The sequence below is a fragment of the Lathyrus oleraceus genome, chromosome 4, assembly GCF_024323335.1.
Source record: "Lathyrus oleraceus cultivar Zhongwan6 chromosome 4, CAAS_Psat_ZW6_1.0, whole genome shotgun sequence".
NCBI lineage: Eukaryota > Viridiplantae > Streptophyta > Magnoliopsida > Fabales > Fabaceae > Lathyrus > Lathyrus oleraceus.
The window spans coordinates 299,219,045-299,363,223 of record NC_066582.1 but is presented as its reverse complement, the minus strand read 5'-3'; the positions used below and the strand labels follow the sequence as shown (position 1 = coordinate 299,363,223).

Sequence of the window (144,179 nt, the reverse complement as noted above, 5' to 3'; positions counted from 1 at the left end):
TAATAAATAAATTAAAATTTATAATTTATATGAGAATGTATGCTAATGAATGAATGCAAATGTGAAATGAATGCCATGCATGAATCAATTTATCATAAAAATTAACAAGCAAATTTTGGGGTATGACAGCTGCCCCTGTTCAATATTCTTAAACCGAGAGAATTAGAATGGTATGTACGCCATTCGTGATCTGGAGGTGGAAGATTATTGAACACTTAGAATGCCCCAAAAATTTGCACTTGTTAATTAAAAGATAGTCTTGATGGAGATGGGCTTAAAGATACCATCCAGAAAGTTTGATGATGAGAGCTTCAGAGTGCGTCGTACATTAGACCATATCTGAAGACATGGGTGTCACACTGGATTGTACGCTAGACCGTATAATGAGTCATCCATTAGGTGATATTAGGGTGAGCTGAACCTGATGAGGTAAGGATCAGAATGGGTCATACGCTAGACCGTATCTGAGTAGCAGAGTGAGCCGTCTGTTAGGCTGTATCTGGAGAAATAAAGATCAGAATGGATCGTACGCTAGATCGTATCTGAGTAGTAGAATGAGCCGTCCGTTAGGCTGTATCTGGCGATAAAAAGTAGTCGTTCGCTAGACTACATTTTAGAATGTACCGTATGCTAGGTAGTATCTGATGAGAAGAGCCAGACTGGGTCGTACACTAGACCATATCTGAGTTGCAGAATGAGCCGTCCATTAGGCTGTATCTGAGGATAAAAGATCAGAATGGATCATACGCTAGATCATATCTGAGTAGCAGAATGAGCCGTCCATTAGGCTGTATCTGCTGATAAAAGGGGTAGCCATACGCTAGACTACATTTCAGAATGTACCGTACGCTAGGTAGTATCTGAGGGGATGAATATCCAAATGGGTCGTACGCTAGACCGTATTGGAACAGTTGAAGGAACCATACGTTAGGCTGAATCAGAATGAGCCGTACGTTAGGCTATATCTAATAATATTTGTATATGTTGTATTTGCAATAAATGTCTGGGATGGGCTTAAAGATGCCATCATTAGGAGGATATTAAAATGCTTGTCAGAATGAATATTCATATGGATTATATCTGAAAGATGTATCTGAATCTCGAATGTAATCGATAAAGATATCCGTCTGAATGAATCTTTATTTTGACTGTATCAGGAGGATAATTAACCTGGAAAAAAAGAGTTAGCCTCATGCCATGTCATGATGCTTGAGATATTTTATGCTCTTGAAAATAAATGCGAACATTGCATGCATGTATATGCTGTGAAATGATGCATGAATGAATTATGCGTCTGAAATTTTTTGCCATGGGAAAATAAATCCCGATATTCTGGTTGGAGATATTTGTATTGATGACCCTTTCTTAGCTGGGGATATTTGATTTCTGTCTGATGGTAGAAATATTCAACAGAACTTGACTGGGGATAAAAGAGATGACCAGTCTGTCTAGTAGTGCCAATTTCTTCTGGGAATAACTGGTTTTGCTGGGGAATAGGATTTGCAACCGGATTTTTTAGAACGCATGGTTAAACCTTATCCTTGATCCTAAAGTCTTTTAGTAATTGCTATTTCTATTTTATGCATGTATTTTCGGTAAACATCAATCATATTCAAGTGCATATATTAATTCGAATTAAATCAATGGACGTCTATGCAAACAAAACGGAGAAAGTAAAACAAAAGTCTCTTTTTGGAAATAAAATTGTATTGATTTTGAAAGAGGGCCTATAAACAAGCAATTTTAATACAAGGAGACATAAATCCTAGTAAGAGGAAATTGTCAAGAAAGCAAAGAAAAAACAACTATGAAAAAAAAAGTCATATTGATTTTAATTCTACTACTGCTATTATGTCTTCAAGCATCTCATCTCTTGCTGTCGGATAGAAGTGATTGGCTTGTTCAGTCTCTTTGATTTTGGTGAAGCTGACCGAGAACGGGACATAGTCATACGCTTTAATCCCTAATTTTTGCCTGAACCGCCTTTTCAGGTTTTCAGTCCACCAGGATACCCTTTTTTGCCCAAGCCGCCTTTTCAGGTTTTCGACTTGCCGGGTGTACATTTTTATATGTTTATCCCTAATTTTTGCCCGAACCCTTTTGGTTCGCCGGGATGCCCTTACTTTTGCCTAGATATGTCGACCTAGCGGGTCTCTTTTATGCGTAGTATTTTTTAACTATGTCCGCGTTCACGGGATGCGGGAAATCTTCGCCATCCATTGTAGCAAGCATCATGGCTCCACCAGAGAATACCTTCTTAATTACAAATGTCCCTTCGTATGTGGGAGTCCATTTGCCTCTAGGATCACCTTGTGGTAGAATGATACGCTTTATCACCAAGTCGCCAATTTGATACACCTGTCTCTTGACTTTTTTATTAAATGCCTGGGTCATGCGCTTCTGATATATCTGTCCATGACAAACAGCCGCAAGTCTCTTTTCATCAATCAAATTTATCTGATCGAGTCGAGTCTAAATCCATTCATCTTCATCTAAGCCTGCTGATCGCGACTTTATGAGTCGAATTTGGGGTACAAACTGCAAGTGCACAGTTCTATCGCGTAGTTTTAAAAGATATCGATCCCACAGGGACTTATGAATCGATATACCGTTATCTAAGGTTACTTCGTAAAGCTAAGGCAGGTAATACTTTGATTGTTTGGGGGAAAAGCTAAAACTAAACTAAAAATCTAGATTAAATATCAACTAAACGGATATCGGTATGTAGTTCGTCGTAATTAGGGAATCAATTCTTCGTTGGTTTCTTGGTTTTAAAATAAATCTTTTCAGTTGACACTATTGATTAAAAGTCTTATCTCAAACTCTCGCTCTGTTGAATAAACTATGATTTTATATTAACGTAGCTGTCACTTATTAGTTAAGTCAAAAACCACTTTTTGAAAACAATAGTATCCGTAGAAACTCTTTTTAAGAAAACACTAATCGTTTAAACACCCTTATCTCAAACTCTCGCTCTGTTGACTTAGGTTATATAATTAAATTCAAATGCTTAACTCTCATCCTCACATTCAATCTTTAAAAATACTTTTTGAAAAAGGTTAGAATTTAATTAACTCTAAAAATTGCTCTCGCCCTGATCTAGAATTAATGTCCAATTTACACTGTCCAGTCAAAAACTCAAACTCTCGTTCTATTGCTTTTAACTTCTTTATGTCTTTTACTTTCGTACAAAAACCTTGTTATTAAACCTGTAAATTGAGACCGTAAAAAGAGTGATTTTAATTTTAAACTTAATTAAACCAATTTGGTTTTGATTCCTTCATTCCGCTTACTTTACATACCGATACCTAAATAAATTAGCCAGACATGCTAAACAGATCTAAATAATTATCATGCATAAACAAATTCATCTCAGGCAAATAATATAAATCAACAATAAAGCAGGGCATATATAAATTCAAACAATAATTAAAGAACCTGAGAAATTAAATAGCAGTCTTGAACACTCCACCACAGGCCGGTTGGATTTGTTCTTGAATTCTTCAATCAAACAGAAAAATAAAAGCGAAGGAATAAAAAAAACTAGATTCTAACGTAAGGTTAGATCCGGTGAAAGGTACACAATAATTTCCGGTGTAGAAACTATTGTGCGAAAAAGAATTAACTAAGTGCTGAAAAAGAAAATAGAAATTGCAAAGGAAACAATATAAAAATCGTAAAAGTAATGCTGTAAAAATGTGCTTGTACTGCTGGAAGAGAAAAAATGAGAAAAAGAGAAAACGGCGAAGAAGCGTGGAACGTCGGAAACCCTGCAGTGTTTGCAAAGCTGATATTTATACTGGTCACTTTCTGTAACGGTTTCCAAAAGTATTCCGCGTCAAAGGTCTTCACGTAGCAAATGGTCAGGCGTGCAAATAGGCCTCAACGTCTCTGAAGCCAAAAATATAGGAGAATGGTGTGACGTCCGTCACACCATGTGTGACGCTCGTCACACAAGTGTGTAAAGCGTGACGCTCGTCACAGCCTTTGTGACGCTCGTCACAGGCACAACGCCTGTGCTTTTTGGGCTGGGCTTTGGCTTTTGATATTTGCTTCTTTTCATTCCTTTTTGCACCTCCTTTTCTTCCTTTTTTACTTGTGCTTCAAATAAACCACCTGAGATAAATAGAAAGGAAATACCGCGTAATATCTAATAAAATGAAATAAATTGAAGTAAATAATAATATAATTTAATTAAATTGAGTCCTAGAATGTGATACTATTTCATGTTATCACCTGCATCTTTCATAATTCTTAGAGAGGGAATCTGAACTTCCACTGGTAAAACGGCTTCCATTCCGTAGACTAAAGAGAAAGGAGTTGCCCCTGTCGAAATGCGTACTGAAGTGCGATAACCATGAAGAGAAAATGGTAACATCTCATGCCAGTATTTGTATGTTACTGTCATCTTTTGTATAATCTTCTTAATATTCTTATTAGCAGCTTCTACGGCGCCATTCATCTTTGGCCGGTACAGAGAAGAGTTATGGTGTTTTATTTTGAACTGCGTGCAGAGTTCAGTAATCATCTTGTTGTTCAAAGTAGTACCATTATCAGTGATAACTCTTTCAGGGATGCCATACCGACAAATAAGACTATTCTTGATGGACCGTGCCACCACATTCTTGGTGACAGAAGCAAATGAGGCTGCCTCTACCCAATTCGTAAAGTAATCAATAGCAACAAGAATGAAACGATGTCCATTAGAAGCAGTAGGTTTAATCTCTCCAATCATATCAATGCCCCACATTGCAAAGGGCCAAGGGGCTGTCAACACGTTCAATGGAGCAGGAGGTACATGTACTTTGTCCGCATAGATCTGGCACTTGTGACAAGTTCTGGAGTGATGGTGGCAATCAGCTTCCATGGTAGACCAATAATACCCTGATCTCAGAATCTTCTTGGCCATCGTATGTCCACTAGAATGAGTCCCAAAAATACCGTCATGCATGTCTTCCATAATCTTTTCTGCTTCCTTTTTATCCAAACAGCGAAGCAAAGTCGAATCATGATTACGTTTGTATAATACTCCATTACTCAAAAAGAATTTAGCGGAGAACTTCCTCAGAAATTTTCTATCATTGATGGATGCCCCTTCAGGGTATTCCTGAGTTTCTAAATATCTTTTTACTTCGTGGAACCAAGGTTTCTCTTCTACTTCATCAACATTAAGTTCATAACAATATGCTGGTTCATCTCATCATTCAATGGTGATCATGGGAGCTTCATTGTCCCATCTAACTCTGAACATAGATGACATGGTAGCCAATGCGTCTGCCAACTGATTCTCTTCTCGTGGAATATGTTCGAATGTAATCTCTTCAAAGTATGGGATTAATGTCAACACCCGCTCTCGATAAGGGATGAGATTCAGATGTTTAGTGTCCCATTCTCCTTTGATCTGACTGATTACTAAGGCTGAGTCTCCGTACACACTCAAAAACTTGATTCTCAGGTCTATAGCAGCTCTGAGTCCCAAAATACATGCTTCATACTCAACCATATTATTGGTACAATCAAAACATAGTCTAGCAGTGAAAGGCGTATGGCAACCCTTGGGAGAAATAATTACAACACCAACACCATTGCCCAATGCATTAGAAGATCCATCAAAAACCATAGTCCATCGGGATCCCAGTTCGGGTCCTTCATCCGGTCCAGGTTCTTCATAATCAGTAACAAGCATAACATCCTCATCAGGGAACTCAAAATTCATAGATTGGTAATCATCAACTGCTTGATGAGCCAAATGATCAGCTAACACGCTTCCTTTGATTGCTTTCTGGGTAGTATACTGGATATCATACTCTGTTAAAATCATCTGCCATCTTGCTATTCTTCCGGAGAGTGCAGGTTTCTCAAATATATATTTGATAGGATCCATCTTAGAAATCAATAAAGTGGTATGATTCAACATATATTGTCTTAGTCGGAGAGCAGCCCAAGCCAAAACACAACAAGTTTTCTCAAGCAGTGAGTATCTTGTTTCACAGTCGGTAAACTTTTTGCTAAGGTAGTATATTGCATGCTCTTTTCGACCAGACTCGTCATGTTGCCCCAGCACACACCCCATTGAATTTTCTAACACGGCCAAATACATGATTAGAGGCCTTCCTTCAACTGGTGGCATCAAAATTGGAGGTTCTTGGAGATACTTCTTGATTTTGTCAAAAGCTTCTTGACATTCATCATTCCATATTATCTCTTGATTTTTCCTCAGTAATTTGAAGATGGGTTTGCAAGTAGCAGTCAAATGGGAGATAAATCGGGCAATGTAATTCAAGCGTCCCAAGAAACCTCTGACTTCTTTATCTGTACGGGGAACTGGAATTTCTTGAATAGCTCTCACCTTAGCCGGGTCAACCTCAATTCCTTTACCACTGACAATAAAGCCCAAGAGTTTACCGGATCTTACTCCAAAGGTGAATTTGTTCGGTTTCAATCTCAACTTGTATTTCTTCAACCTCTCAAATAGTTTGTATAAATGATTGAGATGTTCTTCTTCAGTATGGGATCTGGCTATCATGTCATCCACATATACCACTATTTCATGATGGATCATATCATGGAACAAAACCACCATAGCACGCTGGTATGTTGCCCATGCATTCTTTAAACCAAATGGCATTACTTTGTAACAGAAAGTGCCCCATTGCGTCACAAACGTAGTTTTCTCCATGTCTTCAGGTGCCATCTTAATCTGGTTATAACCTGAGAATCCATCCATGAATGAGAATACCTTGTGTTGAGCGGTGTTATCTACCAGAACATCAATGTGCGAAAGTGGAAAGTCATCTTTGGGACTTGCTTTATTCAAATCTCTGTAATCTACACACATTCGCACCTTACCATCCTTCTTTGGCACTGGTACCACATTGGCAACCCATTGAGGATAAGAAGTAACAGCTAGAAAACCTGCATTAAATTGTTTCATAACCTCGGCTTTGATTTTATCAGACATTTCAGGACGCATGCGACGAACCTTTTGCTTAACAGGATGACAATCTTCCTTCATCGGCAAACGATGTACTACTATATCAGTATCCAGTCCTGGCATGTCTTCATAAGACCAAGCAAAAATCTCTACATAGTCATGTAACATCTGAATCAATCTTTCTTTGACACTGTTTTCCAAGCCTGCTCCTATTTTGACTTCTTTCTTGTCTACTTCAGTACCCAGATTTACAATTTTAATTGATTCCTCATGCGGCTGTATAGTCTTTTCTTCTTGTAGTAACAGTCTGGCAAGCTCTCCAGGCACTTCGCAATCTTCCTCACTTCCATCCTCGGCTTGGTAGATCGGATTTTTAAAGCCATAATTAACAGTAGCAGAATTATTATCAACAGGATCCAGAGTGGATATGGATATGCAATTTGTTACGTGAGTGTGTGTAAGAAAACATAACTTATTTGAAAGATGGCAGGAAAGATAAAGAGCGCAATATTTGAATGCAAAAAGTCCATTGAGTTATTGAATGTGAATATGCTTATGAAAATGACAAAACCCTTAACAAATTAGCTATTGTGCCCCGGGCATAGACATAATGCTTTAAGAAGTTCAATTGTTCATAATAAAAATTACAAAATTTGAAACACTAAAATAAGCAATAACAATTACTCCTGACTAAAGGAAATCGGGATAGTGTCTTCAGCCTTCCAATTATTGAGTCCGTCACCAATTGTTGGGAAAATCCAGCTATCCAAGTCGCAATCGCTATCAGCATCTTCTACAACATTAATCTGATCTTTGACTATCTTTTCAGAGCTAAACCCCAGGCCAAATTTATCAGACTTGTACGGTACATCGATCAGTTGAACCCAGCCAGTACGACCACCATCTTCAACCACGACTTGAGCATCTTTTAGAGAAATCATAGCAGGAGGAGCACGAATAACCTTGGGCACACGGGAAGTTGGCTTAAGGACATGATTGGTCGGAGGAACTACTTCAAATGACTGAGAAGGAGTCTCAAAGAATTCACCATCCATCTCGACGTATCTGAAGGTATGCACACTACTGACAATATACTCTTCTTCTCCACACATAGTGACAATCTTGCCCTATATTAGATACCTCAGCTTTTGATGGAGAGACGAAGCTACATCAATTGCCCCATGGATCCAAGGGCGTCCCAGCAAGCAGGAATAGGCAGGACGAATGTTCACTACGTAACAGGTAGTGTTGAAGACTTGAGGTCCTATCTTGATAGGGAGAACCACTTCACCATGGATAACACTCTTCGCACCATCGTAATCACGCACCACAACGTCACTAGGTTTCAGTTCAATGCTTTTACAATCAAGCTTATCGAGCACAGCTTTCGGTAGCACATTCAAAGAAGAGCCATTGTCGATAAACACACGAGACAAGGTGATCCCCTTACACTCAATGGAGATATGCAGAGCTTTATTGTGATTCTTTCCTGCTGGTGTCAGGTCAGCATCAGAAAAGCCTATGCCATTATCAACAACCAAGTTAGCAACATAATTTTCTAACTTATCGACATATGTCTCCTGAGGTACATGAGCGGTCTTCAAGAATTTTATCAACGCATTGGCATGAGATTCAGAAGATAACAACAAGGATAACATCGAAATTTTAGACGGAGTATGCCCCAGCTGTTCTACCACATCAAAATCACTCTTACGGATGGTTTTCAGCATTTCTTCCATTTCCTGCTTGGCAAGATCTTCAGTAGTAACTTCGACTGGTGTCTTTGACTGAGCAGGATTGATTACTGGTCCCTTTCCTTGAGTTTCAGGGACGGGAGGTTAGATTTCTGGAGAGAAGATCCTTCCACTTTGAGTAATTTTACTAGTCCCAACAATGTCAACATCATTAGGATTAGCAGAATTATCATCTTGCTTTATGCCGTGGATGTAAACATCACCTCCATAATTCCACGGAATGGCTTTGCTTGAGGAATACGGTACTGGGCCAGGTGCAGTAATAATTAGGGGAGCTACCTTGGGCTCAGCAGTAATCTTCACAGGCACTCTAGTAGCGGCAATCTTCACTGGAACTTTGGACCTAGCAATCATAGATATTTCTTCAATAGGGTTTTCCATCTTAGGAATCTTTTCAAAGAGAATTGTACGATCATCCATCAGCTGTTGAATACCATTCCTCAACTTCAAGCAATCATTGGGTCGGAGTATACAGAGATCGCAATTTTCAGCACAACCTGGAAATAAACCAGCTTGCAATAAATTCTTCTTGATGATCAGGAGAGGAGATGCTAAGTCAGCTACATTAGTAACGTGAGAATTGTCATCCACATCATTAACAGTCTTGTCATGATTAGGCATAGGAGCAGTGATGACATTAGGAGTCTCCGGAGGATCAAATTCAATTTCTCCAGCGTCGATCATATCCTGAATCTTATTCTTCAACAACCAACAATCGTTTGTATCATGCCCGGGGCTATCAGAGTGATATGCACACCTGGCATTGGGATTATAACGAGGAGAAGTAGTTTTGGGATTTGCAGGAGGATCTCTGAGGGTAATTAAATTTGCTTTTAGCATACCCTGCAGTGCTTGTGCTAAAGTCATATTGATCTTGGTAAACTGCCTTCTTGGCCTGTCTTGTATGTGTTGGAAGTTTTGAGATGGCGGTGCTGCAATCGTAAATGCTCCAACAGTATGGTCACGATTTTTCTTGTTATGACCCCTTTGACCGTACACAACATTTGATTCATTCTTCCCCTGATAGGACTTTTTGGTGCTTGCAGAGGTAGCCGTCTGTATCTTTCCACTTCGAATGCCGCTTTCAACATGTTCACCCGTCAATATAAGTTCAGTGAAACCCGATGAGGAACTTCCCAATAAATGGCTGTAGAATGGGCCAGTCAGTGTACCCATGAACATGTCCACTAATTCTCGATCAGTCATAGGGGGTTTGACTCTGCCAGCCAAGTCTCTCCATTTTTGAGCATATTCTTTGAAGCTTTCTTTAGAGCCCATAGTCATATTCTGCAGCTGTAGCCGAGTAGGCGCTAATTCAGAATTATACTGGTAGTGCTTGTAGAAAGCTGTCGCTAAATCGGTCCAGGTGCGGATGTTAGAGCTCTCGAACTGATAATACCACTCTAACTGTGTGCCAGACAGACTCTCTTGGAAGAAATGGATCCATAGCTTCCTATCAGTGGTATACGGCTGGATCTTTCTCACATAAGCTCTCAGATGTATCTGAGGACAAGACGCACCATCATACTTAGTGAAAGCGAGGACCTTGAATTTGCGAGGAATGACCACATCAGAGACCAGACCTAAGCTTTCGAAATCCAGACCGGGCGCCTTCTGACCCTCCATAGCTAGCATACGTTCTTCCAGCAACTTATACTTATCATCTTTCGGAGAGTACTGTTCATTTTCATAATTTTCATAGTCGTCCTCAGGGTTGAAGGGATCAGCATTCTCATCTTCCAAATCATTTTCTGTCTCATCTTCTTTATCCTTCAGAATTCCAATCTTGACTCCTGGAGCCTGTCCTTTAAGCCTTCTTCCCGAGTTAATGTAGCTCACAGATTTCTTGTCTTTCTTCTTCTCGAGCAATAGAGTCTTCAGTTCCTCCTGCCCCTTGGATAAGTTCAAGATCATCTCCTGGAATTGAGCATTCTGAGCCTGGAGATCCTTGACAGTTTGTTCGAGGGCCATTTTTCTGTTTGAGAGGAAGACCGTGAGAACATTGATCCTTTAGAGTACCTGTTATGCAATGTTATGTTATGCTATGCAATGTATGAAATGTTTTCAAGGACTTTTGGAATTTAACTTTGCGTAAACCACCAAAAAGGGGAACTTTTATTAATAATTTCTTTAATCAATGTTCATTACAAGAAAAAATGAAAGCTCAAGTCTCCCAGGGACGACTTCTTTTTGGGCGGAGATATGCATTGAGACTTCGTTCCTCATTAAGCTGGCTGGTGAGCTCTAATACTTTCTTCCTTTCAGCACAGAACTGAGCTTCAAAAGTATCCCTTTCCTCTCTCAACTGGATCTAAGATTTCTTCAATTCTTCAACATTGGTAGGCATATCTGAATAAGGAATGATCTGAGGGGTACCTCCTTCAACTTTTGGTTCAACAATCAGAGGTCCGATTGCAAGATATGGCATGCTAAGCTCACGAGCTTTGGCGCGTACCCATCTGAGATAAGGTTCCATAGGAATAGAGTTTTTCTGTCCTAAAGTACTTCTTTTCACCATGCCCCAAGCTCGTACAAACCTTTGACGGAGACCTTGAGAATCATTGTCATAGTCAAACACAGTGCCTTGGATAATTATTTCATGTGGACCATCTCTTCGAGCATAACCAAACTGACGTAGGGCTAAAGCAGGATTATAAGTAATACCTCCTCTTATCCCCAGGAGTGGTAAGTTAGAGAATTCTCCACAACGGTCAATGATGATAACATTTTCTTTAGGTTGGGGACACCAATGGATGTCTGAATGGGAGAGTGACATTATCCTTTGAGACCATTTCAAATTTTGCTCATTCTTCAAGACTGATTGAGGAAGGTGCAAAATAAACCACCTAGATAATAAAGGTACACAGCACATGAGAGTCCCTTGCCTTTTCATAGTACGAGTGTGAAGGGAATGCAAAATGTCTCCAAGCAAGGTGAGCACAGGGTTATGAGTGAGAAATATCTTAACAACATTCATGTCTATGAATTGATCCGGATTAAGAAATAGCACCAAACCATAGATTAGTAATGCTAGAACATCTTCGAAAGCGTGGACACTCATAGCTTTTAGGAATTCTCGGGCCTTATTTATCAGAAATTTGGCAAGTAAACCCTTAACTTCACTTCTTGTTACCCAATTAGTTTCAATGTCGGACTTTGTCATGTGTAAAGCCGCGACAACCTCTTCAGACCTCAGAATTTTTTCTAAACCACTGAAAGGTATTTGATCAAGGAAAGGTATTCAAGATTGGTCTAGCTTGCTGAAGTTGTATGGATGGACACATGTTGGGCGCGATGCTCCAACATGTTGGTACGACATTTGGGCCGTGTGCAACAGGCGCCAAATTGCTACATTTTAACAGAATCTTTTGAGAAGATTCAATTATGTTTTATTGCTATTGGTTTAGCAATATGATTATATGATTTGTTGGACAACTGTGAAGATCAAATCAGATTTAAAAAAGTATTAAATTTGAATTTGTAACAAACTAAATCATATATTTTTGTTGGAGATATTCAAGGAGCAAATAAAATATCCAACACATTATGCAAAGATTCTGGACGAAAATAACTACAAATCCACAAAGAAAAAACCCAAATTTATTTTTCTATATAAGGAGCTCAAACCTCCATTGGAAAGAAAGCATTCACATTTAATATTTTAGAGTGATAGGGTTTTCAAGAGTCCTTGTTATTTTTATGTATACCTCTATGTTTCAGTAACTCAACATAAAAGGTTTATGTATTTGGGTTGTAAATTCAACATTGTTATGTACACTTCCATGTTTCAGTAACTTGACATAAAAGGTATGTCTAGTAGAGTTGTAATATTCAACATTCTTTCATCTTCTTAAGATTCAAGTTAATAACTAGGATTTAGTGATTATTTGCCTTTGTCTTGGGTTGTGTGACAGAGAAGAAAGTGAGTAGGTTCTCATGTTTAGGGGGAGACTCTAAATAGAAAGTCACCGGGTAGTCTTAGGAAGAGGAGTTGAACAAAATATGGTTTTTTGTTGCTTATAAGACTAATTGTAACAAATTACTAAAAAGTGATTTTCCTTTCTTGGGTTATGGAATCAACCCGCCAAACGTAGGTGTAGTTTCACCGAACCTGGTAAACAATTGATTGTGTTCTTTATTGCTTTTATACTCCATCATCTAGTACTTGTTATTGTAGTGGTTCTGATGTATCTTGTTAAACTAGTTGTCAAAGCATAGCGTTAGACATCACTCCCCTAAGGAATATAATTCCAATTGGTACCAGAGTAGGTACCCTAGCTTATTGGGTGAGCTCCAGGGAAGATAAATTCTGCTCAAATGGAGACAATTAAAGATGGAGGATCAGTCAATAAACCACCTATTTTGGTTGGACCCAATTATGATTATTGGAAGGATATGATGATGGTCTTTCTGAAATCCATGGGAAATAAAACATGGAAATTCATGGTTAAAGGTTGGAAACATCTTATGATCACTTCTCAAGATGGTTCAACAAGCGTGAAACATGAAGCTGATTGGTCCAAAGCTGAAGATGATGAAGCTCTTGATAATGATAAAGCCTTGAATGCTATATTCAATGGCGTTGACAAGAGTATGTCTAGACTAATAAACACTCATACTGAAGCAAAATAAGAATGAGAGATTCTCAAGTCTACTCATGAAGGCACATCTAGAGTTTGTATGTCAAGACTGTAGCTACTTACCATAAAGTTTGAAAATCTCAGGATGAATGAAGACGAGTCTATCCATGAGTTTCACATCATATTATGTGATATTTCCCACATTTCCTTTGTCTTAGGATAAAAGATGTTTGAAGAAAAGATTGTCAGGAAAATTCTTAGATAATTGCCTAAGAGGTTGGATATGAAGGTGGCTGCTATTGAAGAAGCTCAGGATTTGAGCAACATCAAGGTTAATGAACTCATTGGTTTCTTACAAACCTTTGAGATATCTATCAATGAAAGGGATGAAAGAAGAACAAATGTATAACCTTTGTCTCCAACACTCAGGAAGAAGGAGATCAAGATGATAAAGAAGAGAGCATGTCAAATGCTATAGCCTTAGTTGGAAGAAAGTTCAAAAAAGATTTACAAAATATGAACAGAAGGTGGGGGGAAAATGTCCTAGACAAAGTGTCATACATCACCCACATTGACAATCTTAAATACTACAAAGGCATAAAAGCACAATTGTGATACGGTGAACTGACTTTGTGTTTTTGCTTTGAAAAGCAATGTTGCGGATATCAAGAGTCACCACCGACTTTTCTTTTATCCAATAAGGAAAGGCGGAAAAGAACAGGAAGGACCTTGATTAGATTTTGAGTTCGGGAGGTACATTATACAAAGGGAAGGTGTTAGCACCCTTTGTATCCATGGTTATCCATGGGCTCTTAATTGCTTAACTCACTTATGTTTTCCTTGTTTGAGAAAGTGTTTGAGAAATGTGGTGTGTTTAGAAAATATTTTGAAAGGAGAGTTTAACTTTGTAATGATTCTTGTACGAATGTATACAAAGTGTTTATCTCGTTTGATTTTGAAAGATGTTTAGAAAAATATAACTCGGCGATGATTCTGGTGCGAATGTATACCAAGTGGTGTTTTTCTAAAAGATGTTTTAAAAAGTGTGAGGTGTGAAAAGTATTTTAAGCTGTGAGTAAGCATTTCAGAGTTATACCTAACCAATGTCTTTATAAGTATTTCCTATCCTTAGGAGGGTAAAACTGTCCTTACTATTGAGAAGTAAGTAGTCTTATCCTTTGGATGTAAAGGGACATCGTGGGGTCGTCGATTGGCCATTGAAGGCAACATTTGTAAGGATACCTTAGCATTCGAAGGGACGATCATCATTTAATCGTAGGCTACAACGAAGGGTCATCGAGGGACAAAGTCATATATTCGAAGGCAACGTTCGAGGGACAAGGTCATATATTCGAAGGCAACGTTCGAGGGACTATGATTTATCTTGTAGGGACATTGACCTTTTAATCGAAGGGACTATGACTTATCTGTTTAGGGATGATGATGATTTAATCGAAAGGGTCTTTGCTAAGGGTATCCCCACATTCGCGGGACATGACCGTAATATCGTAAGGCAACAAAGAGAGGGTTACCCTAGAGGTGCAAGTGTGGAAATGATTGGATTCAGATATATTATCTTGAATTAATTTATCTAAGTTCGATTATTTATCTTTCCATGCAATCATATTAGCATACATCTAGACAGTTATATTCACAGTATGGAAAAATTAAAGTGCGAAAAATAAGACTACGCTATTACATGGCTTCGGGATGGGGGTACATAATTTAAAAGGGGATATAAAATATCTAAATCTTAATTAACGAGTACAAAATTAAAAGGGCATACAAATAATAAAACCTAATTAAACTAAAAAGAAAGAAATAAAAAAAATCCTAATTAAGAATGAATTAAGAATATTTTTAGTCTATAATAATAGAAACTTTTTTTTATGAATTTATGGAAAAACTTAGACTAAATTGATAGAAATTTTAAAAGAAAAGAGGAAAAAAAATATAATTAGATTTTTATTAATCAAAATAGCCCATTTTAATTAATTAAGTGATATATGAAAAGCTAAAAAATAGGTCCTGGGGGCTCAAACCCAGGACCTCTACGTTGCAGTGAGGGGGGAGTTACCAACGAGCCATGTGTTAAGAGTCCCACATCGGACAATATATGGCCTGAACATATGTTTATAAGTGGGGGCAGTCCTCACTCTACCAACCGGTTTTGTAGGGTTGAGTTAGGCCCAAACCACACATTCTTAACATGGTATCGGAGCCTCGTTTAAGATCCGGTGGGCCACCTACTATGGTTCCGCTATCGGGCCACCCACCATTTATTTCCATGCTCCACATGTCCAGTCCTGGGCGTGAGGGTGTGTGTTAAGAGTCCCACATCGGACAATATATGGCCTGAACATGTGTTTATAAGTGGGGGCAGTCCTCACTCTACCAACCGGTTTTGTAGGGTTGAGTTAGGCCCAAACCACACATTCTTAACACCATGTTGGTCCATTCATTATTTATTCGCCTTCATTAAAATATATATTAATTCTACATGGATTTTTCCATTTTGACACAACACCACCATGCATGTTACAACTTTCTCTCTTACGACAAGCTACTTTATTTTTTCTCATGCTGTTTCTTTCATATGAATACGATAAACCTGTAACTTCATCTTATATCAAACCACACACATAAAATAAGATCATATATAATCATCATGCAATAATAAAAATATCCATGCACAAATCAAGAAGCTTATATTATTTTACTCATGTATTAGTTCTCTTTAGTTGCAAGTGATAATGATAAAACAAACCTTACACATACATGTTAAAGACAACCAAGGATTTATATTATCACCATTATATCATCATCATTATTATGTAATAACAGCATGTGAAATAAACATAATCATGCTAGAAACAACACTCATATAATAATAATTAAATGACAGATATAATTCTTTAATCATGCAAACAGAATTTCTCCAACATGCTATGACATATCAAGAACAGATGCATACTTGAATAAAGCAATATCAACATCCACCAAACCATGAATACATCATCTCAATATATATATTAAACCAATATTATTCATGCATGAATTAAGGAGTATTGCAAGGTAATCATGCTGGATGCAAATTCCATAATGAACACTTACTGGGGATTTGATTCTTCTAGCTTGCTCACTGCATGTGCGTTGTTCTTATTCAGGCTATGAGTGCTTTATGGTTGCTTCTCTTTTCCCTGCCCGTGAATCTTCTTGCTTCTGCCTTGCCTTGTGTATCTTCTTCTCCTGTATCTCCTCCTTTTTTTCGTCTCCTCCCTCTCGCTGCAGCCATATGAAGTATTTATAATGATGTGGATTAGGGTTTAACCTTGCTAAATATTTGGATCCCTTCCTATACTTTAGGGTTTAACCTTGCTAAATATTTGGACCCTTTCCTATACTTTAGGAGAGTTAGGGTTTAACCTTTCTAAATATTTGGATCCTTTCCTATACTTTAGGAGAGTTAGGGTTTAACCTTGCTAAATATTTATTAAATACAAATATTATTATAAATAATGAATAATTTAAATAAAAATTAATTTAAATTTTAGTTACATAATTGAATTAAAATTTAAACCTATTTCTATTTTTACTTTCAGCATTTAAAAAAAAAATCAAAATTTTTCTTACTTATATCAACCAAAATTATTTTATAATTTATGGGCTTAAAAAATGTTACTCTTATAAATAAATTTTATTAAGTAAAACGTGAATTACTAAATAAATACTATTTATAAATAATGAATAAATGGAACATGAGTCACTAAATAAAAAAAATAGTTATTATAATTTAATGAGCTTTAACAAATAAAATTAATTTAAAATTTTAATTATACAATTCAAATTCAAATCTATTTTTATTTATCATTAAATTAAAACTATTTTATTTATGTATATATAAAATTTATTTATATCATACAGATAACCAAAATTATTATTATTTTTTATATCTGTATCACATAATAAATAAATTAAAATTTATAATTTATATGAGAATGTATGCTAATGAATGAATGCAAATGTGAAATGAATGCCATGCATGAATCAATTTATCATAAAAATTAACAGGCAAATTTTTGGGTATGACAACAATGTTATGAATGTGACAGGTTTGGTCATCTAAAAACTGAATGTCCCATTTTTCTAAAAAATGAAAAAAATGGTTTGTCAATCATCTGGTCTGAATCTGATGGTGAAGAAGAAATAGATAATAAAGTAATGTCTTTAACTGGAAAGTATGACTCTTGTAGTGAGTCTAGTGTTGAAGAAATTTCAGAAGAAGAAGTTACTGAAACTTATAGATAACTGCTCACTGAATGGAAGGAATCATGCTTGAGAGAAGATAAAATGAAGAAGACCATAAGTAATCTACTTTTGGAAAAAGAGAACCAAAGTTCAAACATTTCAGACCTGAAAGAAGAAAACACATGGTTAAAATCCTAATTAAACAATATGACAAATCTATTCGTATGATGAACAATGGGCCTAACATGTTAGATGAAATATTGAAAGTTGGGAAAATGTCCAAAAATATGAAGGGAATAGGGTTTGGACCCAGGTCCATGAGCAAGAAGGATAAGACTTAGCCTAAGAAGTTTGTTCCTTATAAGAACAAAAATGAGTTCCAGATGTTGGACCACATGGCCTAGCAACTTGCAAATTATGTGTATTTCTATAAAGGGAAGAACATGAACTCTAACAGAAGATGTCATCATTGTGGAAGATATGAGCACATAAGACTTTATTGCTTTATATTATATGGTTATCCTCAATCCTACAGACAACCAAGACCCAAAAGGAAGGGCAAGAAAACTCACGCTAAGAAAGTGTGGAAATCCAAGGAAACTGTCAAATGTCTCTTAGCTCAGGTTCCTCTTAGAGTTGCTTCTAAAAAGGATTGGTATTTTGATAGTGGATGTTCACATCATATGATTGGTGAAAGGAGCAATGTTTATGAGTTAAATCCCTATTCTAATAGTTATGTCACATTTGGTGATGAAACTAGAGGAAGAATCAAGGGGATATGCAAGCTGGTGAGTGTAGATTTACCATGTCTTTATGGTGTGTTGTTAGTAAAAGGATTACTTGATAACTTGATCAATATAAGTCAATTATGTGATTAAGGTATGAATGTTAGCTACAACAAGTCATAATGTATTATCTCTAGAAAATATCAAGTTGTGTTAATGAAGGGTTTAAGATCCAAAGACAATTGTTATATGTGGATTTCTTAGCCCTCATCCAAGGTTAAGAGCATGAAAGGAGATCGTATCTAAAATGGTGTCAAGGGGTTTCCAAAACTCAAGATTGAAGAAGGTAAACTTCATGACGCATGTCAAGATGAGAAGCAAACCAAGATGTCAGTCAAGATGGTCCAACATCTTACTCATACTTCTGATTTACGACATATGGACTTCATAAGACTCAAGCAAAAAGTTGTAATTTAAGGGAAGGATGATGGTCAGGCTGGAGGTCCTCCCAACATTGAACAACAAGTAGTGGTTCAAAAGAAAGAATTGAAGAAGAATATTATTTATGTATTTCCTTCTCATATGTATGGAGTTTTGTTTAACAAAAAACATGTTTATGTGTTTGGTAAAACTGGAATTGGTGTTACTCTTAATATATTGAAGTCCAGTCACAAGCTATCTGACAAGAAATTTGTTCCATATATTGTTCTTCGCAACCTTCCACATGATGATGAGACTAATCTAGTTATTGAAGGAATTGTGATGATAAATCATTATCTCATTCACATGTTTGTTAGTGAAGAATCCCAGGAACCTAATATGAGAAATCAAGATATTGATAAAAACGTGTCGAACTTCTTGTCTGACATGTTGACATAGTTTCAAAAGCTTAAGGAGAATGATGATCATATCCATGAATATGTTGAGGTTGGTTATGCTAAGGGTGATGGTGGTGGTGTTAATACCCATGATCATGTGGAAACATTGTGTGAAGATATGATAAGTGAGGATGAAAGCTTACATGTAGTTTGTGCTATATATCGCAAGGTGTATGAACTATTTACCAAGGGCACACAACCTATAGATGATATGACTCCTGATAAGGATGAATTTTTTGATCTCAGTCATCTTGTTATGGAGAAAGTTATTACTGTCTTGCCAAGAAACACTTTGCTACCTGCTAAAGAAGATATGAGCGTTTGTGATGCTGGTACATTTGGAACCATCAGTTTGAGACCTAGACTGTCATATATCATGAAGCCCAAACCTATTCATATGGATGAACAAAGTACCTTCATCAATAGGAAATTGAATGTGTAAGTTGAATACTTTCCTTTTGTCAACATGTTGAAGAATATCGTGACCAAGTTTCGTGACAAGGCTACTCATGAAAAGGATCATAAAGGGAATGCCAACGTTGATGATGCTGTCAATGATTGTGCCATTTCTATCCATACGAACAAGGAAGTTCATGATTTGTATGAACCAGTAAAGGAAGGTGTTACTAAGTGAAAGTATTTAGTCTCTGAAAGGATGCTTCCAAAAGAGGCTTTGACATTTGAAGAGGATGCTTAGCTGCTAGAGGAAGTCATTGTGAAAGACAATGAGAATTATGAGAGAGCTCTTATGTGTATTGAGGAATTACCAAACAAAATAATGGAACATGTTGTTCATCAATTGCAGTACGACTTGGAGTTGAGCATGGTAGAAGATGTAAGTTTCCTTCCTGATTTTGAAGTGAAGAACTATGTATGTGGTTCTCAAGGTACTTATAATGATAGAAGTTGCACTCAACAGTTGTGTAATAACCAAATGATTAATGATATCATCAAAACGGGTAAGGAAGATGCCAACCAGGATGTACTAGACAACATGTGTGACATATTGATGATCGAGTTACAAACTCATAGGAAGTATGAACGAGTTTCCCTTGCTAAGACTGAAGTGAATATAAAGCTTGTTCAAATGAGGGATTATGGGACAAATGCTGAAGCAAAAATCCAAAATAGTGTGTCCACCTTAAGAAGAAAGGTTATAAAAAAGATACTTCATGTGGATATCTCCTATACTCACATGGATAATGTGTATTCCCATTATAAAACAAATGTTCAAAAATGCGAGTGTGTTCTTCAAAGATGGTCTGCCACTGAAAGATAGTTGGGAGAAGAAGCTCTTGATTGCAAAGGAGTCATGAAAGTTGATGAGCTAATGAAGAATATTACTGATGATGGTCCTATCTATGATAAACTGGTCAAGGAGCTGAGGAAAGTGTTTGGTAGAGAAAAGTTTGTGAAATTTTGATCATCATCTTTCAATTGATTGGGAAGAATCAAGGTTCCCTCTATTGATAAAATTATAAGAAAGGGAACTATGGAAGAAGGATAATCTGCAAATAAGGCTACATAAGATTTTTGTTGCACTGATGTATAATGGGCTTATGGAGCTTCATAATTATGATCAATTATCGAAGACATTGTTGGATCTTGTAGGAGATTGAGGTTAAGGATGATGGTATTCCTCATGGGTAGCTACCAGTGTCTTTTGGCTCTAATATACTATTTTGCGCTGCTCTGGGTTGGATGATATTCTGATCTCTGAAGATAGTTGTTCTTTCCATTCCTTTGCCAAATTATGGCAGAAGGGGGGAGTAGTAATGATATTGCTAAGGTAACAAGTTGTTTTTTTGGTACTGACCTTCTGGTAAGTGCTAATGTTGTGCTCTATGCTAGAGCGTCGGGAAGGACCTCTGGTCCTGGTCCTTGTATCTGTGAAAATAGATCTATCCGTGTTAGTAGTAACTGTTTGTGTGTGTATGATTAAGTATGTGAATGATTTCATAATTATATATGTTAGTTAGTAGGATTGTGTGCTACTAACTACGTGATACTAAATTTATGAATGACTAAGTCTGTGAATGATTGTATGATTGCATGATTTTTTGTTGAGTTTGGAGCAACTAAATGGATTATATGTAAGTATCTGAACGTTGATGCTTCTCACTTCTGTTGCGGCCGATGCTTAACTATGCTACATAAAAGTTTCTGCTGCTTAAATGCTCTAAAGATCCAGTACATCTACTGGCTGTCACTTTTTCTCATGAGCCTAAAGTTATTTTGATATATAATATGCTCAAACCTACATTAGAAAGCAAGAATTCACATTGAATATTTTAGAGTGATATGATTTTCAAGAGCCCTTGTTATTTTTATGTACACCTCTATGTTTCAGTAACTTGACATATAAGATTTTTCTAATTGAGTTGTAAATTCAACATTGTTATGTACATCTATATGTTTCAGTAACTTGACACAAAAGGTTTCTCTAGTTGAGTTGTAATATTCAACATTCTTTCATATTGTTAATATTGAAGTTGATCACTCGGGTTTAGTGATTGTCTTCCCCTGTCACAGGTTATGTGACAAAGAAGAAAGTGAGTAGGTTCTCATGTTTAGGGGGATGATCTAAATAGAAAGTCATCGGGTAGTGTTAGGAAGAGGCACCTATAGAAAATAAATTTTGTTTTGAAGCTCTTGACAAGTGGTTGAAGGATATTATGAGTGATGACGATGTTGAATGTCAACAAATATTTGGAGGAAAAATGTCATTTTTGGTGGAGATTTCAGACAAGTTTTACCATTTGTACCAAAAGATACTAGGTCTGATATTATGCATTCAACAATAAATGCCTCATACATTTGAGATCATTGTAAAGTTCTTAATCTAACCAAAAATACGCGGTTGCAAAGTGGTTCTAATTTAGGCAATTCATAAGAAATTTGACATTTCTCAGATTAAATTTTACAAGTTGGCAATGGACAAGTCTCATAATCCAATGATGAATATGCTGAAATTGATATTCTTGAAGAGTTACTAATTAGAGAATTTATGGACCCAATTGAAGCAATTGTTACAAATACCTATCCAAATTTACTTCAAAATTACACAGATCCAAATTTTCTTCAATGAAGAGCTATTCTAGCATCAACTATTGAAATAGTTGATGACATTAATGACTTCATAACTAATATTCTTCGAGGTATATTTTAATTTTTGTTACTATAATTTATTCATTGATATACATATTTTTGGCATACAAAGTCTACTTGGATGTAAAATAAATAAATAAAATATATATATATATATATATATATATATTACTGATGTGTACATACTCTTTTTTTTACAAGTACCTATTATTAACAAGTACATGTTTTTTTATGAAGGTGAGTCTAAAAAATATTTGAGTAGTGATTTCATTGATAAATCAAAAGTTAATGACAATTGTGCTTCCAAGCATTTGACACCAGAATTCTTGAGTTGTCTGAAAATTTCTGATTTGCCTAACTAATCATTGAAATTGAAAATTAACACAATCATCATGTTGATAAGAAATTTGGATCAATCTGAAGGCCTTTGTAATGGTACAAGGTTGACGGTTACTATATTAGCCAATCATGTCATCGAAGCAAATATAATTTCAGGTACAAATATTGGAAATACTATTTACATCCCGAGAATGCCTTTGTCTCCTTCTCAATCTCCATGAACATTTAACTTATGAGAAGATAATTTTCAATTATAGTGTCATTTGTTATGACAATCAACAAATCTTAAGGTCAATCATTAGACTATGTTGGATTATATTTGCTGAAGAATGTTTTCAGTCACAGAAAATTTTATGTCGCCATTTCAAGAGTTAAAAGAAAAGTTGGATTGAAAATCTTAATACATAACAAAGACAATAACTCCTTAACTCAAACAATAAATATTGTCTTCAAAGAGATTTTCCAAGATATCATCTAGGTGCAACTTTACTTTTCCATTTTAACTACTTCGTATTCCAATCACATTATATTTTATTACTATGAATACTAAAATCTCCATCTCTATATTTATCTTTCACCCACAACAATTATTGACTCAACCATATCTATTTGTTCATGTTAATATAACTCTAACATTTCTCTACTTGTCCATTCATTTATCATCTTTTTAGGTTATGACATCTCTACAATTTCTTCAAACAAGTGTCCATGAACCATTTGAATCTACAAAGTTATTATAACTTAGTTTTTAATTTCTCTTTGTTGGACTTCCTGTGATTATATTATTCATAATCGTTGTACTTTTATGAAGTTGAATATATCCACTCATATGAAGTGAGATTGTGGCCATTTTGTTGATGACATTTATATTTTATTAAGTATACTTTGGTAATGATACAAATAATGTTTAGGTTGATTTTGGTTATGCATCTCAATACTTTTATTGTTTGTTTTCTTACTAACATTTTTATTGAAAAAAAATCCGAAGGCAACGTTCGAGGGACTATGATTTATCTGTTTAGGGATGATGATGATTTAATCGAAAGGGTCTTTGCTAAGGGTATCCCCATATTCTCGGGACATGACCGTAATATCGTAAGGCAACAAAGAGAGGGTTACCCTAGAGGTGCAAGTGTGGAAATGATTGGATTCGGATATATTATCTTGAATTAATTTATCTAAGTTCGATTATTTATCTTTCCATGCAATCATATTAGCATACATCTAGAAAGTTATATTCACAGTATGGAAAAATTAAAGTGCGAAAAATAAGACTACGCTATTACATGACTTCGGGATGGGGGTACATAATTTAAAAGGGGATATAAAATATCTAAATCTTAATTAACGAGTACAAAATTAAAAGGGCATACAAAATAATAAAACCTAATTATACTAAAAAGAAAGAAATAAAAAAAATTCCTAATTAAATCTATTACATAGAAAGTTCATGACAAATGAAATAAATAAACTAAATTTAAGAATGAATTAAGAATATTTTTAGTCTATAATAATAGAAACTTTTTTTTATGAATTTATGGAAAAACTTAGACTAAATTGATAGAAATTTTAAAAGAAAAGAGGAAAAAAAATATAATTAGATTTTTAATATTCAAAATAGCCCATTTTAATTAATTAAGTGATATATGAAAATTTAATTAATAAACTAGATTAAATTATATCCTAGTTTAAATAACTAATATAATATATTAATTAGAAAATTAATTAATGAGTTTTATTTTAATAATATAAAAATAGTGGTGAATTAATTATAGTGGAAAGGGAGTAAACACAGTGGAGAGGGAGCCCCCAAGACCTCTACGTTGCAGTGAGGGGGGAGCTACCAACGAGCCATGTTGGTCCATTCGTTATTTATTCGCCTTCATTAAAATATATATTAATTCTACATGGATTTTTCCATTTTGACACAACACCACCATGCATGTTACAGTTTTCTCTCTTACGGCAAGCTACTTTATTTTTCTCCAACATGCTATGACATATCAAGAACAGATGCATACTTGAATAAAGCAATATCAACATCCACCAAACCATGAATACATCATCTCAATATATATATTAAACCAATATTATTCATGCATGAATTAAGGAGTATTGCAAGGTAATCATGCTGGATGCAAATTCCATAATGAACACTTACTGGGGGATTTGATTCTTCTAGCTTGCTCACTGTATGTGTGTTGTTCTTATTCAGGCTATGAGTGCTTTATGGTTGCTTCTCTTTTCCCTGCCCGTGAATCTTCTTGCTTCTGCCTTGCCTTGTGTATCTTCTTCTCCTGTATTTCCTCCTTTTTTTTGTCTCCTCCCTCTCGCTGCAGCCATATGAAGTATTTATAATGGTGTGGATTAGGGTTTAACCTTGCTAAATATTTGGATCCCTTCCTATACTTTAGGGTTTAACCTTGCTAAATATTTGGATCCCTTCCTATACTTTAGGAGAGTTAGGGTTTAACCTTGCTAAATATTTGGATCCCTTCCTATGCTTTAGGAGAGTTAGGGTTTAACCTTGCTAAATATTTATTAAATACAAATATTATTATAAATAATGAATAAATTTAAATAAAAATTAATTTAAATTTTAGTTACATAATTGAATTAAAATTTAAACCTATTTCAATTTTTACTTTCATCATTTAAAAAAAAATCAAAATTATTCTTACTTATATCAACCAAAATTATTTTATAATTTATGGGCTTAAAAAAATGTTACTCTTATAAATAAATTTTATTAAGTAAAACGTGAATTACTAAATAAATACTATTTATAAATAATGAATAAATGGAACATGAGTCACTAAATATAAAAAATAGTTATTATAACTTAATTTGCTTTAACAATTAAATTAATTTAAAATTTTAATTATACAATTAAAATTCAAATCTATTTTTATTTATCATTAAATTAAAACTATTTTATTTATGTATATATAAAATTTATTTATATCATACAGATAACCAAAATTATTATTATTTTTTATATCTGTACCACATAATAAATAAATTAAAATTTATAATTTATATGAGAATGTATGCTAATGAATGAATGCAAATGTGAAATGAATGCCATGCATGAATCAATTTATCATAAAAATTAACAAGCAAATTTTGGGGTATGACAGCTGCCCCTGTTCAATATTCTTAAACCGAGAGAATTAGAATGGTATGTACGCCATTCGTGATCTGGAGGTGGAAGATTATTGAACACTTAGAATGCCCCAAAAATTTGCACTTGTTAATTAAAAGATAGTCTTGATGGAGATGGGCTTAAAGATACCATCCAGAAAGTTTGATGATGAGAGCTTCAGAGTGCGTCGTACATTAGACCATATCTGAAGACATGGGTGTCACACTGGATCGTACGCTAGACCGTATAATGAGTCATCCATTAGGTGATATTAGGGTGAGCTGAACCTGATGAGATAAGGATCAGAATGGGTCATACGCTAGATCGTATCTGAGTAGTAGAATGAGCCGTCCGTTAGGCTGTATCTGGCGATAAAAAGTAGTCGTTCGCTAGACTACATTTTAGAATGTACCGTATGCTAGGTAGTATCTGATGAGAAGAGCCAGACTGAGTCGTACACTAGACTGTATCTGAGTTGCAGAATGAGCCGTCCATTAGGCTGTATCTGAGGATAAAAGATCAGAATGGATCATACGCTAGATCATATCTGAGTAGCAGAATGAGCCGTCCATTAGGATGTATCTGCTGATAAAAGGGGTAGCCATACGCTAGACTACATTTCAGAATGTACCGTACGCTAGGTAGTATCTGAGGGGATGAATATCCAAATGGGTCGTACGCTAGACCGTATTGGAACAGTTGAAGGAACCATATGTTAGGCTGAATCAGAATGAGCCGTACGTTAGGCTATATCTAATAATATTTGTATATGTTGTATTTGCAATAAATGTCTGGGATGGGCTTAAAGATGCCATCATTAGGAGGATATCAAAATGCTTGTCAGAATGAATATTCATATGGATTATATCTGAAAGATGTATTTGAATCTCGAATGTAATCGATAAAGATATCCGTCTGAATGAATCTTTATTTTGACTGTATCAGGAGGATAATTAACCTGGAAAAAAAGAGTTAGCCTCATGCCATGTCATGATGCATGAGATATTTTATGCTCTTGAAAATAAATGCGAACATTGCATGCATGTATATGCTGTGAAATGATGCATGAATGAATTATGCGTCTGAAATTTTTTGCCATGGGAAAATAAATCCCGATATTCTGGTTGGAGATATTTGTATTGATGACCCTTTCTTAGCTGGGGATATTTGATTTCTGTCTGATGGTAGAAATATTCAACAGAACTTGACTGGGGATAAAAGAGATGACCAGTCTGTCTAGTAGTGCCAATTTCTTCTGGGAATAACTGGTTTTGCTGGGGAATAGGATTTGCAACCGGATTTTTTAGAACGCATGGTTAAACCTTATCCTTGATCCTAAAGTCTTTTAGTAATTGCTATTTCTATTTTATGCATGTATTTTCGGTAAACATCAATCATATTCAAGTGCATATATTAATTCGAATTAAATCAATGGACGTCTATGCAAACAAAACGGAGAAAGTAAAACAAAAGTATCTTTTTGGAAATAAAATTGTATTGATTTTGAAAGAGGGCCTATAAACAAGCAATTTTAATACAAGGAGACATAAATCATAGTAAGAGGAAATTGTCAAGAAAGCAAAGAAAAAACAGCTATGAAAAAAAAAGTCATATTGATTTTAATTCTACTACTGCGATTATGTCTTCAAGCATCTCATCTCTTGCTGTCGGATAGAAGTGATTGGCTTGTTCAGTCTCTTTGATTTTGGTGAAGCTGACCGAGAACGGGACATAGTCATACGCTTTAATCCCTAATTTTTGCCTGAACCGCCTTTTCAGGTTTTCAGTCCACCAGGATACCCTTTTTTGCCCAAGCCGCCTTTTCAGGTTTTCGACTTGCCGGGTGTACATTTTTATATGTTTATCCCTAATTTTTGCCCGAACCCTTTTGGTTCGCCGGGATGCCCTTACTTTTTCCTAGATATGTCGACCTAGCGGGTCTCTTTTATGCGTAGTATTTTTTAACTATGTCCGCGTTCACGGGATGCGGGAAATCTTCGCCATCCATTGTAGCAAGCATCATGGCTCCACCAGAGAATACCTTCTTAACTACAAATGTCCCTTCGTATGTGGGAGTCCATTTGCCTCTAGGATCACCTTGTGGTAGAATGATACGCTTTATCACCAAGTCGCCAATTTGATACACCTATTTCTTGACTTTTTTATTAAATGCCTGGGTCATGCGCTTCTGATATATCTGTCCATGACAAACAGCCGCAAGTCTCTTTTCATCAATCAAATTTATCTGATCGAGTCGAGTCTGAATCCATTCATCTTCATCTAAGCCTGCTGATCGCGACTTTATGAGTCGAATTTGGGGTACAAACTGCAAGTGCACAGTTCTATCGCGTAGTTTTAAAAGATATCGATCCCACAGGGACTTATGAATCGATATACCGTTATCTAAGGTTACTTCGTAAAGCTAAGGCAGGTAATACTTTGATTGTTTGGGGGAAAAGCTAAAACTAAACTAAAAATCTAGATTAAATATCAACTAAACGGATATCGGTATGTAGTTCGTCGTAATTAGGGAATCAATTCTTCGTTGGTTTCTTGGTTTTAAAATAAATCTTTTCAGTTGACACTATTGATTAAAAGTCTTATCTCAAACTCTCGCTCTGTTGAATAAACTATGATTTTATATTAACGTAGCTGTCACTTATTAGTTAAGTCAAAAACCACTTTTTGAAAACAATAGTATCCGTAGAAACTCTTTTTAAGAAAACACTAATAGTTTAAACACCCTTATCTCAAACTCTCGCTCTGTTGACTTAGGTTATATAATTAAATTCAAATGCTTAACTCTCGTCCTCACATTCAATCTTTAAAAATACTTTTTGAAAAAGGTTAGAATTTAATTAACTCTAAAAATTGCTCTCGCCCTGATCTAGAATTAATGTCCAATTTACACTGTCCAGTCAAAAACTCAAACTCTCGTTCTATTGCTTTTAACTTCTTTATGTCTTTTACTTTCGTACAAAAACCTTGTTATTAAACCTGTAAATTGAGACCGTAAAAAGAGTGATTTTAATTTTAAACTTAATTAAACCAATTTGGTTTTGATTCCTTCATTCCGCTTACTTTACGTACCGATACCTAAATAAATTAGCCAGACATGCTAAACAGATCTAAATAATTATCATGCATAAACAAATTCATCTCAGGCAAATAATATAAATCAACAATAAAGCAGGGCATATATAAATTCAAACAATAATTAAAGAACCTGAGAAAGTAAATAGCAGTCTTGAACACTCCACCACAGGCCGGTTGGATTTGTTCTTGAATTCTTCAATCAAACAGAAAAATAAAAGCGAAGGAATAAAAAAAACTAGATTCTAACGTAAGGTTAGATCCGGTGAAAGGTACACAATAGTTTCCGGTGTAGAAACTATTGTGCGAAAAAGAATTAACTAAGTGCTGAAAAAGAAAATAGAAATTGCAAAGGAAACAATATAAAAATCGTAAAAGTAATGCTGTAAAAATGTGCTTGTACTGCTGGAAGAGAAAAAATGCGAAAAAGAGAAAACGGCGAAGAAGCGTGGAACGTCGGAAACCCTGCAGGGTTTGCAAAGCTGATATTTATACTGGTCACTTTCTGTAACGGTTTCCAAAAGTATTCCGCGTCAAAGGTCTTCACGTAGCAAATGGTCATGTGTGCAAATAGGCCTCAACGTCTCTGAAGCCAAAAATATAGGAGAATGGTGTGACGTCCGTCACACCATGTGTGACGCTCGTCACACAAGTGTGTAAAGCGTGACGCTCGTCACAGCCTTTGTGACGCTCGTCACAGGCACAACGGCTGTGCTTTTTGGGCTGGGCTTTGGCGTTTGATATTTGCTTCTTTTCATTCCTTTTTGCACCTCCTTTTCTTCCTTTTTTACTTGTGCTTCAAATAAACCACCTGAGATAAATAGAAAGGAAATACCGCGTAATATCTAATAAAATGAAATAAATTGAAGTAAATAATAATATAATTTAATTAAATTGAGTCCTAGAATGTGATACTATTTCATGTTATCAAACTCCCCCATACTTAGATCTTTGCTTGTCCTCAAGCAAAATACAGTATAGAACTTGTTTTAAAATTTTTAGCCAGATGAAATTTCAAAACACACATCAATTCGTACTAGGTTGCATGTAAACCTTGTTTAGAGGTAACTTGAGTTTAATCTCGACATTAACAACCACCGTCACAATCTCAGATAACCCCACCTTATGCAAACCAGTTCGAGTAATGCCATTATAGCTATCCTAGTTCCTTTACTCTTATTTCACCCGTTTTCATTCTAGCGAAATCACATTAAGCCCTTTATATTTTCGCGCACATAGTGGAGTAACCGGTTAGTGATTCTGATCCCCTTTTTGCTAGAAGTTCTGGTACATAAGTCGGATAACTTCGTTATTTAGTCCATTGCAAATTGCGGGGGATCGGACCGTAGTCCGCCCTACCAAGTTCAGCGCCAGATACCTGCTGAACCAACTCACAATGGATCTTTCATATTATGCTTTTGTATGATCTGCAACCTTTAGATTAAATGATCTGGTAAGGATCACCTAACTTAATTAGTGCATTTCCTGATATATATATTTATTTATGTTACTTTGGGAATCATTCACTTATATTCATCGGCCCTCCACGTAGTTTGCTATTAAGATGGTGCTGACTTCTTGTATAAACTACTCGGGGTTACTATAAAACTAAAAGTTCAAGGGATTGGTATAATAGGTACTTATCCTGATCTAACATGTTGAGGTTCTTAGAGCGTTGTTATGGTAATAATTTTTTGTCTTGATTTCACTCAAGTTTTATAAAATAAGCGACCTTTATACTTATTGGGTGTGTTAAGTTTTTGTTATGGCTCATGAAAATTTTGAGGGAATAGATAATAGAAAGTTTTCACACTTGGGACTTAACTTAAAATAAATCTATATTATAAGAAATATTATTTTATTATTATTATTATTATTTTTTTTTTATAAGGGAAATAACAATGAAAAGAAAGATACATACTTGAAAAAGAAAAAGGAGGATAGAAAGAACACGGTTTTCCCCCCATACTTGAATGAAACATTGTCCCCAATGTTTTAAGGAAAAGAAATGAATTACAAAAAGAAAGGAAAAGGAAACTAAAGTTAAGGCTGCCTGCCGCCTCTTGTTCTTGGACCTGGTGATCGTTGATGTACTTCTAAGTTGTCAAACCTGCTAAACAACTCAGTGAACCGCTGATCGGTTATGGCATTCCTCTCTTCTTGTTGTTGTTGCATTTGGCGCATCATTTGCATCATTTCGAGATTCTGTGCTTGCATACCATCAATAGCATCCATGATGTCGTCGTTGGTTGCAGGCCTTCTTCGTCGACGACGTCGTGAGGATGGGCCAACTGCATTATCGGAAGGGTTGAGCGGGACTGATTGTTGTGCAGGAGCGTTATCACCTTGCTCCATTTCTTCGAACTCGTCGGTAGACGGGTTTGTATGTGAAGGCTCGGTAGCTTCGGGAGCATTCAGATCATAGAGGTGGCGGTTGGGATTGGTGACATCGGTTAGGGCAATGTTGGGTAGAACGACGCTTGGGACTGCCTGGTTATTCACCATAAGGTAATATCCTCCGCCTATCCTGTTCTTGATTAGGCGGCTGGACCGACAGTAGGTTATATCCATAAATAGGGGAGGTAAAGATTCTAAAGTTTGGAGTCGGTCCCCTAGGTTTAAGCCAAGTGCTATGGTGGTGATTAATCCACCAATTACAAAAGGTTGACGGCCTCTAGCACATAAGGTGCGGATATGATGAAATAGGAAGGAGGCGGCGTTTACCTTAGCATTCGGTTCGAAGACGCATTCGAGGAAGAATAGTTCCTTTGCGTTGACCTTGCTGTTGTTCGGTCTTCCAAAAACTGTGTTTTGTAGGATGCGGATAAAGTACCGGATAGTTGGGTTATGTATATGGGAAACAAGGAGCTCTTCCCAGTTGTTGGCATCTACACCGGATATTTTCCTAAAGAGGTCGAAAGCGGCAACTGTGTTCCAGTTTAGGTTGGGAGGGATTCTGGGGTAGACTTGACCTTCTATGAGGAATTGTAGCATGGTGCTCAATTGGTTTTGGGATAGGGAGTACTCAGTGTTGAACATACGAAAGGTTGCGGTACCGGTTAAGAATTCGTCTTCACCGGTGGGAGTGTTGTACGCATATGAACTTAAGAATTCTAAGGTTAGGGAGGGGTAGGTAGGTTGATTATGCGTGCATAGGAAGGTTAGATCGGCAAGGCGGAGCATCCACTCGATACCTTGAAGTAGTCCTAATTGTTGTAAACAAGTTGAATCAGGATACCTGGTAGAGGTGACACCTCGTTGTTGGAAACGCTCGAACTGCTCCCTTTGATAATTATCATCTTCAGATCGGAAGATGATATTTCCGAAATTTTATGTTCCCGCCATACTGATGAATGAGTTGGAAGAAGTAATTAGGAAAGAAAAGAAAATATATTTGATTGTATAGAATAGTTGTGATGTAGGAAGAAAGGTATGATGGGTATTTATAGGAAAAAAATTGAAGTTGGAAAGGGAGTGGTTGAAAAGTAAATAAATGTGGGTAAATGTGAATAAATGGGGAAGGTAAAAAGGTGAAGAGGTGTAACGGTCGTCTCCAACAGCTTTGTAACGTTCACCTAGTCAGAAGGGTGTTACGCTCGTTACAGGGGCATGACGAGCGTCACAAGCACTTGGCGTGACGTCCGTGACAGATTGTGTGACGCTCGTCACACAGTCATATTGGCAAGGTTTCTGCTTGCGTTCTTCATAATGATTTTGGTAATTTATTTTTATTATTTATTTTGTTTTGCTTCAGATTATTTTATTTTGCTATTTAAATTTCCCTGCATGCTATTCTACTTTGTATAATAGTGCATAAATATATTATATTTTTAATAATTTATGTAGGCAGCAACAGTAGAGAGCATTTTTGATAGATATTGCATAATTCATAATAAAATAGGATAAATCAATAGCTTCATAAAATAATCATAATGTAACATTGGAAAAAAAAACAAAAATGCGAAAGAGAAACAAATACGAACATAATTTGAAATAACATTAAATAATAAAACTAACTAAAACTAAATAACTAAGAAAAACGACTTCTATCCATCTGCATGATCTCTGGCCGGAGGGACAAAGGAGTTAACACGATATAGCAACTCGTGAAACTGATTTGTCATACTGTTCATGTATCCTAGAAATTTGTGTCTCATGTTAGCGAACTCTTCTCTGAGGGCGTCTTGTTCTGACATTAAAGCTTCAATGGCGGTGTTGTAATCAGTTCCGGGCATATGATGTCTAAAGTCGGGTATTGCCGATTCTTCGGTCTGAACAGGTTGAGGAGGAGGATCAATATCATAATAACCAGATGGTGTCTAAGGGTCTGATTCAGCATAAGGAATCTGGTCATCACAAATTTCATAGTCCTGGATGGATTCAGTGGATCTAGCAGGAGAGGGGGTTTCGTTCAGATTGTAGAGCCAGTTATTGCGGTTATGAACACTAGTCATAGGATCGGGCATGGTGAATAGGCAAAGAACTTGGTTATTAATTATAAGCTCAAACTCTTCAGATCCTAGGTTTGCTATAAACATAGTGTTGAAGAGGAAGGGTATACTCATAATAGTAATGCCACAAAAAGGGCTTAAGTCAAGCATAGGCTGACGTAATCCGATAGCATTACCAATCATGGTTATCAAACCGCCTATTCAAATCGGTGCTCGTTCATCTTGGATAAGGTGGTCTAAATTTGCTAACATAAAAGTGGCACCGTTTACTGGACGGTTCTGGGAAGCACAAAATATGATGAAGAGTTCATCACGTGAAACTGTGGTACTGTTTGGCTTCTTCCCAAATAAGGTGTGGGTCAGGATCTTATGGAAATAACGGAAGGTCGGGTTATGTATGTTTCTAGAGAGAAACTCATGTTCCTCGGGATCGTCATTTCCAGTCAAGCTTCCCCAAAAGTGTTCAAGTTCTCTATATTCAAAAAGTTCTTCTTGGCTCACTGTGAATGTGTCAAAGGAGGTAGGGAAACCTAAAAGGTTGGTAAAGTCTTGAATATTAAATTGGTACTCCATGTTAAACATTCTGAACTGGATAAATCCTCTGCTTATTCCTTTTCCATGGCTGGGTAGATAGATCAGGGAGCTAAGGAATTCTAGTGTTAGTCTCCGGTAAGTGACGAAATGTCTACGGATAGGAGCGATTTCCCACCCTATTTGACTCAGCAAATACATGACACTTTCTCTTAGTCCAAGGGCAGTCATTGCCCAATCATCAGCATACAAACTAGGTAGCATCTCTCTCGTGGCTAGTTCCTCAAACTTTTGTTTCTGAGTTTTTCCTCTGAATTTGATACCCATACGATCAATTTGTCCCATCAGGTTAGTGTTAGCTAGAGAAAAGAAAAACAAGAGTTTTAGTCAGGATTTGGCCAAATGCCGAAAGAAGAAGAGAAAAGTTTTTAATAAATTAAAATAAATTAAGAATGAATACTAAACAAAATTTAATAGAATAATTAAGGAAGAAATAAAAAATTATAAATATTGGTGGGTTGTCTCCCACTAAGCGCTTTGTTTAATGTCGCAAGCTCGACATAAAAACTATCAATTATAATCTATAAGTTCTGGAGACATTTCGTCTAAGTGCAAGACTTGCGAATCTTCATTGTTTTCTGCATAGTGATAATGTTTTAGACGTTGCCCGTTTACGGTAAATGGTTCCATAGATTTGCCTTTAATTTCTACTGCTCCACTGGGAAAAACATTGGTGATTTGAAAAGGACCTGACCATCTAGATCGTAGTTTTCCCGGAAATAACTTTAGCCTAGAGTTAAATAAAAGGACTGTATCGCCTTGTTTGAAGATTTTCCTTGATATGCGCTTGTCATGCCATTGTTTTGTTCTTTCTTTGTAGATTCTGGCATTTTCGTAAGCGTCTCTTCTGAGTTCCTCTAATTCGCTTATATCAAGGATTCTCTTTTCGCCGGCGGCTTTATAGTTTAAATTTAGATTTTTAATAGCCCAATAGGCTTTATGTTCTAATTCTACCGGGAGGTGACAGGATTTTCCATAAATGAGCTTAAATGGGGTTGTCCCTATGGGAGTTTTGTAAGCAGTTCGGTAAGCCCATAAAGCTTCTGGTAATTTCAATGACCAGTCTTTCCTTGAAGTGGCGACTGTTTTCTCTAGTATCTGTTTGATTTCTCTGTTAGACATTTCCACTTGCCCACTGGTTTGAGGGTGGTAAGGTGTCGCTACTCTATGTCTTACGCCATACTTAAGCAGTAGTTTTTCGAGTACCTTGGATATGAAATGCGATCCACCATCACTGACTACTATTCTTGGGACACCAAACCTTGGAAATATTATATTCTTAAAGAGTCTAGTTACTACTCGTGTGTCGTTTGTTGGAGAAGCTATAGCTTCAATCCATTTTGATACGTAGTCAACTGCCACGAGTATGTATTTGTTACCGAAAGAGGATGGAAAAGGTCCCATGAAGTCTATTCCCCACACGTCGAAAATCTCTACTTCCAAAACGCCCTTTTGTGGCATCTCGTCACGTCTAGATATGTTTCCTGTGCGTTGACATCTGTCACATTTCTTGATAGCTGCATGTACATCCTTCCATATATTTGGCCAATAAAAACCGGCTTGTAGGATTTTAGAGCAGGTCTTGGATGTACTTGCATGTCCACCATAAGGAGCGGAGTGACAGTGTTGGATTATATTTTCTACCTCTTCTTCGGGTATACACCGACGGAAAATACCATCGGGGCCCCTTTTAAAAAGTAAGGGGTCATCCCAGTAATAGTGATTTATGTCATAGAAGAATCGTTTCTTCTGCTGGTAGGATAAGGTAGGTGGAACTATTCCGGCAGCTAAATAATTGACGAGGTCAGCGTACCACGGTGTAACAGATATAGCTAAGGTGGTTTCTACCTGTTTATCAGCGTCATTTTCTTCCAAAGTAGCTATAAGCTTATCGTACGAGAAATCATCGTTAATTGATGTTCTTTCCAGTTCAAGGTTCTCAAGTCTAGAGAGGTGATCTGCTACTACGTTTTCAGTTCCTTTCTTGTCTTTGATTTCCAAATCGAACTCTTGTAGCAACAGGATCCACCTTAGGAGTCTAGGTTTAGCATCCTTTTTTGTTAAGAGGTATTTGATAGCAGCGTGGTCAGTGTAGATGATTATTTTGGCTCCGACCAAGTAAGAACGAAATTTATCTAGCGCAAACACTACTGCTAGAAGTTCTTTCTCGGTTGTGGCGTAATTCATTTGTGCTTCATCTAGAGTTCTACTTGCGTAATATATAACGTGAAGCTTTTTATCCTTTCGTTTTCCTAAAACAGCACCTACAGCGTAATCACTGGCATCACACATTATTTCGAATGGTTCGTTCCAATCTGGTGTCTGCATTATGGGCGCGGAGATCAGTGCTTGTTTAAGCGTTTGAAATGCTTCTAAACATTTATTGTCGAATATGAATTCAGCATCTTTCATTAATAGCCCAGTTAAAGGTTTAGTTATTTTAGAGAAGTCTTTAATGAATCGTCGGTAAAAACCGGCATGTCCTAAGAAGCTTCGTACTTCTCTCACAGTTTTCGGGGGTTGAAGATTTTCGATTACCTCTATTTTGGCTTTGTCTACTTCAATTCCTCTGTTCGAGATGATGTGTCCTAAAACAATTCCTTCTTGTACCATAAAGTGACATTTTTCCCAATTAAGTACTAGGTTTACTTTCACACATCGCTCTAGAACTCTTTCTAGGTTTTCAAGGCATTCTTCAAAGCTTTGTCCGCATACGGAAAAGTCATCCATAAATACTTCCATGATGTTTTCTAGAAAATCGGCGAATATTGCCATCATGCACCTTTGGAAGGTTGCAAGAGCATTACACAAGCCAAACGGCATTCGTCTATAAGCGAAGGTACCAAAAGGACACGTGAACATTGTCTTTTCTTGGTCATCGGGGTGAATTGGTATTTGAAAGAAACCTGAGTAACCGTCTAGATAGCAGAAATGAGAATGTTTTGCTAATCGTTCTAACATCTGGTCAATGAATGGTAAAGGGAAATGATCTTTTCGGGTTGCTTTGTTTAGTTTCCTATAGTCAATGCACATTCTCCATCCCGATTCGATTCGTTTGGTTATAGTTTCTCCTTTTTCATTTTCAATGACTGTTATACCTCCTTTCTTTGGTACTACGTGTACAGGACTAACCCATTTGCTATCAGATATAGGATATATGATACCTGCCTCTAATAACTTGGTTATTTCCTTCTTCACTACCTCACTCAGGATCGGGTTTAGTCTCCTCTGGTGTTCCCTAGAAGTTTTACAGTCTTCTTCTAGCATGATGCGGTGCATACAAATAGAGGGACTTATTCCTTTAAGATCGGTGATGTTGTACCCTAGTGCGGTTGGATATTTTCTTAAGATATGCAGGAGTTTTTCTGTTTCGAGTCTTCCTAGGTCAGCATTAACTATCACTGGTCGTTCAAGTTCTAAGTCTAGGAATTCATATCTCAGATTTTTGGGAAGTGTTTTCAGGTCTAGGGTTGGTTTCTTAAGGCATTGCGTAGGGTCCGGTGTTATTGCTAAACATTGGTTAAGTTTGTCTTCTACAAGATAGTCAGATGATTTGTCTTTTTCTAACTTCGTTTCTTTTATGCATTCATCGATGATATCCATGAAGTAACATGTATCTTCTATTGTAGGTGCTTTCAAAAATTGGGAAAGAATGAACTCAATTTTCTCTTCTCCTACTTCAAAGGTGAGTCGTCCTCGTTTTACGTCTATGATTGCACCGACAGTTGCTAAGAACGGTCTTCCCAGTATAATGGGTGTAACTTCATCTTCTCTAATATCCATAACTATAAAATCGGTTGGAATGTAGAATTGACCTATGCGCACTGGAACGTTTTCAAGAATTCCTACAGGATATCTGACGGAACGATCTGCTAGTTGCACAGACATTTTAGTTGGTCTTAATTCTCCCATTTCAAGTCTCTTGCATATGGATAAAGGCATAACACTAATACCGGCTCCTAAATCGCATAAGGCTTTGTCGATGACAAATTTTCCTATGTGACAGGGTATAGAGAAACTACCTGGGTCTTTAAGTTTAGGAGGCATATTCTGGATTATAGCGCTACATTCAGCGGTGAGTGTAACGGTTTCGCTATCTTCAAGTTTCCTTTTATTAGAAAGAATTTCTTTTAAGAACTTAGCATATGAGGGCATCTGCGTAATAGCTTCTGTAAACGGAATTGTGACGTTTAATTGTTTTAGTAGGTCAACAAATTTTTGAATTGGCCCGCATCTTTGGTTTTAATAAGCCTTTGAGGGTAAGGGATAAGTGGTTTATAAGGTGGTGGAGGTACATAAGGTTCCTTCTTTTCTACGGTTTCCTTATTACTCTCTTCCTTTTCCTTAGGTTCACTTTCCTCCTCAGTTGACTTTTTAGAGTTTTGGTTTTCTATCCTTGGGTCAGACGGTCCTTCCACTTCCGTTCCACTTCTCAGTATAATTGCATGAGTGTGGCTTCTTGGGTTAGGTTGGGGTTGGCCAGGAAATGTACCAGTTGGGGCAGCAGTAGGCGCTTGTTGTTGAGCTACTTGTGATATTTGCGTTTCCAGCATTTTGTTATGAGTAGCCAGGGCATCTACTTTACTTGCTAGTTGTTTAATTTGTTCGCCAGTGTGTACATTCTGGTTTAAGAAATCTTTATTGGTTTGCTGTTGAGAGGCTATAAAGTTTTCCATCATGATTTCCAAGTTGGATTTCCTAGGGGCGTTATTGTTAGGTGTAGATGGGATCGGCTTCTGATATCCTGGAGGTATAGCTGGGGCTTGATTTGGAGATTGTCCAGGTGCGTATAAAGCATTATTACTCTTATATGAAAAATTGGGATGATTCTTCCAATTTGAGTTATAGGTATGCGAGTAGGGGCTTCCTTGAGCATAGTTTACTTGCTCCGCTTGGATTCCTGTTAGAAGTTGACAATCTGCAGGAGTGTGTCCTTGGATTCCACAGACTTCGCAGTTCTGAGTTATGGCTACCACGGTGGCTGGAGGTGATACATTTAAACTTTCAATTTTCTGGACCATAGCATCCACTTTTGCATTAACATGATCAAGGTTACTTATCTCGTACATGCCAGTTTTCGTTTGAGGTTTTTCTACCATTGTTCGTTCGCTTCCCCACTGATAGTGGTTTTAAGCCATGCTTTCGATAAGTTGGTAAGCGTCAGCATATGGTTTGTTCATCAGTGCACCACCTGCGGCGGCGTCTATTGTTAACCTCGTGTTGTACAGGAGACCATTATAGAAGGTATGAATTACTAACCAGTCCTCTAAACCATGGTGTGGACAAAGTCTCATCATGTCTTTGTATCTTTCCCATGCTTCGAAAAGAGACTCGTTATCTTTCTGTTTAAATCCATTTATCTGGGCTCTTAACATAGCTGTTTTGCTCGGCGGAAAATATCGGGCAAGAAAAACTTTCTTCAACTCGTTCCATGTGGTGACTGAGTTGGAAGGAAGAGATTGAAGCCATCTTCTAACGCTATCTCTTAACGAGAAAGGAAAAAGACGAAGTCGAATTGCCTCTGAAGTGACACCATTAGCTTTAACAGTATCAGCGTATTGAACAAATACGGATAAATGAAGGTTTGGATCCTCGGTAGGATTTCCAGAGAATTGGTTCTGTTGCACTGCCTGCAACAGTGAAGGTTTAAGTTCAAAGTTGTTTGCTTCGATTGCGGGTGGAGCAATACTCGAATGCGGCTCATCTTGCGATGGAGCGGCGTAATCTCGAAGAGCACGAGCTGGTTCTGCCATCTCGGGTATCAAAGGAAAAATATTTTTGAAATCAGGAAGTTCAACAGGAGGGAGATTGTTTGCAGCACGATATTCCCGAATTCGTCGTAAGACTCGGAGATATAGTTCGATATCGTTGATTCGTAAGTAGAACGGCTCGCCTTGTGAGCGAGTGTGTGGCATACAAATCAACGAAAGAAAGAAAAGAAAAAGAAAAGCCTTAGTCTCTACAGCGTAACAGAAGAGTTACGATATCGACTAAATAAAATAACAAAACAACTTGGAGAAGTGTCCAAGTATTCAAGATTGGTCTAGCTTGCTGAAGTTGTATGGATGGTCACATGTTGGGCGCGATGCTCCAACATGTTGGTACGACATTTGGGCCGTTTGCAACAGGCGCCAAATTGCTGCATTTTAACAGAATCTTTTGAGAAGATTCAATTATGTTTTATTGCTATTGATTTAGCAATATGATTATATGATTTGTTGGACAACTGTGAAGATCAAATCAGATTTAAAAAAGATTTAAATTTGAATTTGTAACAAACTAAATCATATATTTTTGTTGGAGATATTCAAGGAGCAAATAAAATATCCAACACATTATGCAAAGATTCTGGACGAAAATAACTGCAAATCCACAAAGAAAAAACCCAGATTTATTTTTCTATATAAGGAGCTCAAACCTCCATTAGAAAGCAAGCATTCACATTTAATATTTTAGAGTGATAGGGTTTTTAAGAGTCCTTGTTATTTTTATGTATACCTCTATGTTTCAGTAACTCAACATAAAAGGTTTATGTATTTGGGTTGTAAATTCAACATTGTTATGTACACTTCCATGTTTCAGTAACTTGACATAAAAGGTATGTCTAGTTGAGTTGTAATATTGAACATTCTTTCATCTTCTTAAGATTCAAGTTGATCACTAGGATTTAGTGATTATTTTCCTTTGTCTTGGGTTGTGTGACAGAGAAGAAAGTGAGTAGGTTCTCATGTTTAGGGGGAGACTCTAAATAGAAAGTCACCGGGTAGTCTTAGGAAGAGGAGTTGAACAAAATATGGTTTCTTGTTGCTTATAAGACTAATTGTAACAAATTACTAAAAAGTGATTTTCCTTTCTTGGGTAATGGAATCAACCCGCCAAACGTAGGTGTAGTTTCACCGAACCGGGTAAACAATTGATTGTGTTCTTTATTGCTTTTATACTCCATCATCTAGTACTTGTTATTGTAGTGGTTCTGATGTATCTTGTTAAACTAGTTGTCAAAGCATAGCGTTAGACATCACTCCCCTAAGGAATATAATTCCAATTGGTACCAGAGTAGGTACCCTAGCTTATTGGGTGAGCTCCAGGGAAGATAAATTCTGCTCAAATGGAGACAATTAAAGATGGAGGATCAGTCAACAAACCACCTATTTTGGATGGACCCAATTATGATTATTGGAAGGATATGATGATGGTCTTTCTGAAATCCATGGGAAATAAAACATGGAAATTCATGGTTAAAGGTTGGAAACATCTTATGATCACTTCTCAAGATGGTTCAACAAGCGTGAAACATGAAGCTGATTGGTCCAAAGCTGAAGATGATGAAGCTCTTGATAATGATAAAGCCTTGAATGCTATATTCAATGGCGTTGACAAGAGTATGTCTAGACTAATAAACACTCATACTGAAGCAAAATAAGAATGAGAGATTCTCAAGTCTACTCATGAAGGCACATCTAGAGTTTGTATGTCAAGACTGTAGCTACTTACCATAAAGTTTGAAAATCTCAGGATGAATGAAGACGAGTCTATCCATGAGTTTCACATCATATTGTGTGATATTTCCCACATTTCCTTTGTCTTAGGATAAAAGATGTTTGAAGAAAAGATTGTCAGGAAAATTCTTAGATAATTGCCTAAGAGGTTGGATATGAAGGTGGCTGCTATTGAAGAAGCTCAGGATTTGAGCAACATCAAGGTTAATGAACTCATTGGTTTCTTACAAACCTTTGAGATATCTATCAATGAAAGGGATGAAAGAAGAACAAATGTATAACCTTTGTCTCCAACACTCAGGAAGAAGGAAATCAAGATGATAAAGAAGAGAGCATGTCAAATGCTATAGCCTTAGTTGGAAGAAAGTTCAAAAAAGATTTACAAAATATGAACAGAAGGTGGGGGGAAAATGTCCTAGACAAAGTGTCATACATCACCCACATTGACAATCTTAAATACTACAAAGGCATAAAAGCACAATTGTGATACGGTGAATTGACTTTGTGTTTTTGCTTTGAAAAGCAATGTTGCGGATATCAAGAGTCACCACCGACTTTTCTTTTATCCAATAAGGAAAGGCGGAAAAGAACAGGAAAGACCTTGATTAGATTTTGAGTTCGGGAGGTACATTATACAAAGGGAAGGTGTTAGCACCCTTTGTATCCATGGTTATCCATGGGCTCTTAATTGCTTAACTCACTTATGTTTTCCTTGTTTGAGAAAGTGTTTGAGAAATGTGGTGTGTTTAGAAAATATTTTGAAAGGAGAGTTTAACTTTGTAATGATTCTTGTACGAATGTATACAAAGTGTTTATCTCATTTGATTTTGAAAGATGTTTAGAAAAATATAACTCGGCGATGTTTCTGGTGCGAATGTATACCAAGTGGTGATTTTCTAAAAGATGTTTTGAAAAGTGTGAGGTGTGAAAAGTATTTTAAGTTGTGAGTAAGCATTTAAGAGTTATACCTAACCAATGTCTTTACAAGTATTTCCTATCCTTAGGAAAGTAAAACTGTCCTTACTATTGAGAAGTAAGTAGTCTTATCCTTTGGATGTAAAGGGACATCGTGGGGTCGTCGATTGGCCATTGAAGGCAACATTTGTAAGGATACCTTAGCATTCGAAGGGACGATCATCATTTAATCGTAGGCTACAACGAAGGGTCATCGAGGGACAAAGTCATATATTCGAAGGCAACGTTCGAGGGACAAGGTCATATATTCGAAGGCAACGTTCGAGGGACTATGATTTATCTTGTAGGGACATTGACCTTTTAATCGAAGGGACTATGACTTATCTGTTTAGGGATGATGATGATTTAATCGAAAGGGTCTTTGCTAAGGGTATCCCCACATTCGCGGGACATGACCGTAATATCGTAAGGCAACAAAGAGAGGGTTACCCTAGAGGTGCAAGTGTGGAAATGATTGGATTCAGATATATTATCTTGAATTAATTTATCTAAGTTCGATTATTTATCTTTCCATGCAATCATATTAGCATACATCTAGACAGTTATATTCACAGTATGGAAAAATTAAAGTGCGAAAAATAAGACTACGCTATTACATGGCTTCGGGATGGGGGTACATAATTTAAAAGGGGATATAAAATATCTAAATCTTAATTAACGAGTACAAAATTAAAAGGGCATACAAATAATAAAACCTAATTAAACTAAAAAGAAAGAAATAAAAAAAATCCTAATTAAGAATGAATTAAGAATATTTTTAGTCTATAATAATAGAAACTTTTTTTTATGAATTTATGGAAAAACTTAGACTAAATTGATAGAAATTTTAAAAGAAAAGAGGAAAAAAAATATAATTAGATTTTTATTATTCAAAATAGCCCATTTTAATTAATTAAGTGATATATGAAAAGCTAAAAAATAGGTCCTGGGGGCTCAAACCCATGACCTCTACGTTGCAGTGAGGGGGGAGTTACCAACGAGCCATGTGTTAAGAGTCCCACATCGGACAATATATGGCCTGAACATGTGTTTATAAGTGGGGGCAGTCCTCACTCTACCAACCGGTTTTGTAGGGTTGAGTTAGGCCCAAACCACACATTCTTAACATGGTATCGGAGCCTCGTTTAAGATCCGGTGGGCCACCTACTATGGTTCCGCTATCGGGCCACCCACCATTTATTTCCATGCTCCAGATGTCCAGTCCTGGGCGTGAGGGGGTGTGTTAAGAGTCCCACATCGGACAATATATGGCCTGAACATGTGTTTATAAGTGGGGGCAGTCCTCACTCTACCAACCGGTTTTGTAGGGTTGAGTTAGGCCCAAACCACACATTCTTAACACCATGTTGGTCCATTCATTATTTATTCGCCTTCATTAAAATATATATTAATTCTACATGGATTTTTCCATTTTGACACAACACCACCATGCATGTTACAACTTTCTCTCTTACGACAAACTACTTTATTTTTTCTCATGCTGTTTCTTTCATATGAATACGATAAACCTGTAACTTCATCTTATATCAAACCACACACATAAAATAAGATCATATGTAATCATCATGCAATAATAAAAATATCCATGCACAAATCAAGAAGCTTATATTATTTTACTCATGTATTAGTTCTCTTTAGTTGCAAGTGATAATGATAAAACAAACCTTACACATACATGTTAAAGACAACCAAGGATTTATATTATCACCGTTATATCATCATCATTATTATGTAATAACAGCATGTGAAATAAACATAATCATGCTAGAAACAACACTCATATAATAATAATTAAATGACAGATATAATTCTTTAATCATGCAAACAGAATTTCTCCAACATGCTATGACATATCAAGAACAGATGCATACTTGAATAAAGCAATATCAACATCCACCAAACCATGAATACATCATCTCAATATATATATTAAACCAATATTATTCATGCATGAATTAAGGAGTATTGCAAGGTAATCATGCTGGATGCAAATTCCATAATGAACACTTACTGGGGATTTGATTCTTCTAGCTTGCTCACTGCATGTGCGTTGTTCTTATTCAGGCTATGAGTGCTTTATGGTTGCTTCTCTTTTCCCTGCCCGTGAATCTTCTTGCTTCTGCCTTGCCTTGTGTATCTTCTTCTCCTGTATCTCCTCCTTTTTTTCGTCTCCTCCCTCTCGCTGCAGCCATATGAAGTATTTATAATGATGTGGATTAGGGTTTAACCTTGCTAAATATTTGGATCCCTTCCTATACTTTAGGGTTTAACCTTGCTAAATATTTGGACCCTTTCCTATACTTTAGGAGAGTTAGGGTTTAACCTTTCTAAATATTTGGATCCCTTCCTATACTTTAGGAGAGTTAGGGTTTAACCTTGCTAAATATTTATTAAATACAAATATTATTATAAATAATGAATAATTTAAATAAAAATTAATTTAAATTTTAGTTACATAATTGAATTAAAATTTAAACCTATTTCTATTTTTACTTTCAGCATTTAAAAAAAAATCAAAATTATTCTTACTTATATCAACCAAAATTATTTTATAATTTATGGGCTTAAAAAATGTTACTCTTATAAATAAATTTTATTAAGTAAAACGTGAATTACTAAATAAATACTATTTATAAATAATGAATAAATGGAACATGAGTCACTAAATAAAAAAATAGTTATTATAATTTAATGAGCTTTAACAAATAAAATTAATTTAAAATTTTAATTATACAATTCAAATTCAAATCTATTTTTATTTATCATTAAATTAAAACTATTTTATTTATGTATATATAAAATTTATTTATATCATACAGATAACCAAAATTATTATTATTTTTTATATCTGTATCACATAATAAATAAATTAAAATTTATAATTTATATGAGAATGTATGCTAATGAATGAATGCAAATGTGAAATGAATGCCATGCATGAATCAATTTATCATAAAAATTAACAGGCAAATTTTTGGGTATGACAACAATGTTATGAATGTGACAGGTTTGGTCATCTAAAAACTGAATGTCCCATTTTTCTAAAAAATGAAAAAAATGGTTTGTCAATCATCTGGTCTGAATCTGATGGTGAAGAAGAAATAGATAATAAAGTAATGTCTTTAACTGGAAAGTATGACTCTTGTAGTGAGTCTAGTGTTGAAGAAATTTCAGAAGAAGAAGTTACTGAAACTTATAGATAACTGCTCACTGAATGGAAGGAATCATGCTTGAGAGAAGATAAAATGAAGAAGACCATAAGTAATCTACTTTTGGAAAAAGAGAACCAAAGTTCAAACATTTCAGACCTGAAAGAAGAAAACACATGGTTAAAATCCTAATTAAACAATATGACAAATCTATTCGTATGATGAACAATGGGCCTAACATGTTAGATGAAATATTGAAAGTTGGGAAAATGTCCAAAAATATGAAGGGAATAGGGTTTGGACCCAGGTCCATGAGCAAGAAGGATAAGACTTAGCCTAAGAAGTTTGTTCCTTATAAGAACAAAAATGAGTTCCAGATGTTGGACCACATGGCCTAGCAACTTGCAAATTATGTGTATTTCTATAAAGGGAAGAACATGAACTCTAACAGAAGATGTCATCATTGTGGAAGATATGAGCACATAAGACTTTATTGCTTTATATTATATGGTTATCCTCAATCCTACAGACAACCAAGACCCAAAAGGAAGGGCAAGAAAACTCACGCTAAGAAAGTGTGGAAATCCAAGGAAACTGTCAGATGTCTCTTAGCTCAGGTTCCTCTTAGAGTTGCTTCTAAAAAGGATTGGTATTTTGATAGTGGATGTTCACATCATATGATTGGTGAAAGGAGCAATGTTTATGAGTTAAATCCCTATTCTAATAGTTATGTCACATTTGGTGATGAAACTAGAGGAAGAATCAAGGGGATATGCAAGCTGGTGAGTGTAGATTTACCATGTCTTTATGGTGTGTTGTTAGTAAAAGGATTACTTGATAACTTGATCAATATAAGTCAATTATGTGATTAAGGTATGAATGTTAGCTACAACAAGTCATAATGTATTATCTCTAGAAAATATCAAGTTGTGTTAATGAAGGGTTTAAGATCCAAAGACAATTGTTATATGTGGATTTCTTAGCCCTCATCCAAGGTTAAGAGCATGAAAGGAGATCGTATCTAAAATGGTGTCAAGGGGTTTCCAAAACTCAAGATTGAAGAAGGTAAACTTCATGACGCATGTCAAGATGAGAAGCAAACCAAGATGTCAGTCAAGATGGTCCAACATCTTACTCATACTTCTGATTTACGACATATGGACTTCATAAGACTCAAGCAAAAAGTTGTAATTTAAGGGAAGGATGATGGTCAGGCTGGAGGTCCTCCCAACATTGAACAACAAGTAGTGGTTCAAAAGAAAGAATTGAAGAAGAATATGATTTATGTATTTCCTTCTCATATGTATGGAGTTTTGTTTAACAAAAAACATGTTTATGTGTTTGGTAAAACTGGAATTGGTGTTACTCTTAATATATTGAAGTCCAGTCACAAGCTATCTGACAAGAAATTTGTTCCATATATTGTTCTTCGCAACCTTCCACATGATGATGAGACTAATCTAGTTATTGAAGGAATTGTGATGATAAATCATTATCTCATTCACATGTTTGTTAGTGAAGAATCCCAGGAACCTAATATGAGAAATCAAGATATTGATAAAAACGTGTCGAACTTCTTGTCTGACATGTTGACATAGTTTCAAAAGCTTAAGGAGAATGATGATCATATCCATGAATATGTTGAGGTTGGTTATGCTAAGGGTGATGGTGGTGGTGTTAATACCCATGATCATGTGGAAACATTGTGTGAAGATATGATAAGTGAGGATGAAAGCTTACATGTAGTTTGTGCTATATATCGCAAGGTGTATGAACTATTTACCAAGGGCACACAACCTATAGATGATATGACTCCTGATAAGGATGAATTTTTTGATCTCAGTCATCTTGTTATGGAGAAAGTTATTACTGTCTTGCCAAGAAACACTTTGCTACCTGCTAAAGAAGATATGAGCGTTTGTGATGCTGGTACATTTGGAACCATCAGTTTGAGACCTAGACTGTCATATATCATGAAGCCCAAACCTATTCATATGGATGAACAAAGTACCTTCATCAATAGGAAATTGAATGTGTAAGTTGAATACTTTCCTTTTGTCAACATGTTGAAGAATATCGTGACCAAGTTTCGTGACAAAGCTACTCATGAAAAGGATCATAAAGGGAATGCCAACGTTGATGATGCTGTCAATGATTGTGCCATTTCTATCCATACGAACAAGGAAGTTCATGATTTGTATGAACCAGTAAAGGAAGGTGTTACTAAGTGAAAGTATTTAGTCTCTGAAAGGATGCTTCCAAAAGAGGCTTTGACATTTGAAGAGGATGCTTAGCTGCTAGAGGAAGTCATTGTGAAAGACAATGAGAATTATGAGAGAGCTCTTATGTGTATTGAGGAATTACCAAACAAAATAATGGAACATGTTGTTCATCAATTGCAGTACGACTTGGAGTTGAGCATGGTAGAAGATGTAAGTTTCCTTCCTGATTTTGAAGTGAAGAACTATGTATGTGGTTCTCAAGGTACTTATAATGATAGAAGTTGCACTCAACAGTTGTGTAATAACCAAATGATTAATGATATCATCAAAACGGGTAAGGAAGATGCCAACCAGGATGTACTAGACAACATGTGTGACATATTGATGATCGAGTTACAAACTCATAGGAAGTATGAACGAGTTTCCCTTGCTAAGACTGAAGTGAATATAAAGCTTGTTCAAATGAGGGATTATGGGACAAATGCTGAAGCAAAAATCCAAAATAGTGTGTCCACCTTAAGAAGAAAGGTTATAAAAAAGATACTTCATGTGGATATCTCCTATACTCACATGGATAATGTGTATTCCCATTATAAAACAAATGTTCAAAAATGCGAGTGTGTTCTTCAAAGATGGTCTGCCACTGAAAGATAGTTGGGAGAAGAAGCTCTTGATTGCAAAGGAGTCATGAAAGTTGATGAGCTAATGAAGAATATTACTGATGATGGTCCTATCTATGATAAACTGGTCAAGGAGCTGAGGAAAGTGTTTGGTAGAGAAAAGTTTGTGAAATTTTGATCATCATCTTTCAATTGATTGGGAAGAATCAAGGTTCCCTCTATTGATAAAATTATAAGAAAGGGAACTATGGAAGAAGGATAATCTGCAAATAAGGCTACATAAGATTTTTGTTGCACTGATGTATAATGGGCTTATGGAGCTTCATAATTATGATCAATTATCGAAGACATTGTTGGATCTTGTAGGAGATTGAGGTTAAGGATGATGGTATTCCTCATGGGTAGCTACCAGTGTCTTTTGGCTCTAATTTACTATTTTGTGCTGCTCTGGGTTGGATGATATTCTGATCTCTGAAGATAGTTGTTCTTTCCATTCCTTTGCCAAATTATGGCAGAAGGGGGGAGTAGTAATGATATTGCTAAGGTAACAAGTTGTTTTTTTGGTACTGACCTTCTGGTAAGTGCTAATGTTGTGCTCTATGCTAGAGCGTCGGGAAGGACCTCTGGTCCTGGTCCTTGTATCTGTGAAAATAGATCTATCCGTGTTAGTAGTAACTGTTTGTGTGTGTATGATTAAGTATGTGAATGATTTCATAATTATATATGTTAGTTAGTAGGATTGTGTGCTACTAACTACGTGATACTAAATTTATGAATGACTAAGTCTGTGAATGATTGTATGATTGCATGATTTTTTGTTGAGTTTGGAGCAACTAAATGGATTATATGTAAGTATCTGAACGTTGATGCTTCTCACTTCTGTTGCGGCCGATGCTTAACTATGCTACATAATGTAACACCTCAAAATTTGCCCTCCTCTCTTGGGACTAGCATTATCATTGTACATATCATTTTTAGGTCATTAGGCATTGCATATTGCATATCATGTGGTTACATTGTGCAAGCTATCTTCCCAAGTCTTGATCAGAAGATGGGAAAGTCAAAGTGCAAGCCTAGGGTTTTATTGACTGATCATTGGCCATCTGAGGATTGGGCTGTGAATTAGGGTTTTATGATTCTCCAAAGGATATTGGTCTTCATCTTGTTTGAAATGATACATCATCATCATCATGGTTGGTTATCATCAGAAGAATCAAGTGTGGAGGAAGATTCCTTGAGATTAGGGTTTTGACCACTGGTCCACCCTAATCAGTTGCATTGGGCCAATCAGGGCATAATCAGGAGATGGGGTTTGTGATGGTTATGGGGTTCATTATGTGATTTTATGGAGATAATTGAGGCTAGGGTGTCACCCTTGAGCCATTTCAGTTGGAGATTGGAGCTCAGATTGATCTATGCATTGCCTGATTCATCTGTCAGTTGAAAAGTCAACTGTGGTCAACTGTACATGATCTGATGGATTTGGAGGTGGAAATGAGTTGGATACACTTCATTCATGTTGGAACAAGTGTTATTTGACATCTCAAGGCTTAAGAATGAAGAAAATCAAGTCAGAACAAAAACTGCCAAAAATAGAAAGTGACTTGTAATTGAAGTTTCCAAAAATGGAAAGTTTTTGACCTCAAAGCCACGTGTCCAAGGAAGCTTCAAATGAAAATTTGTTCAACATGAAAGTTGTAGATCTTGTTCTCACCTTTCCAAAAAGTCCAAGAACTTGAAAATCCCATGTATGGTAGGAAAGTTGTGGCTCAGTGAAATTCAAAAATGACCCATAATCAGGAGGCCATAATTTCCACATGGTTTGTCCAAATTGCAAGTTCTTTATATGCACAAACTCCATTTGACATGTACTTTCATGGTGCATAATTGGATTTTTCCAAAAGTGGTCAATGCAAAAAGTCAAATTTCAACTGGACAGTTAAAATGGACCAAGGGCAAAATTGTCCAACTTGTGAAATAATTGGAATTTTTGGATGGGGATTTTTGCAACACCTCATAAATGGCATTTGAAATTTGTTGGAATCATCATTTCATGCCTAAGGCTTATGGTTTGAAAATTGGCCATTGAAGTGAAAGTGCAAAATTGGACAAAGTGCAAATACATGGTGAATTTCAAAATTACACATCCAATGAGAGTGGGACAAGTTGCAACAGCTCACACATGGCATTTGGAAGGTGTGTGAGCTGTCAATGAGGTGGCAATGAGCTGGCATGTGAAATTCCTTTTTTGCCCTCACTTGAAATTAACCACTTTCACTAACAAATGCACTTGGTTAATTAACATGATTAAGGGATGATTAAGCTATGATATATATTCCTAAACACATTCTAATCATAACAGAATATCACAAATCCCAAAACCAGATCTGAAAACTCATCACATTCTCTCAAATCTTCAAGAACACCAAAACCTTCAACTTCATCAAACTTCATCAATTGTTGATCAATCTTCGAGTTTCTTTTTGATTTGAACTCCTATCATCATCATCTCCAACTGTTTGTGAAGATTGGAGTGAAAAGCAGTGCGAAACTCAACTGTTCAAAGAAGCATCATCAATGGCAAATTGTGATTGTGAGCATTAGGAGCTGTTTCAATCAAACATAATCGCATCATCCAACTCTTTGAAGCATCTAGTGCATCTGTTTGAGGAAGAAAAGCTCGAAGAACACCGATTTCACTGCTGCCATCTCCAGGTATGTGAAATTCGAAACTCACGAAATGCTTAATGTTCATGTGCGTTTGAAAGAGCATGCTACATAGGTTATGGTGATGTGTTTAGTTTATGAAATAGATGACTGTAGGTGAAGAAATCTGGATTTAAAGATTGGATCCAAAACACTAACTCGTTCGATTTGAGAGATACATGAACATTTAGATGAAATTAAGTTGAGATTCGAGATCCTCGTGCTTAGACGAGTCCAACGGCTATCCATTTGTTCGTTTTGGTTAGGATTTGGATTTCACGTGTTCTTGAGTGTTCTGGTAAATTGTTGAGTGAAAGTGATGATGAATGCTTGTTTGATCCAGAAATTCGTTTGAAATTTTGAATAGGTTGTTTGCCGCCCCCGCCATAACATAATTACAATTGTGCCATTGTCAAATTTCAATTAATAATATTAATTCTAAAAATCATTAAAAAATCATGCCAAGCTTTAGATAATTCATAGAAAATTATAGAAAATTCAGAAAAATATGAGGATTGTTTCTTTGACTTCCTTGTTGACTGTAGATGATTTTTGACCTATTGGTCAAAGTTGTGCATGGTAGAAATAATATTTGACCTAGGGTTCTTTCACATATGTGCATTTTTGGTACCTTGTGCTATTGTGATCATGAAATCCTCATATTCTAAAAGAAATGTCTGAAATTTTTTGTGATGATTGTTGACTGGTTGATGCTTATTTACATGTAGATTTCATGAATTTTTGATACCTGATCATTGAGATGTGAATTTTTGAACTTAGGTGTGACAATTTGTGTCACACCTCATTATGTCAATTTGCTGGATTTATTTGAGTGACCTATACTTGGTGAAATGATGTGAAATTTTGCATGATGGTTCATTAACATGTTAAGATGCTATGTGAATTTTTGTGGAATTTTATGTGGCATTTTCAAATTGATTGCTATTTTTCATCTCTGGTGGTTGAATTTACAAGTTCATGTGACATAGGTTGGTAGAATCAATGTGAAATGCTCATATGGTATTGAATGATCATGAAATTTTGTATGATAGTTATAGATACATGATGTGACATCCCTGTTTTGGTCTCACTCATTTCTTTACTGTTTTCATTGAGTTATGAATTTTTGAAGGGGAAGCATGTGTTGATGTTGTGATTTGGAGCATATAGTTGTGTCTGTTTTTGTTGATTTTCATTGACATAGTTACCTTTGCCCAATTAAGCTGAAATTTGGTGTGCCATACCTGGATTAGGTCCTGTTTAGGTGTAAATTATTTGAGAATTTTTAGATTTGTTTTGATGTGGATTTGAATGCAATAGTTCTGTTTGCATGTTTGGTGCTTCATTTGAACTAGTTTGAATTGTTTTGTGCATGAAATGAGTATAATGAATGATATGGACATGGGACTAATTGTGTTGACTCTTGTTTGACTTTAGCTTGAGTTTGGTTAGAGATACCTTGCTGTTTAGGATTTTTTCTTGCCTTTGGACCCTAGGCTTAGCCTAGTGGTCTTGTTGCTAATATTTGCTTGATTTTTCAGGATCAAAAGCATAATGCACATGGAGAATGAATCAAGTTAAATGTAATTGATGTTGTTTGATGTTTGTACACTAACATAACATTGTTTTGTAGGTTGTGAAGTTTGGGATTGAGCTTTGAGCTTGCTTTGTTGTGCATTGATCTGTATAGATTAATTGGTTGATACTTGCTGTTTAGTTTTGTCTGTCTGAGTACTAACTGTGTTTGACTGTTTCCAGGTACTTTTAGTTGCTCAGTTCCTTGTGAACTTTTGCTTTGCTTTGCTTAAGCAACTTGCATTGAGGTATAACTTCCTAACTTCATGTAGTCTGGAGACCCGGCTGTTACCGGGCCGGGCAAATAAATGTCTGAAGTCCTCCTTAAGAGGCAATGATTGTGGTTGTTTATTTTTCGTGCCAAGCAGGTGAAAGTCCTTTAAATAAGGCAATTGGTGGAAGGTAGGGGTATGCAATCTACCCCCCACTATTCTGTGAGTCTTCTCATTGCTCCCATTACATGGTTGTAGCATTGAGAACACAAGCCCAAGATCTGTGCTGTCGCACAATCGAGTCGGAGTCATCGAGTATAGAAGGGTTCCCCTATTCTGGACCCATGCTCATTTGTCAGAAGCTCTCCCTGGTTAGGGATAAGAGCTGTGAGGTCTGATCCTCACTTCACCTCTCATCTGCTTCACCTTAGCCTCGTAATGGCAAGGTTAAGAGCAAACCCAGCCCGTACAGACGACTCGCTTCGGCAGTCAAACCTATTGTGTGAGCCACTTGTTTGGTTATAGTGCGTGCTGTGTGGATATCTGTTTGAGATGCTTGTTCTCATTTGATGTATGCTTGAATTATGCTGTATGCTTGTGTGCTTGCTTCTTTCCTGGATAGGAGTAGTTTGCTTATGCAAGTAGGATAGAAAACTGAACTTAGGGTAAACGATGCATGACAACACTAGGCTCGAGTCCAGCTCCCTAGTAGTGTGTCTTTTCCCCGGTTTCTGGCTAGCAATTCAGTCCCTTTCAGGGGAACTACATCGCCCTGATCCTCGTTCCAGACGAGGTATGTAGGCAGGTGGTCGTGCGAGACCACTCCGGGCAACCTTTTTCTTTTTGCGTGTGTTTACTTGTTATCTGATTGTGTGTTTGGTTCGGATGCCGACGTAAGCCCAGTGATTGGCTGTCGGGCTCCACGTTTGCCCTTTTGAGTGTGTTTTGGTTCGGATGCCGACGTAATTCCATCCAGTGGTTGTCGGGCTCCACGTTTGCCACCCTTGCTTGTTTGTATGTTTTGTGTTGTTTGGCGTGCGTAAGCCGAACTACAGTGGCTCTGATTCTTGTTCCAGACAAGATATGTAGGCATAAGGTGCGATACCTTATCGAGCTCGTTCCTCCTAACCCCACCAGCGTTCCCTGTGTGTGTGTGTGATGTTTTAGCAACCTATTCTTTATTTTAGGACGTGGATCCCGTCGAGTACGACGGACGTGAGGGGTGCTAATACCTTCCCCTTGCGTAACCGACTCCCTTACCCTTTCTCTTTGGTCGCAAGACCATTTCCTTTCCAGGTTTCTCTGAGCGTTTCCTTTCCCGCTCTTGGGATAAATAACGCGCAGTGGCGGCTCTGTGTTGTATTTTTATTTGAGTCTCGCCGGTTGATTTTTCGCAGGATGCGACAGCTGGCGACTCTGCTGGGGATTGGATGTAGACCTATGCTGGTCCATCGTCCCTAAGCGAGTCCTTCCTAGCGTTTTAGGATTAGTTTAGGTTGCTTGTTTTGTGTTATTTATTGCATTTATTATTCTAACCATTGTATATATTTGTATTAATGTCTGCATGCATCATACTATCATGTTGTTGCCGTCCTCTATGCAGGTGGTTCCTCTGTGTGGGATGGGTGTTCTGAGTGGGGCTAAAACCCAGGCCCGAGTACACACCTAGGATTAGTGTGGGTCTCACGTTCCTCATTTGCTAAATCAGCATGATGTTGTAACGTGACATACCACAAGCCGGACGAGGTTCATTTGATAGTGCTTTCCATTGTGGAATATTTCACTTTGGTTGAGTTACTTCATCTGAACTATTGACTCTGGTGACCGATCATTTCCCGGATCTTTGGTTTAGACGATCTCAGGAGAGCTACAATGGCACACCCGAAAGGGCAAACCCATTGAGTATCTCCGCCCGATTGTCGAGACTATTATCCGCCTTAGGATAACCTGTTTAGAATTTACCTGTGAGGGGAGGGTGATTCTTTCAGATGCATGTTCAGATGGTGACTCAGATGGTGACTTTTTGTTCCGTGGGTCTTATTTATGAGTCAGATTTATGGCCATTTATTGCCGAGACGCCGGAGTGCTGTCCGTGGACATTTATCAGTGGGGATCCGTTTATTTCAGGATTCCCCGGGCCGAGATATTTATCAGTGGGGATCCGTTTATTTCAGGATTCCCTGGGCCGATTCAGATAATGGTGAGTGTCTGCTCAGAGACTGATGATGATGATGATGATGTATCCGTCTTCCGTTTATTTCGGAACCCGTGGGTCGGATTTGTGGTTATATTCTTCCTCAGATGGTTATGATCAGTTCAGAGACCATATTCAGTGCAACAGATGATCAGATGGCTTGGAGGATGGCAACGCATTGCATTCATTCATCAGCATCATTGCATTTTGCATTAATTGCATCTAACACATGTTTACCCATATGCAGGGACACTTTTGATCGAGATCCTGGTTGAGAGACTTTCTGTTCAGATATGAGGACCGGTCTGAAAGACAACGTTGCCTACAGTTTCTTCAATCCAGAGATTGGTGTGCTGAAGGAGATGATAGCATTGATTACACCCGACCATGTGGGGATGTTCAGAGAGGCATACGGTAGTATCCTGAAGATGGTTTTCAGACTCACTGACAGCGACAGAAGTGCCATTCATACTCTTCTCCAGTTCTATGACCCGGGTCTGAGATGTTTTGTATTCCCGGATTATCTGTTGGGACCTCTGATGGAAGACTATGCTAGCATTCTGGGTATGCAGATCCGAGATCAGATTCCTTTCTGTGCTATTGAGAGAGAGCCAGATGTCCTTGGGATTTCCTGTGCTCTTTATTTGAGTCCGGAAATGGTCAAGGAAGGTTTGAAGGAGAAGGGAAAGTTACCCGGTTTTCATTTGAGTTTCTTGGAGGCTAATGCCAAGGAACATGCTGCTATGGGTAACTGGAAGACGGTGTGCGCATTGATTGCTGTGAGCATTTATGGGATTATCTTATTTCCTAATCAGAAGAATTTTGTGGACCATAATGCTATCAGACTGTTCATGCAGAGAAACCCTGTTCCTACACTGATTGGAGATGTTTACTACTCAGTGCATAACAGGAATGAGAAGAGACGTGGTGGTCTGATCAGGTGCTGCTCTCAGTTGCTCTTCAAATGGTTTATAGGATATTTGCCTTCCCGAGGTGCCTTTGTTCAGATTGATCCCAGTGTCAAGTGGTCCTTCAGATTGATGGGTCTGCGGGCTGATGACATTGCTTGGACTCATAATGGCTTGGCTGGACAGGATTTCATATATAGCTGTGGGAGATTCCCCAATGTGCCTCTCATAGGAGTTCAGGGTTGCATCAACTACAACCCGACGCTTCTCAGGAGGCAGATGGGGTTCGCCATGGAAGTTCCTCCTCTTGAGCGGGAGATTCAGGAGTCCTTTTACTTCTCAGCTGAGGGCGATCAGGCCAAGCTGGTGCAGGTGTCTGGGGCATGGCGCAACATCCAGAAAAAGGGCAAGGTTCCTTATGGTAAGGTCAACTGTCGGTATTTTCCTCTTTTTGAAGATTGGTTGCGGAAGAGGATTGAGCTCACATATCTACCGTTTCCTGGAGGTGACTCTGTGTGTCCTAGGATCGAGGGACCAAGTTCTTCTGTCAGCATGGAAGAATTCCTCGAGATGAAGAGGGCCAGAGATCAGTTACTTATGGAGAAGGCGGAGTTGGAGATGACTGTTGCTCGGTTTCAGGCAGCTAATCAAGAGATCAAAGTGAAGATGGAAGATCAAGACAAGCGACACGCCTTGGAAGCCAAACGCTTTGAGATGGATACGGCCTACTATGGGAAGATCAGCCAAGCTTTAGCATCATCCAACAGGGAGCACGACATCACCAAGGAGAAGCTGTCCAGAGCGTCACAGGTCATTGAGGATGAGAAGAGGAGACAGATCCTTGTCCGAGATCAGAGGGATGCTAGGGCCCGAGTTCTGGCTGCAGAGTGGAAAGCGGAGAAAGCAAAGATCAGGGCTGAGAAAGATCACTACATGGCTGAGAGAGATCACTACTTCAGGCAGATGAAGATTCATCAGAAGGAAGTGGGGAGATTGCAGCAGGAGAACACCGAACTCAGGTTCGCCGCAGAGTTCGCAAAGATGGTTGATGATACAGGGCCTTCCGTGGGACCTTCGTCAGGCTAGCTTTGTTATTTGTTGTGGACTACCGTCAGGCTTGTTGACGGAATTCACTTGTCTGTATTTCTTTCCTATTCTGGAGGATTGTATTTGATTTTATCTGATTGGATGTATGACTATGGCACTGTTTGTGCACTATTGGCTATGTGATGGTTATTTTTCATTCAGTGATTGATCTTCACGCTTTATTTGCTTTACCGTATGTACTCGCACAAGCACACACATGGTTGGGGGTATCATGCTAGATCACCTATCTCCGATCTGCACGATGAAATCAAACGCTGCAAATCAAAATATTGCTGCCGGGTTATTATATGTCTCCATGAAGCCAGGATCGAGAGACAAAGTGTTCCTCATGTGGATAGACACTGCATTCATGCATAATAACTTGTTTTCTGTTTTGCAGGTGTCAGTTTCTAACCTGTTTGATTGACACAGGAATGATGAATCCGTCCAACGCTGACGTTCTCGAGCTGAAAGAGAAGATGGGAGAGCTGATTGATGTCATGCGAGAGTTCGCCTTGGGGCAGAAAGTAATTGCCGAAAAGGTGGGGAGGATTGAAGATTGGCTGAAGATGGGGAACATGCAAGGAAACGTTTCGTCGTCTGGACCGCAGAAATCATTTGGTGATGGTCAGCCTAAGAAGGAGGATGGCGCGAGTGCTGTGTCTGTGCATGCCCAGAGAGGACGCGGTAGGGGTCGGTACTACCAGCACACTGCTGCAGTAACCATCCCTGCTGGTAATCAGTTAATCCGACAGCAACCTCAGCCAACCCCACAGAAGATACAGGGAGCTGGGAGCCAAGTGAAAGGAAAAGGGGTTGATCGTCATTTTGACAAGCCACCCATGCCATATGCTGCTCTGTTTAAAAAGTTGATGGATCTTGGGATGGTTCAGCCAAGGATGTTAGCTCCAGTGAGATCAGATCAGAGGCCACCTAACTATAATGAGAACGCCAGGTGTGAATTTCATTCTGGTGCGCCTGGGCATAACATTGAGGGTTGTAGAGCCTTTAAGCATACTGTCCAAGACCTGGTGGAGTCCAAGGCCCTCCATTTTTCACTATTGTCAGATGTTAATGCTAATCCCATGTCGGCGCATGGTCAGGTGATGGTGAATGCAATTGCTGAAGATTCAGATCACGCCTATACGGTGGGGGAAGAGACTGACAGTGACTGTGAACTTGAGTCCTGGATAAAATCGTGCGTGGCAGGGAACTGGAAGGCTTAAAAAGATCAGCACTGTCACTCATCCGGAAGAGTAATATTTCTTGTTTTCAGTTTATATGCATGGAAGCCATATGTGTTGCCCGACACGTAATGGTTCATTGTAAGGGCCACCTCATGTTCATAAATTTGCATTTTCTGCATCATTAATAAATGGATGTTTTTCAGTCAAAAAGCGGTGTTCCCTGTTTTTCATTTATTTTTGCAGTTTAAAAACAAATAAAAATGGCAATGTTTATTTTCATTTTTCTTTTTTGATTCGTCTCGTTCCGAATTCAAAAATATTCTCCGGATCTCGTTGATAACGATTCGGTTACACCTCATATGACTTCGACAAACCGAGCAATCATGCCGAAGAAGAAGACGAAGAAGATTGTGATCTGCTGGGATTAGCCAGGTTGTTGAAACAAGAGGAGAAGGTGATTCAGCCGCACGAGGAGCGGGTTGAGGTTGTTATTCCAAGCACCGCCGAGGTCAGGAAGGAAGGGAAAGTTGAGGCCGCTTCAGAGGCGAATCGAGAGCAGAATGGTAGCCTTGTTGAAAGAGCATGTGGATACCTTCACCTGGTCATGTCAGGATATGCCAGGGTCGGATACCGGTGTCGTTGTGCACAAGCTACCATGGAGAGAAGACAGTCCTCTGGAGAAGCAGAACGCCAGTGCTACTTATCAGAGAGCCATGGTGACTTTGTTTCATGATAGGATTCATCATGAAATTGAATGCTATGTTGATGACATGATAGCAAAGTCCCAAACAGGAAAGGGGCATCTGGCAGACCGGGGCAAGTCGTTTGACCGGTGGAGATAATTCAGACTGAGGTTGAATTCAGATAAGTGCACTATCAGAGTGCGGGCCGGTAAGCTGCTGGGGGTTTATTGTAAATAAGAGAGGAATCGAGGTTGATCCTGCTGAAAAAAAAAAATATGCCTGAACCGAGGATAAAGAAAAGAGGTTCGTGGTTTCTTCGAAAGATTGAACTAGCTGTCATGGTTCACATCTCATCTAACGGCCACGTGCGAACCTATATTCAAGATGTTGGAAAAAAAAATCAAACGGTCAGGTGAAATAATGATTGCCAAGGGGCATTGAAAAATAAAAGGATAAGTTGCAGGAACCTCTGATTCTGATACCTCTTGTGGAAGGAGCAATTGTTAATCTGGTACTTGACGGCCTTCGAGGGGTCTACGAGGTGAAGTGGGTCAGCATGACGCGTCTTGTCGAAAAGAGCATGCAATTTACCTTAGCAAAAAGTTTACCGACTGTGAAACAATACATTCACTGTTCGAAAAAACTTACTGTACTTTGGCATAGGCTGCTCGCCGACTGAGACAGTATGCTGATTCATACCACTTTGTGGATTTCCAAGATGGATACGATCAAGTATGTGTTTGAGAAGCCAGCATCGACCGGATGGGTTGTGAGAGTGCAAAAGAATGTTGACTGATCAGTATACTCTCAGAAAGCCATCAAAGGGGTATTGTCTGATTACATAGCCCAGCAACCCGGGGAGGATTATCAACCGATGAAGTTTGAGTTCCCTGATGAGGACATCTCGAGGTGCTCTAATCGAAAGATTGAGAGTAACCGATCCCGGAGGAGGGGCCTGACCCTGAATCCGAACGGATTCTGATGTCTGATGGGGAGGTTAAGGTGAATGAGCTGTTGTTGCCTGGATAACGTCTGAATGCACCGACGGTGTGATTGTGCAGAAAATGGTGGTAACCTACAAAGACTGGCATGAAATGTTGCCGTTTGCGTTGCATGGGTATCGCACGTCGGTGCGCACATCTACTGGGGCAACTCCATTCTCATTGGTATATGGGATGGAAGCTGTGTTACCTGTTGAAGTTCAGATTCCCTCTTTGAGAGTCCTGATGGACGTGAAATTGCAAGAGGCTGAATGGGTAAGGACCAGGTACGAAGAGTTGAGCCTGATAGAGGAAAAGAGGCTGGCAGCCATCTGTCATGGACAGTTATATCAGCAGAGGATGAAGCGTGCTTTTGACGAGAAAGTACGACCTCGGGTGTATCACATGGGTGATACGGTGCTGAAAAGGATCCTTCCTCCTCAAAACGATAGAAGGGGCAAGTGGACACCGAATTATGAAGGTCCGTTCGTGGTCAAGAAGGTTTTCTCTAGTGGAGCCTTGTTGTTAACGACCGTGGATGGCGAAGATTTTCCATCCCCTGTGAATGCGGACGCAGTTAAAAAATACTTCGTGTAAAGAGACCCGCTGGACGAAAAGAACAAAATAGTTCAGGCAAAAATGGGCATCCCGGCGAACCAAAAACAGAAAGAAAAGGTTCGGGCAAAAATTAGGGATAAAAATGAAAAATGTACACCCGGCAAGTCAAAAACCTGAAAAGGCGACTTGGGCAAAAAAGGGTATCCCGGTGGACTGAAAACCCGAAAGGGCGGTCCAGGCAAAAGAGGGATTGAAACGAACAACTGCGTCCCGCATGATCGTTTGCGCTTTGGTTAAAGCATCATGGATAATACCCGACAGGGATCGATCAGAAGCGTCTTGTTCAGAAGGCAGAAAGAACGGAGAGTCTGAGGACATATGGGGTGTAACCGAGTTGGAACTCGATGAGATCACGAGTTTCACATTGCCATTAGGATAGATTTTTTCCTTTTGTGCGCAATTACCTCTTTTCAGGAATTGCTTCCTTTGTATTGTTCAATTTGAGCCACACTTTTCCAATCAATAAATGCATGTTCAGTCAAATTATTTTGTTTTTGTTTTTCATTACCGCTTTGATTACAAAAACATCCAGATATTTTTGATAAAGAATGTTGCATTTTAAGACATACTGGTCCCTTCCAATGCATGTTTATAAGATTGAAAACTTGAAATCTTATTTGGAAGGTTGAGTGACCCAAGTGTTGAAATCTTGACACGCCTGGGGCACGGTTTTATCTGACGGTCTGTTTTGCAGGTATTGTTAGGTATTCGTTACTCACTTGCAGGTTGTGATGTGGAAGCTTTGTGACAGATCCCCAGAGAGTTCGCTCAGGGACGAATGAATGAAAATCGACGAAGTGACGTTGAGACGTACGACGACCTTTGGAATTAATCAAGAAGACTCTTCAAAGTCGGAAGATTGGAAAGTCTGTAGAAATTCCCCGCAGAGTCTGACCAGAAACGAATGAGGATGGAGGGACGACGGAGAGACGTCGAGACGTCCGACGACCTTTGAAATTAATCAAGAAGACTCTTCAAAGTCGGAAAATTGAAATTTCTGTATAATCCCAGGAGTACGTTCTCGTCGAGCGCGGAGCGACTTGGAATATAAGATGATGGAGCAGAAAAGGTCCAGACGAGTCTGGGAATTCTCAAAAGTGGAGAGCTGATATGAATATTGGCGGTAGATACCGTGGTTCGATGAGTCGACGGGTGTTGTACCGACTTTTCTCATTTTTCAGCTAAGTCCCCAAGCAGAGTCATAGGACTAGCTCCCCAGCAGATCCAACGTCTGTGGACTTCTCCAGCCGAGTCAGGATGGTTGTCCCCGAGTGGAGCGGGTTTCAATGAAATATATCTTCAGCAGTGTTCATCCTGCCAGTGGATTGGACGAGTTTCCGCAGCAGACGGATTCTTGCACCCCCAGCTGAGTTGATTCTACCTATGGATAGCATGGGTTGTCCCCAGCGGAGTGGCATTCGCTTCCCTAGCAGGGTCGGGATGGTTATCCCCAGCGGGTTTCAGATCGAATGCTTCCCCAGTCGTCAGTCCTGGAGGTTGCTGTTCCCCAGCGGAGTTCTTTGTGAGCACTTCCCCAGTAAAGTCAGCAGGTATCTGTGAGGGTTTTCCTGGAGCGGAGTCAGGATTGATATCCCCAGTAAGTCAAGATTGGAGTATCCCCACAGAGCGTTGGTGGTGTTTATCCCCAGCGGTTTCTCGAGTGGATTGGGTGCAAAGGAGGTTCTTCCCCAGCAAGGGTTGCCTTTTCCCAGCAGCAGTGATTCCCCAGCATGGTGGAAGTCCGAGCGATGACGATATCCTCAGTGGAGTGTCTCGTATTCCCCAGAAGAGTCCCTTGAGGGGGATATTTCTTTTTATGCATTCATCATGAAAAAATAACATGGCATATTGCGTAGAAAAATAAATGATCGCGTAGCATTTCCATGTTTATGGAGCATTACGCAGAAAAAATCAATCATGCATCATATTACAGGCATAAGCTAGTCTCAAGCTGTGGTTACCGTTTGAGAGGTGATGTTGCATCAAAGTTTCTGTCAAGCGAAGATGGGAGCGATAATCCAAAGAATTTTTCCGGTATTCAGACCGATGTGGCATTCAGGCCAGTTTCCGATTCTCAGATCGAAGAAGTTTCCGACGATCAGGTCGAAGCACTTATGGCAATCAGGCCAGTTTTCCGATGATCAGACCGAGGCGGTATTCAGACTGATGTGGCATTCAGGCCAGTTTCCGATTCTCAGATCGAAGAAGTTTCCGACGATCAGGTCGAAGCACTTATGGCAATCAGGCCAGTTTTCCGGTGATCAGACCGAGGCGGTATTCAGACCGATGTGGCATTCAGGCCAGTTTCCGATTCTCAGATCGAAGAAGTTTCCGACGATCAGGTCGAAGCACTTATGGCAATCAGGCCAGTTTTCCGGTAATCAGACCGAGGCAGTATTCAGACCGATGTGGCATTCAGGCCAGTTTCCGATTCTCAGATCGAAGAAGTTTCCGACGATCAGGTCGAAGCACTTATGGCAATCAGGCCAGTTTTCCGGTGATCAGACCGAGGCAGTATTCAGACCGATGTGGCATTCAGGCCAGTTTCCGATTCTCAGATCGAAGAAGTTTCCGACGATCAGGTCGAAGCACTTATGGCAATCAGGCCAGTTTTCCGGTGATCAGACCGAGGCGGTATTCAGATCGATGTGGCATTCAGGCCAGTTTCCGATTCTCAGATCGAAGAAGTTTCCGACGATCAGGTCGAAGCACTTATGGTATTCAGGCCAATTTTCCGGTGTTCAGGCCGAAGTGGTGTTCGGACCAATTTTCCGGTATTCAGACCGAGGCGGTATTCAGACCGAAGTGGTGTTCAGACCAATTTTCCGGTGTTCAGACCGAGGCGGTATTCAGACCGAAGTGGCAATCAGGCCGATGTTCCGGTAATCAGACCGAAGTGGTTTTCAGACCAAGAAGAAGGAAAATTTTCGGGGTTCAAAAAAAAAAAAAAAAAAAAAAAAAAAAAAAAAAAGAAAGAAGAAGAGAATAATAATCCCCGACGGATGTGTGGTGTTCAGGCCATGGTTATCCCTGCGTTACCATTTATTTTGGTATCCAGGTCGACGTTCTTCTTCGAGATTGTTTCTTCGCCGATGCTGACAGGCGTTGTTAATTATATCCCATCAGAGTGCAAATTGTTCGTCTGTTCTGGGTATTCAATCACTCCTCACCCTGATCATCCGAAAGCCGAGGCTATTCGTATCGACAGGTTCATAGTGGATTGAATAGGGGCAGCTGTAACACCTCAAAATTTGCCCTCCTCTCTTGGGACTAGCATTATCATTGTACATATCATTTTTAGGTCATTAGGCATTGCATATTGCATATCATGTGGTTACATTGTGCAAGCTATCTTCCCAAGTCTTGATCAGAAGATGGGAAAGTCAAAGTGCAAGCCTAGGGTTTTATTGACTGATCATTGGCCATCTGAGGATTGGGCTGTGAATTAGGGTTTTATGATTCTCCAAAGGATATTGGTCTTCATCTTGTTTGAAATGATACATCATCATCATCATGGTTGGTTATCATCAGAAGAATCAAGTGTGGAGGAAGATTCCTTGAGATTAGGGTTTTGACCACTGGTCCACCCTAATCAGTTGCATTGGGCCAATCAGGGCATAATCAGGAGATGGGGTTTGTGATGGTTATGGGGTTCATTATGTGATTTTATGGAGATAATTGAGGCTAGGGTGTCACCCTTGAGCCATTTCAGTTGGAGATTGGAGCTCAGATTGATCTATGCATTGCCTGATTCATCTGTCAGTTGAAAAGTCAACTGTGGTCAACTGTACATGATCTGATGGATTTGGAGGTGGAAATGAGTTGGATACACTTCATTCATGTTGGAACAAGTGTTATTTGACATCTCAAGGCTTAAGAATGAAGAAAATCAAGTCAGAACAAAAACTGCCAAAAATAGAAAGTGACTTGTAATTGAAGTTTCCAAAAATGGAAAGTTTTTGACCTCAAAGCCACGTGTCCAAGGAAGCTTCAAATGAAAATTTGTTCAACATGAAAGTTGTAGATCTTGTTCTCACCTTTCCAAAAAGTCCAAGAACTTGAAAATCCCATGTATGGTAGGAAAGTTGTGGCTCAGTGAATTCAAAAATGACCCATAATCAGGAGGCCATAATTTCCACATGGTTTGTCCAAATTGCAAGTTCTTTATATGCACAAACTCCATTTGACATGTACTTTCATGGTGCATAATTGGATTTTTCCAAAAGTGGTCAATGCAAAAAGTCAAATTTCAACTGGACAGTTAAAATGGACCAAGGGCAAAATTGTCCAACTTGTGAAATAATTGGAATTTTTGGATGGGGATTTTTGCAACACCTCATAAATGGCATTTGAAATTTGTTGGAATCATCATTTCATGCCTAAGGCTTATGGTTTGAAAATTGGCCATTGAAGTGAAAGTGCAAAATTGGACAAAGTGCAAATACATGGTGAATTTCAAAATTACACATCCAATGAGAGTGGGACAAGTTGCAACAGCTCACACATGGCATTTGGAAGGTGTGTGAGCTGTCAATGAGGTGGCAATGAGCTGGCATGTGAAATTCCTTTTTTGCCCTCACTTGAAATTAACCACTTTCACTAACAAATGCACTTGGTTAATTAACATGATTAAGGGATGATTAAGCTATGATATATATTCCTAAACACATTCTAATCATAACAGAATATCACAAATCCCAAAACCAGATCTGAAAACTCATCACATTCTCTCAAATCTTCAAGAACACCAAAACCTTCAACTTCATCAAACTTCATCAATTGTTGATCAATCTTCGAGTTTCTTTTTGATTTGAACTCCTATCATCATCATCTCCAACTGTTTGTGAAGATTGGAGTGAAAAGCAGTGCGAAACTCAACTGTTCAAAGAAGCATCATCAATGGCAAATTGTGATTGTGAGCATTAGGAGCTGTTTCAATCAAACATAATCGCATCATCCAACTCTTTGAAGCATCTAGTGCATCTGTTTGAGGAAGAAAAGCTCGAAGAACACCGATTTCACTGCTGCCATCTCCAGGTATGTGAAATTCGAAACTCACGAAATGCTTAATGTTCATGTGCGTTTGAAAGAGCATGCTACATAGGTTATGGTGATGTGTTTAGTTTATGAAATAGATGACTGTAGGTGAAGAAATCTGGATTTAAAGATTGGATCCAAAACACTAACTCGTTCGATTTGAGAGATACATGAACATTTAGATGAAATTAAGTTGAGATTCGAGATCCTCGTGCTTAGACGAGTCCAACGGCTATCCATTTGTTCGTTTTGGTTAGGATTTGGATTTCACGTGTTCTTGAGTGTTCTGGTAAATTGTTGAGTGAAAGTGATGATGAATGCTTGTTTGATCCAGAAATTCGTTTGAAATTTTGAATAGGTTGTTTGCCGCCCCCGCCATAACATAATTACAATTGTGCCATTGTCAAATTTCAATTAATAATATTAATTCTAAAAATCATTAAAAAATCATGCCAAGCTTTAGATAATTCATAGAAAATTATAGAAAATTCAGAAAAATATGAGGATTGTTTCTTTGACTTCCTTGTTGACTGTAGATGATTTTTGACCTATTGGTCAAAGTTGTGCATGGTAGAAATAATATTTGACCTAGGGTTCTTTCACATATGTGCATTTTTGGTACCTTGTGCTATTGTGATCATGAAATCCTCATATTCTAAAAGAAATGTCTGAAATTTTTTGTGATGATTGTTGACTGGTTGATGCTTATTTACATGTAGATTTCATGAATTTTTGATACCTGATCATTGAGATGTGAATTTTTGAACTTAGGTGTGACAATTTGTGTCACACCTCATTATGTCAATTTGCTGGATTTATTTGAGTGACCTATACTTGGTGAAATGATGTGAAATTTTGCATGATGGTTCATTAACATGTTAAGATGCTATGTGAATTTTTGTGGAATTTTATGTGGCATTTTCAAATTGATTGCTATTTTTCATCTCTGGTGGTTGAATTTACAAGTTCATGTGACATAGGTTGGTAGAATCAATGTGAAATGCTCATATGGTATTGAATGATCATGAAATTTTGTATGATAGTTATAGACACATGATGTGACATCCCTGTTTTGGTCTCACTCATTTCTTTACTGTTTTCATTGAGTTATGAATTTTTGAAGGGGAAGCATGTGTTGATGTTGTGATTTGGAGCATATAGTTGTGTCTGTTTTTGTTGATTTTCATTGACATAGTTACCTTTGCCCAATTAAGCTGAAATTTGGTGTGCCATACCTGGATTAGGTCCTGTTTAGGTGTAAATTATTTGAGAATTTTTAGATTTGTTTTGATGTGGATTTGAATGCAATAGTTCTGTTTGCATGTTTGGTGCTTCATTTGAACTAGTTTGAATTGTTTTGTGCATGAAATGAGTATAATGAATGATATGGACATGGGACTAATTGTGTTGACTCTTGTTTGACTTTAGCTTGAGTTTGGTTAGAGATACCTTGCTGTTTAGGATTTTTTCTTGCCTTTGGACCCTAGGCTTAGCCTAGTGGTCTTGTTGCTAATATTTGCTTGATTTTTCAGGATCAAAAGCATAATGCACATGGAGAATGAATCAAGTTAAATGTAATTGATGTTGTTTGATGTTTGTACACTAACATAACATTGTTTTGTAGGTTGTGAAGTTTGGGATTGAGCTTTGAGCTTGCTTTGTTGTGCATTGATCTGTATAGATTAATTGGTTGATACTTGCTGTTTAGTTTTGTCTGTCTGAGTACTAACTGTGTTTGACTGTTTCCAGGTACTTTTAGTTGCTCAGTTCCTTGTGAACTTTTGCTTTGCTTTGCTTAAGCAACTTGCATTGAGGTATAACTTCCTAACTTCATGTAGTCTGGAGACCCGGCTGTTACCGGGCCGGGCAAATAAATGTCTGAAGTCCTCCTTAAGAGGCAATGATTGTGGTTGTTTATTTTTCGTGCCAAGCAGGTGAAAGTCCTTTAAATAAGGCAATTGGTGGAAGGTAGGGGTATGCAATCTACCCCCACTATTCTGTGAGTCTTCTCATTGCTCCCATTACATGGTTGTAGCATTGAGAACACAAGCCCAAGATCTGTGCTGTCGCACAATCGAGTCGGAGTCATCGAGTATAGAAGGGTTCCCCTATTCTGGACCCATGCTCATTTGTCAGAAGCTCTCCCTGGTTAGGGATAAGAGCTGTGAGGTCTGATCCTCACTTCACCTCTCATCTGCTTCACCTTAGCCTCGTAATGGCAAGGTTAAGAGCAAACCCAGCCCGTACAGACGACTCGCTTCGGCAGTCAAACCTATTGTGTGAGCCACTTGTTTGGTTATAGTGCGTGCTGTGTGGATATCTGTTTGAGATGCTTGTTCTCATTTGATGTATGCTTGAATTATGCTGTATGCTTGTGTGCTTGCTTCTTTCCTGGATAGGAGTAGTTTGCTTATGCAAGTAGGATAGAAAACTGAACTTAGGGTAAACGATGCATGACAACACTAGGCTCGAGTCCAGCTCCCTAGTAGTGTGTCTTTTCCCGGTTTCTGGCTAGCAATTCAGTCCCTTTCAGGGGAACTACATCGCCCTGATCCTCGTTCCAGACGAGGTATGTAGGCAGGTGGTCGTGCGAGACCACTCCGGGCAACCTTTTTCTTTTTGCGTGTGTTTACTTGTTATCTGATTGTGTGTTTGGTTCGGATGCCGACGTAAGCCCAGTGATTGGCTGTCGGGCTCCACGTTTGCCCTTTTGAGTGTGTTTTGGTTCGGATGCCGACGTAATTCCATCCAGTGGTTGTCGGGCTCCATGTTTGCCACCCTTGCTTGTTTGTATGTTTTGTGTTGTTTGGCGTGCGTAAGCCGAACTACAGTGGCTCTGATTCTTGTTCCAGACAAGATATGTAGGCATAAGGTGCGATACCTTATCGAGCTCGTTCCTCCTAACCCCACCTGCGTTCCCTGTGTGTGTGTGTGATGTTTTAGCAACCTTTCTTTATTTTAGGACGTGGATCCCGTCGAGTACGACGGACGTGAGGGGTGCTAATACCTTCCCCTTGCGTAACCGACTCCCTTACCCTTTCTCTTTGGTCGCAAGACCATTTCCTTTCCAGGTTTCTCTGAGCGTTTCCTTTCCCGCTCTTGGGATAAATAACGCGCAGTGGCGGCTCTGTGTTGTGTTTTTATTTGAGTCTCGCCGGTTGATTTTTCGCAGGATGCGACAGCTGGCGACTCTGCTGGGGATTGGATGTAGACCTATGCTGGTCCATCGTCCCTAAGCGAGTCCTTCCTAGCGTTTTAGGATTAGTTTAGGTTGCTTGTTTTGTGTTATTTATTGCATTTATTATTCTAACCATTGTATATATTTGCATTAATGTCTGCATGCATCATACTATCATGTTGTTGCCGTCCTCTATGCAGGTGGTTCCTCTGTGTGGGGTGGGTGTTCTGAGTGGGGCTAAAACCCAGGCCCGAGTACACACCTAGGATTAGTGTGGGTCTCACGTTCCTCATTTGCTAAATCAGCATGATGTTGTAACGTGACATACCACAAGCCGGACGAGGTTCATTTGATAGTGCTTTCCATTGTGGAATATTTCACTTTGGTTGAGTTACTTCATCTGAACTATTGACTCTGGTGACCGATCATTTCCCGGATCTTTGGTTTAGACGATCTCAGGAGAGCTACAATGGCACACCCGAAAGGGCAAACCCATTGAGTATCTCCGCCCGATTGTCGAGACTATTATCCGCCTTAGGATAACCTGTTTAGAATTTACCTGTGAGGGGAGGGTGATTCTTTCAGATGCATGTTCAGATGGTGACTCAGATGGTGACTTTTTGTTCCGTGGGTCTTATTTATGAGTCAGATTTATGGCCATTTATTGCCGAGACGCCGGAGTGCTGTCCGTGGACATTTATCAGTGGGGATCCGTTTATTTCAGGATTCCCCGGGCCGAGATATTTATCAGTGGGGATCCGTTTATTTCAGGATTCCCTGGGCCGATTCAGATAATGGTGAGTGTCTGCTCAGAGACTGATGATGATGATGATGATGTATCCGTCTTCCGTTTATTTCGGAACCCGTGGGTCGGATTTGTGGTTATATTCTTCCTCAGATGGTTATGATCAGTTCAGAGACCATATTCAGTGCAACAGATGATCAGATGGCTTGGAGGATGGCAACGCATTGCATTCATTCATCAGCATCATTGCATTTTGCATTAATTGCATCTAACACATGTTTACCCATATGCAGGGACACTTTTGATCGAGATCCTGGTTGAGAGACTTTCTGTTCAGATATGAGGACCGGTCTGAAAGACAACGTTGCCTACAGTTTCTTCAATCCAGAGATTGGTGTGCTGAAGGAGATGATAGCATTGATTACACCCGACCATGTGGGGATGTTCAGAGAGGCATACGGTAGTATCCTGAAGATGGTTTTCAGACTCACTGACAGCGACAGAAGTGCCATTCATACTCTTCTCCAGTTCTATGACCCGGGTCTGAGATGTTTTGTATTCCCGGATTATCTGTTGGGACCTCTGATGGAAGACTATGCTAGCATTCTGGGTATGCAGATCCGAGATCAGATTCCTTTCTGTGCTATTGAGAGAGAGCCAGATGTCCTTGGGATTTCCTGTGCTCTTTATTTGAGTCCGGAAATGGTCAAGGAAGGTTTGAAGGAGAAGGGAAAGTTACCCGGTTTTCATTTGAGTTTCTTGGAGGCTAATGCCAAGGAACATGCTGCTATGGGTAACTGGAAGACGGTGTGCGCATTGATTGCTGTGAGCATTTATGGGATTATCTTATTTCCTAATCAGAAGAATTTTGTGGACCATAATGCTATCAGACTGTTCATGCAGAGAAACCCTGTTCCTACACTGATTGGAGATGTTTACTACTCAGTGCATAACAGGAATGAGAAGAGACGTGGTGGTCTGATCAGGTGCTGCTCTCAGTTGCTCTTCAAATGGTTTATAGGATATTTGCCTTCCCGAGGTGCCTTTGTTCAGATTGATCCCAGTGTCAAGTGGTCCTTCAGATTGATGGGTCTGCGGGCTGATGACATTGCTTGGACTCATAATGGCTTGGCTGGACAGGATTTCATATATAGCTGTGGGAGATTCCCCAATGTGCCTCTCATAGGAGTTCAGGGTTGCATCAACTACAACCCGACGCTTCTCAGGAGGCAGATGGGGTTCGCCATGGAAGTTCCTCCTCTTGAGCGGGAGATTCAGGAGTCCTTTTACTTCTCAGCTGAGGGCGATCAGGCCAAGCTGGTGCAGGTGTCTGGGGCATGGCGCAACATCCAGAAAAAGGGCAAGGTTCCTTATGGTAAGGTCAACTGTCGGTATTTTCCTCTTTTTGAAGATTGGTTGCGGAAGAGGATTGAGCTCACATATCTACCGTTTCCTGGAGGTGACTCTGTGTGTCCTAGGATCGAGGGACCAAGTTCTTCTGTCAGCATGGAAGAATTCCTCGAGATGAAGAGGGCCAGAGATCAGTTACTTATGGAGAAGGCGGAGTTGGAGATGACTGTTGCTCGGTTTCAGGCAGCTAATCAAGAGATCAAAGTGAAGATGGAAGATCAAGACAAGCGACACGCCTTGGAAGCCAAACGCTTTGAGATGGATACGGCCTACTATGGGAAGATCAGCCAAGCTTTAGCATCATCCAACAGGGAGCACGACATCACCAAGGAGAAGCTGTCCAGAGCGTCACAGGTCATTGAGGATGAGAAGAGGAGACAGATCCTTGTCCGAGATCAGAGGGATGCTAGGGCCCGAGTTCTGGCTGCAGAGTGGAAAGCGGAGAAAGCAAAGATCAGGGCTGAGAAAGATCACTACATGGCTGAGAGAGATCACTACTTCAGGCAGATGAAGATTCATCAGAAGGAAGTGGGGAGATTGCAGCAGGAGAACACCGAACTCAGGTTCGCCGCAGAGTTCGCAAAGATGGTTGATGATACAGGGCCTTCCGTGGGACCTTCGTCAGGCTAGCTTTGTTATTTGTTGTGGACTACCGTCAGGCTTGTTGACGGAATTCACTTGTCTGTATTTCTTTCCTATTCTGGAGGATTGTATTTGATTTTATCTGATTGGATGTATGACTATGGCACTGTTTGTGCACTATTGGCTATGTGATGGTTATTTTTCATTCAGTGATTGATCTTCACGCTTTATTTGCTTTACCGTATGTACTCGCACAAGCACACACATGGTTGGGGGTATCATGCTAGATCACCTATCTCCGATCTGCACGATGAAATCAAACGCTGCAAATCAAAATATTGCTGCCGGGTTATTATATGTCTCCATGAAGCCAGGATCGAGAGACAAAGTGTTCCTCATGTGGATAGACACTGCATTCATGCATAATAACTTGTTTTCTGTTTTGCAGGTGTCAGTTTCTAACCTGTTTGATTGACACAGGAATGATGAATCCGTCCAACGCTGACGTTCTCGAGCTGAAAGAGAAGATGGGAGAGCTGATTGATGTCATGCGAGAGTTCGCCTTGGGGCAGAAAGTAATTGCCGAAAAGGTGGGGAGGATTGAAGATTGGCTGAAGATGGGGAACATGCAAGGAAACGTTTCGTCGTCTGGACCGCAGAAATCATTTGGTGATGGTCAGCCTAAGAAGGAGGATGGCGCGAGTGCTGTGTCTGTGCATGCCCAGAGAGGACGCGGTAGGGGTCGGTACTACCAGCACACTGCTGCAGTAACCATCCCTGCTGGTAATCAGTTAATCCGACAGCAACCTCAGCCAACCCCACAGAAGATACAGGGAGCTGGGAGCCAAGTGAAAGGAAAAGGGGTTGATCGTCATTTTGACAAGCCACCCATGCCATATGCTGCTCTGTTTAAAAAGTTGATGGATCTTGGGATGGTTCAGCCAAGGATGTTAGCTCCAGTGAGATCAGATCAGAGGCCACCTAACTATAATGAGAACGCCAGGTGTGAATTTCATTCTGGTGCGCCTGGGCATAACATTGAGGGTTGTAGAGCCTTTAAGCATACTGTCCAAGACCTGGTGGAGTCCAAGGCCCTCCATTTTTCACTATTGTCAGATGTTAATGCTAATCCCATGTCGGCGCATGGTCAGGTGATGGTGAATGCAATTGCTGAAGATTCAGATCACGCCTATACGGTGGGGGAAGAGACTGACAGTGACTGTGAACTTGAGTCCTGGATAAAATCGTGCGTGGCAGGGAACTGGAAGGCTTAAAAAGATCAGCACTGTCACTCATCCGGAAGAGTAATATTTCTTGTTTTCAGTTTATATGCATGGAAGCCATATGTGTTGCCCGACACGTAATGGTTCATTGTAAGGGCCACCTCATGTTCATAAATTTGCATTTTCTGCATCATTAATAAATGGATGTTTTTCAGTCAAAAAGCGGTGTTCCCTGTTTTTCATTTATTTTTGCAGTTTAAAAACAAATAAAAATGGCAATGTTTATTTTCATTTTTCTTTTTTGATTCGTCTCGTTCCGAATTCAAAAATATTCTCCGGATCTCGTTGATAACGATTCGGTTACACCTCATATGACTTCGACAAACCGAGCAATCATGCCGAAGAAGAAGACGAAGAAGATTGTGATCTGCTGGGATTAGCCAGGTTGTTGAAACAAGAGGAGAAGGTGATTCAGCCGCACGAGGAGCGGGTTGAGGTTGTTATTCCAAGCACCGCCGAGGTCAGGAAGGAAGGGAAAGTTGAGGCCGCTTCAGAGGCGAATCGAGAGCAGAATGGTAGCCTTGTTGAAAGAGCATGTGGATACCTTCACCTGGTCATGTCAGGATATGCCAGGGTCGGATACCGGTGTCGTTGTGCACAAGCTACCATGGAGAGAAGACAGTCCTCTGGAGAAGCAGAACGCCAGTGCTACTTATCAGAGAGCCATGGTGACTTTGTTTCATGATAGGATTCATCATGAAATTGAATGCTATGTTGATGACATGATAGCAAAGTCCCAAACAGGAAAGGGGCATCTGGCAGACCGGGGCAAGTCGTTTGACCGGTGGAGATAATTCAGACTGAGGTTGAATTCAGATAAGTGCACTATCAGAGTGCGGGCCGGTAAGCTGCTGGGGGTTTATTGTAAATAAGAGAGGAATCGAGGTTGATCCTGCTGAAAAAAAAAAATATGCCTGAACCGAGGATAAAGAAAAGAGGTTCGTGGTTTCTTCGAAAGATTGAACTAGCTGTCATGGTTCACATCTCATCTAACGGCCACGTGCGAACCTATATTCAAGATGTTGGAAAAAAAAATCAAACGGTCAGGTGAAATAATGATTGCCAAGGGGCATTGAAAAATAAAAGGATAAGTTGCAGGAACCTCTGATTCTGATACCTCTTGTGGAAGGAGCAATTGTTAATCTGGTACTTGACGGCCTTCGAGGGGTCTACGAGGTGAAGTGGGTCAGCATGACGCGTCTTGTCGAAAAGAGCATGCAATTTACCTTAGCAAAAAGTTTACCGACTGTGAAACAATACATTCACTGTTCGAAAAAACTTACTGTACTTTGGCATAGGCTGCTCGCCGACTGAGACAGTATGCTGATTCATACCACTTTGTGGATTTCCAAGATGGATACGATCAAGTATGTGTTTGAGAAGCCAGCATCGACCGGATGGGTTGTGAGAGTGCAAAAGAATGTTGACTGATCAGTATACTCTCAGAAAGCCATCAAAGGGGTATTGTCTGATTACATAGCCCAGCAACCCGGGGAGGATTATCAACCGATGAAGTTTGAGTTCCCTGATGAGGACATCTCGAGGTGCTCTAATCGAAAGATTGAGAGTAACCGATCCCGGAGGAGGGGCCTGACCCTGAATCCGAACGGATTCTGATGTCTGATGGGGAGGTTAAGGTGAATGAGCTGTTGTTGCCTGGATAACGTCTGAATGCACCGACGGTGTGATTGTGCAGAAAATGGTGGTAACCTACAAAGACTGGCATGAAATGTTGCCGTTTGCGTTGCATGGGTATCGCACGTCGGTGCGCACATCTACTGGGGCAACTCCATTCTCATTGGTATATGGGATGGAAGCTGTGTTACCTGTTGAAGTTCAGATTCCCTCTTTGAGAGTCCTGATGGACGTGAAATTGCAAGAGGCTGAATGGGTAAGGACCAGGTACGAAGAGTTGAGCCTGATAGAGGAAAAGAGGCTGGCAGCCATCTGTCATGGACAGTTATATCAGCAGAGGATGAAGCGTGCTTTTGACGAGAAAGTACGACCTCGGGTGTATCACATGGGTGATACGGTGCTGAAAAGGATCCTTCCTCCTCAAAACGATAGAAGGGGCAAGTGGACACCGAATTATGAAGGTCCGTTCGTGGTCAAGAAGGTTTTCTCTAGTGGAGCCTTGTTGTTAACGACCGTGGATGGCGAAGATTTTCCATCCCCTGTGAATGCGGACGCAGTTAAAAAATACTTCGTGTAAAGAGACCCGCTGGACGAAAAGAACAAAATAGTTCAGGCAAAAATGGGCATCCCGGCGAACCAAAAACAGAAAGAAAAGGTTCGGGCAAAAATTATGGATAAAAATGAAAAATGTACACCCGGCAAGTCAAAAACCTGAAAAGGCGACTTGGGCAAAAAAGGGTATCCCGGTGGACTGAAAACCCGAAAGGGCGGTCCAGGCAAAAGAGGGATTGAAACGAACAACTGCGTCCCGCATGATCGTTTGCGCTTTGGTTAAAGCATCATGGATAATACCCGACAGGGATCGATCAGAAGCGTCTTGTTCAGAAGGCAGAAAGAACGGAGAGTCTGAGGACATATGGGGTGTAACCGAGTTGGAACTCGATGAGATCACGAGTTTCACATTGCCATTAGGATAGATTTTTTCCTTTTGTGCGCAATTACCTCTTTTCAGGAATTGCTTCCTTTGTATTGTTCAATTTGAGCCACACTTTTCCAATCAATAAATGCATGTTCAGTCAAATTATTTTGTTTTTGTTTTTCATTACCGCTTTGATTACAAAAACATCCAGATATTTTTGATAAAGAATGTTGCATTTTAAGACATACTGGTCCCTTCCAATGCATGTTTATAAGATTGAAAACTTGAAATCTTATTTGGAAGGTTGAGTGACCCAAGTGTTGAAATCTTGACACGCCTGGGGCACGGTTTTATCTGACGGTCTGTTTTGCAGGTATTGTTAGGTATTCGTTACTCACTTGCAGGTTGTGATGTGGAAGCTTTGTGACAGATCCCCAGAGAGTTCGCTCAGGGACGAATGAATGAAAATCGACGAAGTGACGTTGAGACGTACGACGACCTTTGGAATTAATCAAGAAGACTCTTCAAAGTCGGAAGATTGGAAAGTCTGTAGAAATTCCCCGCAGAGTCTGACCAGAAACGAATGAGGATGGAGGGACGACGGAGAGACGTCGAGACGTCCGACGACCTTTGAAATTAATCAAGAAGACTCTTCAAAGTCGGAAAATTGAAATTTCTGTATAATCCCAGGAGTACGTTCTCGTCGAGCGCGGAGCGACTTGGAATATAAGATGATGGAGCAGAAAAGGTCCAGACGAGTCTGGGAATTCTCAAAAGTGGAGAGCTGATATGAATATTGGCGGTAGATACCGTGGTTCGATGAGTCGACGGGTGTTGTACCGACTTTTCTCATTTTTCAGCTAAGTCCCCAAGCAGAGTCATAGGACTAGCTCCCCAGCAGATCCAACGTCTGTGGACTTCTCCAGCCGAGTCAGGATGGTTGTCCCCGAGTGGAGCGGGTTTCAATGAAATATATCTTCAGCAGTGTTCATCCTGCCAGTGGATTGGACGAGTTTCCGCAGCAGACGGATTCTTGCACCCCCAGCTGAGTTGATTCTACCTATGGATAGCATGGGTTGTCCCCAGCGGAGTGGCATTCGCTTCCCTAGCAGGGTCGGGATGGTTATCCCCAGCGGGTTTCAGATCGAATGCTTCCCCAGTCGTCAGTCCTGGAGGTTGCTGTTCCCCAGCGGAGTTCTTTGTGAGCACTTCCCCAGTAAAGTCAGCAGGTATCTGTGAGGGTTTTCCTGGAGCGGAGTCAGGATTGATATCCCCAGTAAGTCAAGATTGGAGTATCCCCACAGAGCGTTGGTGGTGTTTATCCCCAGCGGTTTCTCGAGTGGATTGGGTGCAAAGGAGGTTCTTCCCCAGCAAGGGTTGCCTTTTCCCAGCAGCAGTGATTCCCCAGCATGGTGGAAGTCCGAGCGATGACGATATCCTCAGTGGAGTGTCTCGTATTCCCCAGAAGAGTCCCTTGAGGGGGATATTTCTTTTTATGCATTCATCATGAAAAAATAACATGGCATATTGCGTAGAAAAATAAATGATCGCGTAGCATTTCCATGTTTATGGAGCATTACGCAGAAAAAATCAATCATGCATCATATTACAGGCATAAGCTAGTCTCAAGCTGTGGTTACCGTTTGAGAGGTGATGTTGCATCAAAGTTTCTGTCAAGCGAAGATGGGAGCGATAATCCAAAGAATTTTTCCGGTATTCAGACCGATGTGGCATTCAGGCCAGTTTCCGATTCTCAGATCGAAGAAGTTTCCGACGATCAGGTCGAAGCACTTATGGCAATCAGGCCAGTTTTCCGATGATCAGACCGAGGCGGTATTCAGACTGATGTGGCATTCAGGCCAGTTTCCGATTCTCAGATCGAAGAAGTTTCCGACGATCAGGTCGAAGCACTTATGGCAATCAGGCCAGTTTTCCGGTGATCAGACCGAGGCGGTATTCAGACCGATGTGGCATTCAGGCCAGTTTCCGATTCTCAGATCGAAGAAGTTTCCGACGATCAGGTCGAAGCACTTATGGCAATCAGGCCAGTTTTCCGGTAATCAGACCGAGGCAGTATTCAGACCGATGTGGCATTCAGGCCAGTTTCCGATTCTCAGATCGAAGAAGTTTCCGACGATCAGGTCGAAGCACTTATGGCAATCAGGCCAGTTTTCCGGTGATCAGACCGAGGCAGTATTCAGACCGATGTGGCATTCAGGCCAGTTTCCGATTCTCAGATCGAAGAAGTTTCCGACGATCAGGTCGAAGCACTTATGGCAATCAGGCCAGTTTTCCGGTGATCAGACCGAGGCGGTATTCAGATCGATGTGGCATTCAGGCCAGTTTCCGATTCTCAGATCGAAGAAGTTTCCGACGATCAGGTCGAAGCACTTATGGTATTCAGGCCAATTTTCCGGTGTTCAGGCCGAAGTGGTGTTCGGACCAATTTTCCGGTATTCAGACCGAGGCGGTATTCAGACCGAAGTGGTGTTCAGACCAATTTTCCGGTGTTCAGACCGAGGCGGTATTCAGACCGAAGTGGCAATCAGGCCGATGTTCCGGTAATCAGACCGAAGTGGTTTTCAGACCAAGAAGAAGGAAAATTTTCGGGGTTCAAAAAAAAAAAAAAAAAAAAAAAAAAAAAAGAAAGAAGAAGAAAGAATAATAATCCCCGACGGATGTGTGGTGTTCAGGCCATGGTTATCCCTGCGTTACCATTTATTTTGGTATCCAGGTCGACGTTCTTCTTCGAGATTGTTTCTTCGCCGATGCTGACAGGCGTTGTTAATTATATCCCATCAGAGTGCAAATTGTTCGTCTGTTCTGGGTATTCAATCACTCCTCACCCTGATCATCCGAAAGCCGAGGCTATTCGTATCGACAGGTTCATAGTGGATTGAATAGGGGCAGCTGTAACACCTCAAAATTTGCCCTCCTCTCTTGGGACTAGCATTATCATTGTACATATCATTTTTAGGTCATTAGGCATTGCATATTGCATATCATGTGGTTACATTGTGCAAGCTATCTTCCCAAGTCTTGATCAGAAGATGGGAAAGTCAAAGTGCAAGCCTAGGGTTTTATTGACTGATCATTGGCCATCTGAGGATTGGGCTGTGAATTAGGGTTTTATGATTCTCCAAAGGATATTGGTCTTCATCTTGTTTGAAATGATACATCATCATCATCATGGTTGGTTATCATCAGAAGAATCAAGTGTGGAGGAAGATTCCTTGAGATTAGGGTTTTGACCACTGGTCCACCCTAATCAGTTGCATTGGGCCAATCAGGGCATAATCAGGAGATGGGGTTTGTGATGGTTATGGGGTTCATTATGTGATTTTATGGAGATAATTGAGGCTAGGGTGTCACCCTTGAGCCATTTCAGTTGGAGATTGGAGCTCAGATTGATCTATGCATTGCCTGATTCATCTGTCAGTTGAAAAGTCAACTGTGGTCAACTGTACATGATCTGATGGATTTGGAGGTGGAAATGAGTTGGATACACTTCATTCATGTTGGAACAAGTGTTATTTGACATCTCAAGGCTTAAGAATGAAGAAAATCAAGTCAGAACAAAAACTGCCAAAAATAGAAAGTGACTTGTAATTGAAGTTTCCAAAAATGGAAAGTTTTTGACCTCAAAGCCACGTGTCCAAGGAAGCTTCAAATGAAAATTTGTTCAACATGAAAGTTGTAGATCTTGTTCTCACCTTTCCAAAAAGTCCAAGAACTTGAAAATCCCATGTATGGTAGGAAAGTTGTGGCTCAGTGAAATTCAAAAATGACCCATAATCAGGAGGCCATAATTTCCACATGGTTTGTCCAAATTGCAAGTTCTTTATATGCACAAACTCCATTTGACATGTACTTTCATGGTGCATAATTGGATTTTTCCAAAAGTGGTCAATGCAAAAAGTCAAATTTCAACTGGACAGTTAAAATGGACCAAGGGCAAAATTGTCCAACTTGTGAAATAATTGGAATTTTTGGATGGGGATTTTTGCAACACCTCATAAATGGCATTTGAAATCTGTTGGAATCATCATTTCATGCCTAAGGCTTATGGTTTGAAAATTGGCCATTGAAGTGAAAGTGCAAAATTGGACAAAGTGCAAATACATGGTGAATTTCAAAATTACACATCCAATGAGAGTGGGACAAGTTGCAACAGCTCACACATGGCATTTGGAAGGTGTGTGAGCTGTCAATGAGGTGGCAATGAGCTGGCATGTGAAATTCCTTTTTTGCCCTCACTTGAAATTAACCACTTTCACTAACAAATGCACTTGGTTAATTAACATGATTAAGGGATGATTAAGCTATGATATATATTCCTAAACACATTCTAATCATAACAGAATATCACAAATCCCAAAACCAGATCTGAAAACTCATCACATTCTCTCAAATCTTCAAGAACACCAAAACCTTCAACTTCATCAAACTTCATCAATTGTTGATCAATCTTCGAGTTTCTTTTTGATTTGAACTCCTATCATCATCATCTCCAACTGTTTGTGAAGATTGGAGTGAAAAGCAGTGCGAAACTCAACTGTTCAAAGAAGCATCATCAATGGCAAATTGTGATTGTGGGCATTAGGAGCTGTTTCAATCAAACATAATCGCATCATCCAACTCTTTGAAGCATCTAGTGCATCTGTTTGAGGAAGAAAAGCTCGAAGAACACCGATTTCACTGCTGCCATCTCCAGGTATGTGAAATTCGAAACTCACGAAATGCTTAATGTTCATGTGCGTTTGAAAGAGCATGCTACATAGGTTATGGTGATGTGTTTAGTTTATGAAATAGATGACTGTAGGTGAAGAAATCTGGATTTAAAGATTGGATCCAAAACACTAACTCGTTCGATTTGAGAGATACATGAACATTTAGATGAAATTAAGTTGAGATTCGAGATCCTCGTGCTTAGACGAGTCCAACGGCTATCCATTTGTTCGTTTTGGTTAGGATTTGGATTTCACGTGTTCTTGAGTGTTCTGGTAAATTGTTGAGTGAAAGTGATGATGAATGCTTGTTTGATCCAGAAATTCGTTTGAAATTTTGAATAGGTTGTTTGCCGCCCCCGCCATAACATAATTACAATTGTGCCATTGTCAAATTTCAATTAATAATATTAATTCTAAAAATCATTAAAAAATCATGCCAAGCTTTAGATAATTCATAGAAAATTATAGAAAATTCAGAAAAATATGAGGATTGTTTCTTTGACTTCCTTGTTGACTGTAGATGATTTTTGACCTATTGGTCAAAGTTGTGCATGGTAGAAATAATATTTGACCTAGGGTTCTTTCACATATGTGCATTTTTGGTACCTTGTGCTATTGTGATCATGAAATCCTCATATTCTAAAAGAAATGTCTGAAATTTTTTGTGATGATTGTTGACTGGTTGATGCTTATTTACATGTAGATTTCATGAATTTTTGATACCTGATCATTGAGATGTGAATTTTTGAACTTAGGTGTGACAATTTGTGTCACACCTCATTATGTCAATTTGCTGGATTTATTTGAGTGACCTATACTTGGTGAAATGATGTGAAATTTTGCATGATGGTTCATTAACATGTTAAGATGCTATGTGAATTTTTGTGGAATTTTATGTGGCATTTTCAAATTGATTGCTATTTTTCATCTCTGGTGGTTGAATTTACAAGTTCATGTGACATAGGTTGGTAGAATCAATGTGAAATGCTCATATGGTATTGAATGATCATGAAATTTTGTATGATAGTTATAGATACATGATGTGACATCCCTGTTTTGGTCTCACTCATTTCTTTACTGTTTTCATTGAGTTATGAATTTTTGAAGGGGAAGCATGTGTTGATGTTGTGATTTGGAGCATATAGTTGTGTCTGTTTTTGTTGATTTTCATTGACATAGTTACCTTTGCCCAATTAAGCTGAAATTTGGTGTGCCATACCTGGATTAGGTCCTGTTTAGGTGTAAATTATTTGAGAATTTTTAGATTTGTTTTGATGTGGATTTGAATGCAATAGTTCTGTTTGCATGTTTGGTGCTTCATTTGAACTAGTTTGAATTGTTTTGTGCATGAAATGAGTATAATGAATGATATGGACATGGGACTAATTGTGTTGACTCTTGTTTGACTTTAGCTTGAGTTTGGTTAGAGATACCTTGCTGTTTAGGATTTTTTCTTGCCTTTGGACCCTAGGCTTAGCCTAGTGGTCTTGTTGCTAATATTTGCTTGATTTTTCAGGATCAAAAGCATAATGCACATGGAGAATGAATCAAGTTAAATGTAATTGATGTTGTTTGATGTTTGTACACTAACATAACATTGTTTTGTAGGTTGTGAAGTTTGGGATTGAGCTTTGAGCTTGCTTTGTTGTGCATTGATCTGTATAGATTAATTGGTTGATACTTGCTGTTCAGTTTTGTCTGTCTGAGTACTAACTGTGTTTGACTGTTTCCAGGTACTTTTAGTTGCTCAGTTCCTTGTGAACTTTTGCTTTGCTTTGCTTAAGCAACTTGCATTGAGGTATAACTTCCTAACTTCATGTAGTCTGGAGACCCGGCTGTTACCGGGCCGGGCAAATAAATGTCTGAAGTCCTCCTTAAGAGGCAATGATTGTGGTTGTTTATTTTTCGTGCCAAGCAGGTGAAAGTCCTTTAAATAAGGCAATTGGTGGAAGGTAGGGGTATGCAATCTACCCCCCACTATTCTGTGAGTCTTCTCATTGCTCCCATTACATGGTTGTAGCATTGAGAACACAAGCCCAAGATCTGTGCTGTCGCACAATCGAGTCGGAGTCATCGAGTATAGAAGGGTTCCCCTATTCTGGACCCATGCTCATTTGTCAGAAGCTCTCCCTGGTTAGGGATAAGAGCTGTGAGGTCTGATCCTCACTTCACCTCTCATCTGCTTCACCTTAGCCTCGTAATGGCAAGGTTAAGAGCAAACCCAGCCCGTACAGACGACTCGCTTCGGCAGTCAAACCTATTGTGTGAGCCACTTGTTTGGTTATAGTGCGTGCTGTGTGGATATCTGTTTGAGATGCTTGTTCTCATTTGATGTATGCTTGAATTATGCTGTATGCTTGTGTGCTTGCTTCTTTCCTGGATAGGAGTAGTTTGCTTATGCAAGTAGGATAGAAAACTGAACTTAGGGTAAACGATGCATGACAACACTAGGCTCGAGTCCAGCTCCCTAGTAGTGTGTCTTTTCCCCGGTTTCTGGCTAGCAATTCAGTCCCTTTCAGGGGAACTACATCGTCCTGATCCTCGTTCCAGACGAGGTATGTAGGCAGGTGGTCGTGCGAGACCACTCCGGGCAACCTTTTTCTTTTTGCGTGTGTTTACTTGTTATCTGATTGTGTGTTTGGTTCGGATGCCGACGTAAGCCCAGTGATTGGCTGTCGGGCTCCACGTTTTCCCTTTTGAGTGTGTTTTGGTTCGGATGCCGACGTAATTCCATCCAGTGGTTGTCGGGCTCCATGTTTGCCACCCTTGCTTGTTTGTATGTTTTGTGTTGTTTGGCGTGCGTAAGCCGAACTACAGTGGCTCTGATTCTTGTTCCAGACAAGATATGTAGGCATAAGGTGCGATACCTTATCGAGCTCGTTCCTCCTAACCCCACCAGCGTTCCCTGTGTGTGTGTGTGATGTTTTAGCAACCTATTCTTTATTTTAGGACGTGGATCCCGTCGAGTACGACGGACGTGAGGGGTGCTAATACCTTCCCCTTGCGTAACCGACTCCCTTACCCTTTCTCTTTGGTCGCAAGACCATTTCCTTTCCAGATTTCTCTGAGCGTTTCCTTTCCCGCTCTTGGGATAAATAACGCGCAGTGGCGGCTCTGTGTTGTATTTTTATTTGAGTCTCGCCGGTTTTTCGCAGGATGCGACACATAAAAGTTTCTGCTGCTTAAATGCTCTAAAGATCCAGTACATCTACTGGCTGTCACTTTTTCTCATGAGCCTAAAGTTATTTTGATATATAATATGCTCAAACCTACATTAGAAAGCAAGAATTCACATTGAATATTTTAGAGTGATATGATTTTCAAGAGCCCTTGTTATTTTTATGTACACCTCTATGTTTCAGTAACTTGACATATAAGATTTTTCTAATTGAGTTGTAAATTCAACATTGTTATGTACATCTATATGTTTCAGTAACTTGACACAAAAGGTTTCTCTAGTTGAGTTGTAATATTCAACATTCTTTCATATTGTTAATATTGAAGTTGATCACTCGGGTTTAGTGATTGTCTTCCCCTGTCACAGGTTATGTGACAAAGAAGAAAGTGAGTAGGTTCTCATGTTTAGGGGGATGATCTAAATAGAAAGTCATCGGGTAGTGTTAGGAAGAGGCACCTATAGAAAATAAATTTTGTTTTGAAGCTCTTGACAAGTGGTTGAAGGGTATTATGAGTGATGACGATGTTGAATGTCAACAAATATTTGGAGGAAAAATGTCATTTTTGGTGGAGATTTCAGACAAGTTTTACCATTTGTACCAAAAGATACTAGGTCTGATATTATGCATTCAACAATAAATGCCTCATGCATTTGAGATCATTGTAAAGTTCTTAATCTAACCAAAAATACGCGGTTGCAAAGTGGTTCTAATTTAGGCAATTCATAAGAAATTTGACATTTCTCAGATTAAATTTTACAAGTTGGCAATGGACAAGTCTCATAATCCAATGATGAATATGCTGAAATTGATATTCTTGAAGAGTTACTAATTAGAGAATTTATGGACCCAATTGAAGCAATTGTTACAAATACCTATCCAAATTTACTTCAAAATTACACAGATCCAAATTTTCTTCAATGAAGAGCTATTCTAGCATCAACTATTGAAATAGTTGATGACATTAATGACTTCATAACTAATATTCTTCGAGGTATATTTTAATTTTTGTTACTATAATTTATTCATTGATATACATATTTTTGGCATACAAAGTCTACTTGGATGTAAAATAAATAAATAAAATATATATATATATATATATATATATATATATATATATATATATATATATATATATATATATATATATATATATATATATATATATATATATATATATATATATATATATTACTGATGTGTACATACTCTTTTTTTTACAAGTACCTATTATTAACAAGTACATGTTTTTTTATGAAGGTGAGTCTAAAAAATATTTGAGTAGTGATTTCATTGATAAATCAAAAGTTAATGACAATTGTGCTTCCAAGCATTTGACACCAGAATTCTTGAGTTGTCTGAAAATTTCTGATTTGCCTAACTAATCATTGAAATTGAAAATTAACACAATCATCATGTTGATAAGAAATTTGGATCAATCTGAAGGCCTTTGTAATAGTACAAGGTTGACGGTTACTATATTAGCCAATCATGTCATCGAAGCAAATATAATTTCAGGTACAAATATTGGAAATACTATTTACATCCCGAGAATGCCTTTGTCTCCTTCTCAATCTCCATGAACATTTAACTTATGAGAAGATAATTTTCAATTATAGTGTCATTTGTTATGACAATCAACAAATCTTAAGGTCAATCATTAGACTATGTTGGATTATATTTGCTGAAGAATGTTTTCAGTCACAGAAAATTTTATGTCGCCATTTCAAGAGTTAAAAGAAAAGTTGGATTGAAAATCTTAATACATAACAAAGACAATAACTCCTTAACTCAAACAATAAATATTGTCTTCAAAGAGATTTTCCAAGATATCATCTAGGTGCAACTTTACTTTTCCATTTTAACTACTTCGTATTCCAATCACATTATATTTTATTACTATGAATACTAAAATCTCCATCTCTATATTTATCTTTCACCCACAACAATTATTGACTCAACCATATCTATTTGTTCATGTTAATATAACTCTAACATTTCTCTACTTGTCCATTCATTTATCATCTTTTTAGGTTATGACATCTCTACAATTTCTTCAAACAAGTGTCCATGAACCATTCGAATCTACAAAGTTATTATAACTTAGTTTTTAATTTCTCTTTGTTGGACTTCCTGTGATTATATTATTCATAATCGTTGTACTTTTATGAAGTTGAATATATCCACTCATATGAAGTGAGATTGTGGCCATTTTGTTGATGACATTTATATTTTATTAAGTATACTTTGGTAATGATACAAATAATGTTTAGGTTGATTTTGGTTATGCATCTCAATACTTTTATTGTTTGTTTTCTTACTAACATTTTTATTGAAAAAAAATCCGATTCTTTTGTAATTTAAGAATGAACTTTACGGACGCATAGGTCTTCTAGGTCTTTTACTAGTAGGACATAAGTAACACTAGCATTTTTTATACGACTTTATGAGTAAAGGTTGATACACCGTTTCAAGGAATAATGCTATATATAGAAACATATGTAAACATAGGTAACAATAACACATGATCTCATTTTATTACCCATTCCTTTGAAATTCATGTTTTGACAATGTTATATATATATATATATATATATATATATATATATATATATATATATATATATATATATATATATATATATATATATATATATTATATATATATATATATATATATATATATATATATATATATTTGTGCGTCAATGAACTGCCATAAAAGGAGAAAGTGTAATGAAGTGGTACAAAATTTTCACAACATAGTTACCTCACTGGCTTGCATGCATTAATATTTATTACAGTATAAACAATGTTTTAACATTATGGAAACACTCATGACTCCACACATCAAAGTTGTTTACTTATGCTCAAATTGATCCATATATAGTCAACATGTATAATTGTGCTAATACTCCCTCTGTCTCAAAATATTTGTTAATTGATGGAGATTATAGGCTGAGAAAATTTTCAACTAACAAAGCACAGTTGCAGATATTTAACATGTTGAAAGCTAAATAGTCAAAGCGTTTTAGGCATACTACTGGAGATGGGCCTATTTGCACCTTGGATCATAATGAAACCATAACTTCATCTTCCAACATGAGAATTCCACTTTCGAATATATCTCTGGCATGTTCCATCAACAACTAATCAACTAATATTACTTATACTAAATATTATGTTTTGCATTATATTTCATTATATAGTTACCGAATTATATAAAATATCAATGAGCGGATGCACCGATTTTTAATTAGTATTTAAAAGAATAATAAAAAATAAATGGGTGTAATATATTGAATTATATTAATAAATACTCAAAAGAATAATAAGAAAAAAATATTAATAAAATATTGGTGTAATAAAGGATTTATAATTTAGTCTAATTTTTCTCTTAAAATAACAAATAATAAAAATAATCGACAGGGTATAAATCAACGAGGTGGACCTATTGATTTGAAGATCACTATATTATCGAGTGTGAATCACATCAGAATAACTTGAAGTGATTCAGACTTTCAGGGCCGATATACTATTCAAGAAAAAAGAGAGGCAAATAATAGTCTTATTGATACTAAAGGGAAGAAAGGATTTAAATGTCTAATTTACTTGGATAATGCTTTTGGACTCCATTTTGTCATGGCCATGTCAATAAAATACATATTCACCATGTCTGGTATGATAAATACAATATTTATTACCGACCACATGCAAAGAAAAAAACCCTCAATGGAGAGGTTCATTTCGCCACCGACCGAACACTTGATTTTAGTTATTAGCTCATCGTTTGTTGTTAGATCTGATCGGATGATTCTCTGCATCTCTAGTCAGGTTGGACAAAAGCAGTTTTAACCGTCTACGATATATAAACCCAAGGATGCATCATTTCAGATAATATTTTATTCTCACTCTCAAACTAAATCTCTCCAACTTCACTAACTTGGATGTTAGAGTACTAGTCAATTATGTCTTCTCTGCCTCGTCATATCGAAAGGTCTCATAGCTGCACCAAAATAACTAGTACTCTCAACACTACATATTCTCGTTTCACCTCAAAATAGTGACACTGCCTATAGGAAACAACTACTGATTCCCTTAAATTCCCGTAAAAGCTAATGTATCTTAATCACTTATTTTCTTTATCTGATCTTCTTTCTGCTCTCGCATTCATCCAATGTGACATAAACCATGGAAACATTCAAGTACAATCAACTAACTGCCAACGTAACATCGATTCCGCTACTGCGATAATTAACACTCCCGATCCAACGAGCAAGGCTTCATCTCTTCCAACAGTAGTAACTGATCAAGTTCTATTGACTTCTCATTCCGTCCCAACCCCTTAAAATTCACTTTCTTAGATTGTCGGTCATACTACATTCCAAATCCTTCAGAATTTTGAATCTTCTCAACAGTTGGTGCAAGGTCACACCTCGAAACAATAGCCATTACAAACTCCGATTCTTGAACAAGAGAGGCTCCAAAGCCTCTTGCAAATCCGAGAAATCCTAGGCATGGAAGAAGCACATGAACTACTCTTTATGGTCTACAACTTTGCTCAATAACATGACTCACATTCCTTGACTGAAAGACTCCTCATAATTGAAGAAAATCTACAATACACTCCCTCTATAGACCCCTCTACACGAAGCAGCATTACACGGTAATCATAGAACCACACCATAATTGATCATTGTTTATACATCCATCTCTATAGGTCGGGTCACTCATAGGTTTCTAGATCGCTTCCGACATAAAGAGCGCCAATATTCTCTACCTGACTCTAGATGAGGAGGCGATAGCCATGCTCCCTGATCGGTTACCATTTTCACTATGTTTTCGTTGCTTATCCGACAAGAAACCAAGGATTTTCAGACACTGTGTACGCATTATGGTACCTTTAAGGTTAATTTTCATTCCCGTAAGTTATTTAAGCAATTTTATTAATTGTCAGTTTTATTTTGTGTTTTCGTGATTTTACGCTTCAGATGTCGTGTTTATGCCCTCCAGGTCCACGGAGAAGATCCAATGGACTCAATGTGAGAAAGTGGAAAGTTCTAGCGTTCGAAAAAAGAATATTTCCTAGTTCAGGAGGCCTGACACGGCCACCCGTGTCACCTGATACGGACCGTGTCAGGAGGAAGGCCAAGAAAGTACAAGAAATGCCCAAAATAGTGGTCTGACACGGTCGCACGTGTCAGCCTGACACGGTCGTGTCAGGTCACTTGGGGCGTGTCAGCAAGGAAATAACAAGGCAGAGAGCTGACACGGCCGCCCGTGTCAGCCCAAAATGCTAATTTTCCAGTTTTCGGGATTTTTCACCGGGCTTGAGCTGCAGGGACGTTTTGGAGATTTCCACCTTCTGCCAAGGGATTTTCACTATATTAGGAGAGTTTCTACAAGAGCAAAGATAATCTTGGAACGAGGCGAACACAATATTGTCAGACAAGCAAGGATTGCAGACATCAAGGAATTCGGAGAGCGGGAGGTTTTCATGAGCGAAAGCGATTGAAGATCCACGTCATCCAATTACTTGTAATGTGTATTTTTTATCTTGATTTTTTTTTGAACAATATGAGTAGCTTAACCCCCCAATGCTAAGGTGGTGTCCCTGATTTAGAATTGTTATGACTATGAGTTTTACGATTGCATTTATAATATTGTTTTTATGGTAATTTTTGATGTGCTTAATGCTTTCTCTTTCGAACCAATCGAGATTGTCGTGTGGTTATCGATTAGGTTGAACCTTCATTGGTATGGTTTTCATTAGATTACTCTGCAGTAGATATCACCTAGGACTAGGGATACCCTGTATGAATTAGAGCATTCTTGATATAATAAAGCTTAACTTCACCCTAATTGCCTATGGACATAGAAATTAGGGTAGAATGATTAAAGGTTTTCTCACCAAGGAATTAGAAGAAAATACCCTTGAGAACTGGTGGTAATTGATATTTGTTGATGCAATAGTGACTCAGAGTTGTTATAGGGATAAATTATACACCTTCCCTGGCATTTTTCCTCATACCTTGCAAACCCTTATTTTTTATTATTATTTTCATTTGCCTTCATTTTTATAATTTTGAATTTAAAAACCCCAATTATATTTTTTGTTTAATTGAACGATGAATTGAACTCAATATTAACTTGCAGTCCTTGAGATCGACATTCGGGGAATTTTCCCTTTATTACTATAACAGGAAAAATAGTACACTTGCTATTTTTCTGATCACTCTCTCAGGAGCACATCATTCCCACCAATCGACACCTCATAGTTTCTTGAGGGAAGATAGATACAATGACATAATACAATATCTTGACTGAAGAAAGAACCAAATCTCTAAGGGTACTTCGACAGCCAGATCCCGAAGTCTCTCGAGAAATCTTTGAAGTTAGACAACTACAAAATGACTAGAGATTTGAACAAGCACATCAAACACGTGGATACCATTTTTTATTATCACCATACCTAGAGCACATTGAAGTATAAACTGTTTGTTTTGACCCTAAAGGGAGCCACCATGACATGGTTTAAGATCCTGCCTAGAAATCAGATAAATTCCTAGAAAGAGCTTTGTGACTCCTTTACCGCTAAGTTCACAAAAAAAACCCATAATAATATCCATTCTTAATGTAATTTAGAAAAATAATAAGGAAACCCCTAAAATAATACATAGACCCACTCACTAGAATATCCGTAGAGGTAGAGGACAAATAATGGACTGATGTTCTGGATATTCATGAAACGCCTTAGAGTAGAATGTATGTTTTACGAGAAGTTAGGAGTAGAAGAACCTTGGAGCTTAAAGAACCTCTTGACCAGGGCCTGTGAAGATCTATGTGCTTGCAAGTGTCGTTAAGATGATCCAATATGGTGAAGTTTTTTGATATCAAAGTTGCAATCAACTATTTGGATTTGATGATGACAACACCTGATATCCAATGATATCTAGTGAAGTCCTTATATCTTAAAGATAACTCAAGCGATCGAAAATGTACTAAGTACCAAGATGTTTTATTAAGCTATATTTTTGAAGATGATCTTGTTCATATGACTAGAGGACTTACCTATAACATTAAGTCATCTCTTTGAAGTCAACTCTACCATGCAACAATGTTCAAGGGAGGACTTCTATTTCAAGCTTTTCTGGTTGTTTGATCTCTAAAATCTCTAATGATGGTAATCAAATTGAAGACATATCAAGTCTCATCAAGATAAATATTCAAATCTATTTTGTGATACTGAAGTCAAAGATAATGATGCAAAGACTTGAAGCTTTAGAGTTGTGAAATAAAGGAAGTGTGAAAACCCCAGAGTCTTGTAAAGGCACAAGGATATCTTTGGAATTATTAAGGAAAAATCACCCCCCCCCCACACACGCACCCACACATACATGCACATGCGCACACACGCACACACTCACAGACGCACTCATGCACACACACGCGCGCGCGCACACACACACACACACACACACATACACACACACACACACATACACAGGAGTGTTCATTGGTTTGGAAAAATACGAACCAAACCAAACAATGGTTTTTAGGTCAGACATTTTTTTAGTTTGGGGAAAAACCGAACTAAACCAATGAAAGCTGACATGCAATGATATCTAGTGAAATCCTTATATCTTAAGCATAACTCAAGTGATCGAATATGCACTAAATACCAAGATGATTTATCAAGCTATAGTTTTGAATATGATCTTGTTCATTTGAATAGAAGACTTACCTATAACATCAAGTCATATCTTTGAAGTCAATTCTACCATCCAACAATGTTCAAGGGAGGACTTATGTTTCGAGCTTTTCTGGTTATTTAATCTCTAAAATCTCTAATGATGGTAATCAAATTGAAGACATCTCAAGTTTCATTAAGATAAAGATTCAAATCTATTGTGTGATTCTAAATTCAAAGATAATGATGGATATACTTGAAGCTTCAGAGTTGTGAAAAAGAGGAAGTGTGAAATCTCCAAAGTCTTATAAAGGCACTAGGGTATCTTTGGAATTACTAAGGAAAAATCACACACACACGCACACATATGCACACACACACACACACACACACACACACACACACACACACACACACACACACACACACACACATAGTAATGTTCATTGGTTTGGAAAAATCCAAACCAAACAATGGTTTTTGTATCAAACGTTTTTTTAGTTTGGGAAAAAACTGAATTAAAACAATGAAACCAGTGTTAATTGGTCCAGGCAACAGACTTCCAAAATTCTACCTGTGAGCCCGTCTACCTGAAGCAACCATATTAATTTATATAATTTATATCATCATTATCATGAAAGCTAGTATAAGATACTCCACTTCAAGTGAAAAAAATGAAACGACATTATGACATTCATAACCTATACGGAGAAAGGAAAAAATTAGGAATTTTATATTATTGTGGAAAATTTATCGATGTAAATTACATATTTTTTAAAAATATTTTTTCACATTTGTTTATAATATATCCAATCAATCCAACCCATTAATTTTCGGTTTGGTTCGGTTTAGGATTTATCGCAAAAATATGCAAATCCAATCCAAACCAATCCACATATTTTTGATCGGTTTGGGCATCAGATTCTCTCGAAACCGAACCAAATCGGCCAGCGGACACCGCTACACAAACACGCGCGCACACACACACACATGAAACCTTTGATAAGCCTTTCTTAATTTGTCAAAACCATCTAAAAGTGTTTTAAAGGCCTATCTAATTGATTCGGAACTATCTGATCAATTAGAAGCATGTTCACAGGTGTATTATTGATTATCCCTAGTAGTATAATCTATTATTTAAAATTTGGAACACTTATAATCGATTAAACAATCTCATAATGGTTGACAATGACTAGTAATCAAAATATTCCATTTTAAGACTTGATAATCGATTAGCCTAATCGATCATTACACTTAAATAACCCATGTATTGTTTACAAATTTATACCACACTTTGGTCTAAAAATAGATAGCTCCTATACCATTTTAAATCACTCATAAAATAATCATTGATCCTACTTTCTCTCTCTCTCTCTCTCTCTCTCTCTCTCTCTCTCATCTATTTCTATAAATCTCTCCTTTTCTCACTTGAATTTTGCCCTAGTGTTTTGCGAGTGTTCTTGTGATTAGTTATAATCTTTGTTATGGTTGAAGGGGATATTTGTAATTTATCCAAGAATGTATTATCTCTTGAGTTAAGTATCTTTTGTAAGAAGTTGTTTGGTTGTGAGCTAAACTATGAAAAGCTATTGTCTGGTTTAAGGATTGTCTTAAGAAGTCTCTGTTTAGTTCGTGAGTTTTTCCTGATGCAAAAGCTCTCGTTTGGTTTGTGAAAATCATCTAGTAAAATCTCCATCAAGGTTCGTGAGCTTAGCTAGTGTAAAAGCTCTTCCAGGTTCTATGATTTACCTATATAAAATCTCAAGGGAAGTTTAAGAGATTATTCTGTATAGAATCTCCCACAAGAGTTATGAGCTCATCCCAGTGTAAAAGCTCTATTTTTTTAGATGGTTAACCTGTGTAGAACCCCATCTCGGTTCGAAGGTCAGCCCATATGAAATCTCAGTTGGTTCGGAGGATAGCTATTCAAAACTCTAAGTTTGATTGGAATTTAGCCATTGAAAAACTTCAAATCGTTGTAAAAGGAGATTCATGGGTATATCCTATTAAAAACTCTCAAGATAGTGGAAACTCTCAAGAAGAATTCTTGGGACGGGGGATCCGGTCACCTTTATTTAGAATGAAACTCTATAATTTTCTTACATCTTTCTCTTTCCCTGATCTCTTTTATTTTTCCAATTATTTTCTTATTCCACAACTTATTTCTTTGTTTGGTTTAAAAAGGATTTTAAACTCTAATTTTCTCAAAGATTTTATTTTTAATTAAAGGTTTTCAAACCTTCACAATTCACCCCCTCTTGTATTTGGAGTCACTTGTCCAATAACTTAGCCCTATATCAACTATGAGAAATAACTTCTGGCCGAGGAGGAGGAAAATAAGTGAGGATTATGAATCATAAGGAGCAATTAATGGTAGAAAATGGCCATAACCGTTGTCGAGATGACAGAGATAGAGGGTCACGAGAAAGATTCTCATCTTACACCCCCTGAACACATCAAGGGAAAATACTTTCTAGGAGTGCGCCAACAAAGTCGGGATAATAAACTCTTACCTAGTAAAGAAATCAACTTGGACCGATAAGACAACGTTCTTCTATTTTCACAAGAATCACATACACAATACATATGATTGCTTGAATTTTATAGACACAATCAAAGAGCTAATTAAGAAGGGAAGGTTAACCCAGTATTCCTAAGAAGACGGTAAAAAAGGTAATCACGGAAGAAAGAATAAAATGGGTGGGGAAAATCACCAAGAAAGAAGCGATCCTTTCATCAAGAGAAAACATCCCCCAAGAAGATAATCGAAGTTATGAATGAGACCAAAGGAAGGAAGGACATCGTTGATGAAAGGGAAGAAGACTGGAGAGGAAAGCGTTAATACATAGTGCTTTAGGTGGTCTTCCCTGGCCAAAGAACCCATCTAAATATATGATCAAAAGAAGAATTATCGAGATGATGAAGGTTAGTGGAGAAGGAAGGACGATCCTCGAGGAGAAACAAGAGAGACTCATCCTCAAATTTGAGGATAGCGAGAAAATGGATGGTATTCTTAACAAAACATTTCCTACAATGATAACAACGACTATGACCAAATTTGACATGTTAATTATTATCATTGACAGGGGAAGCTCGTGCAACATCATGTACACAAAGCTCTTCTAGAAGGTCGAGCAGAAAAGAGTGAGGTTGTTAGCATATGAGGGCTCTTATATATATATATATATATATATATATATATATATATATATATATATATATATATATATATATATATATATATATATATATATGATTGCTACTCTTGAAGAAGGGAGAGGATACCAAGAAATTATACCTCAAGTTCTTGGTAGTCCCATGCAAAAGCGTTTAAACCGCATCTTGGGAAGACACTTTGTTGGTACGCTTGACATCGTGGCCTTCCCAATCATTTTGTAGTTGAAATGCCATAACATCTACAACAAACCTGTAAAAATATGCACCGACTTAAATTTGGGCCTTACAACATCACCAGAGCATGACACTGGCTATGGAGGGTATAAAAAATAAGACAAAATAGTTAATATTTAACTTTCTATTCAAATAATGGGTATAAAGATGACCTAAAAGTTTGTAAGTTGAAATACTAATTGAAGTAGCATGTAAAATTAAATTTTAAAGTCAATGAAAAATGATTAAAAAATTCCCTATATGAGATCCATTATAAATACAATTTGAATATAGGTGGCATCGAAATTAATGAGAGAGAGAAAACTATATCAAATGTTAAGATTTTTTTGAATAAGCAAAAATAAATATATTAATAAGAAGGCATAAGAGATGTGAATTTTTTACCCAAATAACCCAGTTTTTCAAAAAAAAATCCCAAAATAACCCAGTTTTAATTTTTTTTCCTAAACTACCCCACTTTGAAGAGGAGGCGTCAGATGAATTGGCGTCTGCTCTTAAACTTAGAGAGGAGGCGCCAATTGTATTGGATAGTCCACCTTGTGTTGCCAATCCAATTGGCGCCTATGTGTTAAGTTTTAAAGGAGGCGCCAATTGGTCTGACACTTGTGTGTGTTTCGTAATTTTTTTTGAAAAATATTGTAATGATAGACAAAGTCGAAATCGGACCAATTCATATTAATATTAATACCCGTTTACACAAAAAAGACTAATGTCGATGACTGGGATCACCTAACCGACCTCCTGTCCCACATCCCCTAGCTACCCGAACTCGTGGCCCTAACCCATATTGATGATTCACCCCAGGTGTTTGAGTATCTGAGGACCAAGGAACATCACCACCAACTGCAGGAGATTGCTTGAGATAGTCAGACAAATCAACTTAGTCTTGTGTATGCATCGAAGGGGTACCGCCATGGCTGAGTTCATGACCTATGCCAGAGTAGTTGGACTGTGTTTGAGTTATTGGAGGGCGATCAGGACGATTGAAGGGAGACATTGGTGTGAATGATGCGTCGAGGAAATGTTGAAATGATTGTTGTGGTGTGGTGTAGACATATGGTTCTTGAAGGTTTTGGTTTTGAGATCTTTTGGCTTCTTGGCTATGGTAGAAGGAGGGACGGTTGATGTTAAATGATCGTTGAGTGTTTTGGCTAAGGCGACTATGATAGGGTGATGTGTTGGATGCATAGCGATGTTGGATGTGTTGATGATGATCTAGTTGTTATTGGTGGTACGGGGTATGCTCTTGGTATTATGGTTGGGTGTTTGGCATGTCAGGGTTGTAGGTTTGTGTGTTTGTGGAACAAACATCTTGATGGATAGGGGGTTGTGAGTAGTCGGTCTGACAATGTTGTTAGGGGGTTGTGAGTAGTCGGTCTGACAAAGAGATCGCGATACTGGGTAATATAATGTCTAGGACATCTGTTATAACTTATACCACGTGCCGACCATCTGCACCATAAAAGTAAAAATATTATTTAGAGATAATAATCGGTAAAGTAAGTAAATATAGTCCATTTTTAAGAACTTACTTTTGTGCATACAGGAATGTGAATGAGTTGTTGTTGACGGGCACTAGGGACAGTAGTCTGGACCAACTCCATGCTTGGAGAAAAACAACACATCTAGAAGATATAGATGTGTCTTTGTGTGCATTTTTACACAAAGAGCTATAAAGATAAGCCAAACAAGCGGACCCCTAACTGTAACTTCTTATTCTATCTACATGTCTTAGTAAAGGTAAATACATAACATGCATACTAGAACCACTATCTTCAGGAAATAAAAATAAACCAATTAAAAGCATAATGTAACATCTAGATTTTATTATTTGATCCTCTTCGGTTGAATTCTCATCTAACTATAAGCTGTTATAATATGCCTTAAGGCGTGAAAGGAGTATACCTTGACCTCTCGAGTTATCATCTAACAAATCAGCATCCAAGAGGTCCATGCAAATTGAATTCTCATAGTTGGTTTTACCATTTACCGCCTTACCTTCGATAGGCAGTCCCAATAACATGCAGACATCTTCTAACATCACAGTACATTCACCGGTTGGAAACCAGAATGTGTGTGTCTCAGGACGCCATCTTTCATATAATGCAAGAATAAATTTATTATCCACTGACTAAGACATTATTTTGCTTATATGTCCAAAACCGGCAAGTTCGACATACAGTTGAATCATCGGGTCCATGTGTACAAATTCGTGGACCTGAGTTTGAAACCTAGAAACATCCTAGAAAAGAAACAACAAAATACGTTACTTTATAAAAGATAAACAACAAATTAAGTATCGTGATTAAAAATTATTCTAGAAAAATAATACAAGAGTTAAACGCTTACATAAGTTGCATTGTTTTGCACTAAAGAAAAATAATACAAGAATTAAACACTTACGTAATGTAATCATCGGGTCCATTTGCATGACGATGAAACATCCAATAGTATATTTTATCACCCGTATCCACGATCAGAGGGTGAGTTAAATGTGGGAGACATGTTCCGTGTAACACCCTAAACCCCACACATAATTTATCGCATAAATTCAAAATATAAAATAAAACCACGTAGGGTGTCACACATTCATAACACACATGACCTGCTCTGTAACACAGGTTTCAATAGTAAATTTCAATACACACATTTGTAATAAGGATGTTTACACGACATCCCACTTATCTGAATCATATATGGGATATTTACACGACATCCATCTCATATGATCGGTATTATATATTCACAGGATAAGACATTCATAACTTGTCACTGCATGCTCACTTCTATTTTAAAGTATCATCGCAGCGGAATGATCATCACAATTATGGAAGATAAAGCATGTAATAACATTTAGTCTCAACTTCAATTGTAATAACAAATTAAGAGAGTTGTAATCAATCAACTCAACATCTTAAGAATTATCAATAACAAAATTAGTCTTACGACTTCAACATAATCAACCATAAGGAATAAAGTAAGCGTTTAACCCAACCTGGTGTTACATGATCAGAGCAAGGTACGACTAGTAAAAGTGACAAAATAAAGAATTAATCTAAGAGATACCTTCCACTTACTTTAGCAATACTACTCTTGAGTATCTGCATGATGCCCATGTAAAGACAACATTCAAACAGAAGGGGTGAGAATTTATATCAATAACAACGATATAGAATTAAGAATAAAGTACAACATCTACACAATCATGCACAACGATATGTCACATTCTTACATCCAAATCGTAATCAACATCATACACGACAACTTTTCAATTATCATCAACATCATAGAAAACCACATCTCAATTATCATTAACATCATATGCAACAACATCCCATCCAACAACACATCAATAACAACCAATACAAATGCAACACTTATGCAATGTACTCAACACCGACTCGACATGCATGTGGTACAAAATATGAACACTCAGGTTCATCTCACTCCATGATCCCAACCATAGGATCGATCCCCTCTTGGAACCGGAGCACACAAAATCCTCTACCATCAGCATAGGTAACGGTTCACTAATCCCCCATAATAAGAATTAGCTACTCGCACTCGATCCATCACAATGGGATCGAGGCTCACCAAAACTCGTTACCATCAATATAGGTAATGCTTCACTAATACCTCATAATAAGAATTAGCTACTAGCCCCCGAACCATCACCATAGAATCGAGGCTCACTGAAATTGGACCGAATCCCGTACACCAGGATGCATGACTCTCAAATAACATGCATTAACACAACAAGGCCCACCTAAAGGATCACCACACAGATCTCATCATTTATGCATCATATCATTCATCATGCAACAACCAACTCATGTTGCCATGTGAATAATATCAACAAACAAAAACAACTAAGTCAACATCTTAACATCATCGACATAACAACATAATCATCACACCATGATATTACAACAATGCAACGATTCATCAACTAAACGTATAAACCAATACATTTATTAACATACTATGCATGTGAATATTATTAAAACATATAAGTAATCACTACCATGTTATAGTTCTAAGCGTTAACATTCTAACTCTTCAAACGACATCAAAATTGGACTTACGGAATAAAAGTTATGACCAAAATCGTCGGGATATGTCAATAATTCATTAATCGAACGTATGAACAAAACTTCACCAACACAGTAGGCATAGGAATAATACTTAAACAATTCACTTATCACCGTCACTTTATATCTCTGAGAGTCAACTGTATAATTCTTCAAACCCCAACCCAAAATGATTCACGAGTTGAAAGTTATGATCAAAACCGTGCACGAAGACGTTACTAAAAAGTTGTTGTTTTCTAAAATTTCCAACATAATTTTCGTCTTCTTCAAGCCCAAAAACGTTTATGAAATAATCACCAAAATTATTTTATCCCTGAAACAAAGTTATATCCCTCTATTTCAGATATCCAACACTTCAAATGACACTCAATTTGGACTTACGAATCAAAGGTTAGGGTTGAAACGATTTCGACCGAAAAACACAAAAAAGGCTCCCGCGCTGAGCGCGATCGTGATATACAGAATGCAAAATTTTCTGCATTTTTCATCGTTGGAGGCCTTCCGGACCTCCGATTTTGATTCCGTAAAAACCCAAACGCTCATAAAATTACAACTCATGCAAAAAAGTTAATTTACAGTTTTAACACAATTAAATCATTTAATCACAGTTTTATATGCCTAAAACCTTCGAAATTGCAACAATGGTGGATATATGTTTAATCATAAAAACAAAAAAATACACGCACATAAGAGACACAAAATTCATCATATAACCATCATGTAACAACCATGATAGCATCCAAATTCAAAATTATGAATCAAAACACCCAATCCTAAGGAGGTTAAAGATTCCTCCATTCAACCCTTCTACCATACCCATTACTATTGGAACAAGTTCTCACCCTTACCTGAATTTCTTGCAAATTTTTTGAATTGAAACCTTCACTCTCTTTCCTTGATGACCTTTCCTATTGCTTCTTTGCTCCTTTTTGTCAAATGTGACTTACTGTGAAATTCTCCATAAATCTAGGTTTCTCATACTCCTTATTTTTAGGGTAAATTTTTCCAAATCACCAACTTGGCCCAAACTTAATTATCTCATATTCCTTCTTCCCAATGACTTTCTCAATTTCTCATATTTTGCCCAATTATTCTATCTTCACTAATTAATATAATAAAAATAAATAAAACATTATTTTTAATTATCAAAACAATTCTAAATGATTCTACTTACATTTATCATACATATATACCCCTAACTCAAGGATACATACTCCGCCAACACCCAACCATAAAACAAATAATCAAAATCCATAATTCACACAATTAAAATATAATAAAATATATAACAAAAATGGGGTGTTACAACTCTCCCTCACTTAAGAAATTTTCGCACTCGAAAATTACCTGAGGAAAACAGAGTTAGATACGACTCCTTCATCTGTGTCTCACGTTCTCAAGTCATGCTCCCACCAGCTGGTCCACCTCAAACTACCTTCACTAAGGCAATTTGTTTACCATGCATCTACTTCACTTCTCGATCCTCTATTCACACAAGTGATACCTCAACGGTCAGGTCATCTCTCACCTGCATATCATCCACCTAGATCATATGAGATGGATCTAAAATGTATCTCCTCAACTGAGACACATGAAACACATAATGAAGATTAGATAACGGCGGCGGCAAAACAATCTGATAGGACACCTCTCTTGTCCTTTATAAAATCTGGTACATACCAACAAAACGTGGTGTGAGCATTCAAGACTTCAAAACTCGACCAACACCAGTTACTGGCGTAACTCTCAAAAACACGTGATCTCGTTTCTAGAACTCAAGTGCTTTCCTCCTCTTGTCATGGTAATTTTTCTAACGACTCTGTGACGTTTTGATCATTTCTTGGATCATCTTGATCTTTTCAGTTGTCAAGTGAAGAATCTCAGATCCTTGCACAACACGTTCACCCGACTCATACTAACATAAATAAGTTCTACACCTCCTACCATACAACGCCTCATATGGTTGATAACGCGAAAACACATCAGATAATTGCCTCTATTTACACTCAGAAATCACATCATTTCGATTAATATCCCGATTATTGCGCAAGTATTCGTGTTGTTTTTGCAGATATTTGAATCTCCACACACTAAAGAGAAAAATGAAGAAAAGGAAGAAAAAGAAGAAGAAACAAGCAAAAAGGCATAGAAAAAATAGAAGAACAGAAAAAGTAGTATTTGCTGATGTGACGATCGCCACACATTCATGACGCTCGTCACGGCCCAGCGTGTGATGACCGTCACAGGCCCATGACGAGCGTCACACGGCCACAAACTGCGCTTTGAAGCAGTCAGCAACAGGCACCCAAAAGTGCCTATATTTCCTCCAACAAACTTTTCCCATGGATTCCACTCTCAAGACCAAGTTTTCCTTGATTTTCTCAACTACCAAGACCTAATGGACACTATATAAAGGACTCAATTGGGAAAAATTGGGGACGCCGACTTTGATTTGACGCTCTGCAATTTAATTTCCAGTTTTTAGCATTCAACATTTTTTCTTTCTTTCAAGCAACCTTGTTTCCGTTGCCTTATTGTATTCGCCATTCTTTTCATAGTTTCCCTTTTCCAGTTAGTTTTCCAGTTAGCCATAGTAGTAGTTTCCTACACTGGGGAACTACTACACTTTATTTAATTTTAAGTAGTAATCTGTATTGAAGAAGCAAAGCCTACCGACTTGTGGAGGACTGCTCAAGTGCTCCAAGAATCGTTATACTATGTACTTCGATCTCCAGGTTTTTATTGAATTATTATTATTATTGCCAATTTATTGTTATAAGCATGTTTGTTGCTGAGTTAATCTGTTTATGCCTTGCGATTGCCTTATTTAATATGTCCGGCTAAACTACCGGTATCGGTATGTAGCAACTTAATTTGATGGGATTTAATAATAACCGGTGAAAACCCTTTTTCTCAAATAACCTTTTAGGCTGAAGTTTTTAATCTAAATTTAATTAACTTTATCACAAAAGCGTGAAAAACTATTTAATACGATTTTACCACGAGAGTAGGAAATTAACTAAGGTAAGAACCAACAATCGCGAGAGCGTGAGGCTCGAGCTGGATAGGAAAAATTAGGCATTGGGTTTAAAAACAGCGAGAGCACTTTAAAACCAATTAGAACTTATTTATTTTCAAAAAGTAATTTTGACTTCAAATGGGACAGCGAGAGCGTACATTCTGACTTAAAGTTATAGGTCAAGTCAACAACCACGAGAGTGTGAGATAAAGTCTTTTAAATAAACATTTTCTACTGAGAGATATTTGACATTTAAACTATTCACCGGTGACTTATCGAATCCCTGACGATTAATGCGCTGCATACTGATTCCTTCCTTTAATTCTTTCTTAAAACCGAAAATTTCCCTTAGATTTACTATATTACCCCCTAACTTCTACCAATCTATTCCCTTAGCTAAACATAGTGACGTTAGCAGCACTAATTTGACCATAGGTCCCTGTGGGATCAATATCTTTTAAAACTAAAGCGACTAGACTGTGCACTTGCAGTCAAGTATCTGACAAACTATATTTTATATATAGCCAGACGAACCATCAATGGTCTATTTTGATACAAGAATAGAAATTTTTGTTGTAGGTAAACTCAATCAATGACAAATAGTTATCCCAAGTACCTCCTTGTTCTAGCACATAAGCCCTCAAAAAGTCCTCCAAACACCGGATAGTCCTCTCTATTTGACCGTCCGTTTGCGGATGATAAGAAGAACTCAACTTCATCTTAGTACCTAAAGTAGCCTGCAGACTCTTCCGGAACCTCGATGTAAATCTCAGATCTTTATCTGACACAATACTTAAAGGATTACCATGCAGCTTCACAATCTCATCAATATACAATTCATCTAGCTTCTGCAAAGGACAATTGATCCTCATCGGTACAAAATGAGTCGATTTGATCAATCTATCCACAATCATCCAAATTGAATTGCATCCATTTGAAGTCTTCGGTAAATCTGTTACAAAATCCATGGAAATACTATCCCATTTCCACTATGGAATATTCAATGGTTGCATAAGACCCAACGACTTCTGATGTTCGATCTTTGACTTCTGGCAAGTCAAACAAGCATACAAAATTCGGCAACATCTTTCTTCATTCATGGCCACCAAAATATCTTCTTCAAATCTTGATACATATTCGTAACACCGAGATGAATACTCAATCCACTTCTGTGACCCTCCTCAAGAATACTCCTCTTAAGTTCGGGTACATCATAAACAAAAATTCTATCTCTGAACATCATCACACCATTTTCATCAACTCGGAAATCACATCCATTACCTTGGTTAATTAATGTGAGATGATCTATCAAACTCAAATCAGATGTCTGACCTTCTCTGATCTCTTCAAGGATACCACTAGCCAGCTTCAACATACCCAACTTCACATTGTTAGGAGTTTCTCCACCCACTATCTCATATCTTTGAATTGCTCAATCAGTTATAATTCTTGATCCATAAGCATCGACCTGTGTAAAGACTTCTTACTCATCACATCAGCTACAACATTAGCTTTACCCAAATGGTAACTCAAATTAGAATCATAACCCTTCAAAAGTTCAAGCCATCTCCCTTGCCTCATATTCGAATCTTCTCATCAAATAAATATTTCAAACACTTGTGATCACTGAACACTTCGAATTTGGAGCCAAATAGGTAGTGCCTCCAAATCTTCAACATGAATACCACTGTTGTCAACTCAAGATCACGCGTAGGGTAATTCCTTTCATGAAATCTCAACCGTCTCTAAGCATAAGCCACAACCTGACCATTTTGCATCAACACACCTCCTAGACCCATCTTCGAAGCATCACAATATACAACAAAGGACTCACTTGGTTTCATCGAAATCAAAATTAGAGCAGACATCAACTTCTTCTTGAGTTCTTGGAAACTCTTTTCACAATGCACATCCCAACCTAGGCTTAACCCTTTCGAATCAACTGAGCTTACGACAATGCTAAATTTGAAAAACCTTTAATGAACTTCCTGTAGTAACCAGTCAATCAACGAAAAACTTCTAATCCCAGTGGAAAACCTCAGAGTCTCCCATTGTAACGCAACATCTATCTTAGATAGATCTACAACTATACCCCCACTAAAATCACATGACTAAGGAAACTCACTTCCTTTAACCATAAGTTGCATTTGGAAAAAATTTGCGTACAAATGGTTCTCTTTCAATGCCTACAATACAATTCTCAGATTGCTCATAGCCTCATACTACCGTCCCTCTTCTTTCACTAATAACACTGACACACCCCACGGAGAAACACTTGGTTGAACATGCTTCTTCTCAAGCAAATCTTCTAGTTGCTTCTTTAATTTCCCCAACTCAGAAGCAGACACCCTATAAGGAGTCATCGACACCGGACTAGTACTAGGTACTAAGTCTATATAAAAATACACTTCGTGCTTTGGAGGAAAATCACTGATGTCTTCAGGAAACACTTTAGGAAATTCACACACTCCAGGAAGATCACGACTACTCAATTTCCTCTAGCTTCCAATGAAGCTAACATCACAAACACTTGTACCATATCCTTCACAGACTCTCTCACTTGCTTAGCTGATACAAACGTCAACTCTTCACCTCCATCAAATTCAAATTCAGGCTCTGAAGGCAAGTCGTAGATATCTTCAGGAAAACATCAGGAATTACACACCACTCACATAACACTAGTCGTCACATTGCTCTATACTCTCAGAGAAACAACATTATCAATATCTGATCATAAGATCTTCAATGTTGGAACAACACAACTTTAACACCGCCTGAGCTCTTGCAATCGGCGACACACTGCACCAACTTATAAAAAAATTGGTAAACACTTGGTTTAACTCAAACCAATTTATTCCAAGAATAACGTTAACTTGTTCCAACAAAATACAAACCATACACATCCTTAGGGAACACATCACGATACTCAACACACCACTGGCTCATCTTTGGTTAAACATCGCCTTCCCCCTCACAAGGAAGCAACCAACGAGAACACCTGATCGTATTCCTTCAAGGATCACACCATTTTGCTAACCGAGACTATCCTCGAATATGACCTCTCTTTGGGTTTAGGAAAACCACAACATTCTCAAAACAAGTTAACTAGCCAACACTGCACTCTTGCATGCAGCAACATGATGTCCAAGCTCTATATAATTGGAACATCCAAGAGAAGCAGACGCTTCTCCCCCACTTGTTTCATTCCCAACCTGCAAATGGAAAATAAAACAAGCATCGACAATGTTCTCACACATATGTCGCATACTAGGGAACAAACATAATTAAACAACTTGGCCGGACGGACCAACCAGGCTCTAATACCATAATGTAACACCCTAAACCCCTCACATAATTTATCGCATAAATTAAATATAAAATAAAATCACGTAGGGTGTCACACATTCATAACACACATGACCTGCTCCGTAACACGAGTTTCAACAGTAAATTTCAATACACACATTTGTAATAAGGATGTTTACACGACATTCCACTTATCTGGATCATACATGGGATATTTACACGACATCTATCTCATATGATCGGAATTATATATTCACATAATAAGACATTCATAACTTGTCACTGCATGCTCACTTCCATTTTAAAGTACCATCACAACAGAATTATCATCACAATTATGGAAGATAAAACAAGCAATAACATCTAGTCTCAACTTCAATTGTAATAACAAAATAAGAGAGTTGTAATCAATCAACTCAACATCTTAATAATTATCAACAATTAAATTAGTCTTATGACTTCAACATAATCAGACATAAGGAATAAAATAAGCGTTTAACCCAACCCGATGTTACATGATCAGCGCAAGGTACCCCTAGTAAAAACGACAAAATAAAGAAGTAATCCAAGAGCTACATTCCACTTACTTCAGCAATACTACTCTTGAGTATCTGCAGGATGCCCATGTAAAGGCAACATTCAAACAGAAGGGGTGAGAATTCATTTCAATAATAACGATATAGAATAAAGAATAGAGTACAACATCTACACAATCATGCACAATGATATATCACATTCTTACATCCAAATCATAATCAACATCATAGACGACAACTTCTCAATTATCATCAACATCATAGAAAACCACATCTCAATTATCATCAACATCATAGAAAACCACATCTCAATTATCATTAACATTATATGCAACAACATCCCATCCAACAACACATCAATAACAACCAATACAAATGCAACACTTATGCAATGTACTCAACACCGACTCGACATGCATGTGGTACAAAATATGAACACTTAGGTTCATCTCACTCCATGATCCCCACCATAGGATCGATTCCTTCTTGGAACCGGAGCACACCAAAATCGCTACCATCACCATAGGTAACGCTTCACTAATCCCCCATAATAGGAATTAGCTACTTGCACTCGATCCATCACAATGGGATCGAGGCTCACAAAAACTCGTTACCATCAACATAGGTAACGCTTCACTAATCCCTCATAATAAGAATTAGCTACTCGTACTCGATCCATCACCATAGAATCGAGGCTCACCAAAATTGGACCGAAGCCCGTAAACCAAGATGCATGACTCTCAAATAACATGTATTAACACAACAAGGTCCACCTAAAGGATCCCCACACACATATCATCATTTATGCATCACATCATTTATCATGCAACAAATAACTCGTGTTGCCATGTGAATAATATCAACAAACAAGAAAAACTCGTCAACATCTTAACATCATCGACATAATAACATAATCATCACACCACGATATTACAACAATGCAACGATTCATCAACCAAACGTATAAACCAATACAGTTATTAAAATACTATGCATGAGATTATTATTAAAACATATCAATAATCACTACCATGTTATAAGTCTGAGTGTTAACATTCTAATGGTTTAAACGACATCAAAATCGGACTTATGGAATAAAAGTTATGACCAAAATTGTTGGGATTTGTCAACAATTTATTAATCGAACATATGAACAAAACTTCACCAACACAGTAGGCATAGGAATTATACTTACACAATTCACTTATCACCTTCACTTTATATCTCTGAGAGTCAACTTTCTAATGCTTCAAACCCCAACCCAAAATGATTCACGAGTTGAAAGTTGTGATCAAAACCGTGCACGAAGACGTTACTAAAAAGTTATTGTTTTCTAAAATTTCCAACATAATTTTCATCTTCTTCAAGGCCCAAAACAACCATGAAATAATCACCAAAATCATTTTATCCCTGAAACAAAGTTATAGCCCTTTATTTCAGATATCCAATGCTTCAAACGTCACTCGATTTGGACTTACAGATCAAAGGTTATGGCCAAATCGATTTTGACCGAAAAACACAAAAAAAGGCTCCCGCGCTGAGCGCGATCGTGACATACAGAATGCAGAATTTTCTGCATTTTTCATCGTTGAAGGTCTTCCGGACCTCCGATTTTGATTTCGTAAAAACCTAAATGTTCAGAAAATTATAACTCATGCAATACTATAATTATCTAAAGTTAATTTACAGTTTTAATACAATTAAATCATTTAATCACAATTTTTAGATTATGTCTAAAACCTTCGAAATTGCAATAATGGTGGATATATGTTTAATCATAAAAACAGAAAATTACACGTGCATAAGGGACACTAAATTCATCATATAACCATCATATAACAACCATCATAGCATCCAAATTCAAAATTATGAATCAAAACACCCAACCCTAAGGAGGTTAAAGATTCCTCCATTCTACCCTTCTACTATACCAATTACTATTGGAACAAGTTCTCACACTTACATGAATTCCTTGCAAAAATTATGAATTGAAACCTTTACTCTCTTCCCTTGATCACCTTTCCTATTGCCTATTTTCTCCTTTTTCTCAAATGTCACTTACTGTGAAAATCTCCCTAAACCTAGGTTTCTCATACTCCTTATTTTTAGGGTAAACTTTTCCAAATCACCAACTTGGCCCAAACTTAATTATCTCATATTCCTTCTTCCCACTAACTTTCTCAATTTCTCATATTTTTCCCAATTATTCTATCTTCACTAATTAATATAATAAAAATAAATAAAACATTATTTTTAATTCTCAAAGCAATTCTATATTATTCTACTTACTTCTATCATCCCTCCATACCCCTAACTCAAGGATACATACTCCGCCAATCAAAATCCATAATTCAAAAAATTAAAATATAATAAAATATCTAATAAAAAGGGGTGTTAGATTCTGCACTAAAGAAGAAATGTGCGAGCTATCAAAAAATTTCACATGAATAACTCAACTGATTTCACCGTGAAACGCACTGATTCGAGAAGGTATGTCATCGAATGTTATAACATCCTTTGCAAGTTTCGGTTGGCTGCATCTCACAAAAAGAGAAACGACTCTTGGGAGATAGCTTTTATAGACCCACCTCACAGTTGCATTGTAACTAATGTTGAACAAGATCACCGTAAATTAAGCGTCGCATTGATATGTCAAGGCATTTTTCCGCTTGTTAACAAAGACCCATCAGTGAAGGTGAGTATAATAATATCTCATATCGTCACAAGATATAATTATACTCCATCTTACAAGAAATCCTGGATTGCAAGGACAAAGGATGTTGAATAGGTATTCGACAACTGGGAGGATTCATACAAAGAATTGCACGATTTTTATGGGCACTAAAAACATACGTACCAGGAACTGTTGCAATTATGGAGACATTGCCAGCATTTATACCAGACGGAACCTGTGTTGCTGGAAATAGGATCTTTCACCACCTCTTTTGGGTGTTTGAACCGTGCATCAAAGGTTTTGCATTCGGAAAACCTACTATTCAAATTGATGGAACATGGTTATACGAAAAATACAAGGGTACTTTGCTTATGGCTGTTGCACAAGACGACAACAATAATGTCTTTCCTATTGCCTTTGCTCTGGTTAAAGGTGAAATCGCTGGTGGTTGGGGTTTTTTCCTTCAACATATCAGAACATATGTCGCTCCACAAGTCAATCTCTGTTTGATTTCAGATAGACATGCTGCCATTGAGAGTGCTTACAATAACCATGATAACGGATGACATGATCCTCCTTCTACCCATGTCTATTGCATTAGACATATCGCACAAAACTTCATGCATGCAATCAAAGATAAGAACCTTCACAAAAAGTGGTGAATGCAGGGTATGCTCTAACTCAACTGTCATTTCAATATTGCCGTGATGAAATTAGATTGTCTAATGCAGATGCAGGGAGATGGATGGATAACATATCAGTAGAGTAGTGGACAAAGGCATTTGACAGAGACTGTCGATGGGGCCACATGACAACAAACCTTGTGGAGTGCATGTACGACGTATTCAAAGGCATTAGAAATCTACCAATAACCGCTTTGGTCAGAACAACCTATTTTAGGTTGGCTTCTACCTTTGCAACCGGAGGTGAAAGATGGAGTGCAGTGTTAATGTCGGGTGAAATATTCAGTGAATGTTATATGAAAGTGATGAAAGAGAAAAGTATCAAAGCTAGCACACACGTGGTTACAGTCTTTTACTGTCGTAGGCAGAATTTTAGTGTACATGAAATAATAGACCACAATGAGGGAGGCCAAATTTATCCTTTGCTATCAAACTAAACACAAGTTGGTGCGATTGTGGAAAGTTTTAGGCCTTCCGTATTCCTTGCTCTCATGTCATTGTGGCATGCGCACATACTCGCCAGGACGCTTACAACCATCTATCTGATGTTTACAAGGCCATTACCGTCATGAATGTGTATAACAAAAGCTTCTTAGTGCTACCAATGGAGGAATACTTGCCTCCATATGAAGGTGACATAGTTTGGCACAACGATGAGATGTGAAAAAAGAAAAAAGGACGACCAAACAACACGCATATTAGAACAGAAATGGATACGATTGATAAAATGATAAGATTATGCAGTATATGTCGTCAATCAGGACACAATAAGAACAAATGTTCCAATCTAGGAGCAACATCTGCATCATAATTTAGTATATCCTTTCAATTTTTGTAACCTTGGATTTTTATATATCATTATCTTTTTGTTATAACAAGGTTAACAACAAACATCACTACAACATAAGCAAACTTAAAACAAAACATTTCTAACTGATTACAACAATCAAACTGATGTCATCTCGTCCAAACATCATTTCCCTAGCATCCTTATCAGTTTTTACTCGCACCCAACCAAATATATTATCGAGTCTCTCAATACTTCTAATTTTTTCCCTTCTGGTATTTTTCTATCTAACCAATGAACCATCTCCCTCTTCAGTTGATCGAAACTACAGATGTTCCAAAAGAGCATCAACATCGGAGGCTTGTCTCTCGAATAAATCACTTTTTCATAGCAACGACGAACACCAAACATGTTTTCAATATGAAAAAAATGAGATATGGAAAAATGAATCACATAACACATCTATTTATAAAAAATAATCACATTACACTGAGGCGCCGGACCAATTGGCGTTTTCTCTTCCAAATTACACATGGGCGCCAATTGGATTGGCAGCACCATGTGCTGTAGCCAATCCAATTGGCGCCCCCACTAAAAGTTTAAGGGTAGGCGGCAATTGGTCTGGCGCCTATGCCTTATGTATTTTTTTTTTAAACTAGGGTAGTTTGGAATTTTTTTTGAAAACTGGGTTATTTTGGGATTTTTTTTTGAAAAGTGGGGTATTTGAGTAAAAAAATTCAAGAAATGTCTCACACCAGTACAATGCTAATTGGTACAAGCTCCTCACACTACTATGAAGTGAACATACCAACCAAATCTCCCACTACATAAAAAAAAATACCAGACAAGGAACATCAACATATTAATCTATATCTACACCACCATGAATAGCCACCTATTTCGCAAACTACCATGACCAACCACCTATTTGACATAGCCCTTGAACGAACATCAGAAGGAACAAAGCAAAGCTGAAAAACAACGATATACCAAGGCTAACACATTGAACCAGAGATGAACCAAAAAACGCCTGACTCAAAGAATTAAAGATCAGAACAACTAATAGATGGTCTGAATTCTGCTATCTTCCAACCGATCAACAAATCAAAAACATCTTTGCGACAACAATTGTTGCATTACTCCAAAATCCAAACAAAATTCTCTGCAAGGAAGAAATCACGCCGCCAAAACCTAACAACTGATATAACAGTACCAACTCCTAGCACCGTATAACTAATGTAAAATGCTAACACAACTAACAATGCCTTTGTCGAGATATCAAACATGGCAGCGACATCATTTTGGAAAGATCAGACAAGCCAGGATGAAATGAATTATATCTTTAAATTGCGGATGTCATAACAACAACTCGGCTAGAAACTTCAATAAGCGCACTACCCGTTATTGATTACCACACCAACATTTGATGCTTTAACTACAGGAAAATATAAATGAAAGAACCACGAATCGGGGACACCCAAATAAGTGGAAACTCCCAGACTAAGAAGACAAAAATATTCCAACGAATTCAAAAGTCATTGACTTAAGGAGTAGTTGAAAGCATATAGCTTAGACTATAACCATTTCCAAGCCAGCACTTGAATTTCTTCAATCCAAAGATCTGCTGATCCGCTTGAATTTCTAAAAATATTGTTGTTTCTCTTTTTCCGCAAAATCCAAATACAAGAAAACCATAAAACATAAAATCTTTAATCCCTCGCCCTACCTCTTTCCAGCATCCTTGTAAATTGACATAAATGTGAAGGGGCATAGTTATGCATAATAGAGAAAATATTCAGCCAAGAAAGAATTTTATGCCACACTGCGGAGTAAAATGGATAGTTAAAAATAAGTGAGAGGCAGTCTCAACCATTCTGCACTGTATTGAACACCCGGAGTGAGACTCACTCAAATAACCTCTCTTAATGAGATTATCCTTAGAGGGGATCTTGTTCTGCAAGAGTCCTCATACCAATACCACTACCTTCATCGGGACTAGGCTGTTCCAAGCAACAACGAGGTTCCCATGGTTTTCAAGCCATATTCCCTCCATTATTGTTTCATAAGCTTCTTTTACCAAGTACTTATTCTGATTGTGACTTAGTATGTCTATCAAAATGACTAACTGCAAGTGCACAGTCGTATCGTATAGTTTTAAAAAGATATCAAACCCAAATTACCAAAAATCAAACTATCGTTATCTAAAGTTACTATATAAAGTTAAGACTAATGATTGCTTTGTTTTTCTTAGATTGATTAAGAGAGACGGGGAAATTAAATTTAACCGGAAATAATAATATAATTAAAATATTCAATAAAGAGGCATCGGTATGTAAATCACATCATTCTTCAAGGATTCGGTAAACAATTAACATTAAAATAAGGTAAATCATTTTTTAGTAGAAAATATCAAATTAAAAGACTTTGCCTCACACTCTCGTGTTCTTGGCTCGGGCTACACTCTTAAGCCAAAATGTTTTTCTCTCATTCACCCACCTGAATTAAAAGTAATTTTTGAAAATTGATAAATCCTAATTAATCCTAAAGCGCTCTCGTTATGTTTAGGATTAATGCCTAGAAACCACTATCTAGTTAAAATCTCAAACTCTCACTCTGTTGATTTATAACCTTATTGACTGTTCACTCTCGTGCAAAAAACCTTTTTAAATTAGAATTGGAAACCAGAGTCAGAACAATAACGCATAAAAATTTTCATTAATTATTACTGAATCCCGTCAGAACGACGGTCCTTACATACCAATGTCGAAAGGTTTTGCCGGACATAGCTTTAAAATTAATCATACAGATATAATTATCAAACATAAACAATCAAAATTCAGAATTGGAAATTAAAGAGGAAAATAAAGAATTAAGCAATTAAAATAAACTTGATGAATAATAATAATTGGATTAAACTTCGGAGGATTCTTTGAGTACAAATAATAACTGGAAAATTACAACGATGTCGGCACACTTGATCCAAGCAACTTGTAAACATAAAAGTAATGGTGCAATAGCCTCCCGATATGGAAGAACTATCACTTTTAGAGTGTTTCTGCTTAAACCTAAAAATCAAATTACACGATGAAAACTTGGATCTCTTTTTCTTCTGATTCAGCCTTTTTTTATTGGTGAAGTGGAAGATGAACTTCCCTAAATTCGTGTGGAGGTGGTTGAGGAAAACTAGGGAGTCTTTTGACCATGTTCTATGAAGTTGCTGAAAAACAGAACTGCGTGTCTGTGGCGAACGCCACAGGGCCATGGAGAACGCCACAAGGCCATGGCGAACGACATGGTACTAAAAGTCTGAAGTGACGTGGCAAGGGGTGTGGCGAACACCACAAGCCTAGAACTTGCATTTTCAACATCTTTTTCTTTTCTTCTCTTTTTCTTCATTTCTTCTCTTTTCTTTACTTCTTTCTCACATGAGTTTTGCATCAACAAATACCTCAAACAGGGCACCAACACCGGCATAATACAATTAAACATACACAAAATCATACTAAAATGCATGCGAATCGAGTAAAATAAATAGTATAGTTTCACGTTATCATATTCCTACCCTAAAACCAAGCCTCATCGCCATTTCTAACTTCTAATCTCAAACTTGTTAGAGAACCAATTCACGCTAGAACCCCACAAACCATTTTCAATTTTTTTGGAGATCTTTCTACCAATTTGAGTAGTTTCTCCCATCTATACTAATTTTACTGTTTGACTCTCTGTACTTACTCACTAAGACTTTATACTTTTTTTTGTTCGCATCCTCCAATCCCATTTACCTAGCAAAGCCAATTTGAAGGCCTTTAGATTTTTAATCCCAAGGCCCCCATATTCCTTTTTATGACAAACTTTCTGCCTCTACACCCAATTTATTTTCCTATCATTCAAAACCATGTCCTATAAGAATGATTTAAAGATAAATTCAAGTATAGAGATTATACTTGACGAAGCTTTGAAAAAGGAATGAAAATAGACTGGTAATGTGTATGTCACAAATTTTAATAGATAGTTGCTTGTGGCTCCACCCAAATAGCCTACTTCTGACTACATCCAGATCTGGTTTCCAAAATCCCTCCCTACACGAGCCTCCTCCAATCGGTAATTCCAAATACTTGAAAGGTAAGGTACCAACTCTACATTGCAAAACAAACACTGCTTCCTATAACCAGGATTAGGATATATTAATACCAACTAGCATGCTCTTGTGAAAGTTTATCTTTATCTTGGATATGAGTGAGAAAAGTTATAATGTAGCTTTTATGGGCCAAACGTTTTTCCTATTATTTGCTCCTGCAATAATTGTGTCGTCGGTATACTGTAAATGGGAAACTTCCACACCATCACGCTAGAACCCCACAAACCATTTTCAATCTTCTGGAGATCTTTCTACCAATTTGAGTAGTTTCTCCCCTCTATATTAATTTTACTGTTTGACTCTCTGTACTTATTCACGAAGACTTTTTACTTTTTTTGTTCGCATCCTCCAATCCTATTTACCTAACAAAACCAATTTGAAGGCCTTTAGATTTTTAATCCCAAGGCCCCCATATTCCTTTTTACGACAAACTTTCTCCCACTGCACCCAATTTTTTTTCCTATCATTCAAAACCATGTCCTATAAGAATGATTTAAAGATAAATTCGAGTATAGAGATTACACCTGACGAAGCTTTGAAAAAGGAAAGAAAATAGACTGGTAATGTGTATATCACAAATTTCAACAAGACAAATCTACTTCTAATAGATAGTTGCTTGTGGCTCCACCCAAATAAGCAACTTCTAACTGCATCCAGAACCAGTTTCTAAAATCCCTTCCTATGCGAGCCTCCACCAATCTATAATTCCGAATACTTTAAAGGTAAGGTACCAACTCTACAATGCAAAACAAACATTGTTTCCTCTTACCAGGATTGGGATATATTAATACCGACTAGCATGCTCTTGTAAAAGTTTATATTTAGACTGGATACGAGTGAGAAAAGTTGTAATGTTGCTTTTATGGACCAAACGTTTTTCCAACTATTTACTCTTGTAATAATTTTATCGTCAGCATACTGTAAATGGGAGACTTTCATATAATCATTGTTGAAATGATAGGCGTCAAAAAGATTACATTGAACTGCTCTCGACATCATCATATGTAGTAGGCCTTCTACTTCCACCAAAAAGAGGCAAGATGATAAGGGGTCTCCCTGTTTGAGGCCTCTTTCCAGTCTAAACTCTTTTGTGGGGCTTCCGTTCACCATACTTAAACTTGAAAGACATTCAGAAATCCAGATTTTCCATTTTCTATGAAAACCCATTTTCTCCATGACATGATCAAGATACATACAATCTACTGAACTGGACACCTTCTCGAAATCAACTTTGAACATTAGAGTTTCACTTTTCTTTCTTTTCGCATTATCCACTAGTTCATTAGCTATTAGGATGTCATATGTCAATTGTCTTCCTTCTATGAAAGCACTTTCAGGTGAGGAGATTACCTTATGGATTACTTCTTTCATTCTGTTGGTCATAATCTTAGATAAAACCTTAATCAAACAACCTAACAGAGAGATCAGTCAAAATTTGTTATTTCTAACTAGATTATCATGCTTCGGAACTAACACAATGAAAGCACTATTGGCACCTCAAACAATTTTCGAATGGCATGAAACTCCACTAGGAATATATGAAAATCACCTTTGATTATTTTCCATAATTTTTTGATGAAGCCAAAGTTTACACCGCCCGACCCTGGGCTCTTCGAACTCTCGCTGTCCCAAACCCCTCTTAACCTCTTCCTCTATGAATTCTGCGATTAACTGTTTGTTATCATCTTCCTCTATTTGTTTGAATTCAGCAAGATGAATTTGAGGCCTAATGTTTCTAGTCGAATTATATATATCTTTGTAATGCTCAAAGATTTCATATTTAATCTCTTCAACCCCGGACAACCTGACTCTATTAGCTTCGATGCACTTTATTTCATTCACCCTTCTTCTATTGAGTATGTAACACCTCAATTTTAATATTTTTATTTTAATAAAGTTTTAGAGAGTTTTAGTTTAATTATTTAATTTAATTAGATATTAGAAATTTTAAGAAAATTAGAGATATTTTATAGCTGGGAGAAAATAGAATTTTAATTAAAATTAGGGAGTGATTGGTGAGTTGAGTAAGAGCTGAGGATGGGGTGAGAGTTGAGGAAATAATTGAAATAGAATAATAATTTAATTTAATTAATATAATGATAGAGAATATAGAATTAAAATAAAATAGAAAATAGTAAGATTATGAGTGTGAGGAGAATTGAGGGGTGAGAGGAGAATAAGTTAAATTAGGGTGAATAAATAGATAAGTTATTGTGGAAAAGTTTTCGCAGTATGTAAAAATCTTAAGAGAAAGAGGCAAAAAGGCAGAGCCTAGAGAGATCTTAGGAAGGAGAAGGGAAAAATATTCCAAAGGGCAAGAATTCCATTGATCTACAATTCGAGGTAAGGGAGAAAATTTATTCATATATGGGTGGTTAAACAGAGGGATAATAATGTGTTCTTACCTGTAAGACCCCAATTTTGTCCCTAAGATCCCTCATGGCATCATATCATTGCATTGCATAGCCTCAAGGATCATTTGAGCGTCTTGCCTTCCTTACCTTTGGGGTGGGATCTCCTTGTGAGTGGTTTGAGATCACCAGGCATTGCTTGCATTGTATATCATTTGCTTTTCTTGTTTTAATCACTAACCAAAAGCATCAAAAATATGTCAACTAACATTTGTTTTGCAGTCTAAGCAGTCATCAAGTCAGACAATTCAAAGTTTTCCTTCATACAAGAGATGATGGTATTTTCTTGGTATGAGGACCATATGACATTATATTGAGCCTATATGAGCTAAGGTTCATTTTTGAAGCAAATTCCCCAAGTGGCAAAGGCCCAAATTCATCAGTCATTTTCAGGTCATCTGAGGACCATACAGTCAACTGTACAGTCAAGTGAAGGCTTTGAGGTAGGGGAATTGATCTTAACATCCTCATTCATGTTCAAACAAGGCCTATTCATCATGTCATACATCTATCTTAAAGATTTTGAGGTCATATCAAAAGTTTCCCAAAATGGAAAGTGACCTATAATTTCAAGTTTCCAAAAATGGAAAGTTTTCAGTCCAATTTCAACTTGACTTATCAACATCAAAGAAGCTCCAACTGAATTTTTGTTGAACATAAAAGTTGAAGATCTTTCTCTCCCATTTCCAAAAAGTCCAAGATCATGAGCATCTGATGAATGGTTGAAGAATTATGATCAAATGATTGCCAAGGGTGCATAGAAGTTCAACATGCCATAACTTTTGATCAAAAACTCCAAATTGAACCACTCTTTTTGCAATATGCTTATCATGACTAATATTTTCCAAATCAAACATTGCATTGCATGAAATTAACTCATATGATCATTTGCCCATGCATGTCCATTTTGGAGGGAAAATGGAGAATTTGAATTCTATTGATCATACATGAAAAATACCATTGCCATTGTGTTTATTGGATAATTTTGAGTAAGTTTTGGTCATGCATGTGCACTGTTCACGTGCAAAATCTCCATGCACCACACACTTTTCCATATTTGGTCATGCACATCATTTTCTCCTAATTTCAATTAACACAAGCTTAATCAAATTTTCAGAGTGATTAGGAGGTGGTATAAAGCCTAAACCATAACAGAATTTTCGGGGTTTTCACATTCTAGATCTAGAAATTTCACTTCCCTCCAAATTTTCTCTCAATTCAAAACAGAAAATTCTTCACATAAACACCAATTTTCTTGGTAGATTCATGATCCTGGTATAGTTTGGAGCAAGAATCAACCATCACTTTGTCCAATTCGTGCCAAAATCATGCATACTCAAAGCTTGAAGATGGAGATGGATCTTGAAGATTGAGCTCGATTGAGGTGGTTTCAGCTGTTGTCTTTCACATCAAGCTTCAATACACAAGTTGAGGAGAAGATCTGGACACTTTTGGAGTTTGAATCCACGAAATCAACTCACTGTTCTTCAAGAAGGTTAGGAATCGAATCTCACTATTTGCTATTTTATTACCATGAACATGTAGAGTTTTTCTCACTGATGATGCTGATGTAAATAGAATTTGATTTGGTGAAGTATTGGATGAGATATGTTGAGTTGAAATTTTGTTGTGCATTATGTTTTGCATCGATCCGTGCTTGTTAGTGAAAATTAGGCTTAATAAATGTTAGATTCGTGCTCCTGGTATCGAGACGGTTCGATAGATGTATACCATGCCAAATTCTGAAAAAAATTATGAAGTTCATCATTGCTGTTGCCGGCGATTGATCGGAGAAGATGACCGGAAACACTGTTCCGGTCATCTGGTTCAGTGCTAGGGTTCTACTGTTTGAACGCTATTAACCGCGCTATCCTCGGTTCGAATCCGTGCCAGGCTTCTTTTATTTTTCACTCTTGATTTCCAATTTACCAAACGCTGCGTTTGATGCCAGCATGCTTTAACCTCCATGTCCTGAGTTCGATACTGTGGCCTTGCATATTTGTTTTAATTTTCCTGAGCGCGCTGGTAGTGACCTCATAGGCCTTGGTTCGATTCCTTCATGATGTTGTTTCCAATTTTCTTTCCAATATCATTTTCCATATGATTTGCAACATTAATTCATTTTATTTTCTTCAAATTGCAAAAATCATAAAAAATAGCATATTAATCCAAATTACTTCCAATTTTTTTTCACTTAATTGTATTGAAGTCTTTTATTTTTAGATGTCATTTGTGTGATTTGATTGGTTCTGGATTTTTAATTGAGATTGTATGTTTGAACATGTATGCAAAATTACCATGCATCATTCAATTGATTGTGAAATTCTCATTGATTCTCCAATTGCCTTGAAATTTAACATGCTTGATCCTAACATGTTGCTTGATTTTTGAGAATTAGGTTGGCATTTTTACCATTTGTTATCACTGTTGATTGGTTTTGTCTGTTTCTGTTTGTTTGTCTGAGGTACTAATTGACTAGCCTTTTGTACAGGTACTTTAGTCGCTTTTAGCTCTTGCTTGAGCTTTGCTTTGGTTTGTGGTTGGTATACCACCTAGGTAACCATTCTTTTCTCCATGTAGTCTGGAAGTCCTGCCATCCTTTTGGCAGGCACCTGTCTGAAGCCCTCCTTAAGAGGCCATGTTCTTGATTGTTTAATTTTGTGCTAAAGACCTCTAAATGAGGCATGGTTACATGTTAAGACCTCCTAAGTGAAGAGGCAATTGGCAGATAGAAGGGATTTGCAATCAATCCCCTGCTATTCAGTTGAGTCTTTCATTATGCTCGCACTACGTGCTGATGCTTTTGAATAAACACCTAAGATCTTGTATAGAGTCAGTCAGGTGGAATAGGGTCCATCATTCTGGATCCCCACACCTTCTTTATCATAAGCTCACCCAGGCCAGGGTTAAGAGCATGAGGTCTAATCCTCATTTCCCATTTCATCAGCTTCACCCTAACTCTCAATGTTAGTGGTTAAGAGCTTTTGTTTACACCTATACAGCTGACTTGTTTGTCGAGGTTGATATGACCCCTTGACTAAAGCCCACCCTTTGTGTGAAGCCTCTTGTTTGTGTATAGCGTGTGATTGTTTGTTCATCTGTGCATTGATGTTTTTGTGTGTGCCTCTGTGCATTTGTTTTCATTTTGAGCATTACTTGTATATCATTACCATGATCATTGCTCATACTTTGTGACAGTTACCTTGTCCTTTTGAGGAGTCAATGTAAGTCCAGCTATTGGCATTTGTTTCCTTTGTGTTGTTAGGAGTTGGATGTAAGACCATTGATTGGCATTCTATTTCCTTGGAGTCGAGTGTAAGACCATCTATTGGCATATTGGTTCCCCTTGCTGTTGTTATCTCTGATAGATGCTTTATTTGCTTTTTGCTTGACTATTCTAAAGGAACTTACTTGGATCATTTCTATGATCTTGAGAAAGCAACCTTGTTTGTGGCTTTGTCCCTTAACCTTCACCTTTTGCATGCTTAACTTTGAACTTTTCCATCCTTAACCCAAACCAGAAAACTTTTGTGCAAACATCTGAGTTGTTTTCAAAACTAGAAACCTAGGCCTTATGCCTTTGATTTTCAAACTTCATTTTCACTAATACTCATTGTAATTGAACTTTAATTCATACTTTGACTTCATTTTGTGAAATACTTCTAATTGGTTAATTCAACCCACTCAATTGCTTTTGTGGCCCTTGTCCACTTCTTAATCAAATTTTCATGCATTAGCCATAGATCTGAATTATCTTAGTGGTTGATGTAAATCTCACTGCATCCTTAGTGATCGAATCGTAAGTCTTCCATGCTGATAACAGGGTTAACCCCTCTAGTATGTCGAAGCTATTCTCACATGGTGGATTGTTGGTTCAGGTCGAGTTTTCTCCCTTTGATAATGAAAGACCTTAAGGCTTTTGGACCAATCAATCCACTCACTTTTTAGAAATCTTTTAGCCGAACTACGAGGTTTTGATCCTATCTTTTTTAAGATGCTACGTAGGCAATGGGTTCATCCATCCAAACACAAAATGTAAATAACTTGTATATTCTTCTCTCATCTCTTCAATCATGTTTGCACATAAATAATTTCATAAACAATAACCTTTGCAACAAGTTGTGAAAAGGGCTCCCTAGGAGTACCTAGGATGTTGTGGGTGCCTAACACCTTCCCATGACATAACCAACCCCCTTACCCAGATCTCTGACCCTTCTTTTACTAGTTTTGTTTGTAAAACTTTTAGGTTTTTGTTCGCTTTCTAACCTTTCCTTTGGATAAATAGAAGTGCGGTGGCGACTCGACTTTGTATGATTTACCTCAGATCTAGTTAATATTTCCGATGGTGACGAATACACCGCTACAAAAAAGTGGCGACTCTGCTGGGGATAATCTAAAAGAGTTCCTTGGTGGGTTTCGCCAACTTTTCACACTTGTTGTATTATATTTGTTTATGACATATTTTTGGTGCTATTTGGGATTACTGTATTGTTTGTAATGCTTGAATTGCTTGATATATCAATTGCTCGCTTGCTTGGTGATCTCTGTGAGATGAGTTCTACACCCGAACTCGAGTACACCTTATGATAGGAGAATGGCATAGTGTCGTCGACTTGTGTGGAGTTATTCCTTAGCAAGTTGACTTGCGAGTCCATTCACTTGGTGGAGGTCATGTTGGATCGATGATGTCACACAAGTCATTTGTGGTTAGACATTATTCTTTCAATATAGACCATAGAAGCCAAGGACCTTAGTTTACCAAGCCCATCTTGGCCTATTTTTAGGACGTAGTGCGGAGGTCGTTCAAATGTAAGATTTGATGCGATTGTTACGCGATACTACACTCATAAGAGTCTCTCTTGAGAATATTTTTGGAATACGAGTATTCGTTTCTCCGATAATATTTGAAAGATGGGATGATGACTATGGGAACCTCTGGTAGAACATGTTCGGCAGGTTTAAACCATAGTACACTCCCTTTGGGTGGTTCTTAACCGAGACTCCATGCTCGTGACTCACAACAAACCCGTGATTCATGGTTGATCCGTTCATACATCCTTAATATCAATGGAACTTGGGTGTCGATAAGGTGCAAACCATAATCCACCAAAATGGATGATTGATATTAAGGAGGTTTTAGTCGTTCATATATCGTTAATATCAATGGAACTTGGGTGTCGATAAGGTGCAAACCATAATCCACCAAAATGGATGATTGATATTAAGGATAATATGAGCCATCCCATGACCTTTGTCTGGTGTGCTTTGCTTGATCCTTGAGTGTGATTGTTGCATTCATGCATTCATGCATTCATCTGCATCCATATCATCAAAAAATGAGATTTTTTTTTCAAGGAACTTAAGGGGTTTCTTTGTAAAAAATTTCAGACATGGAAAGACAAAGAATTATTTGACGAGATATTTTCCATATGCGATAAAATGATTAATATTTCAAAATTTGCAAATAAAACCCTAAGGTTCCTTTGAAATAAAAACAAATCATATGCACAAGCATTGCATGCATCATATGCATAAGCAGGTGTTGTTCTCAGCCTCTGGTCTTGTGGTCTAACTCGGTTGCTCTTCATTTATTTTGAAGACAAGCTGACTCACCGGTACTATACCAGAGCCAACTCTTCCAGACTGATGGATCATCTAGAGCAAGAGAACCGTGAGCTCAAGGAAGAAGTTGCGAGACTAAGTGCTTTTGATGGAATCATTCCTGGTTAGCCACTTGTCTTCCTTCTCATACATAGATGCTGAGGATGAAGTTGGAACGCCTTTCCAAGCTTTATCTATAGCCGAGCCTGTTGAGAAGAGGTCTCCTTCATTTGCTTCCTATAGAGATGCGAAGTTGGCCATTGAGCGTGGTGCAACTGCTAGATTAGGAAAGGTGATTGAGCTTGAAGATAACAAGTTCCGGGCTGGCATTGGCTTTTCTTCTAGGGTCTTCAACGAGAAAGGGCTGTTCAAGAGTGGAGGTTTCATCCACACCGGTCAAGATGAAGATGCTGCTGCTATCTTGGAAAAGGATGCAGAAGACTCCGACAATTTTGTTATCCCTGGCGGGATCTGCCACAATTGGGTCGTTGTGGATGTTCCTACAGTCATTCATAAGTCAGCGTAATATGTTTGCTTTGTTTAAAAACCCTTCTCCCATGCCAAAAGGAGAAGTGATGACATTGTTGGCAAGCATAAATACAATGATGTTTTCATTCAATAAATTCATGTTAAACATTTATTTTTCCAATTGTTTTCCCTTTTTGCTTTTTGCATGAAATCGGTGATCACAAAAAACCCTAAACAAGAATAAAAACAATCTTTTCATCTGCATAATGATTTGCTTGTTTAAATTCTAAAGCTTTTCATATCCAAAATCATTATGCAGGTTGATTTTTAAACCCATTGAACATAATGATCCAACGCCGTCTCCCAATCTTGAATTCCCTGTATTTGAGGCAGAGGAAGATGATGTTGAAGAGATTCCTAATGAGATCACTCGTCTCCTTGAGCACGAAAAGAAGATCATTCAGCCGCATCTTGAGAATCAGCAAACAGTCAAATTGAGGTCTTATAGATGTAATAAAAAAAAAGAGGGGTGAAAAATAAATCAAAACAAAATAAAGAAAAAATGAAAGAAAAAATGGTTCCCTCAGACCAAGTTGACTGATGCTGAATGGATTCAGAGTCGTTACGACCAGCTGAATTTGATCGAAGAAAAGCGATTGACTGCCATGTGCCATGGTCAGTTATATCAGCAGAGAATGAAGAAAGCTTTCGATAAGAAGGTCAAGCCTCGTGTGTTCCGAGAAGGTGACCTCGTGCTCAAGAAAGTTTTGTCTTTCGCGCCCGATTCCAGGGGCAAGTGGACTCCAAACTATGAAGGTCCATATGTTGTCAAGAGAGCCTTTTCAGGCGGAGCTTTGATGCTTACAACTATGGATGGGGAGGATTTCACTCGGCCTGTGAATTCAGATGCAGTCAAGAAATACTTTGCCTAAAAATAAAAACAGAATAGCTCGCTAAGTTGAAACCTGAAAGGGCGGCTTAGGCAAAAATGAGCATCTCGGTGGATTGAAAACCCGAAAGGGCGATCCAGGAAAAAATTAGAGACATAAAAAATGAAATGTTTGCATCCCGCTAGATTGAGTACCTCATCCTGGGGCAATCTAGGCAAAAATTAGGGATTTGGCAAGTAACTGCATCCTGACAAGACTTTCGTTATGCAACGGTCGTTCGTCAGAGGTTCTCGCTCAGTCATCGCCAACTGAAGCGTCAAATACATCGAATTCAAATTGGTAGAGAAATGGTCATTATGTTCAATGTAGCCCTCTTCCAATATATATCACCGATTTCAAATTTGTACAGATCTATGGAGTCTTGCCATTTGCAGGCTACCATTCCATCAAATCAATTTGAGCTTTTATCCAATTATTTGCACTCTTATTTGTTTCAATTCAACAAATGTTTTGCATGTTTCAATTGATAAAATATCATTGTTTTTAAACAAACAAATTTTTCAAAATTGTTTTTAAACAAAGTGAATGTTCACAATGATGAAAGGATACTTAAGAGATCCACAGTGCTCTCCCAAGGGTGGCATGATCTCCAACAGGGTAAGACTTTTGTTCATGTTCCTGGCATTGGTTGTATCCTCTTTCTCCAGATTGTTGTTGGGATTTCTCCCCAAGCAGAGTTTCTGTCATGTTTTTCCCCCCAAGCAGGGTATTTGTTGGGATTCCTCCCGAACAGTTTTTTTTATCTTGAGCAGATTTTGTTGAGCAGCCTTTATTATGACTCTTCCTCATTCAGAGTGCTTGTTGAGGTTTTTGTCTCCCCTCCATTCAGCAGAGCAGTGATTCTTTCCTCCTCAGCAGTTGTGGTTCCTTTTGGAAGGTTCAGTATTTGGTGGTTAATCCCCAGTTCTCCTTCTCTTCCTCGGATTAAATCCCCAATGATTTGGTGGTGGATTTTTATCTATGCTGATTCATCCCTTGCAAAGATCTTGCTGTTTCCTGATCCCGTCAGAGTTGATTGTTCTCCGGTGATCCTGGCTTTCTCTCCTGTGGTGTAGTACCGGGCCTCATTCCTGGGCCTGTTTGTGTTAGAAATGTCTGTTTGTCAGTATTCATCAAACATAAATCACGCATATATTCATGCATAATCATAACATTCAGATATTCATGTTGCATTCTTTGCCATATATCTTTTGTTTATTGTCTCCTGCTTTTTGGTGATACATTTCCTCAAGCAGATGTCGGTGTGTCTGATCTCCCCATTTAGAGTCAGCCCCATAAGCAGAAAGTGTTTATCCTTTCCTGCCATTTCCCCACTGAGATACATCCTCGTGGACGACGGTTTGTTTCCGTTTCCTCCCAACACATACATTGGGATGGATTTTCCCTATTGAGTTATATCCTCATTAGGATGAGTCTTGATTCAGTTTGCCTTTTTGGTTTGATCCTGAATTGGCCTTTTTTCAACTGTCTCTTGTGCTTCCCCGTGGTATAAATGAATAATTCATTCATATTATCCCGGGTGGAATTTTCTTGGCCTCTACCCAGTAACCGGTAGTTGTAAGTCCTATCGTTTTGGCCTCTACCCAGTAACCGGTAATTGTAAGTCCTATCTTTGTGGCTTCTACCCAGTAACCGGTAGTTGTAAGTCCTATCTTTTTGGCCTCTACCCAGTAACCGGTAGTTATAAGTCCTATCTTTTTGGCCTCTACCCAGTAATCGGTAGTTGTAAGTCTTATCTTTGTGGCTTCTACCCAGTAACCGGTAGTTGTAAGTCCTATCTTTTTGGCTTCTACCCAGTAACCGGTAGTTGTAAGTCCTATCCTTGTGGCTTCTACCCAGTAACCGGTAGTTGTAAGTCCTATCTTTGTGGCTTCTACCCAGTAACCGGTAGTTGTAAGTCCTATCTTTGTGGCTTCTACCCAGTAACCGGTAGTTGTAAGTCCTATCTTTGTGGTTTTCTACCCAGTAACCGGTAGTTATAAATCCTACTTTCATCCCCTAGCAGAGGTAACCTTTGTGGTTCATCCTGGTTGATGGCGGATTTTGTGGTTTTCTACCCAGTATTCGGTAGTTGTAAATCCTATGTTGTTGTTTTTTCTCCCCATCGGAGTCTGTGCTTCCCTGTGGAATAGATGGATAATTGCTCAGTAATCGGCAATCATTCGCCTTATCCTCAGCTGAGTCTTTGGTCTTCTACCCAGTATTCGGTAGTTGTAAATCCTATTTTCTCCCCTGTGCAGAGTTAACCTTGTTGTTCATCCTAACCGATGACAGTTACTCTTCTGTGGTTTTCTACCCAGCATTCGGTAGATGTAATCCCCTCTTTGTAGTTATCTTCATCCAGTATTCGATGTTGATATTCCCTCCTTCTTGTGGATAATTGTTGTATGCTAGCAATTTTATCCTCAGCGGGTCCTCTTTCATTTGCCGTTTGTTGGTAATGTCTGTTGCTCCCTTTGATCGATCATCATTATATACCTAGTTTTGGTATCCCGATGCCTTTCTTTTCGGATGATTTATCCTTTATTAACCCAGTAACCGGTTGTGGATAATCTTCCATGCGAGTATATTATCTACGTTCTGACGGTAATAGATAATATATCTCATGCACTCTTCAGTCGAAGCCTGTTGTGTTTCCCCAGTTGAGTAAGATTCGTGTTCCCTTGCGGAATCGAATATTCATTTCTACCCCTTTTTGAGCATATCTCCCAGTAGCCGGTGATATGTCTCCTGGATAATTGCCGTATGCTTGCAATTTATCCCCAGCGAGTCATCTTTCGTCTACCTTGTTGTTGTTGGTAACGATTGTTTCTCGTTTTGGTCGGTCACCTATTATATACCAAGTAACCGGTATCCCTGGTGTTCCTTCCATGCGAGTATATTATCTATGTTTTGACGGTAATAGATAATATATCTCATGCACTCTTCAGTCGAAGTTTTATTCTTCCCCAATCGAGTAAGATTCGTATTCCTTTTTTCGGAATCGAATGTCCATCCTTTAACAAGTTTGCGTTTTGCTCTCTTCCAGGATGATGAGTGTTTTGGCAGTAAAAACCAATTCACGCCTCGGTCGGTCACCTATTATATACCCAGTAACCGGTATCCCTGGTGTTCCTTCCATGCGAGTATATTATTTACGTTCTGACGGTAATAGATAATATATCTCATGCACTCTTTGGGTCAAATCTTTTGATTTTTTCTCCAGCAGAGTAAGATTCGTATTCCTTTTTCGGAATCGAATGTCCATCCTTTAACAAGTTTGCGTTTTGCTTTCTTCCAGGATGATGAGTGTTTTGGAACACACACCAATTCATGTTTCGGTTGATTTATCCTTTAACAACTTACAAACCGATTGTGGATAATCTTCCATGCGAGTATATTATCTACGTTCTGATGGTAATAGATAATATATCGCATGCACTCTTTGGTCAAAATCTTTTGGTTTTTTCTCCAGCGGAGTAAGATTCGTATTTCCCTTGTGGAATCGAATGTCCATCCTTTAACAAGTTTGCGTTTTGCTTTCTTCCAGGATGATGAGTGTTTTGGAACACACACCAATTCACGATTTCGGTTGATTTATCCTTTAACAACTTACAACCCGGTTGTGGATAATCTTCCATTCGAGTATATTATCTACGTTCTGACGGTAATAGATAATATATCTCATGCGCTCTTTGGTTGAATCCTTCTGTCCTTCTCCAGTCGAGTAAGATTCGTATTTCCCTTTGTGGAGTCGAATATCCATCCTAAAAAAAAATCAATCAAATCAAGTCTGCTTTTCCAGCTTTCTTCAGGATGATGAGTGTTTTGGAAGTAAAAACAAATTCACGCCTCGGCGGTCACCTATTACATACCTACAAACCGGTATCCCTGGTGCTCCTTCTTTTTTGCTCCCTATTATGACCTCGTTCCCCTGTGGAGTTAGATTTTCCTGAGTCGAGATATACCTTTTTAGGTCTTCCTCAGATGTTTGAAGTTTTGATATCTCTCACCCTTATACCGGTCTTAGATATCCATTCTTCTTGAGCTTGTTACCTACAAACCGGTAACACCTCATTCTTGTTATTTTCCTGTGATTGTCTTTTTAGACATCCCCAGTGGAGTCCCTTAGTGGATTGTTCCCCTCGGTGTCCGGATTTTTATCCGAAGTATCCTTTGTGGATAGTTTTGCTGTATTGGCATATCCCCCAATACATGCATTTTCCCTGGCAGGGATATTTTGTTCATCCTTCCCCAGCCTGTTTCCGGATTTTATCTGAAGTATCCTTTGTGGATAATTCTGCTGTATTGGCATATTCCCCAATACATGCGCCTTCGAGTCAGTTTCGAGCCTTTCCAATGGATTTATTCTCTTTGGAAACTCTTTTCCCCAGTTTTAAGTCGTGATCTGCTCACGTATTTTTCAATCCTTTGTTCCCCAGTAGGGTTTCTATCCCATAGAATGAACTATTCATGGGAGTTGTCTTTTTCTCCAATTTGTTCTTTTCTCCTTTGTGGACATATATCCCCACAGAGTTTTATTTTGCATACATACATTTGCATCATGAGGTCTCTTAGCGACCAAAATTTGTCTCTTTGTTATTATTTAAGCCCATTCTACCGAGTCGAGATGAAGATTTTAACCTTCACTTCTCCGGCTAGAATGACCTTAAATAGGGGCATCTGTAAGACCCCAATTTTGTCCCTAAGATCCCTCATGGCATCATATCATTGCATTGCATAGCGTCAAGGATCATTTGAGCGTCTTGCCTTCCTTACCTTTGGGGTGGGATCTCCTTGTGAGTGGTTTGAGATCACCAGGCATTTCTTGCATTGTATATCATTTGCTTTTCTTGTTTTAATCACTAACCAAAAGCACCAAAAATATGTCATCTAACATTTGTTTTGCAGTCTAAGCAGTCATCAAGTCAGGCAATTCAAAGTTTTCCTTCATACAAGACGTGATGGTATTTTCTTGGTATGAGGACCATATTGTCGCATCACGCGAAAAACCGGCGGGAAAAGAAAGAAACAACAGAGCCGCCACCGTGCGTTATTTATCCCAAAAGAGGGAAAGGAAACGCTCGAAGTAAACCTAGGAAAGAACATGGTCTCGCGACCAAAGAGAATGGGTTCGGGAGTCGGTTATGCGAAGGGAAGGTGTTAGGCACCCTACGCATCCGTAGTACTCTACGGGATCCACGCACAAAAGGAAGGAAAAATGGTTGCTAAACACTGCTCAAACACACACACACTGGCTGAAAGAGACAAAAGAGACTGACTGAAACTGACTCGGCAGGATATCACATCCTGGGCCTACTTAGTCTATCAGGCATAGACATCAGAGTCGAAGTAGTTCGGACTGGGGAGACAAAACATGCTCTCTAGGATGTCGCATCCTATGCATACGTATCTTCTCGGACGAGAGAAGAATCAGAGCATTCGTAGCTCGGCTAACACGCACACAAACAAACAGGACACAAGCAAACGTGGAGCCCGACTGCCAATTGCTGGACTTACATCAGCATCCGAACCTAAACACACGCACACTGGAACCCAAATGCCACTCGATGGACTTACATCGGCTTCCAAGCACACTACAACACAACAGGTTAATAGGGAGTCGGGGACTCAGCCTATAACTGTCAAACAAACACAAAAGAAAAGAAAAGGCGCCCGGAGAGATCAGCTCAATCTCCTGCCTACATACTTCATCTGGTGTGAAGATCAGGGCGATGTAGTTCCCCTACGCAGGGACAAAGGACTAGCCTAACCAGATAACAGAGGGAGACACAACTCTAGGGAGACTACGACTCGAGCCTAGATGTTGTCATGCAAAGTCAACCCTAAGTTAAGGTTTCTAGCTAAATGGCACGCGGGCCAACCTATCCTAGACACAGCTTGCACAGGAAGCAAGGGTCTCGATTGCAACTAGGGCAAGAGAAAGGGGATATCTCAATCACAACAGGGGTGAGAGAAAAGCATTAGATGTTAGTGGTTAGTCAAACTCGGCAAGACATCGCGTCTCGTGCCTACGTATCTCACCTGAACGTGAGAATCAGAGTTGCCGTAGTTCGGCTACGGAGGGAAAAAGGACTCGATCGCAACGAGGGCGAGAGAAAGGAAAAGGCTCGATCGCAACGAGGGCGAGAGAAAGGATCGCAACGAGGGCGAAAACAAGCACGGATTAGCCTAAACTAAACCTAACTTGCACAGGAAGCAAGTCTAAGCTAGCCTAAGAAGCAAAGCAATCACAACCACAGATAGCACACACTATATACACACAAGAGGCTCACACAAGGGTTAGGTTTTAGTCGAGGGGTCATATCAACCTCAACAAACAAACCTCTGGAATGGGGTGAGTGTGCTCTTAACCTTGCCATTGAGAGGCTAAGGTGAAGCAGATGAAAGGATGAAGTGAGGATGAGACCTCACAACTCTTATCCCTGGCCAGGGAGAGCTAATAGACAAATGAGCATGGGTCCAGAAAGTGGGAACCCTTCTATACTCGAAGACTCTGACACTGTACACTTTGTACAAGATCTTGGGTTTGTATCCCAATGCATCAACACACAGCAGTGTGAGCAGAGGGATGACACAACAAGAGTAGTGGGGGATAGATTGCATATCCCTACCTTCCACCAATTGCCTTACTTGAAGGACTTTTCCTGCTTGGGACAATTTTAAACACACACAAGCATGGCCTCTTAAGGAGGACTTCAGACAGTTTGCCCGGTCAAATAACAGACCGGGTCTCCAGACTACATGAAGAAAAAGAGATTATACCTCAAGCAAGTTGCTAAAAAGCAAAGCAAAGCAAGTTCAGAGAACTTAAGCAACTAAAGTACCTGAAAAAGTCAAAACAATCAGCAAACAGTTCAAAAGTTTAAATCAAAAGGAATTGGTAAACAGTCAACACAGATGGTCAACTGTGTAAGGCATAAGACTCAAATACATGAGTCAAACCTACAAAACAAAGGTTAGCATATTATAAACAAATCAAATTCAAACAAGTTTGAATGATCTTTGAGGCATTGGTGCTTAACCTGAAACAGGAACTCAATTGTAAGCTCAAAAGACCACTAGGACTAGCCTAGGGTCAAGGATGAAAGAAAAAGTCAAAACAGCAAAGAAAAGTCAACCAAAGTCAAGGTCAAACATTTAGTAAGCAATCACAATTGGGCCCACATTCAAATCATGCATTATTATCATTTCATGAACATTTGAAGTCAAAGTAAGGCAAATGAAAGCACAAAAAAGTCAACAGAATGACTTGCATCAAAAGTCAACCCAAACAATCTCAAAAATCATCAAATAAATCACATTCAATCCTAACATCTAGCATGGCAAGCATGTCAAATTTCATGGCATTTGGATGAGAGGAAGGCAGTCAATTAAAATCATGAAGTCAACACAATTTCAAGTAAGCACAATGAAAGTCAACAAACATGGGTCAACTTCAAAAAATCATATCAAATTGAAAACAGATGAGAAATGAATGAGATTAACACCAATGCAAAGCTCAAGATGTCTAGTTATCACATATGAAATTTCATGATCATACAATAAGATATGAGAATTTCACAAAGGATTTGGCAACATGTATCACAAAAAGTCAACATTTGACTAGGCAGGGAAGAAAATTCTCAAATAAATGGAAAACAGCACAATTAATTCCAGGAAAAATCACACATGAGCTAGACATGTAAGGGAGGGATCATGCAAAATTTGGGGTCATTTGGATGTAAGAAAACATGTCAATCAAAATTGGGAAAATGCACATTCATGTTGTGACACCAAATGTAACACCTAACTTCAAAAATTCAAATCTCACACACCACATATGATAAATGCACAAACTTTATATCAAAATGAAGGTGAATGTGTCTAGTTTCTCCACAAAAATTTTCAAGACCAAAGGATGCATCATCATTATTTCACAAAAGAAATGGCCAAGGGTGCCAATTTGCATACATGTCAAGAGATCAATTATCAATTAAAATCCAGCCATTGAAAAATTAATTAAAAATCAAAATCAAATACTAGACACTCTTGTGAACATGATGGAAAAAATCTCATGATTTTTGGACTTGAATTGAGGAAGAAATGAATTGTTGAAGTTGAGTGATATTTGAAACAAAAATGAACAAATTGCATGGCATAAATGGTCAACACAAAGGTCAGCGTGGCATTTTTGAAATTCAGGGCATTACTAATCAAAACGCCCGCGTTTCACACGGCCAAACGAAATAACCTGATTGGCTCTCCCTCAATGGAACAGTAACAATACCAACATCAGCCAATGGCATTCGAGATTCCTGGGCAACTAGGGTTTATCACAAGGGTTTATGCAGCTGGGCATCGTGAACATCATCATCGTGCAATCATCCAACATAAAATTCAACAGCAACAAGCATACAGCATGGCCATGTAACAACATCATCATGCAACATTAATCAACAACAAAACACACATAAACATGGGAATTCTGGGCAGATTTAGAGGCATGAACAAACAGGGTATCACCACCTTCATCAAAATCAACCATGAACAATTTCTCCAGAAAACGATAATAAGCATACCAAAAGCTTCAGCAACACAAATACAAGCATAATATAACATCCATTTTCTCCAATTCAACATGACCAAACCAAATCGAGGGAAAATACATTTGTACACAAAAATGAAAATCGAGATTTATCACAACATAGTTCACCATTTAGCACGATTCAAATTGCAATGGAACAAGCATGGAAAGACCTTTCATAAACATAGCATAGCATGGAGAAAGAAGGTATTCGAAAATTTACTTGGTTTTGAAGCAATTCAAGATGCAGTGATGTTTGGTGCTGTTGTGCTGAAACAGATGCTCACAATGATGTATAATGATGAATGCTTGATGCCTTTTGCTCAGCTATGCATGAACATGTTCAAATCGTGCTTGGCCATTGTTGGAGCTTGGTAAAAACAGAGTGAGAAGAGAAGGTTCCAGCTGTGATTTGATGGTGAAAATGAGCTCAAAATGTTGTTTAGAGCATGAAGGAACCAAGGGTGATTGAGGTTTTGTGGAACTTTTGGGCAGAAATTCAACTCGAGCCAAGTTGCAAGAATGAGAGAGTGAGGAAATCTGGTCGTGGCTGCTTGTGTTTCTAGGGTTTAATTCAGCAGAAAAATGAGTTTATATGTGACTGTTTTTACTCCTTTAATCATGTGCTAACCTTGCTTAGTTAGATGAAACCAAATTGTCATTTGCTAAATGTGAACCAAATGAACATGGAGGGTGCAAATGGTACACGAATTGGGCTTTGGCAAGGCTGCAAATAACAATTGTTTATGCTGTTTTAAGACTGCACAATGAATGGTTAACTTGTTTTTACTCAATGAACCAAAATGCATTTTGCCAAGTTTGTGCATAAGTGGAAATGGAGGGGTATGCTGCCACGAATTGGGCCTTGAAACCAGCTGCAAATGACTTAAACAAATGCTGTTTTACATTGGTTCATGAATTGCTAACCAAACTTTACTTATTTGAACCAATTTGCCATATTTGCACATTTTGCACTTTGGTCTAAAATGGTGGCATGATGATGAAATGAACATGAAATTATGCTTGGAGCAAGTTTCAAATACCATATAAAGTGAATCCCAATTGGCCAATTGTGTAAAAAGTCAATGAATCAAAAAGTCAAAGTTTGGTCAAACTTTGATTTTTAATGGAAAAAGTCAAAAAATGCCATTTTGATTGGCAAGGTTTTGGAGGGTGAAATTTATATTTTTGGAAAGAGGATGAAAAATGTGGTTTGTAGGAAAAAACCCCACCAAATTTGGCCTTATGGTTTGAGAGATATGCTCATTTGAAGTTCAAGATTTTGTGAAAATGATTTGATCATATCTTGACAACCATACATGGGATTTGAGAGTTCTTGGACTTTTTGAAAATGGGAGAACAAGATCTTCAACTTTCATGTTGGGCAAAAATTCATTTGAAGCTTGTATCATGATGCAAGTTGAGGATCAAGAAGTTTCCATTTTTGGCAGTTGAAATTACAGGTCCACTTTCTATTTTTGGAAATTTTCTGATTGGCTTCAAATTCTTCAATGAGGTTGATTGCCATGACACATGAGGTCTATTGGGACATGAATAAGCTCTCTCAAACCATTTCCATCCATCAAAACCATAGAATCAAACACAGTTGACCAACTTTGACTTTTCTAGGGTTTTGGACTTGATTGTGCACTTCTGAGGAATTCCAAACCCTAATTCCTTGAGACTTTGACTTCACATGATGACCCAAGTTGTGTGAACTCTTGATTATTGATCATGGTGCCCAAATTCCACAGGAATGGCCACCATCCACTGCTTTGACTGACTGTTGACTGTATAGGGTTTCTGCCTGGCTATGCATTGACTGATGACCTTTGAGCCTTCAACCCTTGACTTGAACACTTCAAATGGACCTCCAAGTCATGTGAACTTGTTGGATAAACCCTAGGGCTTTGATTCCTTGAGAAACACCCTTGCTTGATTGGTTGACTGATCTCCTGATCAGTTTGACCTAATTCTTGCTTGCTTGCTCTTGAGGCAACTGAGGACTATGCCAATGCTATGCAATGGACCATGATATGCTATGACCTAATATGAAATGGTATGTACAATGATAGGTGCAAATTTGAGGTGCTACAGCTGCCCCTATTCAATCAGCTGGGAACCCGAACGGATGATAGCAGTGGCTGTCAGACTTTCAGGGTAAACAGGGATTGAATACAAAAGAACCGTAGAAATTGCACCAACTGGATATAATACAAAGGGAACCCCGTCATTTACCGATGACAACTGCACGACAACTTCAGAAAAGCAAAACCATTTACCGATGGTTGAAGGACTGGAACCTTGATATTTACCGATATCAACTTCAGCACGACCATTTACCGATGGCGGCTGGAGAAAACAAACTTCTGAAAAACAAAACCATTTACCGATGGTTAAAACTTGATATTTACCGATATCAACTTCAGCCGGACCATTTACCGATGGCTGCTGGGAAATAATGAGAAAAACAGAACCATTTACCGATGGTTAAAAACTTGATATTTACCGATATCAACTTCAGCACGACCATTTACCGATGGCGGCTGGGGAAAACAAACCTTTGAAAAACAAAACCATTTACCGATGGTTAAAACTGGGACCTTGATATTTACCGATATCAACTTCAACACGACCATTTACCGATGGCGGCTGGGAAAAACGGACTTCTGAAAAACAAAACCATTTACCGATGGTTAAAACTTGATATTTACCGATATCAACTTCAGCCAGACCATTTACCGATGGCGGCTGGGAAACAAATTGAGGTTGAAAAGGAAGCAAAACCATTTACCGATGGTGGCTTCAAAGAAACTGGACATTTACCGATGTCAACTTAGCAGGACCATTTACCGATGGTTGCCGCAACTGGGAATTCGATATTTACCGATATCGAAGAAACTGGGCCATTTACCGATGGCTCCGCTTGGGGAGGAACAAAATCTTTGTGGTGATACCAGACAAGACGTTTACCGACGACTTCTGGGGATTTCGATTTTATTAGCAAGAGAACAAAGAATGACCAGACATTTACCGATGACTGGGTGAGACATGATGTTTACCGACATCGAATGATGTTTACCGACATCAAAAAGAATGACCAGACATTTACCGATGACTGGGATGAGAAATTTATTGGGGAAAGACAAACAAATATTTGCAACTAGAAAACAGGTAGGACATTTACAAATGACTCTACTGGGGATTTCTAGCTGGGGAATTCTCAGACATTTACCGATGACTGAAAGAAAGACTCGATGTTTACCGTCACCGGAACAATGGCGTTTACCGACACCAAAAAAGACCAGACATTTACCGATGACTGGGTGGAACTCGATGTTTACCGACACCGAAACAATGGCGTTTACCGACACCAAAAATGACCAGACATTTACCGATGACTGGGTGGAACTCGATGTTTACCGACACCGAAACAATGGCGTTTACCGACACCAAAAAATGACCAGACATTTACCGATGACTGGGTGGAACTCGATGTTTACCGACACCGAAAGAATGGCGTTTACCGACACCAAAAAATGAGAAACACACGCGGGTGCTGACATGACACTTACTGGTATCACAAGAATAAAATCTGGGATATGCTGAAGCGAGGCTGATCACTTGCTGGGGGGTCTCACTGGGGAGAAACAAGCTTTCTGTCACCATCGGGTGAGGAAATAAGCCTCTGCCACCATCGGGTGAGGAAATAAACCTCTGTGGGGAGAGATACACAGGACGACTGTGCTGAAGAATCTTCAAGATACTTCTACTGGGGGGAACAACAAGACAACTGCTGGGGAACCAACAGCACAAATCCACTAGAGGAGGACAAGGCAACTCGCTGGGGAGTAATAAAGCAACTCTGCTAGGGGAGAACAAAGGGAAACCTGCTGGGGGTAGCCCACATCAATCCACAAAAATTCCGCTTGGGGAAATGAAAGCTCCGCCGGGGAAGCTAAACCAGGCAATTCTTCTGGGGGTAAGGCTCATACCAACCTCAGATAAAATAGGCCCTGCTTTGGGGAATAACTGTTACTCCGCCGGGGACGACCCACATAAATCACAAGTAGAAACAACTCAGCTGGGGATGCAGGTATCGACCTGCTACTGAAACCTGTCCAATCCACTGGTGGGATGAACTCTGCTGGAGAAATATTTCATGAAACCCGCTCCGCTCGGGGATCAAGGTCACGACAGCGAGCAAACAGGAAGGAACACCATGGATACCGGGTTGTAGGTATGAAATGGGTGACCGACCAAAGCGGGAATTGGTTTGTGTTCCAAAACACTCAACATCCTGAAGAGGGCTTAGAAAAGCGGTCTTGTTAAAGGATGGACATTCGATTCCACAAGGAAAACGAATCTTACTCGGCTGGGGAGTACGACTTCGACCCAAGAGCGCATGAGACATATTATCTATTGCCGTCAAAACGTAGATAATAAACTCGCATGGAAGATTATCCATAACCGGGTTGTAGGTTGTTAGATGAATAATCGACCGAAAAGAAAGGCATCGGTACCAGGACTAGGTATGCAAAGATGACCAATCCAAAGAGGATAAAGTTGCTTACTCGGAGCAAGTATCCAAAAAAGAAGGTGAAGACCCGATGGGGACAATACTGCTTGATCAAGGCAAGTATCCAAAGGGGACAAGACCATTAATACCACAAAAAGGGGATTACATCTACCGGTTTGTAGGCAGAAAACCACAGAAAAGTAACCAGTCATCATCGGGATGAGCACAAAGGGTTAACTCCAACAAGGGGAGAACGTGGGATTTTACAACTACCAGCTAGTGGGTAGAAAACCACAAAGATAGGACTTACAACTACCGGTTTGTAGGTAGAGGCCAATGGAAAAGTAACCAGTCATCATCGGGATGAGCACAAAGGGTTAATTCCACCAAGGGGAGAACGTGGGATTTTACAACTACCAGCTAGCGGGTAGAAAACCACAAAGATAGGACTTACAACTACCGGTTTGTAGGTAGAGGCCAACAAAATCCGCTGAGGATAAGATGAATGAGTGTCGGTTAGTGGGCGACTATTCATTTATGCCCCAGGGAAGCACAAGAGACAGCCAATAGGAAGCCAATTCAGGATCGATCCGAAAAGGCAGACTGAAACAAGACTCATCCTAATGAGGAAAGAACTCAATAGGGACAACCCATCCCGTGTAGGGAGGGAACGGAAGCAACCGTCATCCACGAGGATGTATCTCAGTGGGGAAATGGCAGGAAAGGATAGACACTTTCTGCTTAAGGGGTAGACTCTACATGGAGAGATCAGACACACCCATATCTGCTTAAGGAAAATCTACTAGAGAGATCTTGTATCAACAAATAGCAGGAGGTAAGAATCAACAGATACCCGGCGACAGCTGCAACACGAGTATCCAAATGCTATGATTATGCATGTATGCATTCTACCTAAAATGTATGATGAATGCTGACAAAAAGACATGCTCAACACGCGGGTCCAGGAATCAACCATCCGACACCACTCTTCCGGAGGGAAAGCCAAAGCCATCAGAGAGCAAAGAAAAATCCACTGGGGACTGGGATATCAGGGAACACTCATCATCCTGCAGGGGAGAAAGACCACCGGAGGCTTCCGGAGGGATCGTCAGTCACAACCGGAGAACAGAGTTCAACATACAGGCGTATGCGCCACAACAACTTGTGCTGGAAATCAGGGATACCAAGAAGCAACCAGATCTCTGATGAGGATACAAAAGCATTGATAAAGCTCCTCATGCCAACAACTCCGCTGGGGGATCCATCTGAGGGCATGACATAGTACTGGGATGTTGATCTACCAAATACTGAATCTTCAAAGAAAAACAACCATGATGGGGGGAGATGAAGACTGCTCTGCTGGAGAGGCGAAAATTGAAGTCTTCCGTAAACACTCTGCTAGGGGAACTGCCCCACAATAATGTCCGAAACAGCAAACTTGCTGGGAATGCCCCACGATAGGGCTCAAACAGCACTCTACTGGGGATGCCCCACAATAGGTGCTAACAGGGATTTGGAGGAAGAATCTGTACTGCCGAGAACATGAAAATGAACAACTTCAAACAACACTGCGTCGGGCAAATTCACTGAGGAGAGACCATACGAGGTTCTGCAGGACAAAGATACAGTCATGCTCGAGATACGAACAATTGTCTTACCTGTTGGTAATCATACCACCCCCGGGAGAGCACTGTGGGTCTCCTAAGTATTCTTCCATCATTGTGAACGTTCACTTTGTTTAAGAACAATTTTTGTGAGAAATTTGTTTATTTTGAAAACAATGATACTTTATCAATTAAAACATGCAAAACATTTGTTGAGTCGAAACAAATAGGAGTGCAAATAAATGGATAAAAGCTCAAATTAATGTGATGGGATGGTAGTCTGCAAAGGGCGAGACTCCATAGATCTGTACAAGTTTGAAATCGGTGATATATATTGGAGAGGGCTACATTGAACATAATGACCTTTCCTCTACCATTCTGAATTTTCGATGTATTCAGAGCTTCAGTCGATGACGAATCGAGAATTCCTGACGGATGACAGATATAGAGCACAGTCTTGTCAAGATGCAGTTACTTGCCAAATCCCTAATTTTTGCCTAGATTGCCCCAGTGTGAGGTGATCAATCTAGCGGGATGCAAATTCTTTTTTCAATGTCTCTAACTTTTGCCTGGATTGCCCTTTCGGGTTTTCAATCCACCGAGACGCTCCTTTTTGCCTAAGTCGCCCTTTGGGGTGTTCGACTTAGCGAGCTTTTGCTTTTTTTGTTTTTTGTAGGCGAAGTATTTCTTGACTGCATCGGAATTCACAGGACGAGTGAACTTCTCCATCCATGGTTGTGAGTGTCGAACACTGCCTGAAGAGGCTCTTTTGACAACATATGCACGTTCATAGCTTGGAGTTCACTTGCCCCTGGAATCGGGCACGAAAGGCAAGACTTTCTTGAGCACAAGGTCCCTCGGAACACACGAGGCTTGATCCTCTTGTCGAATGCTTTTTTACTCTCTGCTGATATGACTGACCATGACACATGGCAGTTGATCTCTTCCTTTCGATCGAATTCAGCATCAGTCAACTTGGGACTTTGAGGGTGCTATTTTTCTTTTGTTTCTTTTTTCTTTTGATTTTGCTTTTGAGTTTGCTTTCTTTTGATCTCTTTGATTTCTTTGATTTTGCACCCTCTCTTTCTTTGTTTTTTTTTTTTTTTTGATTGATTTTTTCTTTTTTTTGTTTTTTTGATTAATGCCCCAGTTGGCTGTTCTGCTGATTCTCGAGATGCAGCTGAGTGATCTTCTTTTCTTGCTCAAGAAGTCGGGAAATCTCGTCAGGAATCCCTTCAACATCATCTTCGTCCGCTTCGAATACAGGGAATTCAAAATTGGGAGATGACGTCCGATCATTATGTTCAATGGGTTTGAGAAACAACCTGCATAAAGATTTAGAGATGAAAAGCTTTTTGAGAATCAAACAAGACAATCGTTATGCAGATGAAAAGATTGCTTTTATTCTTGTTTTTTAATGTTTTTTGTGATCACCAATTTCATGCAAAAGTGAAAAGGGAAAACAAATGGAAAAACAAATGTTTAACATGAATTTATTTGAAAATAAATATCATTGCACAAAATGCTGCCAACAATGTCATCACTTCTCCTTTTGGCATGGGAGAAGGGTTTTTAAACAAAGTGATTGTTACAAAGACTTATGAACAACTGTAGGAAAGCCCACAGTGACCCAATTGTGGCAGACACCACCAGGAATGATGAAATTGTTCAAGTCCTCTGCGTCCTCTTCCAAGATAGCAGCATCCTCTTCTTCAGGTTGATCGTCATGGATGAATCCTCCACTCTTGAACAGACCTTGCTCATTGCATGCCCCAGAACAGTAGCCAATGCCAGCCCAGGATCGGTTAACCAGGAATAAATCCATCAACAGTACAAAGTCTGGCAAAATATCTCTCTGAGCTCACAATTCTCTTACTCAGGATGATCCATCAATCCGGCAGAGATGGCTCTGGTATAGTACCGGCAAAGTGCGTCTTCAAAATAAATGAAGATCGCAGGGTCAGACCACAGGACGGGAGACCGGAACAAAACCTGCTGATGCAAATGATGCATGAAGTGTTTATGCATATGCTTGTTTTTATTTCAAAGGAACTCGAGGGTTTTATTTGCAAACTTTGAAATATTTAGCATTTTGATCATATATGAGAATATCTCATCAGATATATCAGGTGAAAAAATTTTCCCGGTTTTTTCATGTTTTGAAAATTTTTGCAGATAAACTCCTTTGAGTTCCTTGAAAATTTTCTTTTTTCTGATGATATGGATGCAGATGAATGTATGAATGCATGAATGCAACAAACACACTCAAGGATCACGCAAAGCACGCCAAACAAAGGTCGTGGGAAAGCTCATTGTATCCCTAATATCAATCATCCATTTTGGTGGATTTAGGTTTTCACCTTATCGACACCCAAGTTCCATTGATATTAACGGTACATGAACCGGCTCTAACATTCTTAATATCAACCAGCCGCTTTGGTGGATTTTAGGTTTTACCCCTGATCCGGGATCCATTGATATTAACAATGTTTGAACGACTCAACCACGAATCAAGGGTTTGTTGAGAGTCACGAGCATGGAGTCTCGGTTAAGAACCGCCCAAAGGGAGTGTACTAGGGTTTAAACCTGCCAGACATGTTCTATCAGAGGTTCCCATAATCATCGTTCCATCTTTCGAATATTATCGGAGGAACGAATACTCGTATTCCAAGAATATTCTCAAGAGAAACTCTTATGAGTGTAGTATCGCGTGACAATCGTGTCAGAACTGACATCTGAACGACCTCCGCACTACGGTCCTAAAAATAGGCCAAGATGGGTTTGGTAAACTAAGGTCCTTGGCTTCTGCGGTACATGATTGAAAGAATAATGCCTAACCACAAATAACTTGTGTGACATTATTAGTTCAACATGACCTCCACCAAGTGAATGGACTCGCAAGTCAACTGGCTAAGGAATACTCCACACCAGTCAACAAGACTATGCCATTCTCCTATCCTAGAGTGCACTCGAGTTCGGGTATAGAACTCATCTCAACTGACTCCCACCCCACAAAGAAAAACAGACAACCAGTCAGGCAGAATGAATAATGAATATGAATGCAAACATAGATACAAACAATAAATGCAAACAGTAAATGCAAATATATACACATGAATGCAATAAATAACAGCACAAAGCAACCAAAACCCTAATCCTAGAGAGCGCTAGGAGAGACTCGCTCAGGGAAGATGGACCAGCATAGGTCAACTTCTTCGCATCCCCAGCAGAGTCGCCAGCTGTCGCATCACGCGAAAAACCGGCGGGAAAAGAAAGAAACAACAGAGCCGCCACCGTGCGTTATTTATCCCAAAAGAGGGAAAGGAAACGCTCGAAGTAAACCTAGGAAAGAACATGGTCTCGCGACCAAAGAGAATGGGTTCGGGAGTCGGTTATGCGAAGGGAAGGTGTTAGGCACCCTACGCATCCGTAGTACTCTACGGGATCCACGCACAAAAGGAAGGAAAAATGGTTGCTAAACACTGCTCAAACACACACACACTGGCTGAAAGAGACAAAAGAGACTGACTGAAACTGACTCGGCAGGATATCGCATCCTGGGCCTACTTAGTCTATCAGGCATAGACATCAGAGTCGAAGTAGTTCGGACTGGGGAGACAAAACATGCTCGCTAGGATGTCGCATCCTATGCATACGTATCTTCTCGGACGAGAGAAGAATCAGAGCATTCGTAGCTCGGCTAACACGCACACAAACAAACAGGACACAGGCAAACGTGGAGCCCGACTGCCAATTGCTGGACTTACATCAGCATCCGAACCTAAACACACGCACACTGGAACCCAAATGCCACTCGATGGACTTACATCGGCTTCCAAGCACACTACAACACAACAGGTTAATAGGGAGTCGGGGACTCAGCCTATAACTGTCAAACAAACACAAAAGAAAAGAAAAGGCGCCCGGAGAGATCAGCTCAATCTCCTGCCTACATACTTCATCTGGTGTGAAGATCAGGGTGATGTAGTTCCCCTACGCAGGGACAAAGGACTAGCCTAACCAGATAACAGAGGGAGACACAACTCTAGGGAGACTACGACTCGAGCCTAGATGTTGTCATGCAAAGTCAACCCTAAGTTAAGGTTTCTAGCTAAATGGCACGCGGGCCAACCTATCCTAGACACAGCTTGCACAGGAAGCAAGGGTCTCGATTGCAACTAGGGCAAGAGAAAGGGGATATCTCAATCACAACAGGGGTGAGAGAAAAGCATTAGATGTTAGTGGTTAGTCAAACTCGGCAAGACATCGCGTCTCGTGCCTACGTATCTCACCTGAACGTGAGAATCAGAGTTGCCGTAGTTCGGCTACGGAGGGAAAAAGGACTCGATCGCAACGAGGGCGAGAGAAAGGAAAAGGCTCGATCGCAACGAGGGCGAGAGAAAGGATCGCAACGAGGGCGAAAACAAGCACGGATTAGCCTAAACTAAACCTAACTTGCACAGGAAGCAAGTCTAAGCTAGCCTAAGAAGCAAAGCAATCACAACCACAGATAGCACACACTATATACACACAAGAGGCTCACACAAGGGTTAGGTTTTAGTCGAGGGGTCATATCAACCTCAACAAACAAACCTCTGGAATGGGGTGAGTGTGCTCTTAACCTTGCCATTGAGAGGCTAAGGTGAAGCAGATGAAAGGATGAAGTGAGGATGAGACCTCACAACTCTTATCCCTGGCCAGGGAGAGCTAATAGACAAATGAGCATGGGTCCAGAAAGTGGGAACCCTTCTATACTCGAAGACTCTGACACTGTACACTTTGTACAAGATCTTGGGTTTGTATCCCAATGCATCAACACACAGCAGTGTGAGCAGAGGGATGACACAACAAGAGTAGTGGGGGATAGATTGCATATCCCTACCTTCCACCAATTGCCTTACTTGAAGGACTTTTCCTGCTTGGGACAATTTTAAACACACACAAGCATGGCCTCTTAAGGAGGACTTCAGACAGTTTGCCCGGTCAAATAACAGACCGGGTCTCCAGACTACATGAAGAAAAAGAGATTATACCTCAAGCAAGTTGCTAAAAAGCAAAGCAAAGCAAGTTCAGAGAACTTAAGCAACTAAAGTACCTGAAAAAGTCAAAACAATCAGCAAACAGTTCAAAAGTTTAAATCAAAAGGAATTGGTAAACAGTCAACACAGATGGTCAACTGTGCAAGGCATAAGACTCAAATACATGAGTCAAACCTACAAAACAAAGGTTAGCATATTATAAACAAATCAAATTCAAACAAGTTTGAATGATCTTTGAGGCATTGGTGCTTAACCTGAAACAGGAACTCAATTGTAAGCTCAAAAGACCACTAGGACTAGCCTAGGGTCAAGGATGAAAGAAAAAGTCAAAACAGCAAAGAAAAGTCAACCAAAGTCAAGGTCAAACATTTAGTAAGCAATCACAATTGGGCCCACATTCAAATCATGCATTATTATCATTTCATGAACATTTGAAGTCAAAGTAAGGCAAATGAAAGCACAAAAAAGTCAACAGAATGACTTGCATCAAAAGTCAACCCAAACAATCTCAAAAATCATCAAATAAATCACATTCAATCCTAACATCTAGCATGGCAAGCATGTCAAATTTCATGGCATTTGGATGAGAGGAAGGCAGTCAATTAAAATCATGAAGTCAACACAATTTCAAGTAAGCACAATGAAAGTCAACAAACATGGGTCAACTTCAAAAAATCATATCAAATTGAAAACAGATGAGAAATGAATGAGATTAACACCAATGCAAAGCTCAAGATGTCTAGTTATCACATATGAAATTTCATGATCATACAATAAGATATGAGAATTTCACAAAGGATTTGGCAACATGTATCACAAAAAGTCAACATTTGACTAGGCAGGGAAGAAAATTCTCAAATAAATGGAAAACAGCACAATTAATTCCAGGAAAAATCACACATGAACTAGACATGTAAGGGAGGGATCATGCAAAATTTGGGGTCATTTGGATGTAAGAAAACATGTCAATCAAAATTGGGAAAATGCACATTCATGTTGTGACACCAAATGTAACACCTAACTTCAAAAATTCAAATCTCACACACCACATATGATAAATGCACAAACTTTATATCAAAATGAAGGTGAATGTGTCTAGTTTCTCCACAAAAATTTTCAAGACCAAAGGATGCATCATCATTATTTCACAAAAGAAATGGCCAAGGGTGCCAATTTGCATACATGTCAAGAGATCAATTATCAATTAAAATCCAGCCATTGAAAAATTAATTAAAAATCAAAATCAAATACTAGACACTCTTGTGAACATGATGGAAAAAATCTCATGATTTTTGGACTTGAATTGAGGAAGAAATGAATTGTTGAAGTTGAGTGATATTTGAAACAAAAATGAACAAATTGCATGGCATAAATGGTCAACACAAAGGTCAGCGTGGCATTTTTGAAATTCAGGGCATTACTAATCAAAACGCCCGCGTTTCACACGGCCAAACGAAATAACCTGATTGGCTCTCCCTCAATGGAACCGTAACAATACCAACATCAGCCAATGGCATTCGAGATTCCT

The 144,179-nt window shown here is 38.5% G+C and overlaps 1 non-coding gene across 1 annotated transcript; it reads left to right on the top strand.

Annotated features, from left to right (window-relative positions):
* The first annotated feature begins 39,114 nt into the window (after positions 1-39,114).
* Positions 39,115-39,221, top strand: LOC127077960 (small nucleolar RNA R71). The gene has a single exon (XR_007787718.1). It is a non-coding gene; the product is annotated as a small nucleolar RNA R71 (small nucleolar RNA).
* Positions 39,222-144,179: the final 104,958 nt, after the last annotated feature.